The following is a 132,600-nucleotide window of genomic DNA, read 5'->3' on the forward strand; positions in this document are numbered from 1 at the left end:
CAGTCCCTTGCAGCTATGCTCCTCTGCTACTGAAAATTTGGTAAACTTATAACTGCACTGAGATGCTGAACAGAGGGAGCTATGAGTATTTGGGACTTTAAAAGGTAATGGAGGAAGGTGGGTTGAACAGATGGAAAACCAATGTTCTTAAGCAGGGCTGGCCCACCCATGAGGCAAGGTAAGGCAACTGCCTCAGGCGGTAGGATCCACAGGGGTGGCAGTTCCAAGGAATGCATTGCCTACTGTCACCACACGCTCCTTGGAGGCCAGATCTTCCACCTCCACAGCATCCTCTCAGTGAATAGGAGGTGCTGCTGGTCTCACCCCATCCCACTCCTGGACTTGCCTTGCAGGATTCATAATGGGCACATTTCCCCCTGCGATGGCCTTTGATTCCCAGTTCAACTATTGGGTGAGGATGATTTGATTCCCTGCTTTTTCCTGATGTAGATCTTCGCTTCCCCTTCTTCCCTGGCAAAAGGGGATGGCTCCACTTTGTGGTTCGCCTCAGGTGCCAAAATGCATTGGGCCAGCTCTGTTCTTAAGTCGCAACAACCTGTCTTTTCCAATTTGTAGTGTACCAACCCTTGGAAGAAACGATAAAGCCAAAGCTTTGGGGAAAAGGAGAAAATCCAAGTTTGTCTACTGGAACAAAACTTAGAAATAAACAATATTTGCACAATTTATTTCGGTGACACAGTTTGTAGTTTCTGGCTGCCAAATGAAGAGGTTTGGACGAAGAATTTGACATCTAGTTAGAGATCTTCGTCATACGAGTTTTCGGTGTACTAAACTCTTGTTGCATCCCTGGATTTAAATTCATAGCAGTTCACTCTGAGGCAGGCATGATATCCTGAAATGCATCCTGTTTACACCCCCGTCTAGCTCAGTGCATAATCCTTCCTGCTCTTGGCTGCTAATATGCTATAAGATATTTGTAGCCTGTTGTCATATCCCACACTGACTCATTGTTCCCATAAGCAGTACTTAAAAAAAATAAAAATCTATCTTTGTAAGTTATCCTCTCCAGCCCACTCGTCCACTACATGATCTCTTCACTCCAGCATCTCTCACTGTGAAGGACACCAAACATTTGGCAAACCTGTACCTACCTTAGAAATGTGGAGAGTTGAGAAGTGGGTTGTGTGGGTTGAGAGCTATCTGTGAGCAAAAGGGATTTTTTGAAAGGTAATTAAGGAAGGTGATTAGAGCTGTCAAAAGGATGGACAATCAATGGATGCTTTCCCTCAAAGCGAGTGGAGCCAACACTAATGCGCTGGCATCTTTCTGGTAAACAACATGGAATGCAACCCAACATTCTAAGTTTAGCAACAGGGCGGCTTAGGGAGAGGCTGGGGAAACCCAGCCGGATGGGTGGGGTACAAATAATATAATTATTATTATTATTAAAACAGTGTTTGTAACATACGTGTGGAATGCTCTCCCCAAGGAAGTTCGCCTGGCACCTTCATTATACACCTTTAGGTGCCAGGCAAAAACATTCCTCTTCAACCAGGCCTTTGGTTGATCTGATTTACATCCTATGCCCTTTTAAAGTGTGCTTTTATGTAGGGGGAGATATTGTGTTGTTGTTTTTATTTTTATTATTGTCAGAGCTGCCCTAGGTCCCAGCTCACAAAGGACCAACGCCACTCCGTTGTTATATACAAAAGTCTTTATTGAAGTTCAGTTTGTCTTTCACATCAGCAGCGTGCAACTCTACGTCTGAAACTCTAGACCGCCGAAGCTCCGTCTGAGTCCCCTCCCCGCTGACACCAGTTTAAGATCCTAGCCTTGCCCCACCTCTTCTTCCGCTCTTTCCTCCTCTGGGTCCTCTTGTCCGCTGGGGCTTCGCCCTTCCTAGACTCCTCTGACGCTGAGTCCCCTGACTCTTCTCCCTGCCTCCGGCGGGCTTTAGGACCTGGTTCCCACTCCGGGCTTTCTGCTGTCCCGCGCGCCTGTACATTTGAACTTGGCGCGCGCGCCCAGCCACCAACCTTCCTCCGGACCGTTACACCACTCTGGTCACTGCTTCCCCCTTCGGGGAGGCTAGCTGGACTTGACCTCCCCTCCATTCCCCCACTCTCCGATGGAGGTGTGGTCAGTCTCGATTCATATTCTCTCCCTGCTGGGGGCGACGCTGGCTCTGACACCTGGGACCCTTCCCCCCCACTACGCTCTGGTGGGGAAACTGGTCCTGATCTTCAGCTGCTGCTTTGGGAGTCCCCGCTGGCCCCCCTTGCTCTAACCATCGGCGCCTCCTTCTGGGAATCCTCTGATTCACTGGAGAGGCTCATGGAATCTCTCGGGTCACCGCTATATCCCCCTACGCTGCTCTCCGATTCTTCCCCTTCGCTCTCCATTTCCTCTCTCCCCTTTGCCTCTGTTCCTGAGGCCCTGACAATTATGTATTTTGTGGTTTTATATCTTGATATTATTCTGTGAACCGTCCTGAGACCCTTGGGTATAGGGCAGTATATATTAAAATAAAATAATAATAATAATAATAGCAGCAGCAACAACAACAGTGTATTTTGCTTTAAAATTCTAGAGCAGTTCTTGTGCACTGCCTCCCTGTGTTTTGCTTCAAACATTAAATGTTTTATGGCTACATAGCAAAACATGTTATGTGGTTCTACAAAACTGTAACCCATGCACGTGACATAGGTCTGTTCCCCACATGCCACCACGAGAGGTGGCTCTTAAAAAGTATGAATTAACACTGGTTAGAAATTTCTTGCTTTAGCTAAAGGTCAGAGCATCAGAAAGCCAAAGAATACATGCTGCAAAATGCAAGATAGAAAGTACACAAATAGCAATAAGAGTCCTATCCATTAACGGTGGCTTGTTCTGTTCAATAGAGCTATTGAAGCTGTGAGTGCAGAGGAGGCAACATTAACATCATTTGGAAGGATAAAATACAAAGGCTGTTCACCAAGCGATGATTCACCATTCAAGCACTGAGGGCAGGAAGAGAGACAAATGGCTCCGCTGCTTTCTTTGAGAGCGAAAAATGGATGAAAAACCTCTTTTATTATTTTTTCCAGCACTGGCATGTACTCTTAGACATATACTTCCATGAGCACGACACTCAAAAGAGGGATCCTGAGAAGCAGAGAGATTGGCAGCTGAGTTCTTGGCAAGTCTTGGTTCCAGGGCTTTTGGACTTTATAGAGTGCAAATGGGAGCTCTGTGATTAAGGCAGAGTAGATTTTTAGTGTTCTAGCATTACAGTAGTTTGAGTAAGTTTATTCCCTACAAAATCAAAATGCTCTATTCTACCAATATGAAATCAGATAAGATGGTGGCATTTATTGATTGATTACTTGATGTATATACTGCATTTTAGCTGAACTTGCGCTATTAAAACATCAGCATTATATAACTACTCTACTGAGGCTTGGGGTCCCAGGGGACGTGGCAATAATTGATTACAAAGACCTTGCCAAATCAGGACCTGGTGTCTCCCAGTACCAGCTAGGTTAAGGGAGATGCTGTTCCATTTGGGGACCAGCCTCATCTAAGGGCTTAAGCAGGCTGGCAGGGCCTTCTCCTCCAGTGACTTCACCCCCTTAAAAGTCCTATAAGCAATACTTAAAGAGCCCATACCCTATTTTGCAATAGCATTTGCCTGCATAGAAGTGGAGTGGGAGAGACTGAAGGGGACTGGTCCCCAAACTCTGAAGATGATGGGGAAATTCTGTCTCCAGGCCAGGGCACCATAGATGGTAATGCTAATGACTCCTCTCTTTAGTGCTGCAACTAGTGCATCATCTGAATGGGCTTTAAAGAAGACTACAGTGCCTTCTGAAGATCAGTTTGGAGATGGAGACTACTCTGGTTTGCACCAGTATGAATTGATGGGAGGAGGATGCTGTGTCGCTTGACTATTGAAGTTGAAGATGGTTTTCAACAGGTCTCTGATCTTTAAATGAAGTGGATGTGCTGCCTGGAAGATGAATCTCGTTTTTCAAGGTAGAAAGTGCCGTAATTTGAGTGTTGGGAAAATGCAGTATTCCTGCATACAAAGTGTGACCTCAAAGGATTGATGTGGGGATTATGTGCAACAAATTGGTTGCAAGTCTGTATTTATTGTATAAAACGTCCCATGTGGAAAGGAGCCTGAGCAGGGAGCCCAGCGCCACGCAGCTTCCACACTTGCTCAGGAGAAGCCAGCCCTTGAAACTGTGCCACACTTGGCCTCCTCCAGCCCCTCAACATTGAGGGGGCTTGCCCCCATGCCAGCAAATATTAAGGGAGGCCCTGCACCCCGAGGAGTTGGTGCGCCTAGTTCCCAGTAAACTCAGTCTGGGCTGGGAGAGTATCCTGTTGAGCCTCTCCCAATCTGTGCAGACAGTACTAAGCAAGATGGTCAAGCGGTCTGACTCCGTACAAGGCAGCTTACTAGGTTTCCTATGCAAGTGTGGTCAGGATTGCAGCCGTGGCTGTCTTGTTTTTGTGTGTGTGTTTTTTGGAATATTTTATTAGTTGAATATAAGAACAACATATAATCAAATACAAGCAATCAAATACAGTTTTCCGCTAAACCCCCCAAAAAACAGCCCCAGCTGTCTTGTTTTTAACTATTTAACCAGCTAATTAAAATATTACAGCAGTTAAGCCAATTTGACATTCTGAGGCTGTTAAATAAAGGCTGCAGTTTCTCTGCACTACGTGACACATAAATTAGTTGTGTGAATAACCATCTTAAACTGCCTTGCCTGACTCAAGGTGCGAACCTAGTCTGTTTGTTTGTTTACTACTGTGTCTGAATGGAGAAGCTCTTATAGGGGGCAAGTCCAATTAGAACCTGAATAAAATTGGTATTTTAAATTTGTGGTGGGTGTGTTTTTCTGTATTGTTTTTAATATTCAGTTGGTAGCCGCCCAGAGTGGCTGGGGAAACCCAGCCAGATGGGCGGGGTATAAATAATAAATTATTATTATTATTAATCAATAAATAACACTGGTGAATAAATAATCCGAGAAAGGTTCCGTCAGTTTCCATCCATATGACAGACAGCTCTCCAATGCTGCTCGTGATAAAATATCCTGTTTCACATTATTCAAAGCATGCTGGCTATGATGACTATGCAACAATATCAAATGCAGAACTTGGTGGGTACAAAGCACCCAGGATAGGTTCTAAAGATGTGACAAACCAGAGTATCAATATCAAAGCAGCTGCCATTTTTGGATGAACTCTGAGGAACCAAGTCTGTTTGGCGAAGAGTTTTCAAGCCTACTTTGCTGGCAGAAGACAAAAGTCAATGATCACACCCACCCACACCCCTTGCCTATTGTTTTTTTCTTGAAAGTATAGCTATATTCTGGTCCTAATGTAGCTGTCATGTGTAGACATGGTTCATCTCTCCTAGAAACCTACAAATCACTGTCCTTGAATTCTCCCTGAGGCAGTGAATCCCTTCAGCTAATTAACACGGAGTCTGAGAAAGTAAAACCTGCTAATTCACTTCATTTTTGTGCAGAGCTCTGCTCCTCAAAGAGCAGGGATCAATGATTTTTGTTATGACCAGATACTCTTGAGTGTTTTTAGGCACAAGAACAGCAGAGAACAGGATGCTGGGCTGGAAGGGCCATTCACCTGATCCGGCAGGTGCTTCTAATGTCCGTATATTCTTAAGGAGAAGTTTGGGTCAGTAGGCGCTTTGGAGAAGGGACTGGAACTGTGCCAAGGGACTGGAGTTTTAGGGGAGTGTTGAATCCCTCCTTATGGGCACTGGAAGCATGACCAGAAGGAGTCCCTTAGTCTACCGCCCCACCTTTAGCAGATTCTACATTTTCAGCTTGTTTCCTGCATCCAAATGTACTTTTCAAAAGAATGAAAGCAAGACATTCCTGACTCTCTGAAGTGCACTACACTCTGTGGTTGGAAGATTGATTCCGTGTTTCATGATGTGATTGCACCAACATTTATTTCTAGATTTCCCTGCCAATAGTATCTTGAGGACAGGGCGATGTACAGATAGAACGGTGGCGGGGTGACTGATGACCTTCCCGACTTGACTTGTACCACTGTGGGCAAAAAGACAGGTGTGATGACAGGGAGCTTAGATGAGAGGGTGGCAGGGCTGCTGCAAAGGGCAGGGACATCAGAAAGGTAGGAGATGATAGACGCTGGTGTCATCACCAACTTTTCCTCTTAGCCTCTTGCTGAACCCAATTACCTTAACTGAAAGGAACGTGTTGTAATATGACAGAGTTTTCACTTTGATTAAAGACCTCCAGCCTCTTTTGCAGGTGGCACATCTCATAATTCATGGTGGAGATGGCTGAATTCTATAACCAATGAAAGGCCGGGTTTGTTCTCCTCTCATTCCCTCCCTCCCTCCTTCCCTCCCTCTCTTTCCCCTCCTTCACCCACTTTCCAGTCAAGACCAAACTGGGTTTAACTAGGCCTGAATAATTTAAGAGAGTTATTATGCTCCTGTGTTTTTCCCTTACTGTCAACTGTAAAATCCATACAGTAGCTTCAGGAAATGGGGGTAATTTGAATTGATAATAGGAAGCTCTAGAAAAAGTCATCTATTGCCGCGCAATGGTGGAGCAGATGCGTGCTAAATCTTGTATAATGAAAGAATATGCCGATGTCAATTATGTAAGAAAACGACTTTACAGTGGTTTGAGGCAATGGGTTAGCATTCTGCCTGATATTATCACATAAAGAAACACCCATCAAAACCTCTCATAAATATGGAACGGCAAGTAAGATTACATTATAAATTTGAATGTTATGAATGTGTATGAGCAAGACAGATAGAGGCAAGGAAGGAAGCCCACCTCACAACTGAATAGTAAAGGAGGGCTGTATTTCAGAATTTACATAGAGGCATTAAGAAGAGCACAGAGGAGACAGGAAAAACTCCAGTACTGCGATCTTCCAGCGTTACCAAAATACATTGCTTAAAGTTGGCGTCTTTAAATAGACTGAAGTCGCACCTTGGTGGCACACAAGCAAAAAGTAGCGGGAAATTAACCTGGCGAGCACCATTGCTCAATTAGACGGATGTCTGAATCCGACTTCCACTGCTGGTGTTCCCTTTCTTTCATTTTAAAATGCTCTGACATCGCCTTTCATCACATTGGCAAATCGCTGAGGAACTTCTCTGTTGGTAGAACCAATCTTTCACTGCAGGAAGTTACTTTCCAGGAGGGAGAGGGACTGTGTACTGCTTGACGTAATGGCTGAATGTTAAACTGATGCTCTCGCAGTGCAACACTATGTAGGTTTTCCTGGGAAATCAGTCCCACTGCATCCAATGAGGATTATTCCCTGGTAAATTTACATAGCACTGCAGCTTGCTGCAGTATACCCTCTTACCCAAGAGTAAACCCCACTGAACTCAACTCGACTTAATTTTGAATAGACATGTGTAGGATTTGCTGCCAGAGTATTAGGAGAAGGTAGAGCCTAGGTGAAATGTTTTGAAAATTGTTTGTTTGTTTGTTTGTTTGTTTGCATTAATAGCCCACGTCTCCAAGGAGCTCATGGTGGCATGTATATGGCCCTTCTCCACCTCGGTTCTCCCCAGATTTGGTCCAACACACTAAGCAGTACAGCACACTGTGAACAAAAGATGGCAACTCCAGGCAAAATGGTTTGTGTAGAAGCAACCATAGTCAGCCACCCAATCATATACTTGTACAATCAGGTGTTATCTAGGGCAATAGCTAAAATCAAATTCGAGGGGAAAGCAAGTTTCTCTAGCAAGTACTTGCCCTCTGCTCTAGGCAGCCACACAAGCTGCAGTCAGAGGCTCTCAGGTCACATGAACTAGATCAGGGTTAGCCCTTCAGTGGTTGCTGGTTTTTAACTCCTGTTATTCCTCACCTTTGGCCATGCTGATGGGATTTGGAGTCCAGAAATATCTGGAGGGCAGCACATTGGCAAGCACTGATTTAGACACACTGAATTCTTGTGCCCTTCTAATGGCTGCAGTTTAAGGATTTTGCAGTTGTGAATCTGGGGGTGTGAGATGACGGCACAACCTGACAGCTCATTATACCTTTGAATGTTTTATGGCTTCAAATTGCAGCTGCCTTTATGAAGATAGGGGGAGCATGGGGTGGGAGGGAGCTGTTTGCATCACAGCAGAAGGATATTTAGAGCTCTTCATACCTTGTTCTTAAACTGTGTACACACCATATATTCAATGCACCCCCAAGAATCCTAGAAACTATGGTTTGTTAAGGATGCGGGGAATTGTACTGCTATAAGGGGTGAACTACAGCTGCCAGAATCCTTTTGCTGGGAGTGGGGAGAAATGTGCTTTTATTGTATGGCATGTATCCAGCCTTAGGTTCATTACAATAGCAGTGTTTTCAGCTGCAATCCTAATTCCACTTACCTGGGAGTAAGACCCACTGAATTCAGTGTGCGGCATGGTTAGGATTGCAGCCTTAGAGTGAGTTAAAGAGTTCACTGAGAAATAATTTAGTTCAGTTCTCTTTTACTCTGGTTATAGACAGTTTGCCATAGGAGATTTCAGGCCTATCATCACAACAGGGGACTCATTGCTTATTAGTAAGTCCAGTGTGAGCAAGCACTTTAAGCCTTAAACCTAACTACTCAAAAGAGAAGAGCATTAGTCTATAGCTCTACAGACACTAAAGGTGGCAAAGGAAGTAGGACACAGGGGTGAGTTATTCTCTCGCTTACACACAAGTCTTCTGTCTGCTGTGGGACAGTGAGTCCTTAGGGTGCCTTCATACATTTTAAAGCCAAACACAGCAGTGACCTGGTCTAGAATATGTTGGATGGAACTGGTTACATGGCTCTCTTGAGCACACTACTCCATAAGCTGCTATCAGCAGTGACACTGACCCAGGTTGCTTTTAGGTTGGTTAAAGGTAACGCGATAACAAGATCCGAGCCAGGGATTAGTCTGTGAGACTGTTTCAAATGCCAGGACTCATTGCAGGGTAAAAAATTAATATTAATGCTGGTTCCCATCATTCTGTCCCACCTTGTCAGCAGTATGTCATGGCATGACCAAGAAACAGCACCCAAGAGATGCAGAAGTGGGGCAAACTGAACATGAGAGTGGAAAAATTAGAATCGGAGAGAAACTGAAATTGCCTGATCTTTCCATTCTTAATGTAGAAGAGGGGACAGGTTTGATTCTCAAGGAAGTCTAAGGGAGATCACCAAGCCCCTCCCTAGAAGCCACCAGCTTCACCACACTAGATGGGGGCACATGGAGCAGGGGGCGGAATGTAATTTTGCAATTTTTGTATGCTGCTATGGGCTGCTTCTGTGAGGAAAGCAACAAAGGAATCAGAATAGAATAGAATAGAATAGAATAGAATAGAATAGAATAGAATAGAATAGAATAGAATAGAATAGATGACAGAAGAGAAGAGAAGCTTCACAACTGGTAACTTTGAATTAAAGTATACAGGGCTGGAGGGCAGAAGGGAGGAGGAGAGGATTGCTTTGAACTCCCAGCCAGGTTTTGTGCTTGCTACCTGTTTTGGTAAATTCATTGTCTGTATCCCAGTCAAGATAATGCTGGCAGTGCTGCACAATGAGTGACCTGCTTATGTTGTACTAATAGGCCAGCTTCTGTTTTGCTGCATTCGGGTTACCATGAGGTCTGTCTGGCCCTGCAGCCTTCTTCTTTATTCTGTGAGGGGCAAACATAGGACATTCTATATAAAGACATTTTGGACTGACTTGGGAGATACCAAACATCATGTGGACTGCTATCATTAAATGGGAATGCAAACAGCTGTAAACACACAGTAAGCTCTGGTGTGGAAAAGCCTGTGGAGGATAAATGTATGGCAGTTCTTTTGGCACTGCTTTTGGGAATTGGCAGTTGTTGCACAACAGAGGATTGACAAAATGTGGTACTGATGCAGCCCAGCTGTGCCCAATGCAAAGTGTCCAAAAACAACAAGAAACTCGAAATTTGGAACATGCATTTCCCAAGTCTTCCTGCTTTTACGTCTTCTACATCATTTACGTAAAGGTTGGGCTCTTCTGATGCAAAAGTTAACTGTCTCCCATGATAAGTCCTCAGAATGAGCATCATTTCCTGACTCCTGGAACCATGCAGCTTGTTTATGGGCTGAGTTTGCACATCTTCAGTAGCCACCCGTTCAAAGCAGGAGCCCTCCATTTCTCAGCAAGAGCCACCAGCTCTTCCAAGACCCAGCACCGGCCTGATTTGCAAGGCTGGCAAACTGTGGGGGACTTTAATCTTGGCTGTGACAAATGCAATAAAGGGAGCCATTTGATGATCAAACACAAGGAAGACACATTTACCAACCTGCAGCGGAAGGAAGGTTGGATGAGACTGTCAGAACGGCCGTGATTTGTGCCAGCGATTGGAAGGGGAAGAGAGACAGCTCTGGCTCCCTCTGGTCCTCTCCGGTCCCATGTCTCTCTCTTTTCTCAGATAAAACAAAGATGTTGGCTCTTAAATGTAGCTAACTTAGACGGAGAATGACAGCTTATCTGTCAGGCTAACATACGACCTTGTGTAGCAGTTATTGCCGGCAGCACAAAGCTGGATAATTTAATATTCTAATAGAATTCGAACGGCCCTTAAACTAACAGGGATAACAACTCTATTAGCTGGTACACTGAAAGGAGGGGAACAGAAAAAAGGCACTGGGAAATAACCAAGGATGCATCAAACTCTGACTTTGATCAAGGGGCTCCCCATCACTAAGTTTGTCCTCAGCTCCTTTTCACCAGTACTGTACCTGCAATCTATTCCTTGGAGAAAGGATAACCTTAATGAGTAAGTGCCACAACACAGTTGCAAAATCAAGAGTCAATATTCTAAGTCCCTCGGGCAAAATGCAGATGTGGTGTAATACTGGTGAAACTTTTCCGACTTCAATTAAGCAGATGTTCTGAGCCCCACAATCCCCACTGTTCTAAGCTGGCAGCTGCTGTCTGATGATGAGGAAGGTGTGGAGGATGACAAAGATGAGGAGCCTGAGAGGGAGGGAGGGGCTCCCAGACCTTTCCTTTGGAGATCAGGGAAGGGAAGACAGTCGCACAGGCTTTCTGACCTGCCCCATCCCCTAACTTAGTGGTTCCCAATTAGCTAATTACGGAGGACACCCTATTTTTCAAAAGCCAAGCCACAGACCCCCTACTTTTGAAAGTTTTGATAACTCTATGGTAGTTACCTCTGCAAAGCAGTTTTTTGAACAAAATGTGGGGTAGGCCCTAATAAGCAAAGGATTTTAGGTATACTGTACTGAAAAACAGACTAGGGTTGAGTGATCTCTGGTTTTCAACACCGTGCTATATCAGCAGCTAAACATCACGATATTCTGATATATCACAATGTCTGAAATTGGAGATCGGGCAGGTGGGGTAGGGAGGGGAAGCAGATTCATCCCCACAGCATGGTTTGAGTGGGAGGGGATGGGGGATGGATCAAGCCACTGTCAGTAGGGCAGCCAGTTGTGGCAGCCAGTGAAGATGTGCACTGTCCACTGTGGCTGCTGCTGCTTTCCTGCTGACTGAGAAAAGCTGCTCTGCCTCAGTGCCAGGAGAAGGTAGTGCCATGGTGCCTTGAAATGAGGGCAATCAGCTTCCCTGGTCTCCCTCAGCATGAGGGAAGGCAGCTCAGATCAGCAGCGTTATCAGCTGAGATCTTGGCAGTGCCTTGAAATTGGCTGCCCTGCTCTCCCTCACATGAGAAGCGATATATTGCTGTGTATTGCTGGCTCAAAATCGTTATCATGGTCTGATTTCAAAACAGTATATTGAAAAATTGCACAACGCTAAAACAGACAATAAAATTTGTAACATTACCATGCAAAAATGGCAAAAAAATTGTTGGGGAGGAGGCAAGGGATGCCCCTGGGTACATTCCACAGAACCCCCAGGGGTCCCCGGAACCCCAATTGAGAACCACTGCCTTAACCAATAGGGGAGAATATTAAACAGCCAGGAGAGGCAGCTGGACCGATGGAGGATGAGGAGCCAGAGGAGCTCACCCCTTTCTTGCTGCTGAGAACTCAGAGCTGTCTCCGTGGTTGGCAGAAGACCATACCCCTCAGAGAAGCATGTGCCTCCAAGCACACCAATCTCACAGGGAGAGAGAGTCTCATGAGTGTGTGTGCCTGTCCCACCTTTAAAAGCTGATGGGAGGGGCATGACTCATCATTGAGGCATCTTTGTAGCTTTCATCTGGTTTTGGACCCCTGATGTCATTCTTGAACTCAATAGCCATGCCTTAGTTCAGGGTTTCCCAAAGTTGGATCTCCAACTGTTTTTGGACTACAGTTTCCATCATCCCTGACCACTGGTCCTGTTAGCCAGGCATCATAGGCATTGTAGTCCAACGGCTGGAGACCCAAATTTTTGGAAACCCTGCCTCAGATGATCAGTACCTGTCATCTCACTCATACTGTTGCAAGCCTTGGATAAAGGCCTCTGTCAGTGCTTTGGGATGGGAGTCTGAAGAGTGCTCCTTCTCAATAATACAGTAGCAGCAGAGGAGCGACCTGGGGAGCAGGTGGACAGGTGAGCGGGCTCCTAGCCACTCTAAGTCAAAGTGGAGAGGCACAATTTTTGCACATGCACACAGGAGCCTGTACTCTTGGCAGGGGCCAACTTAGCCAACCTTAGACCTGCCCCTGCAGCCAATGCATAGCAAGATAGACCAAGGGTCTTATTCAGTATAAGGCAGCTTCCTGCATTCCTATGATCACTATCTGGATGGCAGATCACATGCTGAATGCTTTGCGCTCTCTAGAGGAAAAAGCATGGTGTAGGGTTCTTACAGATGGAGACTTAATATTGGGAATGGTTGCTGAGATATTGCAAGTGGCTTGTTGGCAACAGGTTTCTTTAATGTACTGGATTTTCTCCAGAAAGGGGAAATTCAAATTAAATGGGGTAGTGGTGGTGGAATACACACCAGAATTTTTATAACACTGTGTGGATTCTGTGAAAAAACAAACTTTGCACGTAGAAGGAGCACTGCTCCACCATTGAACTCCCATCTCAAAGCACCCATAATAAATAAACAAACATATTTGTAATATTTCATATTTTGCCACGGAAGCATGAAATGTGCTGTCGAAGTTCTCTGGTGAGTCTTTCTCTCCCCTCTTTCCATCCTTCTCTAGTTCTCACATTGTCAAAGAGAGAAAACAGAGACAGCATTTACTCACATTCTCCTCTGTATCACACGCTTCCATGCAAAAAGGAAGACTAGAAGTCCACATTGTATGGGAAACCCAGTCAAAGAAGGAGCAGCATAAACCATACAAAATATAATTTTGCATAATATTCTTTGGAACCATGAATTTGGATTTATGGGTCACAGAATTTGGATTGGAGGTGGGTCTGTGGGCTGTCATTATGGAGGAAGAGGTGAATTAAAAGCTCTTTGCGCCTGAATTTGCAAAGCAGGATGCTGCTGACAATCTGCTGTAAAGATGTGGTGTTCTTTTGCATAAAGAATAAAATTGTTAGCAATGTTAGCCACAGCGTCATAATCTCTGAGCATCTGTATTAACCCTATTATGGAGATGAATGGAGCAGCTTATGCCCAGAGATATTGCAACAGACTCTTTGAGGACACGCACATTCTAGGTCAAGCCCATTAAACTAAATCACCTCTTTTAGCTTTGGTTTGCAAGGTGCAAGTGATGGAGAATCTATTCCCTTGGCTGTGCCAACAGTTAATCAGTGTCCCTGAAAAAGAGAGACAGGAAGAAGAGTAGCCCATGCCATTTATTTGGCCAAATTCTCTTGGTGATGTCCCCCCCCCCCCAGTGCTTGGAATTTCACCAGACTTCATGGGAGTATTGTCAGACTCACACTGAGTTTCAATTAAAATCTATCCGCTTTAACTTCCCGATCTTACTTCCTTCTATTTCAGTCCTCTATGCCAGATGGTTGCCCCACCCCCACTATGGCTGGATCTAGACACATAAAAAAAAAAGTTTCAGGGAAACGCATTATAAAGCTTATAATGGGAAATCACGTTGCCAAAGGATTGAACCCTACAGCGCCGTCTGGTGTTATAACAAATTTAACATGCTTAAAAAACGCACAAGGGCCGTGGGTGGTGCTGTGATCTAAACCACAGAGCCTAGGGCTTGCCGATCAGAAGGTAAGCGGTTCGAATCCCCGCGACAGGGTGAGCTCCCATTGCTTGGTCCCAGCTCCTGCCAACCTAGCAGTTCGGAAGGTGTATGCCGGCTCCCTCAGTCAGTAAAGCGAGATGAGCGCTGCAACCCCAGAGTTGTTCGCGACTGGACCTAACGGTCAGGGGTCCCTTTACCTTTACCTACAAAACAAACACCTAATATAGCTAAGTCCTAAGTCATGAAATCATGTTTGAGTTTGGTCGTGCTTTTTCAGCTGCTCTTCAGCCTTCACGTCATTCCTATATTTAAGCAGTAGGGAATCTTTGGCTCTCCAGATGTTGCTGAACTACAATTCCCATTACCCTTGGCCATTGGGCATGCACACTGAGGCTGATGGGAACCGTAGCTTCGCATCAGGGCCCAGGGTTCCCCTCCCATTATATTTTCCTTGCCCCCTCCCCAAATGTTCACAAAATACTATTCAAAAAACAGAACAAAATACTAACTGAGGATACTATTCAATAGACTCTTACTAGTGCTATCTGTAGAAGAGTCACTTCTTCTATGAATTCCTAGAATTATATTAGACCTCTCTGCTGTATTCTTTCACTAGGGCTTTGTGTTTGGCAATCCACCTATTAGAATACCAATCGAACAATCTTTATTGCGGTTGAATGCCCTAAGACAGGGATGGGGAAACCTGTGACCCTACAGCTGTTGTTGAACTCCAAGTCCCATCAGCCCCAGCCAGCATGGCTAATGGTCGGAGATGATGGGAGTTGTAGTCTAACAAGATCTGGAGGGCTACAGGCACCCCATCTTCACCCTAAGACCTTTTTCAGGATCAGTGGGTTCTTGGATGCAGCAGTTTCAGTTCTTTCACTCTGAGTTTTTTTTTTTGTACTTAAATCCCAATTATGGGAACTAAAAAACTCACTAGAGTTCCCTAATGGACAGTGCAAAAACCAGAATCTTTAAAGAGCTAGGAGGCAAGTGGTTCTTCATTGAGACCCTACAGCTTTGGAAGTCTTTGTCTTCATGGTCTGTTTGTATCCTGATCTTTTTGACCTTCAGAAGAATGTCAAAAGCTTTCTTAGAGTAGCTTGCACTATATAGTAGGGCAGGGAACCTGAGGCCCAAGGGGGTAGGCAGCCCTCTAGTCCTCTCCACCTGGCCCTCAGGATTCTCCTCAGGCCACCATCCCTCCCCAGGGGCACCCCCTGCTGCCCTACTTCACATCTTCCTTAAGTGTTTTTGCCTGACTAAAATGTGTCTTTGAACTCTGATATAATGCCTCTTGCATACCTGTCAACTGTCCTGGAAAAACCGGGACATCCCCTTTCCCCCCATGAGAGCACAGTGGCCATTTTGGGCGCTGCGATCTTACACAATTTCGCACTGGAATCTTGGTCCAAAAAGTGTTTTTTGGGGGAGTCGTGATCTCACACGGGTCATGTGATTCACACAGGAGCGCAGCCCCAGAAGATAGCATCCTGTGTTCTTTTGTTGCAACATGTTGAATGGTATGCTCCTGGATCCCTGGCTGGAAGATGCAGAGAAGTGTGTGAGTGTATGTAGAAACTAGACTACTCTACAAAGGAAACATTTCCATTAATTGCTCCTCCCACTTTTCTTCTGCATCCCCACCCAGCATTCCCCACCCCTGCTGTAAGGGCTGGAGCTCTGTTATGAAGGTCATCTTTGATTTTCCATTATGCCATCATAAGGGTGCCTGCATGAGAGATGCTGGAGGCAGTGCCAGCAACATCCATGGCCAAAAGAATCCTTTGAGCACAGCACAGGGTAGATAAATAACTGAAATAACCTAATTGAAACCACATGACTTTGAATTATGAATCAAAGCAGCTACAGCAGAAGCAGCAAATGAAGGTGAACAAGGTCCTTCAGCAGGTAGGTGGCAGAGCCAGGAAGAGAATCCAGTTGCTTAGTGTCAGAACCTCCCGTGCTGTTAATTGGACACCCACGGAGCTCCTTTTTGCTCCTTTACAGGCACAGCGAGTGCTTCTGCCTGCAGTTTGCATTGGTGAAAACGCGAGAAGCCAGCTGAGGGTTAGAAGGATGCAAACCTGCACACAGACGGATCTCTAGGTGTGTGCACAGCACCCATAAATAAGGGGAATGCCACTGGATGTGATCATTGTTGTGCCCCAGGGAGGGAACGGCTATTAGAGCACTTACTGACATAGCAGTGTGTTACCTTGATAAGCCTGCTGGAGCTAGCGGTGGCTACAAGAACCAGAAAATTGCTGATTACTTCCTTCCCGCTGGGGCTGTTTGGAATTACCTGCCAATGCATCCTTGCAGTGCAGAGGGAGCGCTGCTCTGCATGGGGAAGGAGAGGTGTGGTGGAAGGAAAGAGTCTCACCACTCCTGTACTCCCGTGATGAATTGCAGGCGAAGATTCTCCCTTGCTAATACTTCTGTTGGCACTGCGGCTTCGCTTCCCCCCTCTAGGGGCCATTGCAACCCACCAGCTTTGGAGGAAAGGAGCGTGTCAGTGCCCACCTGAGGGGAGGTGGGTGGGATCTTCCTAAGGGGCTTTCCTCATGATTACAAAAGAAAAAGACAGAAAGAAGGCCTAGCCAGGTGCTATTCCTAGTGTGATACTCCTGCAGGCCCCAATCTAGCAAAAATAGTACAATATCCTAGCCCTGTGTAATAGATGGAGAGAACAAAACTAATTACTCTGGGAGCTCAAATTCAATAAGTAGCTTTCAAGGAAAACATGCTTTCCAAAACCATTTCCTTGGTATGTGGATGTCTGATGGGGGTGGAAGAAGGATGTGCCATTGGTGTGGGTTGCTGAGAAGTTCCTCCTAATTGATGGCACCCATTTTTACAGGCTCCTTTGACACAAGGCCAGAACTAGATGTTGTGATACTTACATAGCTGCTGCCAAACAGAGCATGGGGTTCTTCTCCCCCCTTTGTAATGTCACAAGGAGCTTAGCCATGTCCTGATCTCTGGTCATTGTGTGTTTCCCCACACCCCACATGTCATTGCTGAGGGTGCGAAGCAAGCCACTCCTGAGGGGTTGCTGAGACTGCATGCATCACCACCAACACATACATAAGTGTCAGCTTGTACTTCAACACTGCTGTTAGAACAGCATCCGCCACAACACTGGAGAGCAGCAAGCTAGCTTAGGAGTTGCAGAACAAGCATCAGGAGAACTTGGGAACAAAGGAAGTGGCCTTACATTGAGCCACACCAATGGTCCATCTAGCTCAGTATTGTCTACACTGACTGTAGTGGAGGCTGGTCTGTTAAGGCAGATGAGGTATGGCCCCACTAACTCCATGCTCTCTTTAGCCAGTCATGCACTTGCCTGCTTTCTTACAGCACCAGCCTCCTCATTAAAAGCAGCCAGTTCCCAAAAGCCTATTGCCACCTCCTGCATCTGCCTCCTGTGGAGGCCACTTCACTCTTCCTAATGGTAAGGCCAAACCTGGTACAAGAAAGCCCATAACTGCTTGACATCTGGAAATGGGTAAGTTGTAGTAGACGTTATTGAAAGCGAAGAGGAATGAGAAATATGGGCTTTGTTTTGATGGCAGCTGTACATATATATCATAGCATCTACTTGCAGCCTAAGTCTTTTTGAAATTCGCCCTGTCTCGGTGAACAAAATACTCTTGAGTGGGCCCTGCAGATACAAGACATAAGTTTTATGAACAGACAGGAGATAGCACAGGAGAAGGCGGAAAAATATTTCATTACTGCTTCATCTTGATACTACTGTATCCTGACAGACGGTCAGGGGAAGAGTTTGCTGGAAGGGCTAAGAAGAATGTACCAGCTGGGTCAGAAGGGAGTTTAGTTTTGCCTGCCCATAGCTTAGAACTGAATGAACAGGTTCTCGGCAGGACACCTGGAAAGCAAAGAGTGTGCAACAGAAACACCCTTGGAAGCAGGCTGCAGGTGAACAAATAGCTGGGCAGGGAAGCTGGTCTCAATTTTGGAACTGGTATCCACAGGATAATAGATCTTGATGTGTAGCGTGGTCCCCTCCAGATGTTGCACTACAACTCCCATCAGCCCTGGTCTTTGGCCATGCTAGCTGGGGCTGATGGGAATTGAAGCTCAACCATGATGGGTGATCTTGGGCCACTCATTGTCCCTCAGCCTAACCTACTTCACAGGGTTGTTGTAATCATGGGGAGAAGGAGAATCCTGGATGCCAGCTCGAGCTGCTTGGAGAACAGGTGGAATATAAATTAATAATGACAACAACAACAACCATGATTAATAATATAGGGAATATTTACTGGTAAACCTTGGAAGCTGCCCATAAAGGCCAAGGGAAATGATGGAAAGGCCATTCTGTGTCCAGGAGCAAAGAACTCCCCTCCCCTCCCTATCCACTGATAGAGCCAAGTGTCACTTTACAGGCTGCCTAATCCCTTTGGTCATGCTGCTCAAGTCAGGGGCCACTTGGGCCAAGACCAAGGCTTTGACAGCTCCTTGAACGTCATGCACTGTGTGCATCAACCCCAGGGATGCCTGATTGACAGGGGCTTGGGGTGCCTGCACCTAGGACCTTGCACCTGGGAGTCTCTGAGTCCTGCCTCCTCTTTTCCAGATGGACGTTTTGATTTCTCTGTGTGGGTCACCCTCCACATTTCTCCTTCTTCGTTGTTCCAGGAAGGACAGCCTGATTTTTTCCTGAACATCTTGCATTCTGACAGGTGTCATTCTCAGGTCCAGAGAGATTTTTTTTGTCCATGTGGGTGGCTTGTAAAAATAAAATATGCCCTGCCAAGTAAGCTCTTCTTTCTGTGTTTTTCCCCCCCTTTCCTCCACAAGCAAGCCGTAATGTAGTTTGCTCCTTCCTTGTCTCTGGTACCACTCCTTGATCTGGCCCCTGACAGTGAAGGACAGCAGCTGCTCACATTTACCTATAGGAGGTAAAATTCAGCAGGAAATGCCATCGCACCAAGCCTTTATTGGGGACTTTACTGAACTGCTGCACCCCGCAGCGACCAACGTAATACTGGCTTCACTTTCCCAGAGCCCAGCTGCGTGCTGTTGCCTAAGAACAGCCTCATTGCCCTATACGGAAGAATCTGGACCGCCAACCAGGCACGCTCAGAAATAGAAGCTCGTCTGGGTGGAGGGATTGAGTGACAGGCATCATTCTTGGCAGCTTGGGCAGCTGGTACCCCCAACTGCGCGGCGGCCGCCAGTCACATGCCTGCACATGATTCCCATAGAATTGGAGCTGGGCGGCAGGTTGCCATATGACACAAAACTTGTTTGACCTTGGTAGAAGAAAACAGAGCAAGAGTCACAGGTACTGCGCTGGAATGGATCCTCAAAGTTGCTGCCTCTTTCCAATAGGCATGCTAAGGTCAGGAAAGAAGAGAGGTCAAAAGTTATAAATGTGATATGGGGGATGCCTGGGAAGGACACAATGTTTAGTAGTACTGCAGTGAAGAGTCCACCATGGTGGAAGTTCAGCAGAAGGTTGGAGTTGGTCACAAACTGAACACAACCTAATGCTGTTCTGGAGTGGAACCAAAGAGAGCACTGCATGAGTGGCCACAGTGCATCATTTCAGTGGCTCCACTTTTATCAGCCATGGGTAAGCTTCTGCCATACTTTCTGGGTCTTGGGCCCTGCCATTTGAAGAAGATGGGCTTTCAAGGGTCTACTTCAGAAGATGGTCCCAATGAACGTGCACTGTGTGGCAGCTGACCTCTCTTCCTTCAAGCTCCCATGTGAAGGCAATATTCACAAAGTGTGTCTGTTTAAAAGGGAAATGGAGAGTCTCAATTTTGTAGCGGCTACAGTCTGTTCTTAATCCATGCCTTTCTCCATTTCTCATGGCACAGGAGATCACAGCCTGGATCTCAAAGGTAGACACAGGACTCATGTTTTTTTGTTATTGTTCCTGATAGTGATTCACAAATTAGAATCGATAATTTATTGCAAAGTTTCAGGAAAGCTGTGGAGTCCATTGTCTGGCCCACACAGGTTGCTATGATGACCCTGTTTTATCGTAAGGACTTAAGAAGAGCCTGCTGCATCAGTCCAGTGGCCCATCTAGCCTGAGTCTAGGCTTGCTCCCGTTGGTGAATATGGTGAAATATGTGGAACTACGCATGGATCCACAGTCTTGTAGGGAGAGGTGAATTTCACTGGGTGGCATACAATAGCTTAGCTATTTATTTAAAAGCACTTGCAAACCGTTTAGTGTTCAAAAAAATATCCAAATAGTGTGCAAGATAACAATAAACAATATCATTAAAATAAAAAGGGAAGCCTAAAGCCAGTATAACAGAAGTATAAAATCATAGTAAAAACAAATAAAAACAGGGCCTGATCTTATGGCTCCGAAAAGCCTGGGCAAAAAATAAAAAGTTTTCACAACACATCTGAAGCAATGGATGCTTTCTGCTTTATGAACGACAGAGGAAAGGGCATTGCATAGTATAGGGGCAATAATGGAAAATGCCCATTTGGGGGTCAACCACCACCATTGTTTCTGTACAGTGCATGAGTAGAATTTCTCCAGATGATCTGAGAGATATTACAGGGCTGTACGGGAGAGGACAGCTTTTCAGCATGGGGGGGGGGATGCATGTTGAGCCAGCAACTGCTGTGGAAAAACTGAAGCCACAATCAGTTCTTCCAAATACATACAGTCCAGTTCATACCGACCTGCATTTCTTTGCTGCCATCTATACAACCATGTGGAGGAATTTAGCAGTGTGAACCAGCCCTCTGGAGCCCTTTCTTTCCTCCAACTAAAGCTGCTCAAGGAGGAGTCTTTGAATCTAGTATAATTCTGATAATGTCAGGGAACTTGTCCAGTAGACCTCAAATGGAAAACATTAAGCTTTGCTGCTTGGTGTTGTTTTAAAACCTCACTCTTTCTTTACCTTCCTAAGCAAATGCTGCTATTTAGTGCCCAATGCTGCCCTTGGTCTCTCTGCATTCCATCTGGAGTCATCACGGATTGTTAGGGGACCTCTCCTGCCTGCCTGTGCCTCCAGCTCCAGCCCTTCCAGAATTCCTGCCCTTTGACCTTCAGTGTCAATTGATCTCACAGCTGCCCAACATGGAAAATGTCAATTGTTTTTCCTGACCTGCTTTAAGCCTTCGGTGGAGAGATTGGAAGAAATTAATGAGCACAGACGTGAACTTTGCCAGGCGTAGATTGCTGAAGGACTGAATGAGGGAAAGCAAACAACAGGAGATGGGATGAAAGTCAGCTTCCTTCTCTTTGGAAGCCCTCCCTAGGTCTGGTACTTGAGAGAAGCAGTTTTGGTAATCCCAGGAGCTTTTTGGAGATGCTAAGAGATTCTGAATGCTCATTTGAGGTTCTTTGTCTTTCACCTCCCAGCTAGAGTGACTGTACGACATTTCCTGTGTGGCCCCTTCCAAGAACTTATGGAGAGACTGCAGGATCAAGCCAATGGCTCTTCTAGCCCAACATCTTGGATCAAGATCCAGTATTCAGCCATGTGCACATCCCATAACAACCTCCATGGGCCTCCCACCACAAGCACCTACATAACTCTCAATTCCTCCTTGATACAATTGAGATCCTTTCTAGTACGCATGCACTGATTGAGGAGACATGCCCCACGCCGTCTCCTCTATGCTTGCCGTCAGTGTCAGATCCAGGCCTTTGGGCAAGATACATTTTGTGCATCCCAGCTCTCTCAGTCAGTCCATTTCTCCAATGCAACAAGGTCTTATCAGTGGGGCCTCTCCTAGGATGGGTGGGCTTTGGGCAGATGCCCAATACTACAGAACCCTTGAGGCTTGCCCTGCTTAGGCCTTGATGTTTTATTTATTTAAAGCATGCATTTATCAACCTTCCAGCCTAGGGATGTTGAGCAGAGCTGAACAGGCACATGGACCTGCGGGGTTCTGCTGCTGATTGGCAGTTAGCGTGGCCTGGCTCAGCTGGTGGCTTCAGTATTTTGCCCATGCAAGGAGCACCTATCTGGGGCAACAGTGTTATTTTAAGTATGTGCCTCCACTACCTCCCTTACATGAATATCTTTAAAACATGTTTAGAGGTTTTAAATGCTTTTAGATCATTTTATTTTTTTAAAAAATATATGTTAAATATGTTTTTGTTTTATTTTAAATTGTATCGGTTTAACATGTTGATGCTTGCCACTTAGGGCTTCTTTCTGATGATGAGCAGGATTCATAGTTAATGGATAAATACGTAAGTGTCTTAAGAAGTCAACATTCTGTTCCAGACGTTTTGTGCCCTGAAGTGAGTACCGATACAGGCTTGGCTGTGGGAGAGAAATGCAGGGGCCTTCTCAGTTTAGGGTTGCAAGCAACTGTCAAGAGTGTTTCCTAGTGGACATGGGAAAGGATTGACAGTGGGAAAGGAGAGAACAGGGCAAGACAGACTGCTTTTGTCCCGTTCAAAATTTTTTGGAAAACTCATTGACAAAGGATTGATTTAAGATTGAACAGTTTCAAATACGGGGCAGCAAGAACATGGAAAATTAAGGCTGCAGTTCCATGTACTTACCTGTGAGAAAGCCCTGTTGAAAAGAGGAGGACTTACTTCTGAGTAAGCACACAAAGGGTTGTGCTGTCACTAAATTCTTAGTCATTTGCTAGTGCATAACTCTGTGCTTAAGATCGGTAATCACCCTCTGCCTATTGACTTTGCAAGAAACTACTTCCTGGTATGAATTATAAAGCCTTATTAATATATTTTAGATCTCGCAGTTTCTCCTAATGATCAGATTTTGTCGCAAGCTTTGTACTGTTGCACCACTTAAGCAAGCTTGTTTCCCGTACTGAAGACGGTGCAGCTCTGATTCCTTCCAGGAGGTGGCAGCAGCGGCATACTAAGACCTCCCAATGAGTCTGCATTGTGCCCCACATTATGATACCTATGCCATCACAGTACCACCTTGTGGCAAGGCGATGAACTCGCTGAGAATGCCTCCATGGCTTTTGTGTTCCACTGTGTTCAAGTAACACCAAGAGAGCTCCCATTGTGTTTGCAAATAGACAGTCGTGCATTATGAAAGCCGGCTGCGTTCTGAAAAGCTGCTGTAGTACAAGTCAGTAAAGAAAAAGGGTAAGACAGAAAATGAGGGAAAGGCAGCAAGCGACCCTAATGAAACCTCAACACTAAAATCTGCCTCTTCCAAGGACCCGGCACAACGTTAGAGCCACTGATGCTAAGCTAGACATAAATGGCACCATCCCAACGTGTTTTAGCTGCAGGTAAAAGACCAGTTCACACGTCTTCCTGGCATGTAGGTTATACATATGACAGTGTATAGGAGCAGACCTTTGGGGTCATGCATTTCATGTATGTAACCTTCAATGTGAACTAAACTCTGCATGTAGAAGTGTTTGTTACCTCCTGCAAAAATAGTGGGCAAGACCCTGCAAACTGACAGCCTAGGAACATAAGGAAGCTGCTTCCTGTTTGGATGTGAATAGATGCTAGGAGAGGATATATCTATTAGATTTTATCCTTCTTTCCTCATGCATGTGAGTTCAGCAGAGTGCCATCCCTCTGCAGCTTAAGATAGGCTAGTTTTAGCCTTTTAGCTTAAGTAATCCAGGATGCTTTAAGGCAGACTGGATTCTTCTGGTATTTCCCTGTTTTCTCCCACTTAATAATCACACAAGCAGTCTTGTAAAAGGATTTTTTTTTTTACTCACTTTTACTTTACTTGTTGAAGAGTAGCAGATACAGCAGCTTTGTTCAGGCAGACTTAAAATGGTTACAAAGACATACTTAGGTCTAGTTTGAAATGGTTTCTGAGCTTGGAGCTCAGACTTTGCAGATGTTCTCAAATTGCTGACAGAGCAGAAAGAGATGGAAAGAAGAGAGAACGTGCCTAGGCAGGTAAGAGAATATATAGCTGCACAGTGGTAGCATCTCTCACAGAGTCCTCTCTAGCAAGTTTACAGGAAAATTCTGTGAGCTTTAGCTCCTTTCAGGTGCCTGTCTAGCAAAACAAGAATTGTTGGTTTGACTGAGCTTTAAATATCCCACACTTCATACCAATTCAAACTATTAGTTTATCCAGATCAGTATTGTATACTTTTACTCAGTGGCTAAGCTGCATGCTCCTGCATCGGGGCGGAGAGCAGGCGGGGGTGTGGCTGGCGCATGTCCCTGGGGTGTGTGGTGCACATCCTGGGGGCATGGAACATCGCCCATGGGAGCATGCCGTGCGTCCTGGGGGTGTGGAGCGCCACTTGTGGTGGTGTGGCACCCGGCGCAGGGGGGGCTGCACGTGTTGGGGGGCAGCCGCAATGGTACCCCCCTCCCCGATGGTGCTGGGGGCAGTGCGCGCCCCCTGCCCCTGATCCTCCACCAGCGCCTTGACTGTCAGTAGTTTTCCAGGCAGAGGTGTTCCATATCACCTACAACTGGGTCCTTTTAATGGGAAAGATCAGCAATTGGCTTAAATCTGGGGACCTACTGCTTTGGCTGCCCCCTCATCTGAACAGGCGCTGTTGTGTGTAGCCGGTTTGTGTGATGCAGTGATTCGCATTTTTCCAGGGCTATGAAAGCATTCAGTTCTGGAGGATGGGCAAATAAATAGACAGTAACATCTGCTGTACACATCTGTGAGGACCCAGTTAGATACAAGCACAGGCCTGTGGGTAGTGAGTACTGTATGTGCAGGGGAAATATTCTGTAGAGCTTAGAAGTGGAATGGCCAATGCATGCACCCACCAACACCTTCCTTGGGACCTAAGGTGTCTCCTCCTTTTCCTGTACCACTCCTACATTTAGGGTAAGGTTTCCAGATTTTTTTTCAATGAATCCGGGGACTCAATCAATCAATCAATCAATCAATCAATCAATTCTACACATTCAGGACATTGATGCTGCAGCGATGGCGGTGGCAGAGGGGTGGCTGCCACCTTGACCTCAACCCCCATGTTTCCCCTTCCTCCGAGGCTTCTATCTCCTTTATCTATGAGCCTGGGCAGCCCCTGAGTTGCTGGTTCTTTGGTGGTGGTGGCAGGGAAGCGGTGCGCGGTGGGTCAGGCATGGAAGGCGGAGAAAGAGGGCCGAGAGTGGCGGTGGCAGCGAGGTTCAGGCAGCGCAATGCCTCCCTTCCCATTGGAGCAGCCCCAATCCCATTCCTACTTGCGTGCAAGCAGGAAGGGATGGGGATCCCCCAGCTGGGAAGGGAGGCTTCCTGTTGCCTAACTGAGAGATCCCTACCCCCTCCTGCTTGCATGCAAGCTCTGATAGGCAGTGTGAAGCCTCCCTTCACAACTGAGAGATCCCCATCCCACTCCTGCTTGCACGTAAGTAGGAGTTGGGAGGCTGCTCCGATAGGCAGCATGAAGCCTCCCTTCACAGCTTAGTTGCTGGGGTCAGGGAAGGTGGAGGCAGCCCGGAAGCTGCATCTTAGAGCCCCTGCACCACCATCGTATGGGGAGATCTGAGCAGTTCCTGAAGCCAGCCAGAGCCAACTGCTCTGGGCTGCTGAGACTGCCGCTGTTTCCCGGGGACATTAGATGAAATCTGGGGACATTCTGGGGATGGAATACCCGGGGATATTCACAAATCTGGGGACTGTCCCTGGGAAACGGGGATGTCTGATAACCCTAATTTAGGGGTTTTTTGGGGGGAAGTCTTCTGTTGAGTGCATCACCCCACCCAAGGCAATCAGATTTGAAAACTGACTTCAATAGAAGAGTTGCAGGGTGTGTGCTATACAGGGTGATTGCAAGTTAACTTTTCCCTACCTAGCAGCACTCTCTAGGAAGTTCATATTCCCCACTCCACAATTAAGCTTTAAAAAACCACATTTTTGAAGCCTAATTCTTGAGGTGGGTGGAGAGTGAGCCTGTTGCATATATGCATGGCAGCAGCACATGCATGGTTGTGGTGCATGCATGTGGTGCCCACAGCAGTTTGTCAGGTTCCCACATTTGCCCACTGCTCCAAAAAGGCTGGAGAGCCATGGGACCACCATGCTAACAAGGGCACACCCTTGTATTCTACTCTGATTTCTCTGAAATAACCTCCACCTTCTAAAGTGGAAACGGGAGCCTTCCAGATATTGTTGGACTCCATCTCCCATCAGCCCCAACCAGCACGGCCAATGATCAGGGATGATGGAAGCTGTAGTCCAGCAACATCTGCGGTATAGAGATGAGAACCCTCATATCATGCATAAGCAGGCATAGAAGGTCTAGGTAACATCCAGTCACCATTTAACTCCCTTGGTTGCGGGCAAAACAAAATGGGGATGCTGCCAGATTTCACCTGAATTTGAAGTAGACTGGTGTGGATTTGAGCCAGATGGACTTGGGTTTGAACCAGGAGCAGGCCTAACCAAAATGCTTCTGCAGAAGATCTAACATGTTCCACTCTGGGAGCCCAGCTAGGCCGCTCTGCATGTGTGCAGAAGCACCAGGCACATAACCTTGCACAATGACTTCATTACACCATGTGCATGCATTTTTGAGGTGATGACTGTGCACATGCACAGATGACTGTAGTAAAGCATGTAGTCAATGACATACTTTATGAGCAGTGCACAGGAAGCATGTGCATAAAAAGGCCTCTGTCTATGCCAGGGTCTGTTTCTGAGTCTGCATGCTCATTCAAGAGTTCCCGGGTTCTACTGATTCAAGATGTGACAGGATAAAAACCCAGCTCCATCTAAACATTTCCTGCGTGGAACCCAGTAGTTCCATTCATAAAAAAATTCGAGGAAGGACTTTGAAGACCCCTGGAATCAGGCCTCAGTCTAAGCATCATCCCATGAAGGCTGTGTGTGTTTGTGTGTGTGTAGGGTGCCATGAGGCCTGCTTTACAGCCCAAGTCCAGTTTAAATATAAAGAACCGTAAGAAGGATGAGCAGGGTTTCAAGCTGTCCATCAGCAGTTAGCACCCAGAGAGAAGACTGAGCTGACACACTGGTCATCTTTATGTATATCTATGCATATTAATTAATATACGTGAATATGGATCCTCTTTTGTCCCGGTGGTGCATTTCTTCTTTTTAGTGATGCTTAAGTGGCTACTCCATGTGTGAGTGTGTGAATGGGCCAAAATGAGTGTGCTTCTGTGAATATTTCCATGCCCCTTGAAGAAGGCCCCTCAGTTTTGGTGATTGTTTAGGGGAGTGCTTGAAAAGGTGCCAAGGTGTCCATAGGTGAGAGAGGGAGTACGTTTCTGTTGTTGGTCAACTGGGCTGATGCTCCTTGTTTTGCCATGCTAAATAGTGCAGTGAAACAACTGCAGCACAATGCAGCAAGGCAAAACAGAGAGCATCAGCTTGGATGCACATCTGAGTGTATTATCTATCTATACCATGGGTAGGCAAACTAGGCCCGGGGGCCGGATCCGGCCCAATCGCCTTCTAAATCTGGCCCACGGACGGTCCGGGAATCAGCATGTTTTTACATGAGTAGAATGTGTCCTTTTATTTAAAATGCACCTCTGGGTTATTTGTGGGGCTCGCCTGGTGTTTTTACATGCGTGCTTTTACCGTATTTAAAATGCATCTCTGGGTTATTTGTGGGGCATAGGAATTCGTTCATTATTTGTTTCAAAATATAGTCCAGTCCCACACAAGGTCTGAGGGACAGTGGACCGGCCCCCTCCTGAAAAAGCTTGCTGACCCCTGATCTATACCATCCTTTGCCAAAATGGCACCCTCCAGATATTTTGGACTACAACTCCCATCAGCCCCAGCTGATGCGAGTGAAGGCTGTTCTGCACTATATTGCTGTCAATGGAATGTGTGTTTGAATGCACATTGTGCTGAACATCTAAATGTGCATATATCTTAATGAAACCACATCTGGTTGGCTTTATGACCAATGATGTCATCACAATCACTATGGATTGACGGGGATCTTGTAGTGAAGGAAAATGTACTGTTCAGGTTTCAAAATGAAACAGCAGCAAATTGAGGGATCAATGCCTGTAAGCAGGTAGATTTGAGGGAGGGTGTGTGTTTGTAACCATGAAAATATTAAAAGGTGAACATGCAGCAGAGTTCTGTCACATAGCTCATATTTTCACTGCCAACTTCAGGCACCTGATGAAGTTGGCTGTGAAACCTCATGACACAATCAGTGTGTTAAGTTTTCAAGAGTTCTGCAAGACACTGTGTTTTTTGCTGCCACAGTCTTAACACAACTCCTTACCTAGAAGCGTGGTTGTTGCGGTTGCCTTGTTCTTATTTCATTTATACCGATCTTTGCTTTTTGCCATGGACTAGCTGGAGAGTGGTGAGAGTCACCTAGAGACAGTCTCTTCACATGAGGCCAAGGCTGCTACGGTGCATGTCAGAGATGATTTAATCAGCACAAAAGTGATACGGGAGCCTCCAGAGCTGACATTAGGGGACAGGCAGAGGAGAACGAAAAAAAGGGAGCAAAGAGAAGTCAAGGTTTACACCCAGGCAGTGGGTTGAGAACTGTGTAGAGGGCAGCACAGCACCAGAGGTCTGCAACTGTACAAGCAAGGGTGTGAAGAGGGGCTCAAATCCAGGGCAGGCCACCTGAATCCACGCTAGTTTACTTATTTATTTTATTATTTACAGGCCACTTTTAGGTTACTCCATCTAACACTGCTCACCATATATTAAAACCCAAATTATGGCAAACCATAAAATCATATAGAACACGTTCTGGTTGCACTCAGAAGCATACATCTATTTCATTTAAAGTGAGTCTCAGAAATCTTTCCTCCCGTTATATACAGTAATCTAGACACGTAAACATCATGAAAACTATGCATATATACAGCTGGATTATATGCATGATTGTCCCAACTCAGGAATGGCAACTAAGGCGCCAATCCTACACTCACTAACTGGGATTAAGCCCTACTATACCCAGTGGGATTTATGATCAAGTAAACATGAACAGGATTGCACCTCTGAGAGTCATGAAAAACATCATCTCAAGGCTTTTCATGACATAGTCATTAGCAGCCAAAATGGAATGCCAGCTACTTTTTTGAAAAAGAAGAAAATACGGTATATAGATCACATCGTAATATCAGTCAATCACTCCTTTTATTTGTATTCCACTTTTCCAAAGTTAAAACCATGCTCAAGGTGGCTTACAACCTATAAAAAAATTACATAACTACAAATGTAACAAAAGTAGTTATAAACAATACACAAAATGTCAAAAGGTACACAACCAAAAAGAACAATTTCCACATAAATAATAGGATCCAAAATAAAGATACAAAAAACACACACGTAAACAACAGCAATATACCCCCCACAATAAAAACCCCTAACCAATACCCCAATCCAAGAGTCTGTTCAGCATCCTCAGCTTTTGTAGCTGGAGTCAGTCAGGGCCCCACCCTCACAGGCCAGGTTGGGGGGAAGGCCAGCAAGGCAGCAAGGCAGGAGTCTTCCAGGACTCATAGTCAAGATGGTCTCCCCGATCTATACACCGATATATATATTAACTGACAAATGCACAGAGGCAAAGTTTGAAAAGGACTCTTAGCTGCTGCCATGCAGGTGCACTCTGAGACTCCTTATAGAAGCCTGCATGTTTATGAGGCAGTAGGGGGGGCCACAGGGCCGGTTGCCCGGGGCGCAAAATTGTTAGGGGCACAAAATTCCAACACCTGGTGCTGGCTCAATACAACTGCACATTTCCGTTGTTGGCCTCCATTGAAAACGGCTTCTCAATGCAGACTCTCCAGACAACAGAACTACTCTTCCTTTCTTATCCGTGCGGCTGAAATCTCCTGGGTGATATGGAGGCCATCAGGCAGTTGAATGTCAAGAGCTAATGGCTAGATGGCCAAGACATTGGTCCTGTACTGAGTATAAACCTGAACATCTATGTGGAAACAATGGTCAAGAGTTGAAGCTTTCTGTTTGTGATGTCTGTTATTTACTTCTTTTCCATCGTCATCATGGTCACTCCTCCATTTATATTCCCCCTGTAGGAGGTTCAGTGGCGGATGAGGTGGTCCATTGGTTTATCCCAGCAAGATCTGTTAAAACACAGGAGGCCTGTGGCCTAATCTTCTGGTGGTGGGACAGCAGAGAAAAACAAAGATGTCCATGGCGCATTTGATGGGGGCTCTACGCTTCCTCCTTTATTTTCTCTCCCCCTCCCACCTTTTGTTATTTCCTCCGGGAATGGGATCCCCACCCCACCCCCTTTCATTTCTTTTTTATTCCAAGGGCAGGCTTAGTTGTGCGGCCTTGAGGAAGTTAACCTCCTTTAGCCTCCGATTTCTTTCTTTCTGTTTCTTTTTTTAAAAGCCGTGCGCGCACACAATGCACAACAAACCAGAAATCCCCTGGAGGGCTGGCAGCGGGTGTATTAATCTCACCCAGGCGCACCCGGGCGCGCTCACACGCGCACGCTGCCTCTCTGTCAAGTCCCTTTTGTGCAGCTCTCACTCATCCTTACACCTCTTCTCTGTCTCCTTGCCTTTATTTATACTAAAACTGCTGCCAGAATAAAACATCCATGTAAAATCCAATTTCCTCTGAATCTCTCTCGGAGACGAAGCCTTCAGACTGAGTAGGTAACCTCTACAGTAATTGCCTGAACCACTCCTGTTTGCTGGAAAGGTGAGATCCATTTTTCAATTATCTATCTGCTGTGACAGCAGCCAGCCACCCAGCTAAGAAGAAAGGGAGAGAGAGCGAATCCAGCCAAACAAGAGCCGTCTGTGTCAATCCCAGCAAACGGGAGGTAGGATAGATGCGGTCACAGCTCCCACCATCAATATCCTCTAATATAAATGTCAGCGATGCCATTTTACCCACACTCATTTCCCACACTGCTGATTACATTATCGTCTAATAGAGGGGGCGCCAGTCTCACTGCTTTCTCTCCTAACCCTCCTTGCGGTAATGTGTCAATAGCCTGCCTCCATGAAACAAGTCAATTTTCTGCAGGCTTGGCAGAGGAATAAATCTGACGGATATCTGGAGAGCTGGAGATATTTATACACGCCTGCCTCTTGCTCCCTGTCTCTCTCTTTTTCTCCCCCACCACACACACCTCCGTGTGTGTGTGTATGTGCAAACGCATATCTGTGTCCTCGGCAGAATTGAATGATTTTCAGCCCAGACTCAATAAGAAGAGAATTTAAAGCAGTCCCACAGCTTGGCTTCCAGTAACAGCCGTACACGTTTATTTTCTTTCGCTTAACAGGAAAGAGAGAATTATGGTGGGATTTATATGACAAGGGCGACGCTACCCAAACGCTTTTATCTGAGCGTTGCAGGAAAGGTGGGTGGTAAGGAGAGAGCCAGGAATGTATCGGACAGAGGGCAGCCAAGGAGGGTGGGCAGGGAACAGGGTAGGGAGGTGAAAGAATGTGTGTGTGTGTGTGTGTTGTGTTATTTTTGAAAAACAGATGTTTGCAAAAACATAGGGTGGAGAGGAGAGTGTGTGCCTTGTGATGAAACAAAAGCTAGTAGCAAACCCAATGCAAGTTATGGATTATAGCTTTGACAAGGGCTTGATACATTCACAGGTTTTTATAGCTGGATGAGGTCAGAGATAATCTAGTTTAAAGCTGCAATGTGAAGATAGCTTTAAATCACCCCATGTGGCATCTGTTATCGTGTGTGTGTGTGTGTGTGTGTGTGTGTGTGTGTGTGTGTGTGTGTGTGAAGTGGTGGTTTGTGTGCAGTTTGAATGCCAGGACAGTTGGAGAGATTTTTCTCTATGCAAGAGCCAAAATTTCAGTTTCTAAAGGTTTGCTTGTGGAGAAAATTGCCCTTCTGACTGGGTGGTGACTGGTGACACAGGGAGGTTTATCACAGCAGTAATGTGGAAGAACTTAGAGAGGCCTTCACACTGATGCATCCACTGACCCTAACTTTTCATCTGGCTTGTACATTCAGGAATCTTCCTGTTCTTACTGGAAGAAGCTTCTAAGCAAGTTGTGCCAAACTGGATTTGCCTTCTAGCTTGTTAACTGTAACACACTGTACAACTGAAACATGTAACTTCCCCTAAAGAGCTGGGAAACTACAATTTACCCCTCATAGAGCAATTCCCAGCACCCTTAACAAACTAAAGTTCCCAGAGTTCTTTGAGGGAAGCCATGTGTTTTAAATGTACGTTTTTTATACAGCACCAGGCAATTGGATCCTGGAGTTCAACTAGTTCCAAATTGAACAGTGCAGCTTTCCCTTGTGGAGGGATTGCTCACTGGGGCTGATGGGAGCTGTAGTTCAGCAAGATTGGAAGAGCCAAAGGTTCCTCATACCTGTTTTAAGTGAAGATGTCAGCGATTGATGCCTGGGATCTTTGGCGTGTAAAGTTGTGCTGTCCCATAGGTTATAGCCGTTCCACTGCGCACCTCCTTGATACCATCTTATCAGCATTTGTTAGTCTGTGGCCAAGACTAGACGATCAACTTGGGGGTGGTCTTTTTTCAAGGATGTCAGCAAGACAGGATAAAGGTTGTTAAGATATGTGCTGATAAAGTTGTGAGCCATGTCTTTGAAATGAGCAGGTACAGGCCACATGGACAATCAAGACAGACGTGCACAAACTAGAGGGGTATAATCCTTTAATGTCATCACTGGGGCTCAGCCTGCAGGATGAATGCATTCTAATGAGGCTGGTGGAGTTTCTAGCCAAGTGACACCCCAGTAAGGGATGACAAAAGAGCTGGTCAGTGGGGCATGTTGATATGGTATGCATGTGCAGTCGTGGCTTGCAAGCATGCAGCTGTATTCTAAGCCTCTGCTCTGCATCTAACTCATAGATCTGCTCACAAACAAACCTGATGGTGGAAAAATACTAAGATGGATCATGTGTAACCAGCAAACAGCTGTTGTCATGGGTGTTTTCATATCTCCATTTTTAAAAATAATTTTGTATTTTTATAAAATTAAAAAGGATTTTCCAGATGCAGCTTTTTAAAGAAAAGGAAAGCAAAACCAGAGAAAGCAAGGAGAGTACCTGCTTTTAGAATATTTCTTCATTGAAATTTTTTGGGGGCCTTGTCTTCCACACTTGCATTTCAATGACCTGCATTGAATACTGTTGTGATTACAGAAAGGAAGAAGCAATTGACCTCCCCACCAATAATGTCCAGGTCAAAGATGGCCAACTTTTGCCTCCTGCTCTGCAATACCTTGTCACGCACAGAAAAAATGAGCCTAAAAGGCTCGTGGCAAAGATAAAAGGATAAATGCATACAAAGTGGCATGTGAAAGCAATAAGCTATCAATTAACAGTGATTGATCTCCCTAATCATAGATAAATATTAGCAAAGCTTGGCTGCCTAGTAATTCTGTGTTTATGTTTGTTCTGCTATGCTAGCGGAGAGCAAGCACTGTTTTAGCCAAGTGCTGACAAGCTGCCATTACATAAATCGGATTTCTCTTGACGTGGGAGCAACCGGCACAATGCAATGAGAGAACATGTGGCGAACGAGCAGTTGTGAAATAAGAAGAGATGTTTTCTTGCTTTCAGAAACATCTATTAGTTGCCGTTGGCACCATAGAGTAGGCTAGTAAGTTGGTGGTGGTGAAGGCATTCGTCCAATTTTTCAAAGGGTATCCATTCCTGACATGGAACCTCAAGGCCGCTTCATTCTTTGCTTTCTATTTTCACCGTATATAGAGATAATCTTTGTGTAGGAGAAGTCATGCGCTTCATCAAGTGTGAATTGGGGTGGGAGTATTTGCTTCACTGTCACAATATGGACCGGACAGCTGGTGCTGATCAGCTTTTTGGAGGGAAACTGCAGTGTAGGAAGAAGCCTACACAGATCAGCTTTTCGGAGCCATCCAGGGCTACGGTTTCCATCAGCTTCCAGATTATGTGCACCACAATAAGGAAGCAAGTGTGAAGATCCACCATTGGCCTCTGCAGGGCAGAATCAGAGGTACCTAAGGATGTACCATAGCCTTTCTTCTTTCCAACGGTTGTTTCACCTATGACAGTTTTCTACCTGTGGGGAAATCAGCATACACTGTCCTGTGAAGCTGCCCTCCTAATTTATGCAGAGGAAAGCAACATCTGATCGCTTCAGAGATGTCATGAATGGTCCTCCATTTCAGTCTGCTAAAGATTTTGAGATTTTGATCTACAGAGATCACTCAGGTGGCCACCCGAGTCTTGTTCTAAATGATCTGGGTTATTCTGATAGCATTTGGGATCCAGAAACAATTTTCTAGCACACCAGGCTGAGATTCTTCAAACTCCCCTGTGAAATATAGCATGCTTAGCTACATGTGGCATGTTTTGATTATTTGCAGCATCTTGTAGCTACAGATCTCAGTCTCCCCTGCTCTCTTTTACTGCCCCACAACAATCCACATGGATCACAGATTACTTTCTCCATGGTTTGCACTGTATGGAACTAACTAGACTCACCAGCCCTACAAAAGAGGCTCCTCATGAGGCCGGAGGAACATTGCCCGGCTGTGAGGCGTCAAGGCTGCTCCCTGCAAGGCTCTATCCACCTGCCCTAGGGGGCAGGGCCCACACTCACCAGCTCTACAAAAGAGGCTCCTCATGAAGCCAGAAGAACATCGCCCGGCTATTGTTTTATTGTTTTATTTGTTTTAATATGCTGTACACCACTTTGAGATTTTTATTAAAAATATAAAGCAGTATAGAAATATTTTTTTTCCCACCAACAGGCATCGAGATATGAGGATCTCAGTTCCATGATTAAACAGTTCTTCCAACGTGTGTGTGTGTGTGTGTGTGTGTGTGTGTGTGTGTGTGTGTGTGTGGAAGTTGCCTCAGAAAACAAATTTACAAGCCTACTTTTCTTCCTAGGCAGTTATATAACAACCTCAGAACAGGAATACATAATTGCATAAGTCAAGTCAGCAACTACAGTTTAAACTCCCAGCCATAGGCAGGTTACAGACATGACTTTCCCCCATTTTATGTCCCCATTGCAAAGCTATGCATATTACCCTTCTGTGGTTCAACTGACTGAGTCATGTGAATTTCCTGCAGTTCAGCTGATCACCTCACATGTCACAAGATACTCTTCTAGATCATGACTAGCCTGGTCAAATGCAAAAGAAGTCAAAACCCTTGCACTTTTAATTGTTGCATAGTGGGGAGGGCATTTCAGCAGGTGTAACTTGCCTAGCAATTACCTCAAGCAGAGATAGTCAATGTAGGGTGCTCCAGAGACCTTTTGGACCCTGACTCCCATCACCACCAATGGGTAGGTGGTTATTGGAATTTTAAGTCCAACAGAATCTCCAGGGCACTGCGTTGGCTACTCCTAATGTAACGGTTCAAGAGCCCTGTTCTCTTTTTTAACCAGGCCAGTCTAGTGCTGAGCCGCTTTGTATCTGCATTATCACATGAATGTACATTTGAAAATTGCACAGGTTTATTTTTTGTCTTCCCATGAGGCAAAATGGCCCCACTAAGGATAAAGTTGTGTCCTCATGTTTCCTTTCTTTATCTACATAGGGATCTAGGTGAGAAAGTTCTTTCAATTGCATATTTGCCCTCTCACCTGAATGGGTGCAAAAAGAACAAGGAACCTGCACCCAACCTGGGATTTGAGGGTTTCCTTACTCATTTATTCCATCCCCAGTATAGTACATTGCTTAAAGGCAGATATGGGGAATGAGTGTTTGGCTGTGTCCACAGTGGCCAAAGGTGTGTTTGCAGTGGCTGAAATGGCACGGCATGTTTATGGCAGCCCCAGCTGCCGGGGCAAGGATGGGTGCTTTTGTGCTGGATGGATCCTGGTAGCGTTGCTCCTTCTGAAAGAGCAGGTGCTGCAGCTTCTCTGGGAGCCAGGGCAGTGGGCTTGCTGGCCCCCAGGCCGGTCTGGTCTGATCTGGTCTCTGTGTAGGAAGACAGGATTTTGAGCATTAAGGCAGAAGGCAACGATGACAGGAATCTGCCAGCTCCCCTTCCCCTGCCTCCCAGCACACAGAATGCTGACATCCCCTTTTTTGTTTAGGCTGACAGCAAGCACCTGGCATGCTGTGTGCAATATTGCTGCTGCGGCTGCTGCGGCTGCTATTCTCCCCCCACCGCCCCCCCTCACCCAGCACACGCACACACATACACACAGGCGCACACACTTCCCCCGCAGGTTTAAATAAATGCAAACATATGCTGCCATTAATGGGAGAATCACTCCTGTAAACACGAGTTCCTTTTTATTCACGGCTTCCTCTCCTCTCCCCTGCCAACTCCTAGGGGAAAAGAGAGGTCAAGTAGGGACTATTCTCATCCTTTTATTTAAACCCTCCCTCCCCCTTCTCCGGCTCAGAACAGGCAAGAGGAAAAATGAATTAAGCTAATTGGTGCGAGGGGGAGCTGGGACAATAGCCGGCCGAGTCCTACTGGGGATTCTTTGGCTTTCAGGGTCTGCATCGATTCAGACACACACAGGATTTCAGTCTCGCTTCCCTTTCCTTGACTGATTCTTTGAATTGCCTTCTGGATCTAAGGGATAAAGGGTAACAATCCATTGGGAAGTTCTCTAGCACAAGCACCATTAAAAGGCAGTGGAATTGTGTGAGACCACTGTCTGGCTCTCTCTCTGTGTGTGTTTGTGTGTGTGTGTGTCTTGCTCAATTACCAGAAGCATTTGGTCATCGTATGAATGAATTTTCTGAACTGGACCCCCATTGCCTCCCTACCCCTACCCCTAATTCCTTGTGTTGCTGGCTCACTCAGTATTGCAGCAGGAAGTATAAATAAATTGATGGAATTTAAGCTGAGATTCACCGGTTCTGCTGAACTTTGCATAGTGAGCATTGTATAGAGCTGAGTGGTTTTCGAGCACTTTGATGCTGGAAAGGATGTGGAGACCCATTACAGTGGTATGTAAATGCCAAGAATTAATCTAGTTACCAATATGCTCAAGTCAAATCAGATGCCAGAAAATGCTACCTGGCATGCCCAGGTCTAAATCTGCCAAGCTAAAGATACTGCTGGCACCTTGACCATTGAGCCAAAGGATTCCCAACACCCACTTGCTAATCGTATCTGGGGTTGCTAGTGAAATGTGAAATTGCCATAATTCAGAAGCACATTCTGGAGGCCATCCCTTGTGGACTTGTATGGGGAACCTTGAAAGATTGCTATGGGGTTGGGGCCGGGGATGGGGCTGGGGGGCTGGAGAACCAAGGCCCCCTGAAGGAAACTTAACTATGCATGCACCCATGTTAAAGGATGTGCTGATAGCCTCATGAACCCACTCCTCACAAGGCAAAGTCATTGTCATAATTGCCCTCTCCTTCTTGACAACAGTCAGAGCTCAAGGATCACGCGGGTAAAGCTAATTGCTGTGTGTGCCAATGCGAATCAGTGCTTTGCCAGATCTGGATCCAAGGCTAGCAAGGTCCAGCACATCATTGCCACTTTCCCTTTACTTCAGTACACTCACGGCCTTGCCTTTTGTCCTGCATTTGCCTCCTTCACATGACAGTACCTAGGTCAGGCACCCACCCATCATCTCCCCTCTGTAGCAGTGGTGACAGTGACAACACCCTCACTAGACCTGAGTCTGTGAGGGTCTAGGCCTGGAGCTTTTAACAATGCAGGCTTTGTCTGGAAACAGGGTAACTCTAGACCACAGATTTCTGGACTCAAACTCATAGGATTTGTTCACCATTTAAGAGATACCCTTTCAGATGCTAGAGAAATGTTGGTGATTAGATACAATGGTGAGAGGTAAAAAAAATATAGTTGGGTGGAAGACGAAATTGTCAATTTCTGTTTCTCTCAGGTTGTTTTTCGGTTTTCTAGTCTTAAGTCAAGTTTGCCACACTTTCATATCAGTTTGTGATTCTTTGTTTGAAAAATCCTCATAAATTCTTCTTTTTTAGTGTGCATTTCCCCTAATATGCATAGTCTTGTATGCAATTCCGCCTGTTAAACACATGCATGAACATTTCTCTAATACAATGTATTTTTGTATATTGTTTTCACTGTTATTAAAAAATATATGCATTTCCCCAATATATACGGTACTTTTTGTACACTTTGTCAACTGGAGAAGTCATTGCAAACTTTGGAGAAGTGTGAATTTTGAAGGATCACTGAATTTTGGTTTGTATATTGATTGAAATCAGGCAAATCAGGTAAGCTTGCATTAGAAAACAAAGCTGAACTTAATTCCTCTCTTCTTCCTACTGGAATATTTGGGGTGGTATTCAACATGGTTGAGATAGGTTTATTTATTTCGGTGGTTCCACTTTGGGTAAAACTTAGTTGCATCTGACCTAAGATGTTAGTCAAATATTTGGAAAAAATATAAGGCAGGCCCCTGCACCAAAATACAAAGCCATTCTCACAGCTTTGTAAGTCACTATTAAACATCTCTCAGCCAAAGAGCTCATGATAAATATATATATAAAGTACTCGGTAAGAAAAAGTATACTACTGACAAGTATGTATCCTGATCCTAAGCATGTTAATTGGTAAGTGAGCCCCATAGTAACCCTTACTGCTGAGAGTCTGCCAAGAAGATACTTCTCTGTACCCTTTGACACCTGAGATGTATATTTTCAGAACTCCCCCTGTTTTTTGTGATTGCATTTTTTGGTAATGGCATGTTTTTAAAAGTGTTTTTAGTGTTGTATTTTAAATTGTTTTAACGCTCCCGGAGACCTTCAGGTGAAGGGTGCATAAATAATGATGACGATGATGATGATGATGATGTTTCTCTCATTTTCTAATTTTTCCAACCTTAAGGTCAGTTCTTCAAATTTCCACATCAGTGTTCTCTCTCTCTCTCTCTCTCTCTCTCTCTCTCTCTCTCTCTCTCTCTCAAATGAAAATTCACCAGCATTTTATTGTGAATTTCTCCCTAATAAACAAGTTTTTGTATGCCATTCTGCCTATTCTTGTTTGCAAATGAATTTTCTGTAACTTAATTTATTTTCGCATCTTGTTTTTACAAATTTATGTGTTTTTGCACGCATTGCTTAGCTGGAGAGCCACACTGCAAAATTCGGAGGAGTGTGAATTTCAATGAATGGCAGTGTCTTGGTTCACAAATTGTTCCTGAAAGTGGGATTTGCATTTAAATATGAACTGAATTGCATTTCTCCCCCTTCCTTACTCCCAAGTAAGTCTGCATAGGATTGTAGCATTAGGCTGGAGGTAGCGGGACAAGTATGGAGAAGTGTGTTGAACTGTGGCATTCATTAACGGCCACTGATATTCCCGCCTTCATAAATCTGTCTGGTCTTTTACTTAACCCAGTTATACAGCTGGCCATCACGTCATCCTATGGAAGTGAGCTCCAGAGAACAATGCTGGACTGTGCAAAGAAATGTTTGTTCATTTCAAAACCTGTTAGTATGTTAATTTTACCAGGTGCCTTCCGATGAGAGCTTCATGGGAAGCAAATGTTCCTCATTTGCTTTTTCTCAGCTAGTGGAGAGAAGTCTCCTCAGCTATTGTATTCCTCTGAAATTTTAATGTCCGCTCTTAGCTGCTCCCAGTTTTTGTGCCTTTCACAACAGAATGGTGTGGTGGAAAGGAGTAGCGAATTAATCTGTTAATTAATCCCACACTTTCTGCCCAGAAAAGGGCAGAGCCATGCACACCAAATCTACGCTGTGATAGCAGCTGCCAGAAGTGGAGCCAGAGAGAGGCTGTGGCCTCTTTCAAGTACAGTTCTTGCCACTGTTAAGAGCCCTCCTAGTTCAGATTGACTGTTCATCTAGTTCCAACATACAATTTCTAACAGTGGCTGGCCAGATAACTCATGGAAGCCATCAAGCAGGGCAACAGCCACCACCCAACGTATGGTCCCACTACTGAGTGTAACTGAAGGCTCTGTGTCAAGTTGAAATGATCCGTTGGTGTCATTTTTGGGCAGGACTGCTGTTCTTTCTCAGTCTCCAAATATTTGCTAACTAGCAAATACATGAAATTTGTTTTAGCTTGTGCAGCCACAAAACCTGGGAAACAGTTTGCAAAAGCGGATTCTCTTTTATAATTCTGGTGTGCCCTTATATGTTGTTTTTGCATTGACCTATGTTGATATCAATTTATAAAATTGTGCCTTGACACCTGCAAACAAATAAACTCCAATAAACCTCAGAGCATGCTGGCTAGTTCGTTTCAGTAAGGTAAGTGAGCCCTGCAGTGGCCAAAATGGTACACTTCTTCTGTCATGTACCAACATGCAGACCTTTGCTTGCTGGGTCGTTCTCATTTAGGGAACATTTGAGTGGTGGGACAGGATAAAGGGGGTGGCCGGGATATGAGGTAGGGAGGGGTGTATACCTTTATACAGCCGTCGTATGTGAATGTGAACACAGGGGTAAGTGCATGGAAAATATTTTCAGCCCCACAATATAGGGATCCCATGCCCTTTAATCTGGCCCTGATGCACCCTTAGACTTCTGTATGGCTGAAATACGTCCCCAAGCCTAGGACCATCTACATACAGCCTGGATGTGATGGAGAGGAAATGCCCCTTCTCCTTTCGGGGAATGTGGTGTTTGCTTCCACACACTGCTGTTTACTGCTACTTTTAAGCAGACTCTCACCCCCCTCCTTTCATCCTCCGCTGAGAGCCCTCCTTTAGTCTCTCATCTCCAGACCTGCAGGCCTGTCAGCCTGCGATGCCTAACTCCAGCTGTGAGCATTTGGAAGGGCAGCCTATCAGAGGGCGCTCAGATGCATAACTCCAGATCCTAAATGACACTTTGGCACCATTTCCCTGATGTTCTGCCTTCTCCTTCCCTGGGTTCTTATAATGTGCCTTTGCTCTACTCGTTGCTGGTAATGAGGCCCCGCCTAATTGCCATTCAGTAAACTCCAGTTAAATTAACAGCTTCATCAGATGAGTGTCAACAGCTGCTCTGTGACAGCCACAGCTCTCCCTGATCTCCCAGTCCTAATGCCCATGACATTCAAGTCATTGACTGACAGCCAACAAATCAAAATCCAGTGTTGCTCTCTATGGCCTGAACTGTCACCCAATGGCCAGTGCGTCCCTGTGTCCATGCATATAAATATACATGCAAGTACATGCATGTGGGGGGGGGGAGGAGAGAAAGATTGTGGGTGCATTTTAAAGTGACTGCATGAATGCCAGTAGGACCGAAGATATGGCTATGTGAAACACAGCACAGGTGTGCAGGTGGAAAGCATGTAACTTAAAAAAAAAATAATTATATGATCCAGCTGATGGAATTGTTTTCCATGACATATCTCAAAGCCATTTTGCAATAAAAACATCAACAAGAGAAACAATTACTATTCTATATGAAAAACAGTAATAACAATTCAGTCTGTAAAAACAGCTAAAAACAATTTCGTACATAACTAATTTTACATCTAATGCAGATACAGAGCAGAATAAAGATCTCCACTTAAAAGGCTTGTTGATGAAGGTTCCATAGGTGCCGAAAAGACAATAGATATACATACACACATACTGTAAGGGAACTGTCACCTCACAAAAGACCCAATTCCTACATCATATGGAACAGATCTCCTGATAAGATGGTATCTGAAAGATGCCTGCAGATACCTTTTTCTGGAATGCATTGATATAAAGGGTGAGATTATCTTTTAAGTATTCTGGTTCCAAGCTGATTATGGTTTTGTACGCCACAACCAACGCCTTGATCTTAGCTTGCTGGTGCAATTCTTTCAGCAGTGGCATAATATGGTGGTGATACTTGATCCCCTAAGCAGTTGGGCCACTGCATTTCGCACTAGCTGCAGCTTCTGGGCCGACTTCAAGTGAAGCCCTACATAGAGTGCACTGAAGTAATCCAACCTGGAGATATCCAGATTTATATAAGATCAGTCACCTGTAGATTTTCCCCAGTGTCATTTCCCTTTAACAACAACATCATCAAAAGCAACACAAAAGCAGCCTGTAACGACTGCAATTCTGTGGGAAGGGGAAGTTTGAAGGGTCAACAGCAAGGGACTATGATCTTTTTAGCTCACAATCACCACCACCCCTCTCAGGTGGTATTTTTCCTGCCCACTGACACTGGCCCCTATCCAAGGCTGTGGGTTTTTCTGATGGCAGCAGTGTCCCATTGGGGGCAGCCATTTTAATTTCCCACAGACCAATGCTATTTCAGGCTGTAGGCTGGAGGTCAACAGTAGGTGGAGCCAGAGGCAATGATAGGCAAAGTCAACTAGTTATAGTATTTTCCCAATCCTCCTCCCACAAGGGCTACAACACTGAGGGCTTATCCCTTGGAGAAAACCACTCTTTAGCCCTCAGTTGGCGCAAAGGGCAATTCAGGCTTTCTGTGAATTGTCATCTGTTCTGGTTTAGAGCTAAAGAGCAGGTTTTCCCTGGGAAAAGAGTGGGGCAAGGGGAAAAAACACACAGACCCATGCTTTCTAGGTATGGAACAAGAGGAAGTGTAGACGAGCCCTGAGACTAAGGAGGAAGCTGACAGCGCCACCCCATTGACAGGTTGTAAGTATGAAGGCAGGCAGGTGGAGCTGGGCTGAAGGCAGACTGAGCTTGCTGGGGCAGTTGCCCATTGGTTGCATTGGACCAGCCACCACTGCCTGCTGCTGCCTTAACTCCAGGAATATCACTCTCAAGCCATGTGGGAATATTCTAGAGCTTGAATGAGAAACAAAAGGAAATCAAACCCGACACAAAACTGCAACCTAAGGCACAACCAAGTTGGGATGTGCAATATTCAAGAAATAGGAGGCTGCATATATGACTAATACACCGTAAAGATTACTGTAATACATTTCAGAACGACAAAATAAAAACAAGCAGCCTAATGAATGGTCACTCTGAGACAGGTTTACAGATATCATTTCTTATAAAACCTACAACCACAAACAGCCCTCTCAGGGCAAATTAACACAGGTCACTTCTATATAACAAACAACCAAATGTGCTTTTACCATATGCTTTTCTTCTGCTGTTTAATAAGGTCTTAATAATCCCAATTCTCCCATAAGCTAAAAACCAATAAGACCTTGCCTTTCAGCCCCGCATTTGCCAAAAACAATAAAACAACATTAGTATCTTGGTTCTATGCCACCTACAAAATAGACAAAAATTAATTATAAAAATCATTATAATTCTTAAAAGTTCAGTTCCCTCCCTGTAAAATACCCCAGACTCACCACTTGAGAAACAATTTCCGATCCTTAACAAGGGCAAGAGGAAAAAGCAAGCAGAAACCTGTCCCTAGGAGAAAAGGTAAAAGCAAAAGAAATGATGGCTACAATGAATTGTATGCCCAAGGATGGTTGGGACTGCGCCATTAGAGAAACCTTGCCTGAGCTGGTCCTCAGTGCTGCATTCCCCATCCCTCAGAACATGAAAAGTGGAACACTTTAATTGCAGTGGCACGTTCCACATATTGGTAAATAAACTCTATCTAATATTAAGAGAGAGCTTTGTGCATGGGAAGGCCACCGCAAGCCATTTGAAAAGGTCACCTACATTATCAACTCCAAATTTAATTAGTTAATGCTTATCTGTAATGAAGGCTTCTTCCCACAGAGCAATCTGGAAGGCTAGAGTGTTGTGAAGCGCCATGAAAGGAGTTTCCTGAAGTCCAGGAAGAAAGCCGAATTTGATTCTGCAATTCCAGTTTGAAAAGCCGATCTTTACAGAAGAGCTCTTTTTTCAGAAGCAGGGGCTTCTTCCGTATTTATTCAGTTGCATATTTAAACCTTTTTCTTCCTTTCTTTTTAAAAAAAGGGTAAACATAATTTGGCTTTTAGCCAAACAATTAGCATTTGACAACTCTGTCCTTTTCAGCAGCAGCCAGCTTGGACTCACAATCTGAAAGTTTCAGGTCGCAATCTTAACTATACTTACCCAAATGTCCAGCTGAACTCGGGGAGAAATCTTTTTCCGCAACCTGCAAATACAAAAGCACAGTTATTCCTACAGATATGTAAATACTTGTCTTTTTATTCTTCTTATTCTTCTTTCTGCATTGAAAACTTGCCATGAGAAAAACAAATCAAATACTGTGTCGTGTTTGATGGGGCTCTGATCTTCAGGAGGATGCAGCAAATCACACGAATGTTGAAGTGGGTGAGCGGGTGATTGACAAAAGAGAGGCAGGCATGTCCGGGACCACCCAGGGAGCTCTGTGGCTCAGTGGGGATTTGGACTCAGTCCAAGGCCTCAATAGCATTGCTTAGCCGAGCAGAGTGTTTTCGGCACTATAAGTACCAACTGTGAAGCCATGGGAAGCAGGACAGAAGGAAAAGCCTTTACTGAGAGCAAACAAAATCAACACTGCAGCTGGGATATGACCATCATAGGGAGAAAGGACAATTTCATTCCAGCATCTCTCCCTTACGGTGGCCCTATTCTCCTCTTAGCAGAGGACAGCCATCTAATTGAGACACTTCTTGAAGGACTGCCATGTCTGGTTCAAAGATCTGAAAAAGAGAAAGTAGGGTCTGGAAGATGCTCTTCAAAAGCTATCACCTGGGTGGCAGCAGAGTTTTTCCAAGCAGACTTTTCACCTGTACAAATTCCCTCTCAGGCATCCCACTCTAAAGAAGCCCCCCCCCCAAAAAACCCCTGAATGAAGCAAGTGCCATGTTGCTTGCTTATCAGTGGGGGTTTCTGCATAGGAATCTGTAGTTCTTATCAGCTGTACAGCGATGATTCATTTATGAATCTGCCTTAATTAAGAAACTTACAGGCACAAAACTAGAAGTGCTTGAAGAGTATTTACAAGGATGCAATGAAGCCTTACTTGCCCAAAATGAAGGTAAAGAAGAGGAGGTTCCAGCCAAAACGAAGGGGCTTTAATATGTTTTGGGCAGTTTGCTTTAAGCATGATAACAGAGCACATTCTTCCCTGATTTAATTTATGTGCATGCTGTCCCTGCCATTTCCTGATGTTTAAGTCCTTAATAAATACTTGCCCCTTATATACCTATGGTGAGACACATTGTATAATCTCTGTTTAAATTGTAGTAACAATGTTCCAACTTCTATCCATACATATAAATTAACATATTCAAGTTTTATGTCCAAATCTGTGTCTTCTTTGGGGAGGTGGTGGTTGTGCATAAGTGGCCACCCTACTCCCAATTTACAAATACAGCACTGCTCTATGTGCCTGAAGGCCTTTCTCCCCTGGCCTACAGTCTAGGGCTAAATACACACCACACATTTAAAGCACCTTACCAAAGAATCCTGGGAACTGTAGTTTTTAAGTGTGTTGGCAATTAAAGCTTTGTGAAGGGCAAATGTCAATTTCTGGGATTTTTGCTTTAAATTTATGGTGTGTAAAGCATCTTTGGATTCTCAAGACAGTTGAACTGCAACCTTCAGACTCCTTCTAGTTACCGTATTTCCCCGTGTATATGATGATGCTTTTTGCTTAAAAAAAACTAGGCAAAAATTGGATGTCGTCTTATACACAGATAGTGAATGCGGGGGACGACGACGTGTGATTAACGAGAGCAGCAAGCAGAAGATTGGCAGCAGAGATTGGGTGGGTGATTGGTGGCTGTGGCAAGGCCTGCTGGCGATTGGCTGTGGCTGTGGCAATTGGGCAGGCGATTGGCAGCTGTGGCAAGTGGGCTGTTGGTGGCAGCGAGCAGGCAGACAATTGGTGGCTGCAGTGAGGTGTGTGATCAGCAGTGGCTGTGGCAAGCGATCGGCAGTGTTGGGCAGGCAGGTGAGCGATTGACGGAAATGACCCCCCAAAAAAGCTAAACTACTTAATTTCTTAATTTTGGGTTAAAAAAAATTGGGGTCGTCTTATACATGGGGCCATCTTATACATGAAAAATGTGGTATACTGATCCCTCCTCCTATCTGGTCAGCTCACGCTGCCCAATAACAACGGGAGGAAAAATAAACATTTTCCATACTTAGACACACACACACCCTGACTCTGCCCCATACTCTCCCTTGTCTCTCCCCCCCCCACTTCAGTGGGTGAAAGGGGGGACACCTCCCCATTTTCAGTTCTCCTCCTCAGTGGGATAATTTACAATACAGGTTAAATTCCCTTAGTGTGCTCAAGTGCCAAACTCCCCTGTTCTTTGTTTCCCATAGCAGGTGGCATTACCACGAACAGGGAACATGCTTCAGTCTCTCGCATGGTGTTTTACAATCTCCCATCTGTGGCAAGACACAGGTGGACAGCTTTGCGATAACGTGCTGTGCAGCCCTATGGATTTTCACAGCAATCCATTTCTCTATAATCCAAAAGGCTGCAATGGGATTTTTGCTTGTAGCATCTGCCTTCAAGAAAGGAAGGATACACTTTCCAAAGCACGCCCATCAATCCTCAGAGCTGCCGGTTCACCTGGGAGCAGCTGGGAGATATTCACTTTCTGTATTAGAAGGGGAGCATGAGCAGGATAAGGGGGAAAGTAGGCGGGGATGAGTTTGCTTGCCTGTTGTGACAGCTTAGGGACATTCATCCTTGGAAGCTGCCTTAGACTTGGGGCTCATCTTGGCCCCGCTGCTTTCCCCCGGGGAAATGCGTGGTTCAGTGCTAAATCAAAACAAACAGCAATTGGATTTTCTGTGGATTGCCGTTTGTTCCAATTTAGTGCTAAAGCAGTAGGGTGGAAACAAAACCACTTGGGCCCATGCCTTGAAAGCATGGGACGAGCAGAAACCCACTAGGCCCCATGCTTTCTAGGCTCTGGACAAGTGGGAGTATGGGCGAGCCCTAGATCAGATTGTTTGGCCATGAAATCCAGCATTGTCTTCTTTGACCTGCAATAGTTCTACGTGGTCCCAGGCAGAGGTCTTTCCCATCATCTGCTGCTTGATCTTTTTCACTGGGGATGACCCAGATTGAACCTGGGACCTTCTACATACAAAGCATGGGCTCTACCATTGAGCTATAGCAGTGTACATTTTGCCTCAGAGATCTTGAGTTCTAAGCACCTTGACCTGGGCAGGGAGGGAGAACCATTTACTGATTTTCCTTGGTCAGCACAATATCTTGAGCCAGCCCTGCAGGCAAAAAGAAAAAGAAATCTCATGCTCAATGTAATATCCATTCTGGGTGTTATTCAAAGTTCATGCATGCTCAGCAACAGAAACTGTCCCCATGAAATGAATAACGGTGTCCAATTTGTCTTTCTCCACAAAATATTTCCTTTTCAAAGTATATTTATGTGTGTGTGAGTATTTCTTGATTCTCACACGTCTCTTTGCACTTTGAATCTTCTAAGAAAGTGTGACTAAATTTGTTGGTCATTTTAGGAAGTTTTGAAAACAAAAATTTGCATTTTTTTAAAAAGTCTAATTTAAAAGTGGGGGTCTTGCATTCCCTTACTCATTCTTTCTTTAAAAAAATCACTCCTCTTCCCCCTTCAGTTTACTTGTGCTTGAATGGCGAGTGGAGGAGAGCCAGAGTCACCCCTTTTGGGCCAACCCAATGCCAAAGCACAGCCATGAAGCATTTTCACTTGTAAAACAAGAGACAGAGGAGGCAGTGTTGGTAAATAGCCCATTAACACACTGTGTCACTCCATTAACTTCAAAGAGTAAACATCTCCTTTATTTTCCCTCCCACTCTCAGAGTGGAGATTGTGAGATTCTGTAGTGTCCGGGGCCAGTCATGATGGCTTGCGGAGGAGTAGAAATAAAATCCGCATCTCAAGATTTCAAAATTTAAGGCCCTCTTTATGCCACATGAAATTCAAGGCCCAAATTTTTCAAGTAAAACCCAACATTTGTAGTCCATTAAGTTGGAATGCTTGTATCTGAAATTGGTTTCTCTCACTCCAATGCACCACACCAACACACATGCAGGCATTGCCAAAGCGCCACTCTGATGATTATTATTATTATAAATAATAATTATTTGTTTATTACCCACCCTTCACCCTAAGGTCCCAGGGTGGGTTACAGCATTAACAGAAATATTAAAAACAATTTTAAACAACTTAGTAGTTTTGTGGGCAATTCTACTAAAATGCTTCCTTGAGCTGTTCTTGACCTAACCTCTACAGGTGGCTATTAGGTATATATAGTTGATGTATTTATTTATTTATAGAGGCTTTTAATATCTACTAGCCCATGTAAAAATATCAAGTTGCCATACAATATACAATAGTATATTGCTGAGACTCCAATACTTTGGCCACCTCATAAGAAGAGAAGACTCCCTGGAAAAGACCCTGATGTTGGGAAAGATTGAGGGCACAAGGAGAAGGGGATGACAGAGGACGAGATGGTTGGACAGTGTTCTCGAAGCTACAAACATGAGTCTGAGCAAACTGCGGGAGGCAGTGGAAGACAGGAGTGCCTGGCGTGCTCTGGTCCATGAGGTCACGAGGAGTCGGACACGACTAAACAACAACAACAACAACATACAGTAGTATACGATAAAACATGAAACAGTGGGGGGAGGGTAGCTTTTTAAAAAATCATTAAAATGACTGGCTAATCGAAACAATTTAAATAGCTGAATAGGTTAATAGTGAGGATATCTGCTGGAAGAGTGTCCTGCAGCATGCAACCAGCAACTTGACTTCTTGTTTCTTTGTTTAATTGGTGTACTACCCCTCATTCGTAGATCTCAGGCTGGCTCAAAACAAAAATATACAATATAAAACACAAAATACACAATAATATTTTTTTTTAAATCCCACAAGCCAATAAACACCCTCTCCGCTCCCAGCTCCCATTACAAAATTTTATTTCATAATATTTGTGCTTGGTTGTTGTTTTTTTAAAAAACCCCACCTGAAAGTGGCAGTTGAGGCCTCTGTAACACAGTGGACAAAGACCTGTGCTCCACCAGATAATCTCCAGATGTTCTGGACGATGTATGATGGAAGTAACTGAAGAACTATTCTTTCAAACCACTCAGCCACAGAATGAGATTTCCCATCCGTCCTACAAATCTTGCACTCATTCTCCTGACACTAGTTTGGATTAGATAGTAATGCTCCATGCCAACTGTCCACATAGTTTCTGCTAGGCTACACTATATACACATGCCAGTGACAGAACTCAACACTCTTCTCTGAGTGTCTTGCTTCAGGACTGGCTTAATTTCATTCATTTCTTGTGCGTTCTGCTTTTTCCCTATGGAACACCTAGAATATGTACATAGGGTTTCCAGGCAGCCTCCTATCCAGCCATTGACTGCAGCCAGACCTGCTTAGCTTCAGCAAGATGACTGCATGATGCGCTTTCAGCCTGTGCCATGAGGCTTTGAGAATTATCAGCTCGGGCAGCACTCTGGAGCGCAATCCGAGCCAGAGAGCAAAGAATGGCAGCAGCTCGTTGTGACAGCCCTCTCATCCACCGCACTCAGCACCCTCTGTGGCAGTGGGACAGCTGTGGAAGATGGAGTCTAGACTGCCCAATTCCATTCACCTGGCTGGCTCGGTTTTACAAATGGCAATTGAGCAGAAGCCATGATGCTCTACCACAGTCAAAGAGGGAAGGAGATGTTGCAAACATCTCATTTTACAAAATAATGCACTATCCTCACAGCTTCTCCTTTGCCAGTGACATCTGGCTGCCTCTCCAGGCTAAGTTCCTCTCCCATACAGCTGGAAATTCTAACGTTTGCAGGAATGACAGAACGCGGAATCAGTCGCATGGCCTTGGATGCAGAAAGACCTGCTGTTGGACTTGGAGAAGCAGAGAGGAAAGAAACATGCCTTTGATGTGAACAATACAAGCTCTTAATTGTGATTCCTTTGAAACAGCAAAAAGGGCTGCATTCCACACTGTCCATGACAGGACATAAAACACCATCCCTGATTTCTTTCTCTTTTATTTCTTGTGCAAAGTGTTTGAGAACCTGATCTGAGGCTTCGGTTTCATGACTTCCCTCAGCAAACGTGACTTTTCACAGGGAAAGTGACAAAATCCCACTTCCCCTTTGTTTCTGTGGGAATTGGCTCATGCTTGCAGCCTCTCTCACGCCTTATGCCTGTTATCGGATCCGACACGAATGCCTGCAGCCCGACCATTTGATCCCTTCCTATATGGCTAATTTCTCCACCCTTGCCTCCCTCTGCTTGGTCAAATTCACAGGTTGTGACTGTTTTATTAAAACTTTGAATGTTAGACCACGGTGGAAGTATAGTTAGAAGTCATCAGTCTGAGTCAAAATAAAATTGAGGAGGGTTCAGAATACAGAACCCATTAAAAAAGTGGAAGTCAAGAGGAAAAGAACAGAAGTTAGACATGCTGTTATTTAAGGGGTGGGGAACATATGAACAAGAGATACATGAAAGCAATGCTCAGATCCATAGCTGCCAACGTTTCCCTTTTTGAAAGGGAAATTCCCTTATTCCGAATAGGATTCCTCGCAAGAAAAGGGAAAAGTTGACAGCTATGCTCAGATCTATAGATAAAACTTTCAGATTTTCCCATGAACCTTGACATTTTGTTTATAATGCTCTCAGAATCATCACACCAAAGCTCAGAATAGGATATATCAACCAGGTCCCAAAACATGGTATTAATTATGGCCTCACCCACACTTAAATTTCCTTTGCTCTTTCCAGGCACAGTCCACAATTTAAAGCTCTTTGTTCAAGCACCTTTTTTTTGCTTCAGAACTTTCCCTGAGAAAATTCGTTCTTTAAAGCTCAATCGGAGCAAACATCATTCCATGGACTTATTGACTCAAATTGATATTTGTTCTTATTCAGCAAAAACTAAAAACCCAGGATGATTAGGATGTTAACCCTGCTTTGCTTCTACAGTTTACCTGAAAAGTCTTATATTTGGTTCCCTTGGATTGGCAGGACTCCCCAGGCCTAACCACCCACCACAGATGTTTATCCAGTCTGCTTTCATTCAGATTAGCTGATGTCCTCCTTTTCAAGATAACTCACTGCGAACCTTATGTTGGATTATGGAAAATGCAGCTGAGACAAAATATACATTTGAAAGCAAGAGAGGAATGGGAAGGATGCCATCGGTGATGGCAACAATCAAGTGTAAAGGCACAGCTGCTTTTATTCATGAGTGTTAATAAGTTGAGAAAACAGGCAGAGGTGGAAGGCAAGCTATGAGATCACAGGAGCGTGACTCTGCTGAGACATCTCAAGAGCTCTTGATAGGAATTAGGAGGATGCTGACTCCCAGCAGTCCTGTATCCTGAGGTGGTTTGGAGGATACATCTTCTTGCCCTACCTCTTCAATCAAAAGCTGAGGATCCTTTCTCCTCCTGGTTTTCTGATGGAGTGTTGTTCTAAAATTAGGAGACAAAATGCAGCTGTCAGAACAAAGAGCTCAAGCGATGATGGATGGGCACCAAGATGACTCTGGCTGCTCGTTATCCCCTGCCCTGCCTTGGCGCTCGACAAGGGGATGATGCAGTGGATTGCTACGAGCCACGGAGGCGGATACCAGGGAGAGAGACAACAGGAGCAACACACACTGGTCGAAAATGTTCGCTTGACAATCTAAACAGAGGAATTCACTTTTGAATTGTCCAAGTCCTAAGGGGCACAGGGGATCAGGCAGTGTTTGCATGGGAGGCATTCTGCAAAAGAGGTAACTCAGAAAGGTTCCAAAGCATTCGGCAAAAATCCTTAGATCTTTATGCAGAGCAGACACTAATGTCCTGCTCCAAACTTCTTTGCACAGGTCTGTTTTAGAAATGGCACATCATTCCAGTGGGTGAGCTAAGATTAACCTGTGTCCTGGCACCTTCGTGGTTGATGGATGGATAGAATTGCAATACAAAATTTCTGCTTTGACGGGCAAAGCAGACAGCCTAGTACTTTTCTACATACACTTGATGTCATACACACATAATAACTATGTGTGATGTTTATTTTAGCTTACTTTGAGCCTTGGAGATGTGCTGTGGCTGGATTTGGTTAAAATAAAGATGGGCATTTTTGTATCTTAGGTCCAGTATGGTGCAAATGGTTGCAGAATGTAGACTCTCGCTGTTGTAAGGATAGCACAAAGTTCTATATTGCAACAACTTTATTCTAGATAACAAACAGGAGCTTTCATTTTTTTAGTTCTGGCCTCCAAAAAAAGTGCTATTCTTTCCCCAGTGCACCAACGGAGAGTTCTTTTGCTATCTAAGCATGAACAGTATTTTCCCCACCCCACCACAAGGCAAGATCTTCCCTCAGACAGAAGAGTTATGTTGTGCAGTCCTCATTGCTGTTGAACCCAATAAACATTCATACTATATGCATCAAAACAGGCGCCTTTGCTTGCAGTTCGTCATTTCTCAAGGTTGCCTTCCAGCATATGAGTTCACATTTTGATAAAGATTTGAGTAGAATAATCTCCAACTGTGTATGTCATATACCTACAACATGAATGGTTGCTTCTTTCTTCAAGTACAGCACTGACAGGCTAAGTTCTCAAGACAAATGGACAGGTGCAAAAAGGTGCAAGGGAGAAACTGTGATTCAGGTGTTACAGTTCTGATAAACTGGTTGATGCCCCCTTCCTAGATGGTCCAAGAGATAATAATAATAATAATAATAATAATAATAATAATAATAATAACAACAACAACAACAACAACAATAACAACAAAAACAACACAATTTTTAGGAATATAAATTCCCCTCTTGTTTTTTGATGTCTCTTTTTAAAAAATAAAATAAATTTTATTAGAGTTTATAAAGAAAAATACAAAGATTATTGTCAAATATATTTTTTGGGTCTAAACTAAAACATTAATCCAGAGGCAAAAAGGAGAAAGAAAGAAAGAAAGAAAGAAAGAAAGAAAGAAAGAGGAAGAGATAAAGAAAAAGAAAAAGGAATAGAAAAGGAATTAAAAGAGAGAAAGAGAAAAGAGAGAAAAGAGAAAAGAGAGTGAGAAAAAGTTAAGAAGCTAAGGAACTTCCTATTCTTCATCTACCCACTATATTCAGTGGTACCTCAGGTTACATACGCTTCAGGTTACAGACGCCGCTAACCAGGAAATAGTTCTTCAGGTTAAGAACTTTGCTTCAGGATGAGAACAGAAATCGTGCTCCGGCGGCGCAGCAGCAGCAGCAGCAGCAGCAGCAGGAGGCCCCATTAGCTAAAGTGGTGCTTCAGGTTAAGAACAGTTTCAGGTTAAGAACAGACCTCCAGAATGAATTAAGTTCTTAACCCAAGGTACCACTGTATAAACATTATTCACTTCATCCACTTCAGTATTACACCTAATAAAGCCATTGTTTTTTGATGTCTCATATTGAAAGGAACTCGAAAATCAGAAGAATCTAGAAGATCTTGGGAAAATATTCTCTTAGAATGGGCAATGGGTTGTGTCTTGAAAGTGGCATTGCTACCTCTGTTCTCTGTGACTGCAGAAGCACAGAATCAGAAGCCATGTGTATTTCAGATATTTCTAGGAAATCCTTAGCAATTATTTGGTTCCTTGAGCCCATCTGCAAGAAGCAATGTCTTCAAAGAAGAAATGGGTGCCATAGGGAGCAAGAGTAGGCCCATATTTGCAATCTGCCCGCTTTTCAAATAAGAGGAGCAATGCCCCTATGGCCTGGTGTGACAACTGAAGGGCATTCTGTGCCCTATTACTCTGCACTCTGCAATAAGGCTGGGCTACCTTGCTGGCAGTGTCCCAACCTAGCCTGCCTTGCTGATTATTACTAACTGAGTGGCAGCACAGCAGGAGATCTGTGCAGCAGGAAAGTTTGTCTCTTGAGCTATCAAACATCTCATGTGTGGAAGTCCTGGCATCCTGGACACCTTCCAGATTGGGAAATTACCTTCTGCCTCCCTGACTACCCCCTGCAGTTTAAATGGGAAACAGTCTTCTCCCTTCTGCCTCTTCCAATTGCTCCAGAGGGTTTTTGTGAACTGTAAAACAGCTGCCGTCAGAGGTGGGAAAGGCAATGAGTTGCTGGGGCCATAGGATTGACTTAGTGAAGACTTAGATGACTGTCACCTGTTGACTTGTCAACACCATTCCCCATAACGCCTTGGCACAGGATGCCTTCCAGGGCTAATATTGACCTGGTCTGGCAAATGCATTCAGATCTGCTGGGATCAGGGTGTACAGACCAATGTTCAGTCATATTAGATGTGCAGAGTAAATGGGTTGTCTTCTGTCCTCTGTTTCATTATAACAATTTCAGCTTTAAAGCAAAATTGCCTCCTCAGTAGAGCAGAAAATTTGCCTCAGTAGGGCAAATATCATATTCATCTTGGATAAGAACATTTACTGAGGGAGCAGGATGGTAGGTTTTAATGTCCTACTCAATGTGATGTCAACAAAATCACTGCTGAATATTACCAGTGCAGATGTATGCGTGTTTACATGGAGGTAAGTCGCACTATATGGCCCACAATGTTCACTGGAGCCCACTAGTAAGTGGGTTTAGGATTGAAGCCTCACTGTTGACCACCATATACCCAGGATCTTGAAAACTGGAGAAGATGCAGTGAAGAGTTACAAGCATGAATTAGTGGATGGAGGACAAGCATGACCAAGAGATGCTAAAGAATATTGACCTGTTTATCGCTAAAAATATGATGAGATTGTTGAAGTGTCTTCCCAATAGATATTTGCTTGAGTTTTCTGCTGTGTTCCCTGATAGGTAAGAGGGTGGAAATTAAATGGTGGCTCATACCCAACCATTGCACACGTGGAATGACTTCCTGGAGTGCAATGGATCTCCCTTAGGATTATGAGTACTGATGTATTGATTGACTGGGGGGAGGGGGAATGGATGATGCATGAGACTGTTGCACCAGAGGGTATGAACCTCATTCAAATTATAAGAAATTTGGCCCACAAGGCCAATCCTGTTAAGGAAAGGTTCTCTACTCCTGTGTTATGTTAGAGGTTTTTAACAGATGCTGGATGGCATAGGAGCTAACTCCTAGGGGCCAAGGTCCCTTAGGTGCCCCAAATAAAATATTTGAGGAGGCAACCCCCCCTCAAGTTGATTCTTGGTAGTAGCACCTGCCCTGTGGAACACCCTCCCACCAGATGTCAAAGAGAAAAACAACTGACAGTCTTTTAGAAGACATCTGTTTAGGGAAGCTTTTAGTGTTTGACAGACTATTTTATTTTAATATTTTGTTGGAAGCCGCCCAAAGTTGCTGGGGAAACCTAGCCAGATTGGTGGGGTATAAATAATAAATTATTATTATTATATTATTATTATATTACTCAAATGGTGTGCATGTGCTGCATTTCGTGATCGATTATGTGAGGCAGGGCTTTCTTGTCTGCTCCCCCAATATTTTATTCAATATTGGCAAGTTGGCAACCCTGCTGCATGGCCATTTGTAGCAGCAGATATCTGGCATTGGCCAGAGAGTTGGACCAGATAACCTTTGAAAGTTGGAGCACCATGGGAGAGTAAGTAATCAAGGGGTCTGCTAAACATGGCAGGTTTGATGTGGTAGGGTACCCTTTTCTTAGCAATAGGAACAAAAGTTAGAAACTTCATTGGCCTCCAAACAAGGAAGGAGGGGATATGTGTACTTTTGAACACAAGGTTGCTGCTGCTCTCATTGCGTATGTACCTGGCCATACTCAATGCCTCCCTACCTTCTTGAGTTTATTATCTGTTATTTGTTGAAAAACCAATAAAAATATTTCATGCAGGAAAATAATCATAGGATATTCCCTCTCTCTCTCCCCAGCACATCTTTGCCCCTTTTAGGGGCACAAAGTTTGGGGATCACAAGCCAAGGCATCCAGCCCAGGAGGAACCTCATTCATAGCCAATCATTGCTGAGATGGGGACTATGTAGGAATTAGGTTCTTTCCATGCTATCAAGAGCAAGCAAGCTACAAGCCAAAATGAATAAGCCTTTCCACTACATAGAGAATTGTGCTCTTGTCTCCCCTGTGCTGGCAGAACAATGCAGCCACCAGCCTGACATACCTCTATGACATGTGAGCCAAAATGGAAAGGCAGACCATTGACTGGGAGTGATTTGTGGGTGATGTGTATTCTAAAACAAGAGAGAACACACTGTCTGTTTTTATTGAAGTTATATTTGGGGTAGAGTAAGAAATAAAAATGGGAATGTGGGTGGTGCTGTGGTCTAAACCACAGAGCCTAGGGCTTGCCGATCCGAAGGTCAGCAGTTTGAATCCCCACGACGGGGTGAGCTCCTGTTGTTTTGTCCCAGCTCCTGCTCACCTAGCAGTTTGAAAGCACATCAAGTGCAAGTAGATAAATAGGTACCGCTCTGGTGGGAAGGTAAACGGCGTTTCCATGCACTGCTCTGGTTTGCCAGAAGCAGCTTAGTCATGCTGGCCACATGACCCGGAAGCTGTCTGCGGACAAACGCCTGCTCCCTCAGCCAATAAAGCGAGATGAGTGCACAACCCCAGAGTCGTCCACGACTGGACCTAATGGTCAGGGGTACCTTTACCTTTAAGAAATAAAAAATAAAAATCATGATTGGTTTTATTATTATTATTATTATTATTATTATTATTATTATTATTATTATTATTAACTTTTATTATGATCAACAAGCACTTTCTAAAACCAATAACAAAATACAACCAGCAATTTAAAACTAAGCAAATTGCAAACCTAGTAGTAGCAAGAATTTTAAAAAACAAACAAACCCTGCAGTAAAACTAGCAAAAATGAAACTAGATGTTACACATGAAAAGCCTGCTGAGATAAAAGTTTCTTCGATTTCTAGCAAAAGACACAAGAAGATCAAGGGTGTTCTGGAATGGCATCACCAACACAGAGAAGCCCCTTTCTCTTGTGCTCCCTCACCAAATCTCCTTGCACTTAGAGCAAGGCTTCTGACATTGATCTTCATTTCTGGGTAGACCACTGGAATAAATGGTCCCCAACAGTAGTGACTGGTGGTCAGTGGACCTGGCAGGGCTGCTAGTGAGTCATGGGACCCTGGCCAATGAGGTCACAGGGATGTGGACCGTTTTCTCCCCATCCTCCTCCCTTGCAAAGATGCTGTGGAAGCCTTAACAAATGCTTAGCACCTTAAGTGTCTTATTGTGGTTCAGAAGGGGTCCCTGCTGCCAAGTGGTGGCTGGAAGGGCAGAGGTCAGAGAGGCCAACAGTAAGTGGAGGAAGAGCCAGCTAATTCTACATTTGTCTCCATCCTTCTCCCTGTTGAGTAGTACAAGGGCAATGCTGACATGAAGCAGAAGGAAGCTGACAGCCAGTGGATACTTTGGACTGGATGCAAGTAAGATGGCAGGCAGGTGGCAGCTGGAGGCAGGCCGAGACTGGTGGGGCAATGGACCAGTCTCCACTGCAACCAGTCTGATAGTAACCAAAGCATGAACGACTGGAAGCCAAGTCCACTTTCTCCAAGTAAGCCAAAGCTTGTAAAAGGCACTCTTCCTAGCAACTGTGGCCATCTGAGCATCTGGAGAAAGTGATGGATCATTGAATACTCTGGAGCTCAAATACCACCTACCTGAAGAGCAGTGCAACCTCATCCAGGTTGAACCACCTCACCTAGATCAGCAGTGTTCTTGACTCACAGTTCCTCTGTTTTGTCTGGATTTATCTGCAGTTTCGAAAGCTCCATATTCCACTCCTGAACTGACCTCAGGTTGCTTGCCTTGAAAACAGAGAAAACTTCATTTCGCTTCTTCCTCCTCAAAAATTGTACATCCTCTGCATATTGTCAGGTTATACTCTATCTTCTCTCAACGAATCATCACAGACAGATGAGGATCAGTGCAGATGTCAAACGCAGCTCTGGCACAGCCTCTGTGTTTGGATTTGCTCCCTTCTCCCTGTTCTTCTTCCCTCTCTGCCTCTGCTGCAGGATGACACTCATCCATCATCAGCATTTTAAATACAAGCACATCACTGAGTTTCTCATCCCCCTTCCCCCTCCCCCTGCTCATTGCAGGGCTTGGCCTCACTCAACCACCTCCTCACTTTCCACTGCCGGCTGAAGTTGTGTAATCCTCTATTTGGTTTAGTTCCACATGGCTTCCTTGTGCATGGATGAAAGAATCCAATGGGAGACGAGTAAATTACACTAAATAATAACAGGCGGTTTGCTCTGATAATTTTCATAATGGCACAGCCATACACACAGACTCACATGAATTTATTCATAAATACGCATCCATCTGAACAGTTACAAGCACCAGATGTAAAACTGGAGCAGACCCATAGAAAACAGTAAACCATTGTGTTTTTTACCGGCAGGCGGCGAATCTTAAGAAATTGATCACTATAAATACGTATGTATTCAGATTATCAGATCACTATTTTCCAAAGGTAGCCCATTCCATTCCTTGTCTTGTTCATCTTCACAGCAATCCTGTTTAAAAGGACACAATTTGCCAAGGGAAAAATGAGTCATATGACACCACACATTTAAAGCACATGGATTCTTCCCCAATAATCCAGGGAGCTGTAGTTTGTTAAGGGTTTGGGAATTGTAGCTCTGTAAGGGGTAACCTACAATTCCCAGGATTCCTTGGGGGAAGCCATGTGTGTGGGGGGGGGTGTGGCATTAGCAACAGCAGCTTGCCATGGTCAGCCTATGAATTCATGGCTGAAGTGGGACCAGTCTAGCATTTCAGCCACTGAATCGCTCTAGTCTAGTGGATTCTGGTCTGCATATCAGAACATGAGCACTTAGGCTAATTGTAATTATGAAGGATCATAGCTTGATGGCAGAGCACATACATTGCAATCAAAATGCCCCAGGTTCAATCCTCAGCATTTCTAGGTGGGGATAGGAAAGATTTCAGTCTGAGACCCTGGAGACTGTTTCCAGTCAGTGCAAATGAAGACTTGACGGACCAGTAATCTGGCTCAGCATCAGGCAGATTCCTATGTTCCTGTGACCTGAGCCCATTGGAATGGACTCCCAGGTTCTAATCTCAGTCAAACTAGGGGTAAACAAAGAGGAAAAACCAACTGAAACTGTTTGGTTTACACTAGGAGCAATTTTGGGCTGCGGTTCTACCATATATTTAGTGGCTGTTGATGTTTCTGGGTGATGCCATGACCTCTTGCTAGTGCAACAAAAGTTTATGATAATGACAACTTGGAACAATCAGACTAAGAGAACCTGAGACGCAAACTTTAATCTGCTACAAGCTATGCTAGGTCTAGACCCATTGATCTAAAAAGGACCTGACACTCAGATTCTGTTCTCCAACACACCATGCCTCATTTTAGAGTGACCTCCCTTTTGAAAGCTCTAGTCCTGGATCTCAGATTCCAAATCCTCATTACACCAGGTGTAAATCCAAAATAACTCCACTGACTCCTTTGGAATCACCCTGGATTTATGAGGGGTGAAACCGAGCTTGCTATCTGTCCTGACTGATTTACGGGTGTAACTGATCTCTGAAATCCTGGCCCAGTATCTTTCCTAGCTGCATATGGAGAACGGCAGACGAAGAGAGGGTTGTTTCGGAAAGTTGGAGCAGAATGCCAGGGACAAGTCATGTCATTGCCTCACTATCCATTTACCAAGGGAGCAGCATTTTGTTGAGCTCCATCGATATTTCATCTCGTCAAATAACTGCGGCTCCATGTCAAAGGAGTTCTTCAGAAAATAAATGGTGGTGGCTGAGGGAAAGAAAGGGAAATGGACATCTCTTATCCAGGAAACTCTTCCCCATAACCTTTCTAGCCTCGCTACCCATATCACTTGTTGGAGGGAAACTCTCCCTTCCTTGAAATAGCTTGATACTTGTTAAAAGAAAGAGAAGAAACCTTGCTGTGGTGGTGGTGGGGACACAGTAGATTTTATCATCAAAGCAAAATGAGCTGGAGCACAGCCTCTGTTGCACACATGACTCCTAACTTCTGATATGTCATGCATGGCTGCTCAGATTTAAACAGAGTGGCTTATTTTAGCTGCAGTTTATCTTCTCTGCGTGCCCTGTTCAAGAGAAAAGGGAGGGAGAGGGTTATTTAAAGGGAAGCCCCTGAAGTGGCAGACCTGAACACTACTAATTATAGAAAGCAGAAGGTGCATTGAAGCTAAAGGAGGGAAACTGTTTTTCTCAGCTAGTGGTCGGGATTGGCATTCTGCGTAGGCAGTGCCTCATTTAAGCTACATGAGGCCTAATGGAAAAGGAGAGGATTGGCCATGTTGGGATAGAAGTCAGGCCTATGGAGAATCATCCTTAACCGCTGGCAGGGTGGCAGATCCATGGAGGGCCTGAGGCCTTGGGCTGAGGAGAGCCAGTCAGTTATGTAAATTGAAGCTAATGAAATCCAACCCAGGTGGCATCATTAATTAGAGTAAATCAGCCTGTGTTGCCCTGGTGCCAAAAGAGGGAAGAGATAGTGGGGAGAGTGGGCGGGGGGTGGGCACGGGACAGGAGGACTGAAGAGAAAAGCTTCAAGGAAGCCTGTGTGCCAGCATGCCGTGAGCCTACGGGTATCCATTCAAAATTTAATAGACGTGGTGGTTGTTTCAGGGAATTCTATGGAGCTGCTTTCTGGAAATAAAGGGTGCCCATTACATTTTATGAAACACTGATGTTCTGAAATATAGGACATCTCTTAAAACAAGGGACATCAGGCAACTCAGCAGGGGTTGGATTGGGGAGATGCCAGCATTAGGTTCATCCAAGGCCTGGATAGGAGTGGAGGGGGCAGAATGAAGGGCTTTGGTAGGCCAAAGGGAAGGGAAGGGAAGTAGAGCACTCAGCTTGGCCAAGACTGTTCAGTAGCTCTGCTGAAGCCTTGGTGGGTGAGGACGAGGGGGCAGTGGAGGGCATGAGCAAGTCCCTGTTTGCCTTTGAAGCTCAATGGACAGCCTGGGCAAGATGTTATCATTCACCGACAGGTCGCTTTGAGACTAAAAAGCTAACATAAATCAGAAATGCCTGGGTTTTTTTTTAAGGGGAGTAAGATAAATTGATGAAATTGTTGCACAGTCATAGATCTGGAAAGAAGCTATTTTAATTTCAGCAGACATGTGAGTTTTGTGTCATTTTGGAAAATAAGTTTTTATTTTATGGTTTAGTATTCTTTTTATTTTGAATGACACATGGGGGAAAAACATAATCTTTTCAGAGTTTAGGGCCTCTAACGTTGTTAATCTGGCCCAGTCGATTAAGCATTGACACACACCTGATGCAAAAGGAACCCTCAACACAGATACTTTGCAGTGGCTGTGCATCAGTGATGAGCCACTATGAAAGAAGCTGGTGGACATGCACCTATAGAGCTATAGTTCTTCAAGAGGTTTCTCCATCCTGTTTTTGCTCTTTATGGTTTCTTCCCCAAAATTAAGGCTGTCATACATCCAGAGAATTTACCGGGATTTCAAAGGCAGGTTTGTTTAAAAAAACCTAAAAAAATAAATTCAACAATTTCAGTGGTTTCCTAAACCCTATCGAAATGAGAATCCATGAGCTATAGGCTTCACCTGCTAATGTCCATAATAGCCACTGGAGGCTCTGGTGGTAAATGCCAGACTGAAGATAGATTCTAGCTTCTCCAAGACAGATGGAGAAAATGGTGGTGGCCGCATCTACAGAGGTGGGTGAAGGAGACCAGGCTCTTTTTCTCCTGGTATGCTACAGAGCTGGTAGCCATTTGCTCCCTCCCTCCCTCCCTCCTGTGTTCCCAGTTCCCCACAGCTTTTACATATCTCCAGTCTTCCTTGTTTTACTCTCAGGACTATTATATGTCACTTACTTTGAAGAAATGTCCTTATTTCAGAACCCTCGAGCTCCACGGAGACTCATAAAGCAAATACCCCCTCTCACACAGAGCACCAAAAGTGTCTTATGTTTGGGGGATTTCTGCCTGCTAAATCTCGCTTGCTCTCCTCCCTCTCCGCCCACCCAATGCGGCTGGATAGGCTTGCATATGCTGACACTGGCCAAACAGATGGAGGGGGGGAGCTAATGTGTGTGTACATCAGCTGCATCCAGCCCAGACGCTGATCTATAAACTAATCCCACCCTGATCTATAGCCTAATTCACCTAAAACACAATTACAATCTGGAGGAGAAAAATATTGATTTCAAAATTGCTTTGCAGCTGGTGGAATGGAATGGAGGGTGGGGGCACAGAATGGCAGGGGAAAGGGAGCGACAGGCAAACAGCAAAGACCCAGGAGACCGCAAGTGTTCTGGATGAAGAACAATCTGTGAGGTAGAGCCATGGCTGTCTAGCCTAAGGAACAACAAGGAGAGTAAGATGGGTGTCGTTTCCTCGGGAATCAGGAATCAACAGCTGGAGGTCCCTGGGCCAAATCTGGTCATTGTGTGTGGAGGGAATGAGAGACTCATCATGAGAGCACCAGATGGACCAATGAACCCCTTTTCCTGCTATGGTCCAAGTTGGCCAGGGACAAATAGTTATAGCTTGGTGTGATGATGAGCTGGAAGCAGCAATGCTTCCGAGTACCAGTTGCTGGAAACCACAGGAGGGGAGAGTGTTCTTGTGGTCATGTTCTTCTCCTCGGTTTCCCACGGGCATCTGGTTGTTCTCTGTGAGAAAAGGATGCTGGGCTAGCGGGACATGATCCTGTTCCAACAGGCTATTCTTAAATTCTTACGAGAGGAGGCTGCCGATAAGAAGAGAAGAACTGCCGTGAGTTGCGATCAAAAGGTAGAGTGGCAGTTCATGCAGATGGAGGCTCAGCTGGTTGCTTTGAAGGCAGGGACTTCGGGAGGATGAATCTCATACCTTCTGGAGAGTAGTCAGTTGGTAGAGCATGTGACTCTTATTGTCAGGGTTGTGGGTTCAAGCCCCATGTTGGGTGAAAGTTTCCTGCACTGCAGGAGATTGGACTAGATTATCATGGTGGCCCCTTCCAACTCTATGATTCAGTGGGAGGGGGTGTTGCTAAATCTGGGATGCATCCATTGCAGTGCCAAATTCTACTAATTGCAAGTGGACCAAGTAGCCATTTTTACTCAATCTGATAATTTGCTAGGGGCCTTGGTAAAGGTCTATAGCTGTCAACTTTTCCCTTTTCTTGCAAGGAATCCTATTCGGAATAAGGGAATTTCCCTTTAAAAAAGGGAAACGTTGACAGCTATGTAAAGGTCATAACCTCACTATGTCCCCCTGACACACAGCCCCAGATCTGAATCATGTGCAAAGGAACATAACAAAGGTGCCAAGAGATACAACAGAGCCAACCTAGCCCCTATGCTTTGAAGTGAGAATCAGAACTGAGGTCACACTGAGACAAAACATGGGTCTGACTTATTTAATCACCCCAAATTTGATTGGTTAAAACAGGCATAGGCAAACTCCGGCCCTCCAGGTGTTTGGGACTACAACTCCCATCATCCCTAGCTAACAGGACCAGTGGCCAGGGATGATGGGAACTGTAGTCCTAAACATCTGGATGGCCGGAGTTTGCCTATGCCTGGTTTAAAACCATACAACATTCATCTTCATGCAGTGCAACTTTGTGTACATTTTTCTCTGAATGAAGTTCCAAATTGTTTGATTGAGCTTCCTCCCTAGTTCAGTACTGCAGCCTTAGACTCTTGCTCATTCCTCTGTAAGGCTACATCAGCTATAACTTTACCTGGTATATATGGAGGGTGCTATGACGACACATATATTTATAAATTCACAATTTCCCCATAGATTTTCTTCACATTTGTGTGGCTCAATGGATCTCACCAAGACCAAAAAACAAACAAAAATGGGAATGCATGTATATTAACATTTACAGTAATGAGGCTTGCCTTAAATTGGAGGAGAAGTAGGCTTAGGTTTTAGTACTGCCAGAGTCTTCCACAGTTGTACCACCAGGGGCACAGGAGGGCCCCAAATGCAGCCAGTCTGGCTTACTACAGGCTGAAAGAAATGAAGTATAGACCATCTAAAGCAGTGTTTCCCAACCTTGGGTCTCCAGCTGCTGTTGGACTACAATTCCCATCATCCCTGACCATTGGTCTTGCTAGCAAGGGATGATGGGAGTTGTAGTCCAAAAACAGCTGGAGACCCAAGGTTGGGAAACACTGATCTAAAGAGTGCAGCACACACAAACACACACACCATTGCAGGACAGCTGCATGGAGCATAATATCCCCCACATGCTTCCAAATCTTTCTGACCCTGCTCCGTTGGGTAATCCATCTCGGTGTGCAATTTATAAGTGACTTATTCAAAGATTTCTAATATGTGGAATTTGAAACAAAAAAAAATTGGTGCTTTATGTATTGCTGCTAGATTCTGTCAACAAGGACATCATTATCATTAACAAATCAAGTTATTTTGCAAGACTTGAAAGCTGCTCTGCTGTCAGCCAACTCCAGGCTGAGTCCTCTTTCCTGGCAGCAGCGTTTGAAAGGATGATATATGGCACGCAAAGGGAGGAAGGATATGTTTAATGGCAGGTGGAAGTGTTCTATTGATTACACAGACAAGACATGAAATACTGACATAGGTGTTATAGAATTTACTAAACATTTATGGAGAGCAGTGGAACAGTCAGTGGCTCAACACTCAAAATGCTTTCTCTCTCCCCAGGAAGGCACTGAGAATGAAGACTTTCCTTCTTGCTCCAGACTGCTTGGCACAGTTCAGCCTCTGATTTGTCCAGCCTGGGTATTAGAGGGCTGCACTATAGCCAGGAATAAAAGGCTGTTCCTATCACCACCTCAAACATTCTTGACCTGAACATTTCCTTTTGAGCTTCAGAAGTCTTTTCCAAGTTCCAAACACCAGATTTTTGTATTGCTTGCTCACTCTGGCATGCTAGCGGGTTTTAGTTTTATCATTTGTGTAATCATTTATGTAATAATATTTATTGTCAGTTCATAATGATATAATAAATATAATAAATATGGATCCCCAAGGATGTGCTCTACAGGCACAGGACTCATGGGTAGACCAACTCTGCATTACAAAGATGTCTGTTAAGGTGGCATGAAGGCTGGCAACATCAACCCCACTGTGTGGAAATCCCTTGCAGAAGATCACAGTACCTGGAGACAGTCAGATTGCGCATCCATAGTAGTGAGCAGAGGAGAAATGACTGCTGGGAGCAGAGATGGATTATCGGGAATGCAACAAGTTCGATTGCACTGGGCAGAGAGCCTTGGGGGCACCACAGGGGTGCCTGAACTGTGATGTAGAATGGAAGGCGAGAGGTGAGTGGCACAAAATTTTGACATCACACAGGGTGCTGCTGAAATTTGAGACCCCAAGGTCCACCACTGCTGGGAGTAGCACAGAGAGAAGAAAGGCCACAGCACATCTGTATCAGCACAACCAGATGCCTTCATCTGCCCCAGCTGCATTAAAACATGTCTCTCCCATATCAGTCCCTATAGCTACCAGCAGGTGCTGTAACTCTCCAATGGTTTGACTTCACCCCCAAAGGCACATTCCTCCATTTTCTCCCGAGACAGATGGATGCCAACAACTGAATAAATATGTTATACTAATTATCTGTGCAAGCATTTTATGAACTCTAGATATTCTACCAATGTTCACAATGTGCCTTGATGTGCATTGAGTTCCACAGGACAACCACAAATCACATCTGTTGACTCCTTGGTATCTTGCTGCTAAATTCATCACAGAAGTCCTAATTCTTGCATTATGGAAGCGAGTAAATAACATAACCAGGATAACTTGGTTCATTCTATTTGTGATCTGATGTAGCGGCATTTACTAAGTGAGACAGGCTCAGTAACCCACATATGGTGCCAGCTGAAGCTGCTGGTGGGTTTTATTTCTTATCATGCTTCTGGTTGTCTTAACCTTCTTATCATGCCCATCAGTGTGGTATCAGTTCATTTGGCACAGAGATTGAAATCTGGAGGAAAAAGTCACACAAAGGTGGCAGCTGGTAAGACAACAGCATCAGATGCATATAATTTCTTTCAAAATTAGATTTATTGAAGTCCTGTCTAGTGGAAATCACTGTAGCATGGAACACTCAGCATATGGATTTGATCATTGACTTATGCCTGACTACATTTTTCATTAGGGGAAATATTGGCTGTGAATGTTTTGACCTCATAATCTCTGTATTTTAAACAATAACCAGTGGAAAACCAAACTAGAGTGGGGAGCTAGACATTTTGTCTCAAGTACTCTATTGTGCTTAGGAATGAGTACCTGTAAAAAATAAAATAGAAATCAGACATTGCTTAAAAAGAGTTCTTTCTCTGCCTTATCACTGACAAGCATAGAGAACAGGTGGCAATCCCATTTTCTTCAATGGCTAAATGAAGGAATCTCCTGCTTCCAAGTTGAATATATATATATATATATATTTATATATATATATTTGGAGAGGGATTTAAGATGGTGAGGCCACCAGGAACACAGCCAAAGGATTTGAAGTCCAAGCACTGAACACACCAGGGGAGATTTGATTGATTTGATTGTGGGCGACTCATATTTAATCCTGACAAAGATCTGAGGGTCTTTCACTGAACTTGTAGTACCAGCTGAAGAAAAGACCAAGGTCAACATTTCTGGTTCAGGGCCCAAATGACCATGACTGAATACCACCATTTTTATAGCATCAGGAGGAAGTGAGATAAAGATCACGCACTTCGTTTTGCCACACCCAAACATGTAGCAGACAGTTTTATAGCAATGGCACTAGACTTAATAAAACTTGCTTTGTACCATTTTAGAACTTTCTTTGTGAGCATTCATTTTCTAGCGCTGGAAGGAATCCTCAACCTGCGTCTCACTTTTGGACAATTTTGATTTGCTTTCCAGGTTTTGACATAGCCATTAGTTATTAAGAGAAATTATTTCTATTGTTGTTGTTGGATCATTTTTTAAAAATTAGCTACAGGCAGCATCACAGAACAAAGAAACAGAATACCCGTGAACAGAGTTAATCACAAATGGCTAATTATTTCACCCCATCTCTCCCTCCCGAAATCATGAAATATTATCCCCATGAAAAAAGGAAAAGGTATCTTCACTCATTATCTCTTCATGGATTTTATGCACCTAATTCATCAAACTAGAAACACTTCCTGCTTGTCTCCTTTCAGTTTTGGAATAAAGCTGGTGACCCCACGGATTCTAACTGCTGGAGGTGACGCTTCTAATTTATATCTCCCAGCAAATGCCCCAAACTTATATTCCTTCTAGCTGTGGACAGAACTTTGTGGAACATTCCCAAATTGAGGCGCATGTTAACATTGCCAGTTTGAATGATTTTCTGTGAGAACAAAGGCATTTAGCCTTGAAAGGTGTTGCTGTGTCTTTAACAACTGCACGGCAGCACAATCTTTGCGCAGACAGGGGATGCCACCTCTGCTACATTCTTCACCAGCTAAGAAACAATTCAAAAACAAAAAACATAGGAACCAGGAATGCATTATAAGTTCATCATGTCCTTATTTCTGAATGGAATTGTTTCAACAAACATGAAATGGTCAGCAGAATTCTTAGTCTCCTCAAACTTTGGTGATTCTTGTCACAATGTGTTAAGAAGATGCTGCTGGATCAGACCAAAGATTTGTCCTGTTCTTACAGTGGCCAACCAGATGTCTGTGGAGAGCTTGCAAACAGGCCTGGACCACAAGAGCACTCTTCCCTCCTGCAGTTTCCAGCCATTTATTTATTGCGTTTATATCCCATCTTTGCATCCAAGGAGCTTAAGGTGGCATGTACATGGTTCTCCCCCTTCCTAATTTAAGCCCTACAACAACAATGTGAGCTACGGTAGGTTACACTGAAAGGCAGTGACTGGCCCAAGGTCACCCAGTGAGCTTTTTGGCCTAGTGGAGGTTTGAACCCTGGTCTCTCCCAGGTGCTATTCTGACACTCTGACCTCAGGGGCTCTCAAATTAATTTTCTGCAGGAATAGCCAATCAGCAAACACATAGGAAGCTGTTTTGTTATGAGTCAAACCAATGGTCTATGTTGTTCAGTATTTTCTTCTACACTTCAGGTCAAGCAATTTGTTCATTCACGCCAGTACTGTCTATTGCAACTGACAACAGCTCTCCAGGGCCTTAGTCCTTCCCATTACCTGGCTGCCACCAGATTTCTTGAGATATCACCCTTTCCCTTAGATAACCAGTAGGTCACGGTGTTTTGCAGCATAATTTCTTGTTGGAGTTCCTAAAACATCAGAAGCCCTCTCCAGAGCAACTCAGCACAGGGCTTTTGGTGGGGCTGCCTGTGTTTTGTGGAACAACATTCCTGTCGAGATACAGAATTCCTGAAAGTGCCCATTATCTGTACTTTCTGGAAACAACTGAGGACATTTTTGTTTTGACAAGCATTACCAGCTGGTCTCTGCCTTGGATCCTTATTTTGCTTTGTTTTCAAACTCATTTTTAGTTTTTTTTATACAGTTTTAAAATTACAATGATACCTCAGGTTACAGACACTTCAGGTTACACATGCTTCAGGTTACAGACTCCGCTAACCCAGAAATGTACATTGGGTTAAGTACTTTGCTTCAGGATGAGAACAGAAATCGTGCAGCGGCAGTGGGAGGCCCCATAAAGTGGTACCTCAGGTTAAGAACAGTTTCAGGTTAAGAACGGACCTCCAGAACGAATTAAGTTCTTAACCTGAGGTACCACTGTATATGTGTGCATGTGGATAGAAAATGATAATAATGATAACAATAATAATTTTATTATTTCTACCCCATCCACTCTGGGTGGCTTCCAACACATATAAAAGCATAAGACAGATAGAAAATAGATAGAATGTCTGTACATTGCCTTGAGACTCATGTGAAAAGTAATTAATTAATTAATTAATTAATAATACATTGTTGTTGTTTTTTAAAATGGGGATTGAACCTGGGACCTTCTGCATGGGCGTAGCTAAGGGGGGCAGTGGGGGCAGATGCCCCCTCTAAATCAAGTAAATCAATACAAAATACTTAACTAACTGAGGTTCTGCCCCACTAACATAAAGCCTGGCTATGCTCATGGCTTTGGTTCCTCCCACACATCATAATATTGAGTTGAATTCTGAACCAGGTGCTGGTTAAGAAAACAATTGACTATGATGACCATGTAGCAAAGTCTTGGGAGACACATGCTAAACTCTGTGTAATCGACTTTGCATACAAGCTCAGTGTGACTCGGTCTTTTGTCTCAATCCCAGCTACTGAAGTAAAGGCGGAAATCCTGAACTTGGAGCAAAATCACACACTGAACATAAAAAACCCTGGATCCAAACACAGCCCATCATACTGTTTCCACTGAGCTGTGAGATGGCCCTGGGCAGACTTGTAAGCAGAGCATGAAGAGGACAGCTTTTTCCTGTTGTGTTGTTTATCTCAGTTATCTAATACTAAGAGGTATGCTGTCTTTGTATATGGGGATGTGATTTAACAGTAAGGATCGACTGCCCAATCCTCTATGAATTGTCTAATTTTCATTTAAAAGATCCAACTAAGCTGGGAACCACCAACATTTCCTTTGCAAAAAAATTCTATACTGCCAACATTAAGGGGGGGAAACTATCATGATGGTAAGCAGGATAAAACCAGCAATAAAATTACATCCGTTGAAGAAATACAAATCACAAATTGCTACCATCCTTGTGGTAGCAAACTCCATGAATTCATTTTTTAAAACTTAGTTGAATTCTTAGAAATTATACATCACCTTGGACACTTTGTGGCAGCAACACAATTAATAACATTAATTTGTTAACTGAATGTGTGTTGTCTTCAGAAATACGGCTATCCAACACTCTGAAAGGGAGAGGGGTTAGGGTTACAAGGGGGAGTGCCAAGCTTTGTGTAAGCCAAAATCATGACATCACATCAAAATGATGCTTGGAGAATAAATGTTTTAAAAGGAAGCGCCAATATAGAAAGGTTTACCGCAGGAAATTTAGCAAGCCTGGCAAAGAGCTACAGCCCAGGAAACGAGCACTAGAATGTCAATACAGTGGCATTTTAACAGCTTTTATTAATGTTTGAAAGCAAACAGCAGGTGTGGAATGGGCCAGGAAAAGCAATTGTATCAACAGAATCATAGCTTGTCATCTGCATACCTATAACCCAACTGACCTTTGGGGTTTCTTTCTGCATTCAGGAGTCATGTTCTCATTTATTTGTTCCATTCTGCATTCAAAACATGGTCTTAAAAGGGGAGGGGAGAGAATCCAGTCGCATGAAAACTTGTGGGGGCAGAGTCCTGCCGGATTTCAGAGCGAAGCCTTGTTATATATTGCTTCCAGCACAAGCCTTTTCCGTAAAAAAGCAAATGCAAAAGGGGACCATCTGGGGGAATGAAAACACATTTGAATCAATAGGATAAAGTTAACAGAATAAAAATAAAATAAAATAGAATGAACCAAATGGGATAAAAATTCCTGTGGATATATTAATGCTGAATACCAGATTTCAGGGCAGCTGTGAAATCGTAACATGGGCCAAAACCTCTTATGGTGTAACCCTGTACAGCTTTCATCAATGATGCGTTGCACCTGGTTGGATTTTTAAGAGCTTTTTGAGGAGATACTGTAGTTAAAAATTGAGATAATGTAAGCCTCCAAGTCCTTCCCAGGTCTTGACGGTGGGGGAAGGAGCCAGGCCCAATCCTGGCTGAAAGTTATCTTTGCCCTCCAGAGCAGAAGAACCCATACTACTAAAATTACTGGAGACATGTTTATATCCGGGCTGGCTGCTTTGGGATGAGATGGGAGAATGTGGGACTTCAAAGGCCTCCTGGGGAACTTTGGGGAGCCAATAAGATGGAGTATTCCAGTCAATGCAAGCATGAGAATCTGCACTTTCCAGTTCATGTGCCCCAAATGTAACTGTGTTAGTTCCCTGCTCTGTTCTGAAGTTCAGGCACAAACATAACATTAACTACCAAAAGCCAGGCGCTCAGTTTGACACCCTCCCTTAAGTGTTCCCAGTGGTTAGGAAATAAAGAGCTTCTGTCAAATCAGATGTGCCATGGGAATTCTATGAATGGATTTCACAATTTATTTATTTTTTTCAATTTACAAAACCAGTTGTAGAGACTTGGATTGGGGCTGCGAGGAGGTTAACCTTCCCCAGCCGACACACATGATTTCCCTGTTGAAAATCACACCGACACACCACAAAGCTGCTATTTAGAAGAACACAGTCAGCATACAGTGTTATGCCTGCAAGTTTTGTCTAATTGAGGCTAATAGCATCTTCAGAGAAATGATTCTCCATGGAAAAAGATAGCAGGGGCAAACCTCTCACACAGTCCTGACCTAGGCACAGGGAGAGGGCTTGCAGCTCCTTCAGACCCTGACCAAAATAGTCATTAGCAATGGTGGGTGGCACCCTGTGGGGCTTGTAGGGTGAAATACAGGAAGATCAGCAGTAGATAGAGCCAGAGCCAATGGCTGGCAGCATGGGCATAGCCCGGGGGGCAGGGGGCAGCTGCCTCCTTAAATAAATCAATAAATCAATAAAAAAACTAACTGTGGTTCTGCCTGCCCCCTCCCCCCCCCAACAACAAAAATCCTGGCTACACCCATGGCTGGCAGAGCTCATCTTCCTCTTTACATCTTCTGGGTGGCAACAATGAGCAGGGCCTTTTTAGCTATGGCACCTCACTACTACACTACTCTTCTTCCTCCTCCCTTCATTCACCAAATCCCATCCCTAATTATCTTTAGAATGAGATTGAAAGCATTCTCCTCAGCTCCTAATGCGGTTCAATTTTCCTGCCATGTCTTTCTGCCAGATTTAATTTTTGACTTTGTTCTAAGTACTTTCATTTTATCCTTTCATTGTGATGTTTACCTTGACATCTGCCTCATGAATCAGTATGATTAATAGGCAGGTACTGTATTCTATTAACCATAGACTTGTGTTTTAAGAATTTTGTCCTGAGCAGGACCCAGTAGCTGAAGAGAGAGGGGGCAAGAGGAAAATAATGGAAGCAGAAAACATTTTTTTAATTCAAATAAATACTGAGAATGTAATTGGATGTCCTGAATAAGAATCTCCTTAAAAATCATTATAATCTCTTTCTGGTGGATAAAGGAGTAAATAGAAAAGGAGGGAATACATATTTCCAATAGATACATAAATAAATGAGGCAGAAGTTAAGAATAGCAAGGTAACTGCATTTGAACCAGAAGCATAGAGGACTCTTACTAATCCACAGTCCCATTTCCTGCTGCCCTGAGGGTGTTCCCACCCTAATACTGACCTGAGAACATGGCCACTTAGCTTAGGAGACAGGCTTGGTAGAATGGCTGCCAGCCATCAGTTAAAATACTTACTTGTCAGCATCTCCTTTGTCCAGAAAATACTTTGACATACTACACTGCAACAGCTTCAATGGGGATATTTTTATACAATGATTTGATAGCTGATGTGTGATATTTCCTTTTACCTGCCCTCACTTCTTTCCTTCCTAGGCGTTGTCCAGAGCTCAGTGGCGTAGCGTGGGGGGTCAGGGGGGGCCCGGCCGCACCGGGCGCAACATCTGGGGGTTAGGGTTAGGGGGCGCAAATCCACGGGTTAGGGGGCGCAAATTACTTGCCTTGCCCCGAGTGCTGGCAACCCACGCTACGCCACTGCCAGAGCTGAAAGCATTCACCAGTTAATCCATATGATTAAATGACAGACTTGATAATCACAGCCATTTAAATATTAAAAGGTGAATTTTAAATCAGGCTTCAATAGGACTTCTTCTGTCTATGTGCGAGGGATCAGTATGGAAGGTGTTGTTGTAAACAATTGATCACATTTACTCATTCAGAGAATGACTTGCCAGACAATCATTTGCCAGACAATGAATGACTTGCCTGTGGAACTATTTCCATCAAAGATCTTGAGATGATATCACGTTCACTGAAATGCTGTATCAAATTAATCAAATAATAAGTCAAAATCAGGACTATTAATTGACCCAGATCCTTCATTTGGGTGACACCTCTGGTATTCTGTTTGTCTTCACCTTGCAATTCTCCCTGCTTTCCCCCCAATCCAATGATGTTAACAGTCTCTCAAAATAGTAGCTGCGCCAATGAGAATCTACATTTCCGCCATTCGCATGCCATGAAAACTTAAATGCTGCTATTTTCCACAGCACATCAAAGGAATGGAGCAGCTTTGGGGATAATATGGATTAACATAAACTCCTTCAGATCACATGCCTTGCTGGGCTTGCAAAGTGGGATTCCATAATCAGATTTCAGTTGGGCTTGCTCTCAGAGAGAGGGTGCTGAGTTCCATTGTATAGAAATGGATACTGTATTGGGCAACAGCGTGTGGATGTATTGACTGAGCAGTTGACTGGGGAAATCTCTCTTGTAGGGCCTAGATATCCAGCAAATTTATATCTATTGTATAATATCTGCAGTGGCTTCCTCCAAAGAATCCTGGGAGCTGTAGGTTGGTTTGGATGCTGGGGAGCCTCTCTCAGAGTTCCCCAGCCCCCCTCATAAAACTACAACTCCCAGCATCCCCTGGAGAGGTGGAATGACCAAGTGGTTTTGTCTGCAGGGTAGATGATCACATGCCCCTTGTCTTCTTTCTAGATAGTTCATCAGCAACTTTGTTTTCAACCTCAAGAGAAGGAGGCCATATTTTCAGGTGATGGGGAGGACATGCATCCATCGAGCTTGCCCATCATCTGTCTGGGTCTGTGTTTCTCCAACTGTTGGGAAAGCATCCCAAGGTGGATGTTGGCAGTTGCTAAGGGGGACACAACTCTGTCTTCACTGATTCTCCCCTATCCCATATTTTATGTCTGCCTTGCCTGGGCCTGAAGGCAGAATGTTGGCTGGCACTTTCTCCCTGCAACTCAATCAGTGTAACACAAGTGGTTGTGTGCTGTATTAGCTGGGAAAGAGAAGACATTTTGCCTTAGGTCAGAGAGACAGGCGTGCCTTGGCTGTTCTCACTTTCCCTGCCTGGCAAGCAGCACAGTGAGCTCTCTTGGGCCATCTGGAAGTGTCTTCACCAAATGCATTTCTTGCCTTTCAAGTGCTTCTGACATGGGTCATGTCACCAGTCCCTATGCCCCTTCCTCCCCTTCTGGTCTATGGCACACCATACAATCTCCATATACTCAGATACTGTATGTGTATCCACGTGCACATGATTTTCATGGGTGGGCAGTGGTGGAGCAGCAGCACACTTGCTACACTTTGGGTGGGCGTGCAAAGTTTCAGATCAGAGAAATCCTGTTTTTTCCTGTTTGCAGCCAAAGAGCAGTGCTGGTTGGTAGCCCTTTGACAATCTTGAAGCCACCTCCCCTTCCCTTGGAGAAGTTATCTAAAACATTTAGTGTTATTTTTATACTACTAATAATAGGCCAGAAAAATGCTTAATCAGACAAACAGACAAAGCACTTCAGGGCGGGGGAAAACAATTAGAAAGACAGACTGCTGTCCCAATGGAAGAGTGGCAAAGAGGAGAAGAAAGAAACCAGCCTTGGATGAAGCAAGTCTGTGTTATCAAAGAGCCATGTTGGAAGAAAGGTAAGCTCACGCCGCGGAAGAAAATAACCCAAAGTGACATCTGTGCACAGGGAGCCTGAATGCAGCCACTAAAGCTTCATTTATCTGCTATCTGTTAATTGCTTTGAGATATTTGCATGGGAGGCAATTCATAAATTTAATAAATGAACCCATAAATTAAATGCATAAATCTGAACTAATATTTTAGAAATATTTGGAAATGGCATGTCCTACCATCGAATGGGGTGGTTGGACTAGATGACCCATATCTTTCAAATCCATTATTTTGATGGAACAATCCCACATTGGTTATGGGTACTATATATTGTTCAATACTGGATATTGTTAAATGGCATATTGGCAAGTTTTATTTAAATATGTACTGTATATATTTCAGTAATATATATTGAAGCGATATATAATGTCTCCGAGCACAATTCAAAGTGTTGGTGCTGACCTTTAAAGCCATAAACAGCCTTGGCCCAGTATACCTGAAGGAGCATCTCCACCCCCACCATTCAGCTCAGACACTGAGGTCTAGCGCCAAGGGCCATCTGGCGGTTCCCTCACTGTGAGAAGTGAGGTTTACAGGGAACCAGACAGAGGGCCTTCTCAGTAGTGGCCCCTTCCCTGTGGAACGCCCTCCTGTCAGATGTCAAGGAAATAAACAACTATCCGACTTTTAGAAGACATCTGAAGGCATTCCCATTTAGGGAAGTTTTTAATGCTTGATGTTTTACTCTGATTTTAATGTTCTGTTGAAAACTGCCCAGAGTGGCTGGGGAAACCCAGCCAGATGGTCAGGGTAGAAATAATAAGTTGTTGTTGTTTTAATATTATAATTTTATTACATATTATGGCTACTGTACTATTATCATATTTATTCATTTTCTGTAAATCACTTTGAGTGCAATGTCTTTGTGGTAAAGACAGCATGCAAACAAACTGGCTGTAAGGTTTGTGCTACTGCAGCTGAAGTGTACTGGGTAAGTAACAGAGGAACTATCCAACTCTGCTCAGTTGCCTGATTAAACCAGCCTTGACTGCACAAACTCCAGGGTAAAGGAATGTGTCTACAATCCTCCTCAATGGCCTCTCCAAAGTCAATGAAACATCCTTCTTCCTCACTGCAGCAAACCCCTTCCATGACTAGGGCTGCAGAGCTGGGAGTCTCTGTGGTTAGAATTGAACTGAAATGAATTTTCGTGAAAGTATGTCCTGTTGATATCCGTTTAATAAGAAGGTCCAAACAGACATGCTATGAGAGAATGGTGATTGGCTCTTTTGACCTTCTCAATTGGCAGGAGCTCCCATTCTGAACGGAGCAGTGTCACTGTAGGGAGGTGGAGGGATATGCGTAATCCTTTCCCTAAAAAAAGAGTCAGAAACAATGCAGTCTTTCCTCCCAGCAGGGGTAATATCAGCTTTCAATCTTTGTTTGCATGATCTTGAATGGGGAAACGTTGCAGGCAGAATTGGCTTAAAATACCCCTGCCTCCCAGAAATCTTGTTCCAATCTAAATCAGAGAGCCCCACAATGGCTTTATTTTTTATTTATTTTTAAATGAGGAGATCTACTCAACATCGTGTTCGTTTTGGTCCTTAGTTCCAGGTCCTTCTCTTACTTTGGTCCTTCTCAGTCCTACAGCTCTATTAAATGAGTTAAACCAACAAGGTAAGCGTAACCTGGAACTTAGGAAGTGGGATTGCATAAATCCTTCTGCTTTTGCTCCTCACTTCTCTCCCCACGTCTCAACCCTCCAAGAGGAGCACCAGCAGGCTGTGTTCATTGCCCAGAATGTCAGCGAGTCCCTGTCCTTCCATTTAGAGGTGAATTGTTACTCTGAAAATATTTCATCCTTAATGCCTGCTGCATGAGCCGGAGCATGCATCTCCGTGGGGTTATGCTCTTTCTAATTTATCTGCTGTCCCAGTGTCCAGGTCAGATGTCTCCATTGCTCTCCACCCCCTGCCCTCCTCTCAGTTTTCAGAGACACTCCGTCTCCACTTACGCTCCCTCTCTTTTCTTTTCTCTCCCATCAGCAGAACATTACTCAGCCGATTGATAAATGAGGTCAGAAGTGGCCTGACAGCCATGTTGAATTTGGAAGCCTAATCTAGGCAGAAACTTGAAAATTGGGGGGCATGCTTCTCAAATGATCCTCAACTCAATGGGATGACAGTCATTCATGTGCCAGTGCTCCCCTGACCCACTCCCCTATTTTAAGAATGGGGCTGAGTTGCTTAAAGGGCTGAAAAGTACCAAATCAAGAATCATGCAAGTGGGATTACTGTGTGTGCCCACAACAGTTTTATGTACATACGGTTTTTAAATGTTTCTGGGTTTGATATTATTTGAGACAGTGAGATCCAGCACTTAAGGACTTAGCTGTTGATATATGTGTGTTAATACACATTAGACATGCTGCCTTAATCAGGCGTGTTTTTAATTTGTGAGTAGAAATCCGGAAGTGGTTCTGGAGCCATTGTGAAACTGGAAAAACTGGGAGGGGGATGTCATCAGAAAGGTAGGATGATTAAGAAACTAAACATTGTGCCTTTAATATGCCTAATGCCCCTAAATAGAGACATATCCGTTCATTTGAATAGTCTGTATGGGTCTTGTCACGCCATCTTAAAGAAGATATAATGAAACTTTTTTTAAGTACTAAAAAGAGGAATGAAAATGAGTAGTGACAGTGAAAGGGGTTCCTTATGGTGGGAGATTTAAAAGGCTTATAGCGCAGTCCACAAATCAATTAAGACAGACTTTAAACTGATGGGAGCCCCACTGTAATTAGTTGAAACTGATTTAAGGCAATTTACATCTGCTCAATTACCTTGTGGACCGGTCTTTATTTGTTCACTTTTTAAACTGCATGAGTCGGTTAAGATCCCAAGGCAGTTTACACTCAGGCTTTGATACCGATGGTCACTGAGATATTGTATATTTTCATTACTGCTACTGCTATTCTTACTATCCACCCTTCACCAGGGTGGGATCTCAAGGTGGGTTACAACAATTTTGAAAATCTGAATTAAAAACAGTTGCAGTGTTACATACATATCTCAGGTGTCAATGTAAAGAGGTGCACCTTCAGCATTTGCTGTGCGGACAGAATTCCACAACTTGGGGCTGCCACAGAAAATGCTCTCTCCCAAGCCACCCCACGGAAAACCTCTGAGGAAGGTGTAAGTACCAAGTGAATCCCCTCAGGGTCATCTGAAGGAAAGGAAGCGGTCTTTCAGATACTTGGCTGCTGAAACCACATAACACCAGTCCTGAAAGACCTACATTGGCTCCCAGTACGTTTCCAAGCACAATTCAAAGTGTTGGTGCTGACCTTTAAAGCCCTAAACAGCCTTGGCCCAGTATACCTGAAGGAACGTCTCCACCCTCATCATTCAGCCCGGACAGTGAGGTCCACCTTTGAGTTCCCTCACTGCGAGAAGCGAAGTTACAGAGAACCTGGCAGAGGGCCTTCTTGGTTGTGGCACCCACCCTGTGGAATGCCCTCCCATCAGATGTCAAGGAAATAAACAACTATCTGACTTTTGTTTATGGAAGTTTTTAATGTTTCATGTTTTATTGTATTTTTTAAATATTTTGTTGGAAGCCGCCCAGAGTGGCTGGGGAAACCCAGCCAGATGGGTGGCGTATAAATAATAAATCATTGTTGTTGTTGTTGTTGTTGTTGTTGTTGTTGTTGTTGTTGTTGTTGCCTAAGCTGTTTAGGGCTTTGAACACTAATATGAGCAGCTTGAATTGGGCTGGAAACAAACCTGGTAACCAATGCAGGGGTTTCAGAATGGGTGTTATATGAGTTCTAAAAGCAACCCAAGCCTGTAATCTTTTCTGCAAGTGTCCACTAAAGGACAAAATCAGAATGTCTCTTGATGTCTGAAAATACAGCAAAATTAGATATTAAGTATGATGCTGGGCCAAGTCAGAATTCTGGTGAAAGGTGTATAACACTTTCAACCTACCTGATAACAGCATAAGCAAGGAGCAACCCAGTTGCACCATAGATTGCTATGTTTAAATACCAGCATTGTCTAGAAGTTGATATTATTCAAATTAGTTACTTCCTGCTGAGAAGAGCTCCTAACCAATAAAGCTTAATCTGATGCCAACAGTTCTGGAAAGGAGAATTTCTCATGTTTCATATGAAGCCTGATTATGTTTTTTTGGCTCAAGAGAAACCAAGGATCTTGCGCATTATCTTTTGACATGCTCCTTTCTCATATCAGTTAGAATCAAATTTCTTCCTCAGCTGTTGACAGATAAGGAAAATTGGTCAGATCTTCAAAGGACAGACTTTCTATTAGCAAATAGATGTTAAGGACTATTATATAACCAACCATTTATTCCTTGGAATTATCTAAATCACATGCTGTTTTTGTTGTGAATGGCTAGCAATGATCGTTGTAATAACAATTAATTTTAGTTGACCTACCTCTTGCCATTTGTAATCATTTGTAAGATATGAGTCCCAACGTTAAACGTTTTATATATTGTAGCTTGCATTTATTTAATGACCTGTGGTCAACATGGAAATAAAGCTGGGGAGAACTACACTAAACTGAAAATCAGAACAAGCGAGTGAACACTGGTGATCTTTCCTGAACTGTCCTGTTTCTTGGATATTTCCTCTGTAGCATCTGATTAGGCATAAGCAATTCTATCAATTTTGATTTCACTCAGTTTCACATTTTTCCATTCTTAAATTCAATTCTCCATATTTCTGCATTAGTTTGGGAATTTTTGTTAAGTCCTCATCTAAATTCACCAGCATTTTAATGCAAATTTATCTTAATATATATGTGTTTGTCCTAACATACACATTTTTGAAAAACAAATTTCCCAAAAATAACACATTTTTTTGCATGTTAATTTCACTAGTATTTGCATGTTTATGCACACTATATCCAACCTAGGATATATATTTTTGTATGCATTTCTTGGCTGAAGAACTGCCTTGCAAAATTCAGAGAAGTGCAAGTGTCAAAGAACTGCTGTGTTTCAGTTCATGTTTGTTTCAGAGAGTGCGAATTTGGTAAGTTTGCCTTTAAATGCTAACAGAATCAAATTTCTCCCACTTCCCTGCTTCTGATTTAAGTAATAGCTGAAGACAAGATATTGGATGGAGCCTGGATAGCTCAGTTGGTTAGAGCATAGTGCTGATAACTCCAAGGTTGTGGGTTCAATCCCCATATGGGACAGCTGCATAGGAGGTTGGACTAGATGATAGGAGGATTCTGCGATATACCATAGGCATGATATGTGAATTTTTATATCATGTTTTCATTACATACAAGTTGCGGTTGATTTATGGAGACATAAGAATGCAGTTGTTTCCCCATGTAGTGACAACAGGGATTCCACCTCCATCAACAGGGACAGTTCCAGGTTTGAGCAACATGCTTTCTGGTTGGCTCCCTCCTGTGTCAGTGCCCCCTCTGGTGGGTTTACCTGGTTTGGCTGCAACATCAGGTTGCAGTATTGCAGCAAACAGTGTTGGGCAGCTGGGTCTCTGAATTGCCCTTTTAATTCCCCATAATTCCCCAGAGTGACACTGCTTCAGAGGCATTGTGGGAAATGCAGATGGTGGCTCCAAGACTCAACTGCCAGGCACTAACTGAAGCACAGTTCTGGAAAGCAACTTGTTTAAAGGGCACCCCAGGGCAAACATCCGTATTGAGCTCTGCTGGTGCCCAGGCTAAGGATGCTGGATGCTGGCGCTGGGTCTGTCTGGCAACAGGCAGTGCAGTTTGCTTCCAAGGAGATGGGAGGGGGAAATGACTCACTTATGGGTTACATCATCTCTTAACATATTCCAAGGAATATTATTGCAGACCTGCCTAACTCTTTATCATATCTGGCAAGAACCAGTGATGACAACAAACAAATATAAAAAGGAAGGGTAGTTAAATGATTAGGTAAGCTGCAAAAGCAGCCCTGTAATGATAGTAGGAATCAAAGTATTGCAGGAGTAAGTGCCCTGTGCATGGGGGCACTCTAGAAGGGGAATGAAACCCAGGGCAGTTGCAGGTTGCACAATTGTTGTAGTAAGAATTGCTGGGTTAAGTAAAGTTTGTTTGTTCCACACTACAGACTTTGCAAACTGAAAGTGAAACTATGAGGCAAAACAAAACAAAACTCCACGAAATGTTGCAGAGAACCGGTAAGGACTATTTGATTTGTACTAAGAGTGGACCAGGTAAGAAAGAAGGGCGACTTCATCATGCAGCACTGATTCTTCACGTGGCAGAGGACGAATGCAATGAAGTATTTTAATATTTTCTAGTTTGTTAACAATGCAGATGGTATAGGGGAAATCAAGTTTCAGTTGATAAGTTTGAAGCTATGCATTCTTCGCTTAAACTCAGATAGAAGGAGGATTTATATAGCCCCATAAGTGACTGATTTAAGGCTGCTGGCATGATCATGAGAATGTGGGGTGCTGTGTCAATTACATATTAAAGATCACATAGCAAGAGGCATAAACTTTGACACTGATTGCTTGAGAGTCATGTTACTGAGAGGCCTTCTGCATGCTGCTGGCCTCAGCTTCCAGCTCAAGCAACTCAACTCTGAAACTAGATGTCGCCTCCAACAACTGAGCCTGACCATGTCACATGTTCAATTCATGACCCACCAAGCCAAATGCAGTCTAGCCACAGGGCTGGTTGAGAAATTCAGTTTCTATGAATTCCAGTATGAACTGACTAGATCTGGGCTAATGTGCAGAGCAGCCAGTAACTATCCTTTGGATTTTGCTCTTTGTTGAATTTTGCAATACACTTTTTGTCTCAGTTTTTTTTACCAGAATTCATTGATTTTAGAATAAAATAAAATTCATTTATTTTATGATAAAATACATTTAGAAATGTTTAAATTGAAATAAAATACATAATTAAACAGGCATTTTTATGTAGAGATTTAAAAAATGAATTACAAAACCAGAATAAGATAGACTTATGAATGAGCACATGCAAAATTTGCATGGGGTAGAAATAGACTGGCCTGTTCCTTCCTCCTACCAGTTAACTACTAGGGCCTTTGAAGCCTGGTGATAAATCCCTCTTCTCCATTTTTTAAATCTCAGGCAATCAATCTCTTGGTGTTATGCTTGTGGGTCAGAACCTGGAAAGCCCATATAAACCTTTACTATTTTCTGGCTCATGGTTACTTGCCTTCCTCCACCAACTCCGTCTGCATCAAGACTGTCCAGTCCTCCATAGGTTTTTTATGCAATTTAAAACTCACAAGTCATGCTGATGAAAACATTTCATTGGTGCAGCATTTATAAAGAAGAAAAAGAATAAGCTTCCCCCAAATCGAGAGGGGTGGGGTAGAGAGATCTACCCACTGATGCTCAGGGCATCTGCTGAAAGATCTGAATGGATTTGACCCAGTTCCAAAAAGTTATGATCTTGCTGCAGACAGGCAGACAAAGAGGTGTGGAAGGGAGGGCCCTGTTTTGCTCTGCCAATTCACAGGGAAGGCTGGCTCCAGCAGCCCTGTGCAGATGCTTAAACATTTAAAAGGCCAAGACAACCTGCTACAGCCATTTTGTGCAACATCAAATTTTTACTCCTCTATTGGCAGCTCTCTTCTCATAAAGTAGTTAATTTCCCTTCCCCTTATGCCTGCCAGTTTAAAATGATCGGGTGTTAATGGTACAGGCCAAAGCACATTTTTTAATTTTCCAAATTGTGCCTGCTCTCCCCTCTCTTCCCAGCCATTATTCCTGACCAAAGCCCAGCATGAGGTTGTTTGCGTTGATGTATTTTTAATCCCATCCTCCTCGTTTCCCCAGTTTCACATGGCAGCCGACCACATTAGCCTGTGTAAAAGCTTTTCCTCTGGATTGCTGGCAGCCAGACTTCCAAGCCCAGCTTGCAGTTTTCCCCCAGAGTGACTGGATTGATTGGCTACAGGCAGAATGGGCACGGTTCTCCACTGCTTGGACTGAAACGGAACCATCTGTTACACCTCTAGTTAAAAGTACATAAAGTTGAGCATTTGCGTGTAGACAATACCACCCCTGATACACTCCCCACCGCACATCTCACTCGCACTTTGGCAGAATCTCACACCATGATGGGGCCCAGTACAGGAAATCCGGCACTTCAGCTCTGCTGGAATGAGGCAGAGCAGAGACTCCAGTGCATAAATCAAGCCTTGCTTGTTTCATTACGATCCTTGCCGCTGACAGGCCCACTGAATAGGGGGTGGGTGCGGGTTTGATATCAGTTGAGTGGAGCCCATTGATTGGTTGAACTCTGCGCTGTGGCACTTAGCCAATCACAGTTGTATTCCCAGGCTGGTTTTGGATGCATAAATGGAACCATGTTGAAGCATTCTTTCAACTTTCATTTGTGTTGCTTAGATTGGCCCTATATCTGTTCCTGAGAGCCACTATGTAGGTCTTGTTTATTAAATAATTGTGCAATAACTATCTAAACCTATCTTTTAAGTTCCACTGAAAAAGATTAAGAAAGTGCTAAAAACTCTCTCATTGAAATCAATTGGACTTCTTTGCCAGGGTGATGTCTACTGGTTTTTTAAGGCAAAAAAAAGGTGCTCCTGGGATTATCTAGATGAATAGCATTTCAATAGTGGCTCATATTCCTATGGTATGTCTTGGATCACATAGGTGCTGTCCATCTTTGTCCAGTCTTAGTTATGCTAGTTTCAACAAGATTGCAAGTTACTTTTATGTCAACAAATGACTGGGCGCTGTTGTCAACAATTATTGTTTTCTTAAATCAACACCTAGCAGAAAAGTAACCCAAATTCTGAAGGAAGAACTGCTCAGTTATAATCAGTCTAAATAATGTCAATAAATTACATCCCTTAACTACAGGTGTCACTAAAAAAATGTACATGTATGTGCTTAGTTTTCATAATTTATCCTGTTTCAGACAACCATTTGGAAGAACGAAAGGTGTGGGTCACTGGAGCTTTGCCTAGGGACTACTGGAAATCCTACTGAGCCCCAGCCTTGGCTTCAGAGGCACTGTCTTCACATTCTCAAGGCTCTCTTTGACTGAGTCAGGAGATTTGTATTAATTTGGGTGATGTACCGGTAAAACATTTTAAAATCAAATTAGTTTCAATGGGAGAGATTTAAATAAGTGCTTAAATCTACGAGATGAGGCAAAGAATCTTGTACTCCAGGTCCAGAGATCTCTGCCGTATACTGGCAAAATGGTTCCTGAATTCTATACATCAGCCTCCAACTGTGGCCTTACAGATGTTTTGGACTAGAATCCCCACAAGCCCTAGGCAGCATGGCCTCTTTTTGGGCAGTGATAATGCCCAAAACATCTGGAGGGCATCACATTGAGGAAGACTGCTGTACATGCTCAAGCCAGGAAGAGGAACAATTAAAATCAATGGAAACAAAATACAAAAACAGTGAGAAAACGACAGACACATGCCACCCACCCATGGAGTCAGCCAATGAGTTTGTGACAATTGGGACATGCCCTCTGCAGAACCCCTGCATCTACACACACACACACACACACACACACACACACACACACACACACGGCACAGTGATGCCAGAGTACTCCCTCAGCCCCAGTTGCACAGCTAGCAACAATCCCAGCGCTGTTGGTCCCCAGGCATTGTGATGGCCTTGTGCTCTTCACAACCACTGTTTCAGAGAACAAGATGAAAAAGCAAGGCAAGAGAAGACATACAACACGGTGCCCACATAGCACCCCAGACCCACAAATACAACAGGCACATGCACACAGCCCTCTCTGGGATGAGGGTTGAAGACATATCATCTAGGGACTGGAAAGCATGAACAGAGCATGAATACCTCATCCCCAGAAATTGAGACCCATACCCACCATGTCAGCAAATCAACACCAGTAATAAACCTGGAGGGAATCCACAGAGAGGAGGAGGAAGTGCTAGGCTGCAAGCTAGAGGCCTGCCTCTTTAAGGCCAACATCCTAATGAATGATCTAGACCTCCAGGCATAAAAGGTCCCAGTCCTGTCCCAGACACTCTTAGAGCAAAATGCTCACTAGGGAGCTGTCCTTGGTGCTGACTGCCCTTGCTCTATTGTGCGCTGTGGTTTCCTCATTGGGACTAACCCCTGAGCCAATCAGGAGGAGTACTGCATGGGCCAACCCACCCTTTTGGCCCACCCCCTGGCAACCCATGTGACCAATCTACCCCGCCCCCCCCCCCCCGCTGCTTTTTTGTCTGAAAGTGCAACCCTACTAGGTAGCATGGCAGCTGGACTATCAGGGTCCCTTGCAACTCTACAATGCAAGAGCAAATAATAGCGTAGGGAAGCAATGAGAACCTCCTTCTTTGCTCAGGAATTGCAGAAGTCCTCGCAGGTTTGAAACCATCTCTGTGAGCACAGATCATTTTCGAGGCATTGATGTAATACCATCAGCCCCCAATTTCCTCTTTGAATATGAGCTTTTATCTCCCGGTGCTATACAACACACATCTGCCCGGCTAGGCCACGAACCCAACCAATGTGTGAGTCCAAGGCTAATTGCTTTCTTGTGGATGCTGACACATGTTCCCCCCCGTGATTGCTCTACTATTGTATCTGAGTGACAGCTACACACACTGGCCCAGGAACCTACAGTAGGATTTCAATCTCACCTTTTTGCTCTCCAAACACTGTGATTTCTTTGAGCCGCTTTGCTTTGGTTTCATATGTGCTGCTATAGGTCACAGGGAGGGGAGGTCATGGCTTGAATTTTAGTAAGCATCAGTGGCACTTGCTTCTTTCTCCTTCCATTGTGTCCTAGACAGCTCATCCCTTTCTCTCGAATAAAGCCACCATTCAAGCTTTACACACACGTTTTTCCATTTGCACTCTGCACATTTACCAAAGAGGATAGAATTTTACTACAGTTCCTGGAGTTTTGTCTGGTCATTCCTTGTTCTTATGCCAACTGCTATGCCAGTGGGCTCCATTTCTGATTGGGACTCTTTGTCTGCTGCTGTTTACAGCTCCATTTCCCCCCCTGACGTGTTCAGTGCTTTCTGTTATATGTTCTGTACTATTGCTTGCCGCAGGCATGTATATCTCTCATATGTCCCTGGCTTAGTTCTCTTTTAGGAGACTTGTATGACATATTCAGATGGTACAGGATGCATATTTACAGTGTGATCCAGCAGACAGCATTTTGGATATGGACCCGAAAACCTAAGCTATGAATTCATAAGGAAGTCTTGGGCAAGCATTATGCCACCATCGCAGTTCCACCATGGTAAAACAGAATTATCTTCATCAAAGGGTTGTAAAAAGAAATAAGAATATCCTTATATGGTAAAAGCATAATTGATGTGATATTTCTCTTAAACTGAAAAATATGTTTTCCGCTTCTGGTAACTGGAAATAAATGTGCAGATATCAGCCAAGCATTGTGGGATCTGCTTCCTATGGATAGTCTTTAACTGATGAACATTGGACCTGTGTGATTTGCATGGAACTGCATTACAACAAGATTGTACACGTTCTTTGCAGTGCTGTGAACAGTCAGGAATACTATCCCAAGTGAATTATTACCTGGCTGCCCTGTTTAACCAGTTGCACTTCAGAACTCTGACAGATAGTGACATGCATTTGTTTTTCCTGCTTCCATACAGGTGGGAGTATGATGAATGTGCCCTGCAGATAAGACCTAAGTTTTCCAAATGCAATAAGCATTAGCTTAGGCCATGTCTGCAAGTGCATACATGTTCTCCCCCAACTCTCTTGCAGCAGGAAGTGGGAGGACCGATTATGGAGTGAGCAGACTTGAAGCTTGTGCCATCAATTTTTATTTTTAGTAGAACTCCAAGATCAACTGACCACAGCCTGTTGCAAAAGACATACTCTTAGCATTAAGTAATTATGAGCCCAGGAATTTGTTTTGACAATCAGAAATGAACGGAGCTCACAGTCCTTCCACACAAAATTCCACCCCTGGTTAGCCTAAGCTTTCTTAATTTCAGCACTATAATTTTGGGCAGCAGAGGGGTTGCTGCTATTGTTAAACAATAGGACATCAGCCAACTCACTGGTGATCACACTGATCTGCCAGGAGCTTCATATCAACTTTCTTTACACCTCTGTACCTGGTGGGTTGGCAGAAGATGACCCTGGCCATAACATCAACCATATGCACCAGGGTATCATCACCATTTCAGTGAGTCTACCAAGCTATTATTTAGACATTCCAACTCAGACCTGCAGGTAATGTGCACCGTATGGAGTGCTGAAAAGGACGGGTGTTTATTTCATTTGGTAGACTGAACTTCAAGTCCCATCATCCCTGGCCACTGGTCATGCTTGTTAGAGGTGATGGCAGTTGTAGTTCAACAACATCTGGAGGACCAAAGGTCCCTCACTCCTGCCTTAATTTGCCTAGTCCTTTTTGGACCTGCTCTTTTGTTATCTGTGTCACCATGTGGCATGGTAGCATAAAGAGCTGCTCAATCTTCTTTTTTTAAAAAGGTAACTTTAAGATTTCTCTTCCCAACCAATAGGTTGAGCACCAAAATAACCAAGGGGAAGAGCAGCAGAGAAAGTCATCTGCACCAGCAGAGCTTCTGCCTAAGACTAAGTTAATGGTTTTAATCATAAGGCATCAGTAAATCTAGAATATGCTGCATGTGCCCTTATTTATCAGCATGGCTCTTTTTCTGACCCATGCTAGCTTTGGCCAGTGCAGTCACCAGCCATTTTTAACAGGAACATTCACTTAAGAACAGCTAACTGTACTGCTCCTGGCTGTGGGGAAGCAGGATTTTATTAAATGCTTCACACAGATTCCCCCCCCCCCTTTGCATAATAAAGATGAATATATTATATCCTCCTCCTCTCCAAGAGTGAAACAATAATAGGAATGTAAAATAAAAACACCCACCCACAAACAAACAAACAAACAAACAAACAATAAAGTGAAGCATAAATGGAACATAATGGCTGTAGTGGTGAACTGAACTGACGATATAACATCTGCCTTGTGAACGTAAGCATGAGTTCCTGCAAAGAAGAATGTTTATTAGCCTAACTTTTCTCCTTTACCCCCACAGAAAACAATCAGTATTGGTACCCTAACGAGTCTGTTTTTGAGTACAAAGGATGACTTGCAAAGTATTTCTGTAGAACCCATTCCATTTCCCATTATCTTAATTTGCTGAGTCATTGTCACAGGCAGTTGCCAGCTTTTTCTTTTCTTTTTTGCCTGTCTCCCAGTGTTTGGATCCTTGCTACAGCCTGCACATCAGTAGCGAGGAGCCTTGGGCCATCCAGATTTCCTTGAACTCCTATTCCCATCAGCCCTATACAGCATGTCCAATAGTCAGGGATGATGGGAGCTGTAGTCCAGCATTGTTTTGGAAAGCCAGACTTTCTCCACTCTACCATACATATAACTTTTAGTATGGTCTGTGGGCAGTAAATTACCCAGAATGCATAGGACTGTTGTGCTGGAAGGTTTCATATGCAGAGAAGAAACAGTGTGTAAGTAGCAGATGAGATGTCTGACTAGGACAGCGGAGACCCAGGTTCAAACCACTGCTTGCCTATGAATCTTACTGAATGGTCTTCAAGCAATGGCTACACCTCAGCCCAATTGCACCTCACAGGGCTGTTGTTAAGAAGCAATGGAGGAAACCCCAGGTATGTTGTTTTAATATCCTTGAGAAGGGTGGAATATACATATAATTAAATCATAGGCAGTAGCGGCTAGTGGAGCAGGGTGGGCTGGCATTGCTTACCTGGCTTCCCAATGTGAAGGTCACTCCTGGTAACCAAAAGTCAGGGGGCAAGACAGTGGTGAGGTTGGCATGGACAAGGCAGTGGGGGCATTGGATTGGCTCCATCACTGTACCTGCAGTTACTGGCAGTGACCTCCACATTGGGAGGGCAGGGAAGCAACACCACTCCACCCTGCTTTGCCCTTGCACCCACCACTGATAATAGAAATGTGGGTAGTGGGGGTGGGAAGGAATCCATAAGACCAGATGGATTGTGTCTCTAGAATATGGCCAATGGTCAGGGGTAATAGAAGTTGTAGTTCAGAAACATCTGGAGGGCCACAGGTTCCCCATTCTCTGCTTTGGCTTATCTGAGATGCAGGACTGAGCCTACCATTAGGTACAGCCAGGCCTCAGGCAGATGATCTTGGGTGTCATGAAAGGGCAGGAAATTGTTAATAATTTAATTTATTATTCTCATGTGCATCTTGATATGGGGGTGGGGGAAGTGGGGCGCCATTAGAAAATCCTGGACTCGGGCAGCCAAAGAAAAATAAAAAGAGAAAAAAAGGGGGGAGGCATGGGACAGCCCTGAGTTGTGTTTTATAAAACATGATCCCTGCCCGATAGGATCTATGTGGCATATGCACTTTCTGAGAATGGTCATTCCCTTTGACTGGCATCAGAGAAACAATTTAACTTGTTGTTTGTTGTTTCAGCCTTTCATAATATGTCACTGTGGTCATTAAATAGTTAGAAGCACAGCAGCCCATATCATATGGCCCAAGATTGTGCCATATCAACATTATCATCACAAGTTAGGAAGTCACAAATTAGTAGGACAATTAGTTTTGTAAGCCTAGCTCAGGATGGGCTGCTCCAGTGTCTACAATTTCACATTGCAAAATATTCCGCAGATATTTCTCTCCAAAGCCTTCTCAATCTAATCAAGCAGCTCATCTGTGAGGGGCAAAAGGCTTGTTCAAATTAGCTGGTGAGTTTCATATCATGGAGCTGAGTTGGTAGATCGCACCACTGCTCAAGGCAACATTAGATAGACAGGTTTTAGTATGAAATCTGTGTTTCCAGATCATTCCCATCTCTAGCACCACATTGCAGAATTGGATTCATGCCTTATGCATATAGGAAATGCATGGCAAGTGTTGGCAATCAAGTGAAGATGTTGCACTATGGTAGTGTTGAGCGCTAGTAGGGTCTAACTACAGTTTAGCAGTCAAAACCTGCATTATGAAGCAATCAGCCTTAACTAGACTTCATAAGCCTAAAACCACCCCCATGTTGGTTTTGCATAACAGTCCAGGTAGGGCCGATTGCCGTACAAAGTAGATTTTGACTGCTGAAATGTAATTAGACTCACTTGGTTTTTATTGTGCAAATTAATTATACAGAGCTGGATTATTTGTCCTTAACCATTCATTTAGGGAAACTGTCACCATTCTGTAGTGTTCTGTCAAGTTCTGAAAGACCCTCATTGCTCTGACACAATGGGTCTGGCTGTTAACCAGAAGGTTGGTAAATCGAGCCCACCCAGGGATGGCTGTGGGCAGGATTCTGGCATTGCAAGGGTTTAGACTAGATGGGGTCCCTTCCAACTCTACAGTTCTATGGATTTATGGCAGCTTCTCTGATTTGTCTTGTAACCCACATGTCTGCTAGTTGGTGGTAGAGATGCTACATATATACATTCTCTAAATTTAGAAAGGGGGGGGGACCGGGGATTGGTTTGGTGTGAAGATTGAAAATGCTTTAGTAAAATGCCTTTATCATAAGGATTTGACAACTGCTCACATTTTCACCTCCCTCATTTGTCATTTTCCTTGGGAACTCTTGATCCCTGCTTGTAGGTTTATTTGTGCAGTAAATTGTGCATATTGTTAATTAGATGTGTGAAGTCCCAAGGGGGTTTTGGCCATAGGGTGTCTAGTATTTATTATTCATTATTTCTTCTTATTAATTATTATTTATGATCATGATTAATTTTGCAAACAGCCCTCGGCCTGGAGTGATAGGGATACTGTTTTAAGGAGTACAGTTCCGAGGACAGAGCTCCCAGGGAAATCAGTGGGGCCTGTTTTCTCCCTTTTTGAGTGACTGGAAATTAGTGGCTGAGCTGTTGGAGGCAGAATTCTGAAAAAGCAGTGATGTTCTGCAGAAGGCTATAGTGGTGGCACTTGGGAACTCATTGAGTTGTCCCAAGATGGCACTTGGGACCTCGGATCCTAGAATTTTCCATTAAGCAGTGAGTGGTTTGGGTCATGACTTCCAAAGGCCCTCTAGCATCACAGAGTACAGTGGTACCTCCGGTTACAGACGCTTCAGGTTATGGACTCTGCTAACCCAGAAATAGTACTTCAGGTTAAGAACTTTGCTTCAGGATGAGAACAGAAATTGTGCGGCAGCAGCAGGAGGCCCCATTAGCTAAAGTGGTACCTCAGGTTAAGAACAGTTTCAGGTTAAGAACGGACCTCCAGAACGAATTAAGTTTTTAACCCGAGGTACCACTGTACAAGAGTTTCTGATGGCACAGAAGATCTGACAATTGTAGGACCTTTAGGCAGTGTGTATGTCCCTGCTTTCTGCCAGCAAGCTATGTGCATTTATGAAAAAGACAGGAAGTTGAAACTGTGCAGGCAGTGTTTTCCTCATTGGTTGTTGCGCTGAATGATAGCGCTAGAGGCCAATGGGACACAGATCAACACACGCGTGAACCTTTCTGTTCTCTGTTCCCAGATGCAGGATAAAAGCGATGGCTGCCAAATGAGCTCCCCATCTTTAATTTGTCTTTGTTATCCTTGGGGAAACTTGTATAGCTATCTCCACCTCCAAGAATGAGAACCTCTGTTTCAGTTTGTCTTCTGCTCTTCCATTAAACCAGAAAAGTATGAGAGTTAAACATAATACCAGTGGGAGAACAAAACTCTGCAAATTAAGGTCAAAGCTAAATCCTGCAGGTAATGAGATGTCAATATGAGGAGGACATGCTGCACAGGGATGCAAGGCAGTCTCATTATTTGGCTGCTTAAAAGGAAATTAATAATAAGCCAAACGTATACAAAGGAGAATAACCACAAAAGCCTGTATCTTACTGTAAAGCAATGGTGCTTCTTAATCTATTATATTTATTATTATTATTATTATTATTATTATCAAGTGGTAGAGAAGACAAAAGCAACACAAAATACAACACAGAGGCAGTGAAATACTGCTGAATGTGACTGTGTAGCTGCAAAATAATGATAATGAATATAGCAATTTATGTATTGAATTCTGTACTGCTTTGTCTTTCGAATAATTCAAAGCACTTTTCATCCTGAAAAAGTTTGAGTCAGATGCCAATACAAAAAAGTACAATCCTAAATATGTTTACTCAGAAGTCAGTCCCAGTGAGTCCAATGGGGCTTACTCCCTATTAAGTGTGCTTAGATTGCAGCCTTAATCCCCTTATGATCACAAACATCATAATCACAGCTGTTATAAGAATCCAGCACAGAGTTAAGCATGCTTGTTGATGTCAGAGTGTTTATGCACGTATAACCTTGTGTTGAAGTATGACTGATAAAATCTGCATCAGAAGTCTTCGTATAAAATAAACATACAGTACACATCTCACTTTACAAAGTAATGGGGATTCATTAAATACGTTCTGCTGTTTTCTGAAACTCAGCAGGGTCACGGCATGTGAAATTTCAGTAGGGTTAGGGGAGGGATTAAAAGGGGCTGAGGCCACAACAGAGAATCCCCTGTTCCTACCCTCACTCCCACCCTATACCACAAAAATACATTCTTTGGAAAGGGGATCTAGAGCAAAACTCTGCAATGATCTCACTAGGTATAACAGCTCATTTAGAGTGAAAGGGATCTATTCCTTCTCAGTAAATCAGATCCTGGATCACCTAGGAAACTGGTCATTACAGTCTATTTTCAGTTGGCGCAACAAAAGCCATAGCAAAATAGAAGACTATGCATGCTTATTTAGAAGTAAGTTAAATTACATCAAATGGGGTGTGGGCCCAGGATTGCCTCTCTAGCAAAGCAACAATATTAGCTATACTTGTTTTCAGCAGGGTGTTGAATCAGATGAGCTTTTATTTGTTTTATTTGTTAAGGGTACTTATGACTCACCCTTCATTACATGATCCCAGTAGAATAAAAAAAATAAATGCAACCAACACAATTGCAGTATAGTTACAAGAGCAGGTAAAAACATCATAACAAAACTTTAAAATTATGATTCATTTTTTAATAAGGAAATTACCCACAGTCTCATTCGTTGCAACCACACACTAATACTGTACTGGATTTCCATGAAATGTGACCCCATCATTTTATGAAATATTAACTGTGCTATTGTAGAAATATTTTTAATTGTTCTTAGTTGATTGAGACTGTGCATTTTATATATTTTTTCTTATTTTATCTAATTTTACACCATTCCAATAGCTTTGTGATGTGAATGGTTTAGACATCTGCAATATAAATAGAAATACCCAAAGCCCAGGCAAACAGGTGGGTCTTGACCTTGTGCCAAAATGACAATGGTATTGGCAATTGAATGGATGTCCTTGGAGAAAAGATAGGATAAAAATGTGACAAATAAGTTAAGAATGCTAGAATATCCCTTCTGGATTAGACCAAAGGCCTACCTAGTCTCACATTCTGCTCCCACAGAAGCTAACCAGATGCCTATGGGAAGCTCAGAAGTAGGACAGCAGAACAATAGCACTCTCTCACTCACATTTTTCAGCAACTGGAGTCACATCCACACCATACATTTTAAGCACATAGCTTCCCCTAAAGAATTCTGGGAACCGTAGTTTGTTAAGGGTACTGGAAATTATATCAATGTGGGGGTAAACTACAGTTCCCAGGATATTTTGGTTGGGGATCCATGTGCTTTAAATGTATGGTGTGGCTGTGACCTGGTGTTCAGAGGCATACTGTCTCTGATAGTGGATTGGAACGCAGAAACATCATGACTAGAAGCCATTGATCTCCATTAATTGTCTTGGATTATATTGCAGTAAACACCATGGCAAGACAGAATCAATCTACTGTACTCATAATTATCTACAAATACAGATGTTCAAAGAATGACTTTAGCAATTACTATTTTGCTTCTTGGTATGAGTTTTGGGAGAAAAACAACAACCCTCAAAGTGTAAGAAAACTCAAAATCATCTTTTTTTATTTGGGCTAGCAATCTCACATGAACAACATAGGGCACCACAACAACCCCTGATATCGGTTTGCAGCTTTTGCTATCTGGGACTGAGTTACAACTCATAAGAAGATAAGAAGAGTCCAGATCAAAGACCTATCTCCTAGAAGATCAGGCTCCTCACAATGTCCAACCAGATGCATAAACAGGACCTGGGGCCAATAGCCATGACTTGGTTTTCACATTTTCTGCCTTTAGGACACCCTTTCCACACCTATTTGCCTGCTATGGAACCCCTGCACCTTGGAAAAGTTTTTGGAGTATACATGTGTTGAGGTGACACGGGATGCTGGTGAGGCCTCTTAATGCACCCAACATCCCCTTGCTTAGCTGAACCTTGTTGGGCGGAGGGAATAACAGTGGTTGTGGGCAATCTATCTTTCAGGGAATCTTGTCTGCCGTTTCTGATCTTCTCACTCAGGAGTCCCTGATTCCTCTCACACGGAGTGTCCTTTCTCTTCAGTTCATGAACAACATTGTCATCACTGCGTTCTATCCACAATTGGATCAAAAGGATCTTCCTAGCATGAGAAGAAACTGTCCGTAATGCTTAATCGCAGCTGGACTGCAGTTGAAATTTTTGCATGTCTGGCTGCTGGGGAAGATGCTTCAGATATAAAGTGCTTAGAAGGAAGCTACCCAAGGAATATTTATAGATGGGCAGGTATATACATAAAAATAAAAATAAAATGACCCCCAAAATAACTCACCTGGATTTTCCTTCATCACCTGCCTGTGACGAAGCCTAAAACCTGGGCCCTTAAGGTTATCCTGCGATGGGTCTAGTTGTGAGGAGACCCATTTGCATGCATTCTTGTCTGACTGCCCTTCTTAACTCCAAATCTCTGTCAACATTATCTATGTCCAAAGTCAATAACAATTGACTCAGTCCTTCCAGAGGAGATTAGCAACAGCTGTATTTTTCTTTAAGGGGGTAACTTTATCAAAGGAGGGGGAAAGAGGTAAACTTCTCCACTAACTTTTTTTAAAGGAGAAACTAGACCCTTTCCTTAATTCCTGCACTCAGAAACATCGTCTGGCTTCTTTTTCATATAAAAACCTCAAGATGTGACTGTCTTTTCTCTGAACATTTAAGATAAAAGGATAGAGATGCATAATTTTAAACCAATTGTTTAAAAGTATTTGCTTTATTCCTGCATTTGTTTGCATGTATAAACATAAGGGGTGATTTCAGAAAATCCTGAAACAAGTGTGTGTGTTTTTTTAAATTGAGAAAACTAGCAGTGGTTCTAGAAAAACATGAACTCAAGATCCTGCATGTTCATGCAAAGTACACACAAAGTGTGTTCATTCAAAATAGTTTTAAAACAGCAGAACTTAAGATTCTAAGAACGAACTGCAGAATATTAATTTATTCACAGGAATATGAGGGGTTACAAAAGATTTTGCCTCCCAGATTTATATCAGAGATCTCTTTGCTCTTTCTTTTTCAGTTTAAAAATGGTAAATCAGGTGAATTTCAAAGCCATCAGATCACATTATTTTAATGGTCCAGGAGGTGCATGCACAAGTCTGAAGGATTACCTTTGTGCATCTTATTTTGGAGATACTAGTCATAAATCTCTCTTTACTTTTTCATGAAGTGTGAGAGGCAAACTTAAATATGGGCACATATGCTTGTAGTTATATAATTATATAGATAATGCACGCTCTTGAAGGTAGATGTTCAGAAGCCATTTAGGGACTATATTTATGTAAATAGCCACTGCATTTAATCATTAGAATTTTATTTTTATCCTAAACACACTTACATCTAAGTAAATATTGTTAGGACCCAGATGCGCAAAATCTACATCATCTTATGTGATTGCTGTCATTGCATTCACACTCCAGACATGTGGTGGATTTGAAGAATATTGTGGAATTGCAATGGAAAAGACAATGCATATGTGTGCTTTTAAAACCTCAGCACATTCCTAAAATATAAAAGTGGTGAGACCCACCATTCAAGTGTGATTGTTCTCTTTTTTGGAGTAGAGAAGAGGGGAGGAATAGCTTCTATGCCAGCCTGGACTGCTGGCCACCTAAATGGAACACTGCTAGAGGATAAAGTGTGACTTATAATTGTGTTTATTCCCTCCCTTCAGTTGTGTGCTAATTACCAATCACCCAGCTTTTAATTATACACATATGTAAGTCCAGAGGCCTTCAGCGACATCTCCAGAAGAAAACTTAAGACCCCATTTAAATTATTTGTGATTAAATACTTGAGGTTCTAAATTTTTGAAGCTTAATTTTAAATTTTGCATATTGTATATTTTATTGTGGAGCACTTCTTTTAAAAATTGTGAAATGTAAGATATAAATTTTTGAACGAACGAATGAATATTTAGCCCAGCAAAGTTTGTGTTTTGGAATGGGCTCCATGTGGTTTGGTAATTTTAGACACTGGACTTAATGGTCTCATGAGAATGGTGGAACTCTTTAGATGGAATTTCCTGTGCATATACTTCAATTTCCTTACTATGGTAAGCCAGCCCTCCTGCGTATGGGAGTTCTCCACCTACGCCTCCTGTAAGCACCTCCTTAAGAATCAATGCCAGCAACAGTGTAATCCTAGCCATGCTTACTCAGAAGTAAGACTCACTGCAGTGGGAAGTATTCCCAGGTAAGTCGGTTTAGGAACTGCCACCTCAACACACGGGGATTACTTGTGCCTAAGGGCTTTTGGAGAGCGAGACAGCCAAAGGGGAATAGCTTTGACCGGACTGTTTCTTCACTTGTCAGGAAGTTGTTGCTTCGTCGCCAAATGCTTCTCAAGGAAGACATCTTGTCCGTGTTTTCGAGTTCCTGTTTTACTGGTGATGATAATACCCTGTTTGGGGGAAAGGGGCTTTAATTGGTAATATTTGGCAAACAATTATTATTTTTTTACAGCTGGCTTTAAAAATAGATTATCGGAGGAGGGAATGAAGAAAGAAGGAACGAGCAAGAAGGGGAACGATCCAAGTTCTTTTTTTCTTGGCCATAGAATCCAGGAAGTTTTTATTATTATTATTATTATTAAATCCGGAGCAAATGTTGAGAGTTAATTCTATTTCCTCCGCCTCGCTTTTATTTCAGCGAGAGGGGGAAAATATTACTTTTTAATTAATTTCATCACTGGAGTTCTTAGAACTGCAAAAAGAAAATTAACGTGCAGGGGGGGGGGGGCGGGAAGAACCTCGCCTTCCAAGTGAGCAATACCGAAACCTATTTGAAGCGAGAACTTTTTCCTAGGATAATTTATTGGAAGGTGAAATAAAATATTATTGCCCTGTCTGTCCGGATTGCCGCTGAAATGCATCAATTCTCATATTGCGATATAATCCAATGATTTGTTTATTTCGGAGTCTTGAATTATTAAAGCCACCTGTTTTATTATAAGAAGCTTTGGCAGGATTATTTCTTTGATTTCCTCCCCCCCCCCCCGGTTATTAAGTTTCCATTGATTTCAAGCACATCTTCCTGCCCCCTAAAAGAGAAGGAAATGAATAAAAACCAGAGTATTCCGCAAACTCTTTAATTTCTTCAAGAAATGCTAGTTGCATTTGGCACCCGGAATAAATTATTCACGGGTGCACTCAGCCGCCCAAGGAAGCAGATATTAAAGGTCTCAGAAATGAAATGATCATTTTGCATTTCGATCTGTATTAGCATAACCATGCTGAAGCCAGCAGCATTCCCTCCCCGGGAAAATAAATGAATGATTAAAAAAAAACTAAAAACAAAACTGTCATCCTTGCACCCTTCAAACAACAGGAAGTCCAAGGTAGAAGGCGCGATTCCTGTTCTCTTGCTCGCCCCAGGGTCAGTTCTAACTTCACTAGAATGGTATGTTCTTCCAGGGAAAAGAGATAAGCCTGCCGAGAGCACATTTGCAACTTTCAAAGTATGATCTCCGCTATTGCCCCATTGCCCACCCATGGCTTGTCTCCCACGCACGCACCCCTTCCCATGAATAAGTTCACACGTTTATTGGTCTGGTGGTCTAAGGAAGAGGAGTAATAGCAAAATATTACATTCGGAACAACAACAACAACAACAAAATCACCAGGATTTCTGGCTGGCAACGTTTGTAAAGAGAAAGTTAAACTGGCCCGCCTTAGCTTTTCCGAGTTGGGTGGTTGGGAAGTCGTTAAAAAGGCGTTGGATGCGAGTCAACAAGCAGCCTCTAATCTGTTGAGATCAAGAAACTTATCCAGCTTGGAAGGAATATGACGACCCACTGAAATCTCTCTCTGTCTCTCTCTCTCACACAGGCTGTGGGTGGGTGTTCCTCTCGCTGGAGGGTTACTAACACTTTCCAAGTCCTGGCAAAACAAAGAACTAGCAGAATAGGCTTTTGCGCTGCGTTTTAGCATCCGTGCCCTAATGTGAATCTTTTTTCCCTCATTTTAACAAGGATTACTCCAAGTCCCAAAGCAGCCAAATTAATGGAAGAATAACTAAATGGCAAATTTATTAATACAGGCCACCGAACCACGATTGACAATTCAAAAGAAGGGCAAGGACGTTAGCTTTTGCGTTCAGATTCGTAGCTTTAGATGTTTAGCTTCCACTTCAATATGCTTCAAAGTAAAACAATATTTATCCGGGAGTTTAGTGCCGCTGGAATCCTTAACCAACCTAAACTCCAATCGCAAACATAACTCATTGAGAAGTAAATTGCGGTGAAATAACTGGTTTTTTTTTGGGGGGGGCGGAGGAATCGGGCTGTAAATACTGTATGTTTACCGTATTTAACAACTCAAAATAACTCAAAACATTCCCACATACATTGATGGGTTTTAAAGTTGTAGTACAATCAACTCAAAGATAAGGCCCATTGTGGTCAGTGAGACACTCCCATGTAAATGAGTACAAGATCGCAGTCTTAGGGTGTATTGTTTGCAAGAAAATAGTTCTAGAACAATGCAATTTAAGCAGAATATTCTGAAAATATTCTGCACAGATCTATTCAAATGATGAGGAGTTGCATAAAATCCCTATGGGTTGCACCCTTTGACTCTTTGGGGTTAAGTTTAGGGGGACTAATTCGTTTGATTTGGAAATGTAACACAGTGTGATGCAAGAAAGAGGAGGATGTGTCTATGAATGTTGTTTTCTTATAATTTAGCAACATCCTTTCAATGGAAAATGATAGAAAAACCAGCTGTTCCACTAAGAAGTGATATTCAACTCAGAGTAGACCCCCTGAAATCATTGCAGTTAAACTACATATCACTAACATTTGCCAATAACCCAACAATAATAATTGATTGTGATTATTTTGATACCTTTTTAAAAAAAAGTTTTAAGATTTCAGAAGCATTAAGCACTATTCCATGGAAGTTAGCATATTTAAATTTCATTGCTCTCAACAGATGTGACTAAGGTGCTGGGCCCTTGGCTGGGCTGTGCTCATGGCTTTCAACACTAAACATTATGGAATGTTGGGTTCTACATCAAAAGCTTTATGTTGCAAATAAATATGGCTTTAGATCTGTCATGGGACTCCATCTATTAACTGATGAAGTGCCTTGCTTTTCACCCACTAGTCAAAGGATTCATGTTTCTAGTCAGAATCCAGTGTATTTCAAAACAGTTGATAAAGATGGCTTCAGTTTAAACTTTAATCTCCTTTTTTGCTTACCAAACTTGGTAACGAGACATGTGCCCTGTATGTATAACAGCATATTAATGGTATTATGGCCATGATTATTAATGATAATAATTAAAGTAAGTAACACACAAATAATTTATTGCCGCGAGAAAATTTTAAGCTCCTTCCTTGAATCAGTAAATGTAAGACAGCTGCTTATAGCTATGATGCCACGACTGGTATCAGAATGTCCAAATCCACCATTGCTCTGTAATAATAATAATAATAATAATAATAATAATAATAATAATAAGAAGAAGAAGAAGAAGAAGAAGAAGAAGAAGAAGAAGAAGAAGAATGTTTTTATTTATACCCCACCCTCCCCAGCCAGAGCCAGGCTCAGGGCGGCTAACACCAAATATAAATTACAATAAAACGTAAAATATGGCTTAAAATACAGCTTAAAATGCAGCCTCATTTTAGTAGTAGCCCATAAATCAAGGCCATAAAGGGAGGAAACATCAGATATTAACCTGAGCTGGCTATCCATGCTGGTCCTACATGGGCCAGCAAAAAAGCCAAGGGAAAATGTATATACCAAATCCCATATAAGGGGTCAGAGTGAGTCCAAGCCGAAGGCCAGGCGGAACAGCTCCATCTTGCAGGCCCTGCGGAAAGATGTCAAATCCCACAGGGCCCTGGTCTCTTGTGACAGAGCATTCCACCAAGTCGGGGCCAGTGCTGAAAAGTTGGGGCCCTAGTTGAGACCAATCTAACCTCCTTGAGGTTCAGGACCTCCAAAATGTTGTTATTTATGGACCTTAAGGTCCTCTGCAGGGTATACCAGGAGAGGCAGTCCTGTAGGTATGAGGGTCCTGATTGCACCAATTAACCAGTGAAGACCCCACACTCATTGGTTTCAATGGGGCTTGCACATTGGAGAATTGTGGACTTCAATGCTCTCAGCTCTATAGCACATGTCAACAAACTTCAAAACTCTTAGCAAACTTTGGTTAAAATCTCTTAGGCAAACCTTTAGCCTCCTAAGATATTAAGAGATGGGGTGACTAGGAGCAGAAAAGCCTTCTTATGAGATAGATAATTTCAAGACTGGATCTACAAGTGCAAGTTTTAAAATGGGAGATAATATTTTCATAACAAAAGTCAACAAACCAAAAATGAGGTAAAGTGCCTGCTGTTGCATCTTTGCTGAAAGACACACAACAAAACCCAGGGCATGTCCAGTCAAAAGTAATTCACTTAATTCAATGGGGTCTACTCCCAGGTAACTGTATACGGCAGATGTGGGAAGCCTTTTTCAGTCTGAGGGCCACATTACTTTCTGGACAACTTTCTGGGAACCACAGGCCAGAGGCAAAAGTGAGCAAGGCAATAATGTCAATATTACCTGGCTTCTACAAATGCTTACAGGCTCCTCTCTATCCTCCAGCCAGACAAAAACATTCAAGGTGAGTGTGGAGCAAGACTAGTGAAGGGCTGTGGTTTAGGGAAAACCTAAAGGGCCAGACAGAGAGGACTGAAGGGCTGCATGTGGACCCTAACAAGTGTAATTGTGGCATAAGCTTTCATGGGCTTGAGCTTTCTCCATCAGATGTACAATCTGCAATCCATGGCCAACATTTACCTAGATTTCAGCTACCTGGTACATAGCTTTGAAGCATGAGCTCAGAACTCCCAAGGAGCCTCGTAGCTCAGTCTCTCCATCTGCAATATGGGGTTTGCCTGACTTACCTTACAAGACTGTTGTAAGAGTTAAAGCTAAATAATTCATGGGAAGCACTTTGAACAAATTTGCATGGATTTGTTCTTACTAGATGTTTAAGAATAACTGTGTTAATCTGCTGTATCGAAAATGGCAAGAAACTCATGGCACTATGTATAAAAAGTGGTATTTGTGACATAAGCTTTCATGGGTTCGTGCCTTCTTCATCAGATGCAAACTCTGAAGTCCGTGGCAAACGGATTGCAGCTACCTAGCATGGAAATCCCAACTTTAAGCATATCCCCACTGATTGAGTGTGTATACCTGGAGATAAAGTGTAGCATTGAGATATTTCTTTTCTTAGTGGTCCATCTTCAAGTTGCTTCGACTTTGCTTTCGACCCCTGATCTTATCCCCCATTTTTTGGAAGAAGAAAAGTGGGGCTTCGGTATCTTCACAGGCCCTTGCACTGTTCATTGGGATTAAGCAGTACAGCACGGGGGTGGACCGATTTCTGAGTAAGCGTGCCCGGGAGGGTCAAGCAGCCCAGTGACAATGCGTCCAAGCCTAGAATACTGGCGTGTGAAATCAGAGCTTGGGATAAAAATTGCTCTTGTTTTGCGCAGAGAGGAAAATCCAGAGCATTCATGACCAGTACGGGTTTTTAAGTACCTACTGCAGAATTTCGTCAGTCATCCCGAAAACTGAGTCAAAACTTATGGGAAAAGACAAAGAGAAAAGGGAGTGGAGGAGCGGGGTGTCCTTCTTCAGTACTCAGCCAAAAGCAAAACTTCAAGTTTGTTCTCTGTCTCTCGGCAATCCCGGATGTCTCCCACCCCCGCTTTTCTTGACCCCCGGAGGACTCGACGTCGCTCACGTTTGGCCGCAGCTGTCCCCTGAAAAGTTGTCCTTCCAGTGGAAGCGAAGAGAAAGGCTACCAAGATGACCCGGTGGCGACCTGGAGGCGCACTAAGAGAGGAAACCAGCTGCTGTTTCCAAGTCAGGACGCCGAGGAGTTTCTTCGCTGCTCCTTCGCCGCTTGCGACGCTGCGTCGCTCCAACCAGATTCCTTCCTTCCTTCCTTCACTCCAAAATCCAAAAGCATCAGTTCATTTTTCTTTTCCCTTGGATCACCACTCCGCGCCCAAGGGCAACGCTAGTTTTCCTAGCGTAGGGAAGAGAAAGAGCCGGCATTACGAGAGAAAAGGGGGAAGCGGATCACCTGGCGGTGCCTCTTGAACGCAGTTGGGACCTTCGCTTGGGAAGGACAAGCAAGGTCGAGGATGCTGCCACGCGCACGGCCTTTTTCTTTTCCCATAGCTGCATTTCTCTGCTTGCAATCGTCACCCCCCAAATCTACGTAACTCAGGATAACTCTTCATGTATCTGATGCAAGTGGGCTGCAGTCCAGGAAAGCTTGCGCCTTAGTAAAGTTGTTAGTATTTTAGTCGACGCCACTTGTTGGTTTTGCTGCAAGAGACTACCAGGGCTACTCCTCTCGGAGTTTCTTTTTAAAGTTACCTTCTCCCTCCCCACGGCCTCTTGAAGAAGCAGCTGAAGTATGTAAACTCCCCATGAGACTATTCCTGGCGGCCTCCGTTGCAAGGGACAGAAGTTTGAGAACAGGAGTGCCCTCGGGAATAGCCATAGTAGAAGTAACGATAATAGCAACCCAGATATAGGTGTGGTTGTTATTTCTCCGTGGCCCAGGGATATGTTTTATATCTACAGCGCAAAAGTGCATCCTTTTGCTCCCTTCGCACAAATTTCTCACGCCTTAAGAAATATTGAGGAGATACACACTTGCCTAAGAAAATAAGACGCGTCTCGCGGAATCTGACCTAAATTCAACCAATCCGGAATTTTTCAAGAAGCACAGATGCTGACACACACAAGAAATGGACCAGTGGTCCTCCGGGACACCCTAGAAATAATGAAACAATAGAATGGCAAAAGAGACCTATTCTCCCGCTTCAAAAAATTGGGAGGACATCCTGCTGCTTTCGGTGGGATTTATTTTCAAACAAGTGGCAAAGTGTGCGCGAGCGCGCTTAGGTAACCCTGAAATAGGTAACTAGGCATTGAAAGAAGAGGGCCGTATCCCTGCTGGACAGAGGCTTTGATTTGTGATTTTGTTCCAAAGAGGTGTTGCTTCTGGCTCTGGCGGGTTTGCCTTTGATCCTCACCCCCAATTTGGAGAGGAGGAGCCCAGACAAAAGATTTTGAACAACTTTTAGTCTGTTTCAACTTTCTGCTAGATTCCAATGCTGCTATGCCTGTTCGGAACCCCCCTTCCCAAGTGAACTATTTATGCAGTGTATACTGCTCCTATATGAACCGAATTAACTCTCCAGCGCAGTGCCAACCATGCTTACTCAGAAATAAGTGCCCCCCCCAAGTCCAGTGGGTCTTACTAACCTGTAGGTAGGTGGGTTTAGGATTGCAGTCAAACTCATTACTCCGTTGAACGTCTAAGACTAAGTGCTTGCTTCACGTTGATTTTAGTTGGACTTACTCCCAGGCAATGCAATCCAGCGAACGCTTCCCTGGGAGTAAATCCCACTAAAATCTCTATTCGGTGTCTCTATCTTTCTCTGGAATGAACTCATGAACTAATGTCTGACACCGATTATGGAAAATATCTGGGGAATAGGAAATTAAAGTAAATGCATTTCCTATCTTTCTGCAGTTTGCAAACATAAGCGATACTTACAAAGGATAAGCGGGTAGTGGTGCTTTTTTTACTTTCTCTTCCTGCCAGATGTTACTCATCCTCGGCTTTTGCAACTCCCCCCCCCCCTCTCTTCTACATTGCTGTAGGAATGGGATTGTAAGGTTTATTACAAACCGTGTTGACGGAGAACTCAGTTGCGCGTTTGCACCGGTTGGCTTCCTTTGTATTTAAAGGACTTGTGCCGTCCAGCTGACATTGACAAAGATACCTCTGTAGGAGCCTATAAGTTTCGTTAAGAGTAAAACATTGTAGCCGTGAAAACCGGGCAGCTGAGCCGACGTAGTTCGGATAGACCTTTTTGAAAGTTGATATTTGGCCTAGCTAGCTAAAAATCGATCCTGGTCATTTGAAAAGGTCAAGATGTAAACATTTCTCCTGTACCCTGCTCTTGTTTTCTACAGCACAGAAATGTTTCGCTGGAAAAGGTGACTTAAGAAACAGCAACAGTGCCGTTGTTCTGTTTTATTTTTAATCCATAGTGGAGTTGTCTTCCATACGATCCTTGCGCAGGTCTCGTTGCGATGAAGGGGGGACGAAAATGTTTTTGTACAGTTTCCCTTCGTCTCAATGGAGCTTGGGCGGGAGAATGTATAGCTGAACTGGACTCCTTTCCATGTACGCTTCCTTAGGAACTGTAATATCACATTATTTACACAACACTCTGCTTTCCAATGAATCTGCATTAGGTCTTTTGTAGTCTCTTTCATGGCAGGTATAAAGAAACGGGTTGCCTAGCTGTTGAAAAAGGAAACTATACTGATCAGAACTTTTAACCTCCTCTTACAAAACAGGCAAAAGTTGATCCGGTCTGTGCATTATGCGTTTTCTCCTTTTTAAATAAAGTGCTAAACATTATGAAGGAATAATTTGGAATACTCTGGAGTGATTCTTTTAAGGGCCCAAAGTATTTTGTGGGCCCAAAGTACAGGAAAAGTATTATTCTGCTTTGCCTAAAGCTAAAAATCCTCTGCATGCTTACAGGGAAATATGCTCGACTACTCAGTGGCGTAGCGTGGGGGGTGCAGGGGGGCCCAGCTGCACCGGGTGCAACATCTGGGGGTTAGGGTTTGGGGGCGCAAATCCACGGGTTAGGGGGCACAAATTACTTGCCTTGCCCCGGGTGCTGACAACCCACGCTACGCCACTGCGACTACTGAATAAACATGCACAGGATTGTGCCCCACGACTGTAAGCCTTTGAGCACCTACTTGGGAGTAAGTCCCGCGGAAATCAGCAAGTCTTCACAGGGGGAGTCTTGGCGTGAAATCCTAATTCAATTCACAGGAATACTGAGTGTGTCTAGACAGACTTCCCTCTTTTGATTCCAGAGATCATAGAACTGTAGAATTGGAAGGGACGATCAGGGTCATCTAAGTCCAACCCCATGCAATACAGTAATTTTTGCCCAACGTGGGGCTCGAAACCACAACCTTGAGATTAAGAGTCTCGTGCTCTACCGACTGCGCTATCCATTGGTCTTAATTCTTGATTCTATGGGCCTAAATTTCATAATTGATTCTACTGTGTTTTAATTGCCTTGCCGTAAGCTACTACTACATTATGTGCAGAACGTTGGGACTTATTATTGCTATCACGGCCACCACCACAATCACCACCATCTTATTCAGGGAAGGTATTTGGTCTACTCTGTTGTATGGTAACTCACTGAGCAGCTCCACTGACGGAGCTCGTTTAGAAGGTTATATCTGGGTTTCCTCCAAAAATGAACCTCCAGAGTTAGCCAAGGCAGTGTCCTTCAGAAGTGTTGCACTAAAACGCCACTCATCCCTGACCATTGGCCATGTTGGCTGGGGACGATGGAAGCTGTAGTCCAAAACACCTGGCTACCTTCCCTAGAAGAAGCCAATCACACACACACACCAACCCACTTCTGTGGCACATTCACGACCAACAGGTTTAATGCTGCATAAGGTTTGGTGCACAAGAACCCAGGTGATTCTTAACAGGAATCACTGTTGAGAGCGAAAACGCAGAGGAGATGAATAAGATGGGGCAGGAAAAGATAGTTGATCAATTGATGGGTGGGAGAGAGGTGATTATTAGATCAAACCTATCCATTCTTATCAGATATGCAGATGACACAACCTTGATGGCAGAAAGTGAGGAGGAATTAAATAACCCTTTAATGAGGGTGAAAGAGGAGAGCGCAAAATATGGCCTGAAGCTCAACATCAAAAAAACTAAGATCATGGCCACTGGTCCCATCACCTCCTGACAAATAGAAGGGAAAGAAATGGAGACAATGAGAGATTTTACTTTCTTGGGTTCCATGATCACTGCAGATGGTGAAAGCAGTTACGAAATTAAAAGACACCTGCTTCTTGGGAGAAAAGCCTAGACAGCATCTTAAAAAGCAGAGACATCACCTTGTCAACAAAGGTCCGTATAGTAAAAGCTATGGTTTTCCCAGTAGTGATGTATGGAAGTGAGAGCTGGACCATAAAGAAGGCTGATTGCTGAAGAATTGATGCTTTTGAATTATGGTGCTGGAGGAGACTCTAGAGAGTCCCATGGACTGCAAGAAGATCAAACCTATCCATTCTTAAGGAAATCAGCTCTGAGTGCTCACTGGAAGGACAGATCCTGAAGTTGAGGCTGCAATACTTTGGCCACCTCATGACTTCCTGGAAAAGACCCTGATGTTGGGAAAGATGGAGGGCACAAGGAGAAGGGGACGACAGAGGACGAGATGGTTGGACATGAGTTTGACCAAACTGCAGGAGGCAGTGGAAGACAGGAGTGTCTGGCGTGCTCTGGTCCATGGGATCACGAAGATTCGGACACGACTAAACAACAACAACATTTAGATTACTTCCATCCCCATGATTCTGAAGAGGCAGGGAAGAGTTCACAAAGATGAGTAAAAATCTCAGAAAGTCGGTGAGTTTAAACGCACACAATACAGCGTATCAATACACTCTGGAATATACCATGCTGCATTTGTACAAAGAGAAATGAAAGGACCTGAGCCTCCCTGTAGGCGACGCCTTTTGACCTGGACTCTTTGGCCTTGATCCCCTTTGGGAAAGGCTTGGTTGCCTAGTGGCGAGCGGGAGGCATTCTACGCATCGTCAAAAACACCTCTTCCTTGGTAGATCATGATCACGTGCTTTAGCCACAGAGACTTAATTCCTGAGGAAGCTGAGACAGGCTAGTGGGGAATGACATCGAGGTGCTCTTTCTCTCTCCCTTGCCTCTTCCTCATGGCTCTCCCTGTTATTTGTCCCCTTCCGGGACCGGCTGGCCTTTCTGGAAAACACAGGACAGGGATCTGCGTTTCTAAAGGTTTGATATTGCCGCTTGTCTCCGTGCTGTCCTCAGGAGAAGTCAAAACATGTTTGGGTGACTCAACGAGGCAGACATAACTAACTGAGAGACAGGCAGGGATCAGCTATGCTGGGAAAAGGAGGTGTCACTTGTACGCAGTCACTTTGGTGATCAACACTTGGATGATTTATGCCTTCGACTTTAATTATATTTCTGTGACAGGTGGCACTTCCCTGGACAAAAGTTAGCAGAGGTCAGCCAAGACGAAGTGTCCCTTTATCAGTCCTGAAATACAACGGAACGAGATGCAACGTCCAGGCAGACAGCCCACAACATTAACTTAGCCTCTTGGATACATGAAGTGACAGACAGTGGCCCAGGATCGGAGATGAGGAAGATCAAGGTAAAATTTTGTCACACCTTTGAAAATAAATGCAATCTTTCTTCCTCCTTCCCGCTCCAACCCAGTCCGGGTTCTTGCATGGTTACTAAGAGCTGAAATAACATGTCATTGACTCCCTTCAAGAGAAAGACCTTGGGAATACAAAGCAAAACAAACATAACTTGGAGGGCTAACTGCTTGTTAGCTTCAGTTCAAGAAAAATAATCTGTTCTGCAGAAGGCGGCAGTGGGTGGGGGAGAAGTCAGTTCCTCAGGCCCCTTAAATTCAGATGACTTATAGTTGTCAACCTAATCTATGGTCCAGTTACAAAGGAAATTCATACATTTAATCTGAGCATGTCCCATTGAAGTCAATGGAGGAGAACTGAGATTTGGATCCAGGTATTTTAAACTACCCAGTAGGGCTTGGTGAACCTTAGCCAGTCCAGAGAGGACCATGGTATCTCCAACCCATTTGGTATCAATGCCATCAAAGACTTACTCTTCTTATACCTGACGTCATTAGAGGGGTATCTGAAAATCAGCAATTTGGAATGGCATTTAAAAATGGAACTGAATCCATCCAAATTCCAAGTGCCTACTGGAAACTGCTCAGGACACACCATGTATTTAAAGAACACGTTTTTAAATGTGTTTGTAAGTAATGTGTTTGTCTGTTGGGAACATGGCTTGTTCTTCCCTCCCACCTAGCCTCAGTTTTCCTCCCACTTTTCAGCTGCTTTGTCCTGCTTTCTTGGGGTTTATTTCACTTTCTCTGTACCATAAAGAGTGATATGATCTCAAAAGTTATACACAGATGTAAACCTTCTTTGGGATGGGATATCATGGACAGCACACTCATTATTGTCACAACTCATTGAGGTCAGTGGAGTGTTACGTGCAGGGCGCTTCTGATTCTTGGTGGTTGTGACCTTGACCTGTCATTTGTGGTAAGTTGACCTCTAGGCCAGGGCTGGGGACTCTGTGATCCTCCAGCTGTTGTTGAACTCTCATCAACCCCAGCCAGCATGGCCAGTGGTCAGGGACAGTGAGACTTGCAGCCCTGAAGCTTCTGGAGGGCTACCGGTTCCCCCAGCCTTGCTGTAGGCCCTGGTGCACTCAGAAAAGAACTTTGTGGGCAAAGGTCAAGGATGCAAACCAGCAGAATGAGTTGGAGGGACTTGCATATTTACTATGATCTAAAGAGATGATAGCATTTATGACCATTCAGTCTATAGTCCAAAATTGCATAACTGCACCATTGTCTCTAAGAAAAATGATGTTACGGGGAACCAGGCAGAGGGTCTTCTTGCTGGTGGCACCCACCCTGTAAAATGCCCTGCCATCAGATGTCAAGGAGATAAATAACTATACAATGTTAGAAGACATCTGAAGGCAACCCTGTATAGGGAAGCTTTTAATGTTTGATGTGTTATTATGCTTTTATATTTGTTGGGAGCCGCCCAGAGTGGCAAAGGCAGGCTTCCTCAAACTCGGCCCTCCAGATGTTTTGAGACTACAGTCCTCATCATCCCTGACCACTGGCCCTGCTAGCTAGGGATCATAGGAGTTTTAGGCCAAAAACATCTGTATGGCTGAGTTTGAGGAAGCCTGGACTAGGGCAACCCAGTCAGATGAGTGGGGTATTATTATTATTATTAGCATTAGCATTAGCATTAGCATTAGCATTAGCATTTCAACCATCAACCCCCCAGCAAAATGAAACTGCTAGAAACAAGAAGAGCTTCCTTCCACATCAGGACCAGGAAAGTCAGATAGAAAGATACTCAGGCCATTACATCCTGGATTTCAAGGTGCAGTCCTACAAAAGTGATGATGGAACAGAGAAATCAAACATTCCCTGGCCAACACACAATATGCTTCTTGGGTTTCCTTGACTCAATGCCCCCCCCCCATATGCTCGAAATGCCTTGAGATCCCAGCTTTTTGGACACCTATTTTGCACCCAATTGATTCTGCTCTTCTTGATTCCTGTTGGCTGGTTTCCACTCTCTTATCTTTAATGGTCAGTACTGCAAGAAAGTATTGAAGTTCTGATCCATTATTCCCTGGAATTTTGTCTTTGGCTTAAAGAGGAAGGAAGAGAATTGGCACCTCTAATTCCATGATAAGTATTTATTTTGAAGTCCTATTGATTTCAATAGAAGTTATCTCCAAGACATTGTTCTTGGTATGGTTGTAAACACATTCCCACTGAGTTTACAAAGTTTTCTCTCAAGTATGTATGCATATGATATCCTCTTTAAATAGTGTCCCTGAGGCAGTTACTACAATCCAGGACTTTACAATCAATGGATATTTTACCATTTGCTTCAATGGGATGCAGATTGTAGCCATAGGCTAGCTCATTTCCAAGGTGCTTTAGTGATATTTGTTTAGAATCAGTAATTTAATAGTACAAAACTATCTATATATTCATCCCAGTCCCAATATACTTACTTAAAAGTAAGTTTCATTAATATCCTCTTTAAGTACACCACCCCTCCTTTTTATACAACTGATTCCACTTTCCGGAAAACTCCAGAACAAACTACCTCAATTCTGATGCACAATCCCTTTAGAATCTAGCTGTTCGTGTTTCTCTTTTGCTTAGTTCTAAGCATAACACATGCTAAAAACAACAATATTCTGTCTATACCACAATCGCTTGCAAGCACAAATGCAGATGCTGGCATTATTGAAGGAGACTCAGGTTGCGTTGGAAGATACTAAACATTAAATCAACCTCTGGCCCTTCCGACACTTTCAGAGCTCGTTCTTACACTTCCAAATCCCCATCTGTAGTTTCAAATCCCCATCTGTAGTTTCTGGATCACTCACTTGCCTTTACTTCGAATTAATGAACTCCGGATTAAAAGAGCAAACGTGAACGTTGTGTTCGCAAAGGCTTTTAAACAAAACCTCGGGACACCCGGAGTCTGGAGCAACTCCAGAGAGCCCACCTATCCCATTTCAACCACTTCTCTTTGCAGGACGCACCAGTCTCGCCTCCCAGCAAAAAGAGACTCCTGTAAGAACACAGGAGATTCCTTAGCCCTAGCAAGATCTCGATCCCCACCCTTCACATACACACACACCCTTCAGACATAAAAGAGTTAAAATAAAAGACGGAAGTGGTCAGCGTGTGTTCTTCTTTTCCCGGAACTCCCAATATCGCCAGTATTTAAACTTAAGCTCAGAGTAGGGACCTGGCTGACCGGATGCTGGAGTAGCTAGGCCTTTGGTTTGCTCAACCAAGGCTCCTATCATCATCATCATCATCATCTTCACCCACCCTATTTCTCCAAATAGGTCCCTTCTTAACCATGTTGACCATGGTTCAAGGCAACTATGGAGCTGGGAAATGAGTAAGGGGGGGGGGAGTATAGTCCAAACAATTGCAGAACTTTAAAGGGAGGGAATTTTTTTAATTCCGTGCCTTGCTCGGCTAATAGCAGGGCGTTGATATAGTGACGTAGTCAATAGTGCTTGCCCAGATAACAGTGGAGATGATCCACCGGGAGAGGAGAGTCGGGACCTACTTTATTTCGTGTGACTGCTCTTTTCAATCTTATTCCAAGTCGACTTCACCGGTGCGCACATTTCGCGCGCATGGGCGGGCAGTGGCGAGCCCTTGCAAAGAGGACTCGCGAGAATGAAACTCAAGCACGCTTATTAAGCAATATTCTAAACACGTGTGCAAATCTTTTAAGGGTCTGTGTGAGTGAAATGGTATGCATTCGTTTGTTTGCTTTCTTTTTCATTTATCTGGGTCGTTTTCTTTTAAGGGCAGGCCACCAGTATCCAAGGGTTCCTCTGAGGCGCGTGTAGAAAAAGCTGATCTATTTATTTCAAACGCAGGGGACAAAGCCAATTGGCCGATCTGATCCTAAGCGCGCTTAAGTTGAAGTAAATTGCTTAGATACGTCTGTTGTGAAAGGTCTCTAGCCCACTGAGCTGATGTGATTAAGGCGCAGCACCAGCCCCAGCCCCAGCCGCCTCTAAGGTGCAGGGGGAAGGAGGATGTGAGTCTCCTCGACAGCTTCTCGGCTTGTCTTGGGAGGGACAGGCCTCCCCCGACGCCCTCTTCTTTTGAATTGGGGTGAGCTGCAGCGCGCTCAGTATACATTACCCAACCCAAAGTGACTCCAGTCCACACCGAGAAAGAACATAAGCCTGGACCGACGTTTTATGGGTGTACCTCACCCGACACCCCACCATTGTTGTCTCGGTTTAAAACCGAGCTTCCGAGGCATCCTACCTCAAAGCTCTCAGGCCGATCAAATCTCGGCAGGCATCTCTTGATCTGCTCAAAGATGCCCGCTGAGCCTCTGTGTCAAAGCACACTTGTTCCAAAGGAAACTGCCATTGATTACAACGAGCTACTGCTCCTCTCTCTCTCTGTGTCTCGTGATGGAGAGACTCCAATCATTTATCAAAGCAGGAAGCCAAAAGAAAGGAAACCACCCCTCTCGGCAAAGCCAAGGCAAGGAACCTAACGATTTAGATTCAGGGTAATTTCTCCCCTCCCCTAATCTCCTCGCAGTATTTGATATGATGAATAACCCAATATAGGCCTTTAAAAATAGGTCACTGCATAAAGAGACTCCCAGAGAGCAATAAAAAAAGAGGGGGAAGGAGGGCGCTTTAAGGAGAGAAGCCCTTTGACTTTCTCTCGGTGTTTGTTGCCAGCATCCGCGCGCAGAGGACAAACAAACGGAGGCGCCTCTGGATGGGAGTCAAGGTGGGGGTGAGGCGAGCCTGTCCCTCGTCTCCGGAGGTTCCTCTGTGGTCTGAAAGAAGACCTGAGTGCTCAGGTTGGGAAGTGGAGAAAGGCATTAAATCCCCCCTTCCCATATCCTGTCTATATGCGCAGGGCGGGGGAACTATCCACGGATCTAAGATGGCCCTCTTCACACCGCGATACTTAATCCAGAATAACGGCAGCGGCATGTTTCGTACCCAGAGTCCCCGACACACTCCCGCACCTTCGTCCACAGCCAGGAACGAGCTACAGGAGCATAGATCTGTAGAGCTGGAAGGGAACCCAAAGGATCATCTAGCCCAACCCCGGCGACGAATAACGTTCTCGTTTTCGTCGCTTTTGTAACCGCTCTGTTTGCGAGGTTAAACGAAGCAAACTAATCCGCTTCTTTCTACCCGCGAGCCTTTGGATTTCACCGCAAACGCGGGTTGTTTCCTCTCTCTCACCCTCTTTTATTTTGTGTTTGTTTGTTCAGTTTCTTTGTTCCCCCTGGAACGGTACCGTGGTTTATAGGAGTAGTTAAATATTTGCTCTTTCGGTGGTTGACTACAGAGCGGGGATCCGAACTCCCTTCTCCATAGGAGCGGCGGCGTTAAAATATGGTGCCTCTGGTTTTTGCTCGTGTTGGTAACGGGAGGCGTCGGAGAGATTTATGGAATTTTAGCTTTACAGACATGAAGTTTCGGGGACAGATAATAAATAAGAGGGGAGGGGATTGGGGAACGGTTTATTTCCTCTCACTGGAGCCTATGAGAGGAATATGGGGGGGGGGCGAGGCAGTGGGAGGGGAGGCACGGTGATCCCAGGTAATCATTTGTGGAAAGGCTCCTAGCGCTGGAAATGCAGGCGGAAGAGTCACGTCCCCAGTTCGCGGGGTCTCTATTCCACCGGCTCATCCCGTCTCTATTTCCACAGCATCATCACCAACAACAACACTTGACTTTAACCGAGCCTAGAGCCAGCCTGGCTACACTGATTTCAGAGGAGGGGCGCGTGAGAAGGAGGGAGGGATCAGGATCCTAGTTTATGTAACTGGTTTCCACCGAAATAACTGGAGGGTTCCTCTGTTTATAAACAAAGGGCCTTCGGAAGGCTACATCTCTCTCTCCACCCCCACCCCGCCTTCCTTTCCCTCGTTCCCCCCTCTTGAAAAGGGCTCGCTTCTCTCTACAGATCTCATAAAGGGCACGGGGATGTTGCAAGATCGCCTGCCGAATAATATCCTCATCATAACCGGAAACGTGATGCTGTAATCATATTTTCATCTCGTTCCAAAGGGAGAACCAAAATGGTTTCTTCTTAACCGCCACTACTACCACCCCCTGGTTAAAACAAAAAAAAACCCTCCTCAAGGACAAGGATCCTCAAAGATTCTCGGCGACCCTCTGCCCTGCTCCCAGTCACTCGGGGAGCCTTTCTGGGGCGGGGGGAGGAGAGGGCAAGAAAAGCCTCCACCTCGCGGGTCCCCAAGCCTTTCAGCACCGTCACCACCAAAGAGCCGTATTTCTGCTCAGCTTTTGAGTGAAGCCATACGAGGCTGGTGTAGGGAAAGTGGGGAGGAGAAAAGAGAGGGGGGGAACCCTCCTTGTCAGAATCATCTGGAGTTTTTAAGGGAAATGAAATATATCCCTTCCGTCTTTGGTGGCCCTTTGCACTTGAATTATAGCAGAGAAGGATTTAGCTAGAAGTATAGGGGGACTGAGCGCTCTCGTTCGCTCTCCCTCTGCTGTCCTCTAGGTATTACCAGCGATGATATATTTACCGAAAGTCTATGCACAGCTCTGTGATCGCACCACCTTCTTTGACATGTAGAGATGATGGTGATGATGGTGATGATATAATAATAATAATAATAATAATAATAATAATAATAATAATAATAATAATAATAATAATAATATGCTTGCGCCCAATGAGATCACCCATATTACAAATACTGGGGAAAAACTAGTCTCAGCAGGAACTAACAACAGCTACTGCGTATTTGGTTACCCTGATCTCAAAGGCAGGAGGTCGCCATGTTACTTGGATCAAGGTGAAAGTCCTACACCAATACATCAAACAATATGTCAATATTTTCTTTATTTTATTTTTTTTAGAAAAACAATAACCTGACATAAATGGTTACAGAATTAGTACAACAGCGCACGCAAAGGCAGAGACGCTTTGCGTCCCCCTGTAGATAAATAGATAACACATAATAATTATTTCTTCCAAAGCATGCTGAAAGGAAAAGCAGTACAAAAAGTTTATGTCGTAGGTCTTTGCCGCCTGCTAACCAGACGGGTATTTATTTATTTTTTAAGACATCAGCCACAACCATTTAAATACCGAATTAAAGGTACGGAATTACAACTTCGAAAAATAAAGTGCATATTATTTGGGGGGGAGGGGAGGGGGGAAAGCGAAAAAAACACACAGAAAAGATTAGAATAAGCTTTTGAACGAAAGATTTCCCTTACCTGGTGATCTGTTCGTTCCTTCTGCCTCTGGTTAGAAATAATATTTAAAAAAGAAAAAAAGAAAAAATATTAATCATAATCATAATCGAAGTCGGGAGGGGGGAATCTGGAAAGGAACTATTGATGGGATTTTGGAGGGTTATTTAATTTTTCCTCCAAGCACACTGTATTATCCTGATGCAATAAAGCCTGGCTGTAATGTAATTTTAAAATACATACGTCCAAGCAAATAGTGGGGACAGAATATGACAAGTGTATTTCGACATTATAATTCAAGTGGGCTCCACCTACCATCCGCCTCCCAATTAATGGCCTAACCAAGTTGCAAGAGCCTGCATTGGCCAGACTTGAGAGAGGGAGCTAGAAAGAGACAGGCAGAGCGAGAGGGGGCGAAAAGTGTCATTGAGGCGAAGGGATCGCCTCCCAATCAACAATAACTTGTTAGCAAGAGTCAATTACCTCGCCTCTGCCTCTCGCCGTCTTTTTTTCTCCCCCCAGCCCGAGGAAAAGAGGCTCTCCGGCGCCTCTCGCTCTCCCCTCGCTCTGGAGGAGCCCCCCCTCCGGATTTCGCTGGGGGAAGAGGGCGAGCTGGGGGGGCGAAAGACAGATCTGGGACGATTTGGGGGGTGTCTCCTAAAATAGCAGCTGGGAAGAGAAGCGAGAGGCGAGAGAAATAAAGTGGGACAGGAGCGCCTCGGCCACCTCTTTCCCAGCCAGGACTGCGGACCCTGCCTGGCCGTCCAAGGACGGCTTCCCACCGCCCTCCTTGGCCCCGTCCTCCCTCTTCTCTCTCCAGGGCCAGCAGACCTGCCTCCTGGTGAAGTTGAGGACCTGAAGTTTTGGGGAGTCTTTTTGGAGGGGGGCTGTTCTGTTTTAATTTTTTTCCTCGGTTTCTTTTTTTTGCTCCCCGCCTCCTTTTCGGTTGCTCTGCGTTGGCGACTGCAGAAAAGCGAGGGAGGTCATTTCAGGCAAAGAGCGAGCGAGAGAAAGAGAGAGTAGGAAGGGGGCACAGGGGGTGCTGCGGTGGGGAAGGAGCCGGAATCCCCGACGCCCGCCAAGCATGACTTCCAAAGACGACGGCAAAGCCGCCTCGGTGGAGGAGCGCCGGAGAAGCCCACTGGACCACTTGCCTCCGCCGGCCAACTCCAACAAGCCCCTGACGCCCTTCAGCATCGAGGACATCCTCAACAAGCCCTCGGTGCGGAGAAGTTACACCATCTGCGGGACTGCCCACCTGCTCTCGGCCGCCGAGAAGCACCCTCCGGCCGCCCTGCCGCTTTCCAGTCGGGCGCTGCTCTCGCAAACGTCGCCTCTGTGCGCCCTCGAGGAGCTGGCTAGCAAGACCTTCAAGGGGCTCGAAGTCAGCGTCCTGCAAGCCGCCGAAGGTAAGACCCGCCGCACGCAGCCCGGGCTGATCAGGGGCTCGCTGCCTGCCCCCTTTCCCTGCCTACCTTCTAGCTGGGGGTGGGGGGTGTTGCGAGGGGAGAGAGATGGTGGCGCGTTTGTGGAGAGCATCGGCGGAGAACTTGGCGCTTTGAGGATGGAGGCGCGGCGAGGGCTTAGGGAGGACCACAGATGCGGGTTCTGGTCTGGACAAGAAGGGGCAGCCCCATCTCTGGCCCCTACAGCCACGCCGGGCCGTTTTGAGAGGAATCCCGCAAACGCTCTGCGGTTTCTTGCCCTCCCCCTCCCCCAGGCGCAAACTATGTCTTTAGAGAGGAGGCAGCCCACGCGTGAAATCGGTGTGACTACTGCAGCCTGGTTTGTGCACCCAGTCGGTTTCGGCTCCCCCTTCCACCCGCCCGCCCGCCCAAATTATCCTTCTTCCCTCCGGCCTCCATCAAGTCCCCTTGGCCATTAAGATGTTGGGGGCGAATAGTAGAGGCCTACTTTCCTTCTTCTGGGCTGGGATTCGAGAGTCCTCCTAGCTGAATCGGTGGTTTGTTTTGCTTTTAAATTCCCTTCTTCCAATGCAGTTAAGGGAACCCCCAGAGTAAGGAGAGGGGAGGAGGAGGAAGATGGCAAGAGGGGCCTGCTGGTGTTTTGGGGGGTGCCGGATGGCTTCCTATCGCTTTGTGGCCTGGGAAAGAGCAAGAGAGAGACAGAGAGACTGGATAAGTCTCGTTGGGCTGCCTGTGTGGGGGGTGAGCGTGAGACTGAAAAGCCTTATTCTGCCTATTTTCAGGAAGGGATGGGATGACTATATTTGGCCAGAGGCAAACCCCCAAGAAAAGGAGGAAGTCTAGGACGGCCTTTACAAACCACCAGATCTACGAACTGGAAAAGCGTTTTTTGTACCAGAAATACTTGTCCCCCGCGGACCGAGACCAGATAGCGCAGCAGCTGGGCTTGACCAATGCACAGGTGATAACGTGGTTTCAGAATCGCAGGGCCAAGCTCAAGCGGGACCTGGAAGAGATGAAAGCAGACGTGGAGTCTGCCAAGAAACTGGGACCCAGCACCCAGGTGGATCTGGTAGCCATTGCCGAGCTGGAGTCGACCCCCGAAGGGAGAGCGAAGTCGCGCTCCCTTTCGCCTGCCCTCCCCAAGCATGGACTGGAAGGCAGCAACAGCCACCTCCAGCTCTCCCCCGGCTCTCCGCTCACGGACCAGCCGGGCAGCAGCAAGGACTGCTCGGAAGACGAAGACGTGGAAATTGACGTGGATGACTGAGGGGTGGTGGTGGTTGCTTCTTCTTCTTCCTCTTCTTCTCCTCCTCCTCTTCCTCCCCCTCTTCTCTCCCGCCCTTCTCTTGCCCCGCAAACAAAAACAAACGAAGAAATTGACAAATCTCTTTCTCCCCGGCTTCCTCCTCCTCGCGCTCCCTTCCACCAAGACACAACGAGAGAAAGTGTCCGCTCCTGTGCCCTCCTCATCACCCGGGGATAAAAAAAAAATAAACAGAACAGAACAAAAAAAAACAAAAACAAAACCCACGCCGGACTTTAGGGGGAACTGCAAATCAGCTTCCTTGGCGACTCAGTAAAGGCGGTTTCTTTTCAACAAAAGCAATAAGCAATATAAAAGAATCACAATTATTGTTAATTATTATTATTAAAGTAGGAAACAATATCCCAACGGCTGCCAAACCAGGTAGCTATCCCTTTTTTTTCTTTTTTCTTTTTGGAACGGTGCAATTATGGATAGCTTCTGTATAAATATTTAAGCATATCTATTGGGTATTTTCTTTTTTTGAGGGTTTGCCTTTTTTTAAAAAAAGAATAATAATAACGATATACTTTTTGTTGTTTATAAAAGGACTCTTAACCTTGGAGTAAATGCCACCTCTTTGATGCTTGGTTAGACGGTTGTTTTGAAAGGTTTTCAAAATCCACTTTATGTGAGAATTAAGTTAAACCGTAGTTCCCTTTGCTCGCATGCTCCCTATATGCACGATTCTTCCCCACCCCCTTTTCTTTGGCTTTTTTGTTTGGTTGTTTAATTCTCAATTATTATTATTTTTTTCTGGGATATCGTGGGGGTTTGGGTTCTATCGCAAGTTTAAAATATATACTTTCTTTCCCACCCCCAGCGCCTAGGACTCGGTCTCCAATGAGATTTCTGCCTCGTTTTACCAATTAAAAGCTATTTTTACCATTTACTGCTATTGTTGTGCTTTTATTAAAAAGGAAAAAGAAAGCTACCTTTCGTATTTTTATATGGAGGTAGTTTTAAGAAAAGAATCTAGACTTATTTTTTACTCTTTTTTAGAATTCTTTTGCATGCTACCGAAATAATAAGACTAATACCGCTGCTCAAAATGATAATATCAACAATAATGAAGAACAGATCCAGCCATCAACAGATGGGAATATTAACGCTATAAATACAAATGTACAGGTTTGAAATGTTTTTCTTTGATCTGTAAAAATAATTTTTTTAAGGCCTGCTTATTTAAGTTACAACAGGGACGGTGTTGCTTTATATCTTGTCTCTTAGAGTTGTACAGACAAGTCTTTTTCCGACACAATAAAAGCTTTACAATTTTAATATACACTTTTTAAGGTTTTCTTTGGGAATGAAAGTCTTTAGATATCCCGTTTATCCGTTGTTATATATAAAAAATGTTCCTTTCGTCACTTTGGGGAGTGATACAAATGTGTTTCAGCTTTGGGTGTCACCAAGTTGCCAGCATTTTGAGGTGGCTGAACTGACAGCAGGAAATCTGCATTTCATACAAGCTACGCGTAGAAATCTACTTAGAACTGAAACTGTATTTCTTTTTTGGGTGGGAGCGTTATCCTAAAGTAATAAGGCTGGTGAGGCATGTAAGTCACCAAATCCAGAAGCATCCGTGGATATAAAAATAATGGCTTATAAAGCCGTTTGTGTGTGTGTGTGTGTCCACACATACACCATACATTTCCATTCCAAAATATAGCCTATACAGAAAACACGGTTAAGCAGCAATACATCCGTGTTTTGCATATATACGCATTTCATACTTAGCACACATAGATAAGAGCCCTTCCCTCAGTTTGCATCTAACAACATTAAAAAACAAACAAACACAATAATTGAGAGCTATCCCTAAATCATGGCGGAATCGTCCAGTGTTCATAAAGACAATTAAAGTAACAAGTTAGAATCGCTTGTTTTAAGGGGGCGCGGGCGGGGACTGCAAAGGGAAACGGGGGATTAAAGAGAAAACGGGGATTAATTTTTTCCCCCTGCAGAGCTGCCAAAACAAAAACAAACAAACAAAAACCCTTCAGGTAAATTTTGCTTTCTTTACTATCGCGTATGTACCAAATGCTAATTTAATTTACAGCTCCCCCTTTATGTCTTTCTAAACGTGTATCTCCCTTTCCCCCCCAAATACCGCGCCCTGCCTTTTTGACCCACCAACGTGGTGTTTCCCTATTCTTGGTAAAATTTATGTGAGAAGCACAAATCTGGTGTACATAGTGGCCTAGTTAAAAGAGTGGGGGGGGAGGTGGGGTTGGGAGAAGGAACTGGGTTCCGGCGACGAGAGGGGGGACAGCGTGGCTTGGAGGGGAGGGGAGAGAGAAGAGCGTTTTTGGGGGGCCAGTTTCTCCGAGGCGAAATCAATCTTTCTCCTCTTTGAAAATGGATGGCGTTGTAATTTTTAGCGTAAAGCATGAAAACTGGGGACAAATGAGGCCTCTTCTGTGAAGTGACAAGCGACAATGGAGCATGCTCTGCCTCCTGCGGCTCGCCATGCTGAAACAAGCGTGCGCCTCCGTCGCGAAAAGGACCGAACCGCTTGGAGACCATATGGTTTTTGAATTTTCCTCACAATTTCCAGACAATTTGATGGATTAGGTTAACCCTCCCTTCCACTGTTTAACTCCACAATAATGGGAGTGGAGCTCCCTTTCCTCCCTCCGCCCCCCACTTCCATCGCCCCCTCCTCCCCTGCGCTGGGGCATCTGCGCCTTTAGACGGGCCGCCCATTCTTCTCCTTTCTCTCTTGGCATTTGGAACAAGTCTATGAATTACAATGAAAGGCACTTTCTTTAGTATTATTTGGGAGAGCACTTGTCTCCCACCCCCCCTTTTCCCTTTAAAGGGGGATGAGGGGGTCTGTTTGCAATGGATTTGTTTGACTTCTGTCCAGATATCACGCGAAGCCTTCAATCTTGTCCTTAAGTGTTTTTATGCTAAGCAGGCAAATCGTAAAAGGCTGAGAAACTGTGACATTTATGTGAAGATCTAGTTAAAGGGCTTTATTTGTTTTCTTTATTTGCTCTTACCCTCCCCTCCCCCTCCGGATTCTCTTTCTCTTCTCTCTCCCCCCCCCCGCCCCACCTCCCAAGCTTTTTATCCTTTTGTCTTCGAATAGATTTAATGAGGCTGCAAAAACCGATGCAAGTCAATGTAAGCAAGGAAATGTGTTTTTGTTTTGTTTTCGAATAGAAAGATTGAGGGCTGAAGAGGGGGGGGGAGAGAGAGAGAGAGAGAGAGAGAGAGAGAGAGAGAGAGAGGAGGTGTGGGGTTGAGGAGAGGGTAGGATAACACCGGAGTTCATTTGGACTTGTGAGCTATTGACTCCAGTGTTCAAACGCAAGAGATGGATGGAGCCAGAGAAGCACCACACAAGTTTGCCACACGTGACATTACAAGCCAGAGAGCTGCTTTCTTTAGCTTGGGTTTTTTCCCCCCCTCCCCTTTCTTGCAGCATGTTAATTTGGCCAGAAAAGACGGGGCCGATTGTTGACTGCAGATCGCTTTGCTGGGTTTGTCAACAACCTTTCAAAGCGCGACACACGAGCCCCCGGAAGCCCCACCGCGTCCAGTGGGGGACAGATTCCCGCCTGACCAGGTTAGGGGTCGAGAGAGGGAAGAGCCCGGGCAAGGCTTTCCATTCTTTTCTCGCGAATGGGTCTTTCAAGCTTCCTGGTTTTCAGACTGTTCTTCCAGCTTAGATGGAATAAGACTTTTCAGAGCTCAGACGGTTAGAGCAAGGGATTGATCTTCTCACTATATGGTATTTTTCACCCCGCGTTCGGCTTTTAATGGAAAGGACTGATTAAAAAATAATGATGATGGGGGGACACGATGGTTAAATACATGCCGGATTTGAATAGATGCCACTTCGGATCAAACCGGTCGTCGTGGCCCTTCGGTGGAAGGGAGCCCTGCCTGCTCCGTCTTGTCTCCTCGCAGTTGTTACTCTTGAGACTTCATCCCGCAAACCGGGAGGAAAAATTATAACCAGACAAAAGCGATACATGTTTCCTTCTCAGGGTATATTGTATCTCTCTTTCTCTCCGGTAGCCCCAACTTGGAGCTTGATAGGTTGTATATTTTCCGAGACAGACGGAGTTTTGTGGAAAGGGGTGTTGCAGGCGAAACAAGAGACATCTTGACACCCAGACGTGCCAAAGCTGAGTGGACATTTGATGAAATCACCACTCGACACAAAAGCCCCGAGCAAGGGAGACTGTTATCTCTCGCCAAAAGAGGGACGGCGGGGAAAGAGGGCGGGGGGGGGGGAGAGACGAGCGGCGGGGCGATCGGCATTTAAAAAAACCCCAAAACAAAACCCGGTCATATTTTGTTGGATGTCTGTTTTTAGAAAGAATTTGTACACGTCTAACGGAATAGGTATCTCTCTGATTAAGAAGAGCGGAAGCCGGGTTTCAATATTAGCACGAATAAAACTTGGCAGTCTTGGAATTACAGAGACAGAGTCTTCCTCTTCTTCTAATAGGAGATTCTCAGAAATGAGAGACTCCGTCGTGCGGGCGGAGGGAGCGGTGAGTTTTAGGCTGGATCCCTTTGGGCGATTACTAGGGAGTAAGCCCCATTCGGGTAAGTTGGGCAGACTTCTGAATGTTCAGGGCGGGGGTGCTTTTTGATGGCACCTCTGTGTGGAATAAAGTATTTGAAACCAAGCAAGTCTGACACCAGGACCCTAAACCTTCCAAGTGTCTGCCTGGCGCTGCAATCTTGCAAGCTGGCTCCTTTGTGTCTTCACTCAGAACTAACTTAGCCCGACTTTGTCCAAAGGAGGACTTGCTACGCGACGGTGCAAACGACTGAATCCTTAAAGTCATACGCAACTCTACTTCCTATGCAATGTTGCATAGCCAGGAGCAACTATTATTTGCAGGAAAAATAAGCCTGTCAAAAAATTAATTCCGAAGGGGCGCAACTGTGTTGCTGGGACCTCCCTCCCTCCTTAATTCCCTCCCCCTTTACCGCCCCCCTGTTATCCCTATGCCATTGATCCTACTGTAATTTCTCTGAAGTTTCCAGACCGCTGGGTCTGAGCTAGTCTCCCTCTAGCTGTCTGTTTGTCATGTAAATTCCCCCACCCCGATTTTTTTATTTTAGGGGCGCTGTCCTGTCCTGTCCTGTCCTGAGCCCTGGGGGCGCGAGGTGGGACAAGAGGCCTGCTGCGCGAGCGTCATCTGGATCCCCTTGCGTCGCGCCGCTCGGCGAAGCGGCAGGCTGGGGGGTCATTTGCGCTTGTAGGACGCGCTAGATTAGCTGCCGATTCCGTGTTGGGAGCGCGTGTTTAGCCAACGGAATCCGCGTTGGGTGTTGTTTGTCACCAGCAGGTGCGCTTTTCCGAGCTGGCGCCGGGTTCGCCCTCCTGCCTTGGTGGGAGTGTGGGGGACGGGGCGGCGGTGCTGGGTGCGAATCCGGAAATGCTTCGGGCGCATCCGGAGAGATAATCAAACAAAGAAACCCTCCAGCTGGACCCCAACCCCAGTTTTACTCTGACCCCTTTCCATAACCTATGAGAATCGCGTGCATTCCCATAATTATGCTTCCGCCATCACCAACATTTTGCCTGGTTCTTTAAACTCGCTCGTGGGTGCGCTCGCACGTGGGGCGACAAATGTTTGCCGGAAACGCCCCCGTGTTTTGCTGACACTGTCCAATCCCCTCCTGGCCCCGGAAATGTGCAGATCTGATCCCACTGCAGCTCGGCTCCTTCCCCCCTTTTTTTTGCAGGGGGAGATGCGCTGGAGCGCCCCGCCCCTCACCTCCCTTACAGGAACACACACAGAGACACCTCAGCCTTAATTTAGGACCATCCTTAGCCCCCCCCCTCCTTCCTGCACTTTGGGAGCCGAGGGAAGACCCGAATTTGCCTCCTGCTGTCTTAAAGGCTCGCCTTTGTTGGTTGGCTTCGCATTGGGCTCCCAAAGGTAACAGTGAGGACCCCCCCCCTCACTTCTCCCCGCGTCCCTCCCTTCTGGCGGGGCTGAGGGAGACGGTTGAGTCAGTGAAATTCAGTTCCTTATTTTATGAGGTGTCAGGGTTGATGTCAGACGTGGCAACGATAACTAATACTACCGTCTGAGAGACCAGAACGTGGTAATTAATCCCAAAGACTTAAGTGTATTTTAGTTCAGGAGGAAAAAAAAATCACTAATTCAATCGTCCGGAAAATTGAAGTTTGATGCATGAGTCCCTGTTGAAAGGGAAGGCGCTTTTTTTCTTCTTCTTCTCCTTCCCTCATTCGGATTCTGGGGTTGAAGCTGAAGTCGCATCTCTCCTCTTTCCTGTTGTAGTTCTGCACACACACACACACACACACACACACACACACAGAGAGAGAGAGAGAGAGAGAGAGAGAGAGAGAGAGAGAGAGAGAGAGAGAGAGCCTATCTAAATCATACACTGCTTAATTCACACCTAGGTAGCTGGATCAGTGGCAAAGGCATAAATGTTGCACTCCTACGCATATTTAAGTTCCCACCACTCCAAATGTACTTCGGAGTTAAGATCATTTAGAGATTCGCTGCAGGGCTGCAACCCTATAGAAATATCTCCAGATGAATTTGAATGGGATTGTGCTGATAGCTGTGCCCGCAGGCATGTGTGCACACACTCTCACACACATATATGTACACGTGTGTGTATATATACATCCACTGTTACAAACAGTATATACATGCATTACATCCAAGTGGTAGGACTTAGTGCGCATCTCTCTCAGAACCCGCCCCCCTTTCAGAAATACATAGCTGTAGCCGCACCGTTAGAAAACAGTGTCGCCATACATGCCCACCCACAATAAATCCCCTATTACGGTACCTACGCACCATTACGCACGTGGCCTGCGCATCAACGTTTGCACACAGCTTCATGGAAGACAACCACACACCCTACACTGCCAGCACCCACAATCTCAAGACCCTCCTAGGGAGCACCTGCAGCGGTCCTTAGAAAACCACGCCACGCTTGTGGGGTAGAGCCACACATACTTTTACACCCCCACGGTCGCGCTTCCAAAGCGGTCCTCATGGCCAATATTGGACGCTTCCTTTGGGTCGTTACATAATCTAACCCCTGACCCCTCTCCCCTTAATGGCTGATGCCTGTAAGCAGATGCACAGGTTCCACGGCGTAACCTTTTACATCTGTTTCAGTACATCAAAGGTATCATTTTTTGAGATGGAGATATTTGGCGTGCCTGCTGTTGCTATTTGGGCTGCCGAAGCAAGAGTAGATGGAGAGGGGGAATCAAGTTACTTAGGGCTCCTTAATCCTTGCCTTCTCTCTCCTTCTTTGATAGATGGGCTCGGTTGTTTGTGCTTTGGACGCGCGGGGCAAGTGTGCGTCTCCGCAGGAATGCCTTTTTTGTCTGGAGAGGGAGGCGCCCCGGCCGCACGGAAATATACCAGGCAGGTAAAAGTCAACTAAGCACGCAAGGGCCACGTGCCTTGGAGCGGCGGCGTTTTTGGTCTAGTCAATCCGGTTCAATCAGCGGGAGACAGCAGTTCGGATCCTGCCTCTGCCATGGATTTATTGGGCAGCTTGGAACAATTTCCAGAAGGGTGGGTTGTCTTAGTCTGTTGTAGCAAAAACAAAGAAACAGAAAACAGTACAGAGTCTTGTAGCGAAAGCTTTTTGCGGACAACAGTACACGTCTAAGTTTCCAAAACAAGCGTTGGGCAACACACTCCCCGCCCCCAAGGCTCAGTTCCACAAGCAGCAGTATCATGCGAAATAGCTTTCCCTGGTCAGGGCTGTACCACTTCACCTGTATGCTGGCATATTTGCATGCTCGCAAAGGCATGGCTTCTCCTACTCCTTGGGAGGGAAGTGATGATGGCTTTTCATCCACCTTCTCGACTCTTCAGAGGTAGATGGAAGGAAGGTATTAGAAAACACATAACAAGAGAGACTGGAGAACCTTATTGTTTTTTTTGATGAAGGAGCATTCAAGTGCGTGAGCGCCCACTTGCAGTCTGAAGTGGTACAGCCTCAACACAGATTTGCCATCTCAGTGAGAGCCTAGTCTAGATTGAATCAGCTCATGGATTGCGGTGAGCATGAACTGAAAGGGCAATAAAGATAAACAAGGATTACATGGGAGTAGAACGCGACTATGCCTTACCATAGCCTTCCACAAACGCTGATAAACTGAGCGGGGTTGGCTGACCGCGTTTTGAAGGGAGTGAAGTAATGCCTAAAACCATTAAGCCCAGATTCGTCCAGATTCTAAAATGACCCAACTGAACCAATGAAGGATTTTGTTTACACCTGTGACAACACCGATAGATCATTCCTATGATTAGCTAATATATCACCGACAGACAGACAGATTTTTAAAAACGAAGTTGTTTAGTTGTAAATAATCTCTCTCTCCGTACTTTTATAAGGAGTTTAAGGAAGATTTTCCCTGTGAACACGTGATATGCCTGTACCGTTTAAACCAGCGGTCCTTATCTTCGCCGCTGAGATCCTCGGGTATTTTAATCGGTCAGTGAAATGGCCCATCTTCTAAAAATATTAGATCACTTGTCAACCCTACTCAGATTTTATCTGAAGCTTCTAAAGATCACCCCTCACTGCCTCTCAACTTCTTCTCAACGCTTCTCAATCATTAGCGAATTTCTAGTAGCAGTGTTTAAGCAAATCTCCATCACTGAGATTCTGTCATGGATACCATTTATTTTGACCACCCCAAATCTGTACCTCTTACCAGGCAACAGCGGCCATTTGATACTCCTGGGAAGTGAACTTCTCGTCCAGGACTGCTTAGTATATCTTTCTGGCCCCAATCCTATGACTTCAACAGGAGTCGGAGACTAAGACATAAAACTGTCGAGGCTTTCCCGGTCATTTTATCTCCACCCCACGAGTTCCATCGGCTCCATATCTGTGGGTCAGCAGATTGCATTGACATTCAAGACATAGCAGTAGGACCAGGAAAGCGATGGCAATGCTACTTCCAAGCGCCAAGAAGTGGCCCAAACAAGTGAGAGCTAGTGCTGTGTAGTGGACCGACTGTTGGATCTGGGAGTCCGGAGTTCAAATCCCCATTCAGCCACAAGGAGAACCTGCTGGATCATGCCAATATTGGGCCCATCTAGTTCAGCATCTTGTTCTCTCAGTGGTCAACCAAGATGCCTATGAGAAGCCCGCAAGAAGGACATTCTCCCCGCCTTCGGTTTCCAGCAACTGGTTTTCAGAAGCTTCCTGCCTCCAATCATGAAGCTCACTGGGTGACCTTGGGCCAGCCACTGTCTCTAGGCCTAACCTGCCCTGCAGGGCTGTTGTGAAGATAAAATAGGGGAGCATCATGAATGCCACCTTGGGCTCCTTGGAGGAAGGACGGGATACAGATACATCAATAAATGCGAGGGCTTCGCAGTAGAAGTCTGGCATATGGTGCTTCTCTCAGTTTCAGCGGTGAGAGAAGAAGGCTGAGCACGCCCCGTGCATTTAAAGCACCCACCCCAAAGAACCCTGGGGGGTGTAGCTTACTACAGTTTCCTTAACAAACGAAAGCTCCCAGGATTCTTTGGAAGCGGGAGAAGCGCTTTCAATGTATAGTGTGGACGCAGCCCAAGCCACACCTGCCTGCTCCGTGGTTATTTAAGGCTCCAGGCTCCTGTTGACAGGAGAGTCCTTAAAAAGGCAGGTGACGGCAGACCAAGCGCCCAGGAAAAGTGATGCAGAGGGAATGATTTCATGCCAGGTGTGCAGGAAGGAAGATTGAGTTGGCTGAAAGAAATCCCGAGTTTATCGACGTCAGTATGAAAACAAACCCTGAATTTAAACGGAACAGTATTTAATCCCAATTCAGAGCGGGCCGAACAGTACTATAAGGAATCGAGCAAAATGGCTCAGAAGCAGTACCTGGTTCTGCCTTGGCAACGCAACCTCTGCGGGACTCGTGAATGAAGCCCTGCTTGGAATTCAGCTACTGGCAATTGGGTGAAGGTAAGGACCGGAAGTGATGCCCTGTCCGTCCGTCGGTTGGTCCAGTCTCTTCCACCTAGACAAGAATGATCAAAGTAGGTTGCTCCTCAGCAAGCGGAGCTGGCAGCATTCATTCTGCCAGAGCCTCTCTGCTTACAATTAGCCTGGTGACTGTCCGAAATTCAGAGGATTTCAGGCAGCCTATGCATTCCCAACCATCGTCATCCAACTGATTGGTTTCAAAGCAGTTGGGTGGGTTCCTGGTGTGTGAAGTTTAGTAGAATGCTTGAATGTGTGTCAGCTAACACTCCCATACTAAATAAGTTCTCTGGGACAGAAGTATGTTACATTGACTTTCAGGGACTGTTCGCCATGTGCTCTTTCTAAATAAATTTATTTCGGGTGGTTTGGAAGTGATGGGGAATTAACTTGTCTCGATTTATGACGATTAATTTTTGATCAAGCTTATTCAAACAGTTAACAGAGTTATCTAGGGCTTTACTTTAATAATACAAGTGATTCTGGGGACAATAATGGTTTTTGTAACCCTTCGAAAGACTGTCTTGCCTGAATCACGACATCCATTTCCCTAGAAAATCGGACATTTGCGATTAAAAAGCTTACATTTTGCAAGTGCAAGTTTAGGCATGTCTCTTCAGAAGTAAGTCCCGTTCAGTTAAAGGAGACTTGGTCCCAAGAAAATGTCTATAGGATTGCACGCTTAATCAGCTGCGAATGAACTAATCCATTGTCCAAAGCTCTCAGCTGTCCATAGGACTATGTATTGCAATCTCTTTTAATTAAAGACGGTAAGGTGTACATTTCTGTATGGATTGAAGATAACTCCCCGCCTTTCATTACGGTATGTAGAAGTAAAACAAACACCTTCCGTATGTTGTTTAGCATTTTTCGTGTAAATTATGATTTTAAATATCATTCTTCACACATTTTTTCCCAGGTGTATGTAGCTTCCCACCCTCTGTTGAAAATGGAGGGAATTCATGTAGGGGTTCTTCCAATTGTTCCAACCGCAACCCCCCCCCCAACAAAAAAATCCAGGATTTCCACTTGAAGGCGAGTGGAGACTGGCACAGACACTGTGCTAATCTACATAAAATTATTGAACGTGGGTTGCTTTATAGCTTCGTGCTTTTCTTCCCCACCGTCCTTGTGAGGACAAGTGCACACTCTTAGAAGCAAGGCTTCTCCAGGTCCATATGCAAATTGTAGGACTTGTCTGGTTCTTTTCCTCCCGTAAGTTCACCGCAGAGAGACGGCTGCTTTGTTCTGAAGGTCAGAAAGCGCGGGGTGTGCTTAAAATGCGCGAGACTTATCGTAAGCAAACGTCCGTTGGATTACCGCATCTTCAAAATCAAGACCAGGGCTGTGCCTTCAAAGCGCTTTCTTTTCCTCTCCAAGAATTCTGGGCTCTGTAGTTGAGAGTGGGGGCTAAACAGCAACACTTTGCAAACTACAGTGCCCAGAATTCTTGGGGGGGGGGGAATGAGCTTAAAGGTACAGGTATAGTGCGTTCACAGCTCTAAAATGATAAAATACCACCACTTTGCACCCTAATTTTAAGTTTTGTCTTTTTTGAAAAGTGAGGATCTGATGAAAGAAGAACCTGGTCAGAAGTTCACGGACTACCTATGATGGAGAATCCTAATATTTTGAACCCCTCCCCCCTATCATGGATATGATTTAGAGCTCCCCACCTGACGTCATTAGAGGAGTTATTGTGCGTAGTTTGCCAGGCAGCTCGCTAGCTGGGGGAGGTGGGGAGGGAGCGAAAATTACTGCCCGATCCTGAAAATCAGAGAACATTTCATTGATGGACCGTCTTATCAACGCGCTGCGGAACCGTCGCTTTGATTGCTGGCCTGCCTTGGTTCCAACGTCGCAGACCCTTCCTCTTATTAAAATAACAAGGCGTGCAAATATAGCCGGGTCCTGTTTGAAGGAGTGCTGCACTGGTTACGTCTACAGCCCTCTCCTTACCGGGGTCCGGCGAAGCTATTCCAGCTAATAAAACTAGGCAGGGAACGCATTCAGGGTAAACTGACAACGAGATGAGGAACAAAGCCCCGAGACATTTGGAGCAAATGGAGGCCTGGAGCTTCCGCGAGCCCGCGAAGAACTCTCCACTGTGGCCCTCCAAGATCTATGGGGCGGGTTTCTTCTTGCCCTGCTTCGGCCGTTCAAGCTGGGACTGACCCTTAGACGTCCTGTATAGAAAGCACGCGCTCTACTCTGGAACGTTGGTCCCTTCCTGAACTGAATGTTTAGCTTACTCTTTGCCTGTCTTGGGTTGTTTTTTTTACTGGCTCCACCACAAAGGGTGAAGGCAGCTGTGCATTAACTTTGTGGACTGACCACTTTAGGCATAGCTGTCAACGTTTCCCTTTTTTTAAGCGAAATTCCCTTATTCCGAATAGGGTTCCTCGCAAGAAAAGGGAAAAGTTGACAGCTATGCTTTAGGATATCTTTGTATGTGTTTCATAGCTGTTCCTGCTTCCACAGTTGTTTTCTATAGGCAACATTTTTTTACTGGCTCCATCTGTGTTTGTATCTGGCACTGGCCCCACCCCCCAAACCAACCCACAGTTCCAAACTATTCTCTTTTCTTTCTTTTCTATACATGTTTATTTATAGTTTAAAAAAACTAGACAGCCTTTCACAAAATCTTAAGGCAGTGTACAGAGTTAACATAATAAAAGCGCAACAATAAACCCTCATATTCTTGCTTCTGGCAACAATAAGATTTGTGGGTTGAAATCTAGCAACCAACCATTGCCATATTTGATCTCCAAAGTTTGCCAAATCATAAAATGTAAAATTAAGAAGAGGAAATGAAAAATCTGGAGTGGTGGTGTCTGTTCAGCAGACAGCATTATAGACGACCCTGTGCTGAATAAACTTAGGAAGTCCTCATCATAGAATAGTAATAATCTACAATTCAGAACAGGAATGGGGAACCTGTGCCCTCCCAGATATTGTTGAATTCTGTCTCTCATCAGCCCCAGCCAGCATGGAAGGTGGGCAGGGCAAAAGGTTCCCCATCCCTAGTTAGAGCACAGAAAGGTTATTTCACAGTCTAGTTTTTTCTTAAATTCTGCCATACAAGATTTGGGGGAGGGGTGACTGGGCTAGGATGAAACAAGACATTCAAGACAGTCTTTAAGTTCCATGTCTCCGGTGATGAAGTATAGTAGAATACTTGAATGTTTGTCTAGACCAGGCATCCCCAACCTGCGGCCCTCCAGATGTTTTGGCCTACAACTCCCATTATCCCTAGCTAACAGGACCAGTGGTCAGGGATGATGGGAATTGTAGTCCAAAACATCTGGAGGGCCGAAGGTTGGGGATGCCTGGTCTAGACTCAAGGTTCTTCCTGGGTTCTCCTTATGACTCTGATGGCAATAGACAGAAGACTAAGCCCTGGATGTTTTCCATAATTTTGGTCGTGTTAAGTGTTAATATTTTCTTCCCCCCACCCCACAAGTGACCAAAGGGCCAATGAAGTTTACGACATTCTATTAAAGACCTCTGAAGGCCTGGTATTAAGTACAAATTCTGCCATAGAACTCTGCTGTTTTGACATTTGCCACCCTGGGGTTCCTTTGGGAGGAAAAGCGGGATACAAATTTAAAATATAAGTGAATGAATATATGATGAAGATTTTTAAACTAGCATTGGGAAATTAGTTCCTATTTATGCCGCTGCAAACCTTTCCACAGTAAGGACTTATCAGGGAGACTTTCTCTGAAGTTGTGCCAGAAAAATTAATGGGAGTATTATTCTGGAGGCAAAGAGTTGAAGGCTTCTGAACAGAATTGGGCCTGAAGATCATTAAGGCTGCAATCCTATATATACCCAACATTGAACTCAATGGGCCATATTGCTGACATCTGCAGGATTGGACAGTAAGTTCCAACTGAAAAGATACAGCAGAAACCCAAACTGTATTGTGTACAAGTAGAATCTAAGGGGCATCCATCTAGTAATGCATGAAAACCAAATGCATTTATCTGATGGGCCTCCTTTTAGAACAATTAACACCGCTATATGGAAGTAGTATGCTCAACTGTCCCCCTGCAAACCATGGAAGAATCCACCACAGCCTCTTTGGGTTGTGCTGGAACATTGTTGTAGCTTTATGTGTGTGGCGGGGGAGAATTCTTCTCACAATAACAACTATTTTTGACTGCAAAGGAGTGATGTTCTAGAGGGCACCAAGGGTGCATGGCAGAAACCACAACCAATATGGTGATACCTCAGATTGGACCATGCTATGAAATCAGGGTAAGATAAAAAGACTTATTTACTTTATGACACTCCAGTTCAAGGTAAGAACACATGAAGACAAATTATAGGTCTCAATGTTTTTCAAGGAACTCAGAGAAAGCACATTTGTGAGAGATTTTCAGGATTTAGCCTTGCAATCATTTTTCAATATGAGTCCTACAATATGAGGAGCAATAATAGAATGAGCATACGCAGAGCGCCCTTCCATCACTGCTCACTAACCACAAATAACCCCCCACACATTTAGGGTTAGAGAAAAAAGGACCTTCATGTTTGCCTCTTATTTCATAAATTAAAAGCAAGCTCAGTACTATCTGAGATATAGAAACAGCCTTGACATCAGCAAATATGATAAATGAATCTTTGGACCCCTGGGGCCTGAGGCAGTTCCATAAAAACACAAGAAGTGACTTGCCAGATCACAGAAGGTCCATCTATCTGTTTCCAGTGGGACAGTCTCATGTTCACAAGCAGGATGTGGTGATAGACACTCCCTGGTAGAATCGTTCTTACTTCTGGTCAACGGAGAGGTTCAATTCACTATCCTGCCTAATGCCCATTAAAAGACCTATCATCCCTGAATTTGTCTTATTTGAATTTCTAGTGGGTTGGCTGTTGTTGAAGAGATCACCTCTGGGATCGGGACTCATGGTTCTGGGCATCAGTTTTTAATATGTGTGGTCCCACTGTAATAGCCCAGGTGGTAAAGGGGAAGTGTCATGCTTCTTATTCATTTCTGCATTGTAGGGGCCTCTGTCACATTTCACTGGTTGCTCAAGGTGAACCCATAACGCCAACACAATCCATGCGCAACACACCCTTTCCCTTATATATCAATATCCAAGACAGTAATCAGACAATCGATTTTAGGCCAGCTATGAACAGAAGCGGATGTAATGAGCGGGTCAGGAAAGGACCTTCGAAGAAAGGTGACAAAGAAAAAAGTAACCAGATAATACATACCAGTGTTTTGCTGCTACAACTGGGCAGAGAGCTCTATGACTCTATTACATTGATATCCACAGTTGTATTCTGAATGTGGAAGATACCATGAATACATTGTACGATACGTTTCCAAAAAGGATACATTTAAAATACAAAAATACATATATCTGTACACTAGATTGCTATGTATATTTCTCTATACATGTGCTTACAATCTGTGTGCATAGACATGATGACTTCCAATACACATATACTTAATTTATAGGACATATACCATTCAAAGGGAAAAGGGTGCATTTAGTGTGCTTATGGTTATTACAAGCGTATGTACATGTTTCCAGCATTTTATTATCCTCTTCATTTCTATAGTACATGATGGTGTGAAATGTGCTTTTCAAATAATATGGTCATTAATTCTCTCAGAGAGCTTGGCATGTGTGTGCCCATTTTGCACGTGGAGAATGAAAAGACTGTGATTTGCTCAGACTGCAGCCATTGTGCTATAGAGATGTGTGTGCAAATAAATA

The 132,600-nt window shown here is 44.3% G+C and overlaps 1 protein-coding gene and 2 long non-coding RNA genes across 4 annotated transcripts; 1 reads left to right on the forward strand and 2 right to left on the reverse strand.

Moving 5' to 3' along the window:
- Positions 1-34,365: 34,365 nt before the first annotated feature.
- Positions 34,366-43,895, reverse strand: LOC308586051. The gene is made up of 3 exons (XR_014007732.1): positions 43,852-43,895; positions 43,149-43,212; positions 34,366-35,893 (listed from the first exon to the last, which is right to left on the reverse strand). It is a non-coding gene; the product is annotated as an uncharacterized lncRNA (long non-coding RNA).
- Positions 43,896-51,023: 7,128 nt separating this feature from the next.
- Positions 51,024-114,310, reverse strand: LOC308586047. Its single transcript, XR_014007728.1, has 3 exons — positions 114,188-114,310; positions 69,877-70,089; positions 51,024-51,196 (listed from the first exon to the last, which is right to left on the reverse strand). It is a non-coding gene; the product is annotated as an uncharacterized lncRNA (long non-coding RNA).
- A 252-nt stretch (positions 114,311-114,562) lies between these two features.
- Positions 114,563-118,137, forward strand: LBX1 (ladybird homeobox 1). 2 transcript variants are annotated; one of them, XR_014007721.1, is made up of 3 exons: positions 114,563-115,572; positions 116,373-117,280; positions 117,720-118,137. XR_014007721.1 is itself a non-coding variant. In XM_081192274.1 (2 exons), exons 1-2 carry the CDS (start codon positions 115,248-115,250, stop codon positions 116,858-116,860), a joined length of 813 nt encoding a protein of 270 aa, XP_081048400.1. In that variant the 5' UTR covers positions 114,563-115,247; the 3' UTR covers positions 116,861-118,137. The 2 variants fall into 2 exon arrangements, 1 of the variants encoding a protein (XP_081048400.1); XM_081192274.1 differs by having other exon boundaries at positions 116,373-118,137.
- The last annotated feature ends 14,463 nt before the right edge of the window (positions 118,138-132,600 follow it).

The sequence above is a fragment of the Podarcis bocagei genome (genome assembly GCF_964188305.1).
Source record: "Podarcis bocagei genome assembly, chromosome: 4".
Lineage (NCBI taxonomy): Eukaryota > Metazoa > Chordata > Lepidosauria > Squamata > Lacertidae > Podarcis > Podarcis bocagei.

Bases quoted from the DNA above. Each gene is read 5' to 3' on its own strand.
- LBX1 (XM_081192274.1), top strand. From the start codon at position 115,248: ATGACTTCCAAAGACGACGGCAAAGCCGCCTCGGTGGAGGAGCGCCGG. The intron at 115,573-116,372 runs GTAAGACCCGCC...GCCTATTTTCAG, and splicing joins CGTCCTGCAAGCCGCCGAAG to GAAGGGATGGGATGACTATA.